Source organism: Ambystoma mexicanum, chromosome 3q (genome assembly GCF_040938575.1).
Source record: "Ambystoma mexicanum isolate Mex_15411 chromosome 3q, UKY_AmexF1_1, whole genome shotgun sequence".
NCBI classification, from domain to species: domain Eukaryota; kingdom Metazoa; phylum Chordata; class Amphibia; order Caudata; family Ambystomatidae; genus Ambystoma; species Ambystoma mexicanum.
Genome location: NC_090926.1, coordinates 362,848,453 through 362,992,631, shown reverse-complemented (window position 1 = coordinate 362,992,631; position 144,179 = coordinate 362,848,453).

The following is a 144,179-nucleotide window of genomic DNA, read 5'->3' as shown; positions in this document are numbered from 1 at the left end:
ATTGCTGGAAAGAGTTTGGTTTTCTGACCTTAGAAGATTTGCAAGCTAAGGACTGTGGCCATACAACATTAGAGCCATGACGTGGGGGCCTGCAAGCAAAGCTGGAAAGATGGCACAGTGGCATCCAAGGTATGTTTTCCGGATTGTCTAGGGGATGAAGGCAGGATGGTTACAACCAAAGGAGGTGCAAGTGTTTTGTTTTGAAATACTAAGGGAAATTGGTTTGCAAGGCAATCAAGCTAAAGATTGAAATCACTGAGGATAATGATGCAGTTGAGGAATAACTATAGGTTGGAGACGTTTGACCGAACTTCAAAGAAACATGAAGGGCAAGCCTGGTGTCTGTAGACAACAACCATTGTATTGGAGATCATCTGCTTACATGGGCATTTACAGACAATACTTTCATATGAGGGAAAGGTAGTGGTCAGCATACCGATGGCAGTAATAGGATGTGGCTCAGTGGGCTAATGCATCCACTAAAGAGATCTGTGTTTGGCCTCAAAGTCACACGCTCAAATCCACGAAGAAACAAACATAGTTCTGTGATAAAACAATATTATTAGAACATGTAATCTACAACAATATAAAAATGTATGTGTTAATTTAGCATAGTCGATCTTTAAATGATATACATTCATAGGAAACAACATTTAACAAACAACTGAAAACACACATACATTATTCAACATCACAAAAAAAAAAATGTGTGCAAAATTAATCAGTGTTACTTGTTTTAAAAGTGTTATATAGAACCAGTTAGTTCTATACCCCATACTAGTTGGAAAAATAATACATTGTCCATGCATGCATTTAAACCCAATTCATCACTAAGGATCAATAAGCATAATGTATTAGAAAGCAGGAGATTCTACAGAGATCCACACTTTAGATTGAGGTCATGATTTAAGATCATGGGGGCAATAATTAATCACTCTACACACTAATAGGGCTGGAATTCTATGGCATCCAGATAACAAGCATGCTCCTACGTGTCTTCTTCAGGACTTGTGAATCCCTATTTACAAATATTCCCCAGGGTTAGGACAGTAAGGGAAAGCAAAAATAGATAGTCTATCAAAACATGTGTACTCCCTTGTCTTTTGAACAAGGCTTGTCCCTGGGAGACATTCAGTTCACACTCAAAGTTCCAACAATGTGTAAGTTAAATCATACTTCTACCTTTCAAGGTTCTACCTTTCAAGACTGAAATGAATTTCAAAGTAGCGGGTTAGCATTTCTCAATGAATGCAAAGATGCATGTATGTATTATCCTCATTTGCTTTAAAGTGTTTCATTGTCATGCAGCAAATCAGGTAACTATGCCAAAAGTGGCCCATTGTGCTATCCATGATGACATTGATATCCCACATTAATGTCAATTACATCAACATCATGACACCATTTTGTGTGCAGGATGTCATTTGTATTGCCTGGATGCATGACATTAATATTGTATTAGTGTACAATTCTAATCTTTTAGATTACGTATATTCTTAATCAGGGTCCTTTTGTTATCAACTGGTAAGTATTCACATCAACAATATTGAGTATCCGGCAACTCATTGAGACCTCAGTGTGCCCATATTGTTATGAAGAAGATCCCTTTTGATTTAATAGCAAGTGAACACCTTACACGTGCCCACACTCAACACGTCCCAAAATGAAAGACAGCTCCTATTAGCAGGCAATTGCAGTTTCCTCTGGTTCCTTGCATTTCTGTACAAGGCTCTGGAACAGGTTCCTGCCCTTTTCGAATGCAAAGGGTCTGTATTCCTTTGTAATCTGGGAGTCTAAACATCAATGGCAGCTGGAATGAATCAATGGGCCTCATTACGACCCCGCTATTAGCACCATGGTCCATGCCGGGGTCTGCCATGGTGAATGGCGGAATTACCGCCCAATTCCAAGGTTGGCAGGGCGGTAATTCCCCATTCACCATGGGCCCTTCCCCATTCCCATTTTTGTCCCATAGGGCTCAATGGGAATGGGGAAGGCGCTAAGTACGGTGCCGCAAATTGCGGCACCGTACTTAGCACCAAGGTCCCTTTGCGGTTTGGATTTTAACGCCTGCAAAAAGCAGGCGTTAAAATCACCAACCCACAAAGGGACCTCGTAATCAGGCGTTAAGGGGTCAACGGCGCTGCCACCTTTTGCGACACCGTTAACCCCTTAACGCCAGGGTTGTAATGAGGCCCAATGTCTTTAGTGCATTACTTGCTGCACATAAGGTGGTGACACATACAATCCTCTAATTAAATGAGCCCCAAGTTCTATCCAGTGAGTTCATCAATGAAAAGAAACATCGAGGGGCACTCCATATTTTTTTCAACCCGCCATCCAACAGGTTCCCCAAATATTCTAGGACTGGACCTTCTTTATATCATTTCACCAGTCCTAAAATATGTTGGCAAAGGTGTTTAGTGGGTTAAAAAAAAATGTGGAGTACCCCTCGATCTTTTTTCCCAGCTTTGAAATCACATATAACTGTCCCAAGTCTGCAGAATGAGGGTGTGTTTATGGTTACAAAATCTGGCGCGTGTAAATTAATGGTTAATTGGGTGTTTACAATAAGCCATAACCTTCAATTTAGGTTTCAAGGTACCTGATTGTTCCATAAATTCCCTAATATTCAAACAATTATTTCTGATATGAACACATTTCCGAAATGGTAAATTGTGTCACAAAGTCAATGGCTGAAAAATGGAAAACATTGTAAGACTTTCTTTCTATTGGTTTTGTATGGAGTTCTTTGACCTGTACTTCTGTACTTTAATTAATTTGTTGACACTATCTTGTGATAATCAAAGTTAAGGGGCATATGCATATTCCCATTCAGGAATTGAGGCATCAGTGAAACTCCAGTAGTTCAGTTTAAGTCCCATGCCAAATGAAGACAATATCAGCTATGATTATATTAAAGTCAGGAGCATTCCAATGTTCAACAAAAGCGCCCATGTAACGTTTTGCCAGTCGTACTGGCTCCTCTATCCTATATGAAAATATAATTAAAAAAATAAAATATGCTTTCGTTAAGGACTAAACTCATTAATTCCACAGGGAATGTACGTGGGGCAGATGGTATATCGATATTCTGTGATATCATATGCAGGGAATCTTGTGGTGTATGTGTATATAGTGAAGAGGAAGAGTCGAGTAACGCTCCACTCCAGTTACCCTCTTCCATTGCCTATTGAGTTCCCACCAAAAAATGTGACGTATGAAGAACAGTTAAATCAGCAAAGAGCAGCATATGGGCTCTGCCCAGTACCTATCACTGTAATAGCACCTATTAGTATACCGACACCTAAGAAGACCTGGACAGTAAGGTATCCATTAAAAAGCCATACCTCCATTCTAAACAATATGACGGTTGTTTGAATAAAATACCTGAAGAAGCAAAAAAGATAATGAAGGATGATGAATGGTGACGTCATAAGAAATCGGATTGACGCACATATAGAAGATATAATGACCTGAGAATACTGACAAGGGACAGCCAATTCCGTTCAGATAACCCTTCCTGGGGCAGTTCCCATGGCCCAGCCCGAACAATTTACAGGGGATCCCAAGAGGTTTGCAACGTTCATGAACCAGTGCCGCCTGCACTTCCTTTGTAGACCAGGGGCCTTTCCGAATGACCAATCACGGGTCGCTTTTGTGCTATCCTATCTGAGTGGTAGCGCCGCGGACTGGTCTGTACCCTTTCAGCAGGAGGTGGAAAAGTTGTTCGCCCGTCATACTCATGGGCAGGCATTGGAAAACAAACATCTGTCCCTACGTCAAGGGAATCAGACCGATTAACATACATAGCCACGTTCAATAGACTCGTAATTGAAGCAGAATGGCCAGTGGAGAAGAGAACCACGTTATTTCATGAGGGGTTGCGGGGGAAGCTCAAGGATGTTATCGCATAAGTAGTGAACCCCCCGAAAGACTGCTCAGAATTCATTGACCTAGTTGTTCACCTGGATCATAGGTTGCAGGACCGAAGAGCAGATCGAACTAGACCGGACCCTCGCCCTATGTATGTGCGTTCAAAGGACAATATTGCCCGCACAACGGAAGGTTCAGGAGAACCAATGCAAATCGGGGGTGGGGTCAGATCCCCCTTGACTAAAGCGGAAAGGGATAAAAGGAGACAGCAGCAGTTATGTCTGTACTGTGGAAGGTCAGGTAATTTCCTTAAAGAGTGCCATGTGAAGCCACTGAGGAGGACGGTAGGGGCCACGGATAAGGAAGATACCATCAAGGAATCGGAAATCTCCCCAGCCTGGCAAGTGTAGGGGTCTGTGGTCTTCATCAATCAACAACAAACATCTCGGATGCACGCAGTAAGAGCGTACATTGACAGTGGAGCCATTGGGAATTACATCGACCAGGATCTTGTGGCAAAGATGGGGCTTCCGTTACACCCTAAATCAGCCACTGACACTGGTACCACTGTCGATGGCATGGAAATAGCTTCTGGTCCAGTATCCCAATGCACTGCAGCTTTAACCCTTCTGTGCCAGGATGGACACCAAGAATCTATCGTTTTTGACATCATTAAGGCACCACAGTTCCGGTTGATTTTGGGAATGCCATGGTTGGTAGCTCACAATCCTCGAATCAATTGGTGAGCAAAAGAATTGGCCTTTCCCGAGACTTGCACCCACACATGCTATCGCCAAGAGAAACAACCAATAGACACCAGAACCTCCACGCTTGCGACTGTGGCAATCGGCACCCTACCAAGTGAATACCAGGACTTTCAAGATGTCTTTCAGAAAGAACAGGCTAATACTCTGCCACCGCATAGACCATACGATTGCCAAATCGACCTGATACCCGGCGCACAAATCCCTTGTGGGCGAATTCACGCACTCACGGAACCAGAAAACCAGCACCTGAAGGCCTATCTTGACCAATACCTGGCCAACGGGTTCATCCGTCCCTCAAAGTCTCCAGCAGCCAGTCCTCTATTCTTCGTACCGAAAAAGGAGGGGGACTTGAGAACATGCATCTACTATCGTGCACTGAACCAGATTACCGTAGAAAACCGCTACCCCCTGCTACTAATCCCTGAATTGCTTGATCAAGTCAAAGATGCCCAAATCTACACAAAACTAGACCTGAGGGGGGCATATCACCTTGTTCGCGTAAAACAGGGGTATGAATGGAAAACCGCTTTTTGCACCAAATACGGCTTGTACGACTATCAAGTAATGCCCTTTGGCCTTTGCAACGCACCTGCAGCAGTTCAATACTTCGTGAACAATGTCTACGGGAATTGATTGATGTCTGTGCTCTAGTGTACATTGACGATATTCTAGTATATTCCGCATCAAAGCAGGACCACGTTAAACACGTCCGATCCGTATTGGAGAAACTCCGTCAACACCAGCTCTACGCCAAGCTCAAAAAGTGCTCATTCCACGTCTCCGAGGTGGAATTCCTGGGCTTTATTCTACGCCCAAATGGAATCCGAATGGATGTACACAAGGTAGATGCTATCCTGAACTGGCCATCCCCAATTTCATTCAAGGGGGTTCAAAGTATGCTGGGTTTTGCAAACTTCTACTGCTGGTTCATCCCAGGATTTTCGCAAATCATGCATCCCATCACATCATTGCTAAGGAAAGCAACAAAAAGTTCCACTGGACAACAGAAGCCGAGGAAGCTTTCCAGGAACTCAAAGCAAGATTCACATCTGCCCCAATTTTACGCCACCCTTGCCCTGATCGGACAGCTCAAGCATGGCTATGGGAGCCGTCCTCTCACAAAAGGACCCAGAAACGGACCAGTTACACTCTGTTGCCTTCTGGTCGCGTAAATTCACACCCCCTGAACTCAATTACGCTATCACAGATAAAGAACTCCTGGCCATTAAGTCAGCCTTTAAGGCATGGCGGCACTACCTCTTGGGCGCCAGACACACAATCACCATAATAACTGACCACCGGAACCTCCAGTACCTAAAAACGGCAAAGGCCCAATACTCAGGACAACTACGGTGGGCTCTTTTATTTGCTGAATATGATTACGTGATTACATTTCGACCAGGGGTGAAAAACGGGAAGGCCGATGCCGTTTCCCGTATGGGGGTGGAAGAGCAAGGGTATCAGACCCCTGACCCAATAGCAATCATCCCGAGTGACAAGCTCCTAGGAATCACAGAAACCATAACTCTGAAAGAATTACATGAAGAAATCCAAAACCTGTTGAGTCTGTAGCAATTACAAGAGTGGAGTGCACAAGGAGAACATTACATGATAAAAGATCAGTTGCCCTACTTCAGGAATCATTTATTCTTACCAAACCAAGAACTACGCGAACAAGTCATGTCCGGCTATCATGATTCCTTGATCGAGGGCCACCCCGGAATCGCTAAAACCCTAGCCAAAGTAAAACAAAATTATTGGTGGCCCACGTGGCATAAAGACATTATCCAATTCATCCTATCTTGTGGAGTGTGTGCTCAAAACAAGTCATCCAAGCAGAAAACGGCTGGGCTGTTACAACCATTGGAAATCCCACCAGCACCCTGGCACACGTTGTCCCTCGATTTTATTACTGACTTACCACCCAGTCAAGGGTTTAAGACTATTCTTGTGGTCGTGGACCTATTTTCAAAAATGGCACATTTCATTCATCTTAAGGGGCTCCCAAATGCTTCCACTCTGGCAAAGGTATTTCTTGAAGTCATTGTACGGCTCCATGGGTTTCCTTCAGTTTTAGTCTCAGACCGAGGTACTCAATTTGTATCTAACTTCTGGAGAAAATGCTGCTCTATGGCCCAGTTCGACATCCGGCTATCCACCAGTCACAATCCCCAAACGGATGGTCAAACTGAGAGGACAAATCAGACGCTCGAGCAGCACCTGCGTTGCATGTTACACCAAGCTGAAGGAAGCTGGTTCGACCTATTATGTATATCTGAATATGCTTATAATAATTCCGTACACATCAGCACTGGGCAGACATCCTTTTATACCATGTATGGCAGGCACCCACATACTTCTGAGTTGGACGTTCCTACAACCCTGGAAATGCCAGCAGTCAAAACCTTGCACACAACCATTTCTCTAACCTTTAAAAGGGCAGCTGAACACCTACTTCAAGCTAAGAATCGCCAAAAGAAGTTTGCTGATCAACACCGAGCAAAGGCCCCCAACTACCAAGTGGGAGACAAAGTCTGGCTGGCATCTAAACATGTGTCCATTAAAGGAACCCAAACTTTCCGTCCAAGATACCTGGGTCCCTTCACCGTCACCTCCGTGATAAATCCTGTGGCGGTCAGACTAGCTTTGCCGTCAAACATGCAGATTCATCCTGTGTTCCACGTGTCTCTCCTTAAACCTGTTCAACCTGGGACCCGGGTAACAACGCCACCGAATCCAGTAGTAGTCGCCGGGGAGCCAGAATTCGAAGTCAAGGACATCCTGGATTCAAAGTACGCCAGATCCAAATTATACTACTTAGTAGACTGGAAGGGGTATGGTCCACAAGACAGGACATGGGAGCCTTGTGAGTACATCCATGCACCTTGCTTGCTTAGACAATGTCATCAAAACCATCCAAACAAATCAGGACCAGACAGAAGAGCCACCTTGAGAGGGGCCTTGGGGGGGAGTGCTGTCATGATTCCTGCCCCTCATGCCCCCAGTCCTCCAAGATGTCAGGCTAGAGCCAGGCCACAATCACCTACATGGCCCTCAAGGGCCTCTCCATCCCTCCAAAGACCCACTTGGAGTCAGACTTGGCGCTTGTGGCACCAGACTCACTCACTCCCATAGGATAACATTGGGGATTGGACTTGTAGTGCTTTGATGGGGACAAGATGGATGCCCCCACATATTTCGTTCCCAGAACTGCATGTGCTGTCTAGCCTTTTGGGTGTGGTTCAGCCCAGAGACACCTGGGATACCCAGAGACTATGTAAGCCATACCCAGGCTGAGAAACATGCTTTGTGTTTTCTGCACCTGCAGCGTGACACTCACTGTGTTCGGATCGGCCTTCAGTAGGCCTGCATCTTTCTTCTGCGCCCAGTCCTGCAAGAACAAGAACACGGTTAGGAACAGCCTTACCTTGCAGTGCTTTTGGCCATCATTCATCGCTTCTTCTGTTCTGCAAGCATCTTCGGCGGTGTCATTCCCATCCTGGCACGCCGCTTCCTAAGGAAAAGCGAAAAGAACGGAAAAAAGGCATTAGTAAGCATTCAGCAAATCTTCGCTTATTTTTAAAGACTGTACGAGCTTCAAATGCTTACCTGAATCCCAGCCGCTCTGGGGGAACTCTGTCTCCGGAACTTCTCATCCATCTGCAAGAGGGAAAAGACACTCCAGGTTAGCGTGGAAACATCTAGAGGTGCCGCATACCGCGCTTACTCACTGTATTTCTTCTTCATAACTGGCATCCACGCTGAAAACGTTGCAGCACCTAAAAGACACAGAAACAGAACTCAGTTCAATACAAATACAAAAGGGTCGCATCGCGCATCGCACTCTCACTCACCTTCAGCGCTACTCATCTTAGCAGCACGTTGCCATCCCCGGACGCCAGCCATCATCTAAGGAAGGAAAGGAACGAAGTTAGAGAACTGTTCAAAAGACTCATTATACTTACCTGTCGGACTCTTGACAGTGAAGTAACTAGACATCAACGAGCCCGCATCAATCAACGCGCCCCTGCGCTGAAAGCAGGACGGAGAGCACACTTTCCAAGAAAACAAGGTGAGCTGTGGATCAAAGGGAAGGGTTGGACCCCTGGGAAGAAGGGGTTCAAGCACACAGAGACAATAGGGAGTTAAACTCTACCAATCCTGTGTTTCAGGCCCAGTGTCCAGTCGAGTAGACTCCAGGGAAGGGTTCGAGGTCGTAAGAGGACAGAACAGGCTGAGTGACGTGCCCGTGGATACCAGGTGAGCGTTACAGATATGGACCCCAAGGAAGCATCTCTTCAGATCAAAATGTCTGGATCCAGAGGACCAAATAAAAGTGATGGATGAAGAAAAAGTGGATGCAAAGAAAGACATGATAGTGGTCAATGAATCGGCCAGAAGGGGGAGTGAAGAGGAAGTGTCGAGTATCGCCCCCACTCCAGTTGTCCCACCTCCCATTGCCTATTGAGTTCACACCAAAGTATGTGACGTATGAAGAACAGTTAAGTCAAAAAAAAGAGCAGCATATGAGCTCTGCCCAGGGCCTATCAGTGTAACAGCACCTATTAATATACCAACACCTAAGAAGACATGGACAGTAAGGTATCGATTAAAAAAGCCATACCTATAATCTAAAAAATATGACGGTTGTTTGAATAAAATACCCAAAGAAGCAAAGAAGATAATGAAGGAAGATGAATGGTGGCGTCATAAGAAATTGGACTGATGCACATATAGAAGATATAATGACCTAACAATACTGACAAGAGATGAAATACCAATGAGATACGATGGATAAGTGACATCTTGAGCCCAAGGTAAAGAAGTTGATGTCAAGATGAAGAAATGTATGCCACACACATGATAAAGATATTTAGTTAGTTTAAACGTGTACAGATGCATGTAACTGCGAGAGGCAAAAAAATTGTGAAGCTTGCTTATGCTAAATAGTCAATAGATTGCGGCAAGCACCAACGTTTACAAATATATACCTCAAGAAGCACTTTATGTATGAATGCATGTCCACTACACAAATGAGCAGAATTGAACACAGGTTACAACAGGCCTCAAATGGAGTGTGTTGCAGAAAGAAAATCGAGAATCAAGACAGAGCAAAACTCAGCTAAGGATGACCATGCCAAGAAGCCAAGGTCTTATCTGGCTGGAATAAGCCAACATTGGATACAATTAAGGAGAGAAGAGAACAGAGGATCCTGTTCAGAAAGGTCAAGATAAGCCACAGATGTCAGAGAACTGGTAGAATTAAATCAAATATATGAAAAGACACAGAGAAAAGGCGATTTCACTGTGTCCAGTCACGTGACAAAGGCAGGCTAGAAGAGGGAGACTTTCACACCTACACATTGATCCCCGCCATGTCCTTAAAAGTTCTCAGAGCACAGAGCAGACTCAAGGCCAATCTACAAAGAAGTAATTGACACATGACTACTGAGGTGATGATTGATTGTAGTATAATTGGTGGTAAGCTGGGGTGCATATGAGCTTATCTGCACCTGGATGTTCTTTCTGAGTGCTGCTAAGCGTAGATGGAAAAGTACGAGTGGAGTTGATGCCAACCCAATCATAGTGTACCATGTAATCTAGGGTCCTATAGTGAGTAGAGCCAATGGGACCTCATACTTTTAGTGACGCTCCTAGTGGCCATTTTGAAGGGGGGGCTTAGTTGCCCCACCTGACATTGATTATCCAATCCCCTCTCCCCATTCCCATATACAGGTATAGTACCTATGTAAAGTTACCTTCCTATAACCAATCATGTTGCATGTTAGGTGTTTAAGATTGCCACGTAGAATGATGTAAGTACGTGCACAGGTTGTACGTCAGCAATGATGAGTTTTTGCTATAAATATTGTGTTTTTTTCTAAAAGTAAAGAGAGCAAAAAGATCAAGTGATTGCTGATGTTCGTTGTACTCCCTGTTTTATGAACTTAACATTAAAACGGACTCACTTTACCAAACTATTGAGTTGTCTTAATTATTTGGTGCATGAGTAAGAATCTGCATCCCCATCTATCTTTAGGATACTGCTACTCATCTTAAAGGGTTGTTTGGAGATCATCTTGTTCAATAGGCTCGCTCGTCGAGAGTCCCCAGGATTTCCTTGTCAGTCATGAAAAGTTTATGTGGGCTGGGAAGGCAGGACAGCTGGTTTTGTCTCAGCCCTTCTTTTGCCAGCATGGCTCGTGTTTGGCTCTTAGTGCCAGGCTAGATCCCCTGACTTGTCTCTGACTCGGCTCTAACAAAGATTTGTCTGGCTCCCTCACTTCCAGACTGTATTGAAAAAACAGGAGATAAAGCATTCTCAGTCCGAATGCTGTCTGTGAAATTCCAGGCCCCACCACACAAACCACGCTCAGCGATCTTATTTTTTGGAAGTAACTGAAAACCTGCTTGTTTCCATTTTGCTTTCATTACTGCATCTGCCACAAAGTATGCCCTCCTGTCTCACCCTAGGATGAGGGAAATTGGTTCTTTTGTTTTGTGCCCAAACCTTCAACTTCTCAATTGAATTTTGAAGAGTCCAATGAAGAATGGCCAGCTTCAGTAAACTTCCCCATAGCTCCTCCCATCCTGGCTTCTTCTGAGGATTTCAATACTGATCCAACCATTGTTATACAAGACAATCCTTTTTTTTATATAAAAAGACATAATTGTGTAGCTGCCATAACCAAATGTACAAATGCACACTGTAGCTGAACAGACACTGTATGTGTAACTGACACATTTTCAACTGAACAAAAGTCGGTTGAGACATTTCCACAGCAGAGAGTGTGATCTCTACAAGCTGTGAATTTACCAATTGGGTGTTTCAGCTAACTTACTCACAAGGACCTACCTAGCAACATACAGTGCACTTGTAAACATTGATGTACAATTTCTGAGGGGGAAAACTATTTTTTCATAAGGAGATCAGTAGGGCTGCTGCCAAACCTAGGAAAGAAATCCAGGCTGTTCAGACATTTCTAACAACGAACATCTTGGACAACCGTCTGCCTTGACTACTAAAGAGCAATGACAGGCAATTAACACCTTATTTATTATTAAGGTTACAGATATTCAAACCAATATTTTGAATTGAGAGGCAGTAGTCGGTATCCAGGAAACATTTTGCGATGGTTTCAAGTATCTTCTTCACATTACGTGAAGAAGATACTTGACTACCACTACGTAGAAAACTCTGTCCCACATGTTGCCCTGGAGATGTGCTTCCCACCATGGTAGCAAAACAGTTTGCAGAATCCATTGTTAACCTTATATTACAATGGCCATCTTCAGCAAAATTCTCTGTTGAATTAATTTCAATCTGAATACCCCCCTAAACACAATAGTTAAACTGCCTTATTAACAATCTGAAGTGGTTTTCTCTCTGGTGCTGACCAGGGGCATTTCACCTCATTAGTGATCCTTGATTGTTTTGGTTCCATTTAATAATGTCCCCTCAATAATAACACCATGCAAAAAATGGCAGTTTTTTGCGGGGGTATTATTAGATGGAACATGTGGGGGATACCCCTGCAAACCCCAAACCCTTTTTTTAAGAGGAACGGGGGATACCCCCACAACCCCGCTCCACCTGTCCCTATTTATATGGTCACCTATATAATGTCGACACAGCCTTTTCCCGGTGAAATTATATATGGCGATCATATATATAGAGATACCTGATACCATTTATTTGAGGCATTTGGCATTGTGGATCCCTGGGATTCTCCTCTCCTGCTTAGTAAATCTAGTAGGTGTCTTCGATCATGCCATGGATTCATTTCATTTCTTTCTAAAGGGAATGTTCCTACAAGTGACGCTAGTATAGAGGAGGAGCCAAGTGCCCCCACTCCAACTGCCCCTCCTACATGACCTGAAAGGTATGAACCAAAGTATGTAATGTATACTGATCAGGTAAACCAGCAAAGAGAAGAGTGTGGACTCTGTGCAGTATGCATAAGAATACCTATACCTAAGAGAATATGGGAGGTAAAGTACCCATTGAGGAAACCATACCTGCATGGCCATTTGAACAAAATGCCTGAAGAAGCAGAGGAATTAAATGGCAGAGATGAATGGTGACGTCATACAAAATTGAATCGGCACCCATGTAGAAAGATAATCAGACCAGAGAGGCAGACGATTTATGAAGCACAAGAAGGTACCAAGGATAAGTGACATCTTGGGCTCAAGATGAAGATACTTAGTTTAAACGTGTACAGATGCAATGAAACCCAAGCAGCAAAGCAATCATGAAGCTAGCCACATGCTTTTAAATAGATTAGACCACGGCAAGCGCCAACATATAAATATATATACCTTTATAGACATATGGACTAAGAAAGGATGAACATTTCCACTACGTATATAAGCAGTACTGAACAAAACAGAAGGCCTCATTTCAGTATCACAGTCAAGAAAAGCAATTGAATTAAAGAGAATAAAAGTTCAGCTAAGGAGTTCACTGAGCCAAGAAAGCCAAAGTCTGACCAAACTGGAATTGGTTGACATTGGATACAATTACAGTGAGAGAACAGAAGCTCCTGTTCAGAGAGGTCAAGCAAAAATAAAAGACGCCAGATGACTATTGAAAATAAAATCAAATACACAAAAAGGCTCATGGTATCCAGTCATGTGATAGAAGGAAGTTGGACAAACAAGATGATCACAGCTACGCATGGAGGTCGGCTAGTGCCCATACTCCTTAAAAATTCTCAGAGAACAGTACAAAGTCAAGTCCAACTTCAAAGAACTAATTGACACTGGACAATTGAGGTGATGATGGATGATATTTTATATGGTGAGAAGCTGGTGCTAAGACGAGCTCACCCGCACCTGGTTGTTCAGTCTGCGTGCTGCTCAAGTAGGTGGAAAAGTACTGACGGGGGTTAGAAGCCAACCAATTATAGAGGACCACGTAGTTAGGGGTCCTATAGTATGTGTAGCCAGTGGGACATTGTACATTTAGTGATGTTCATAGTGGCCATTTTTAGGGGAGGGCTTAGTTGCCCCACCTGATGTTAACTATCCATTTACCTCTTTCTGAGACTCCATACAGATATAGAACCAATACTTAGTTATTCACTTAGAACCAATCTCCCCTCCCAATAGGTTTTTGTAGATTGCCACATAGGATGACTTTGGTAGTGATGCAGGTCAAAACGTCAATGATGACTAGTTATGGGTATAAGAACCCAGCTTTTTTATGAAGTAGTTAGAGTTAGAGTATGGAGCGATTGCTGATGTTTGTTGTACTCCCTGTTTGAGATATTTGATATTAAAAACAGACAAACATTTGCCAAACTATTTGTGTCATCTTGATTATTGATGATTTATTCTTGTCCTCAATAGCATCACTGAAATATGGAGTGCCTCAGGGCTCACCACTATTACCTCTGCTTTTAAATATCTATATATCAGGCCATTTTGTTTTATCTTTGTCAAGTCTGGACTTAATGGATCAGTTATACACAGATAGCAGACAAGTGTATTTTAATGGAAAAGGCCCTGATTCTGATCTATTGAAGGTCACTGCCTGCCAACATGAATCGGAATGCTGGATCTTGGGGAACGGCCTCCAGCTGAAACCCAATAAAACAGAGGTGTCTGATTGACAGAGGTTTTTTTAATGGTATTTTCCCATTGTAAAACACTGTTTTCGCTTTTGTGAACCAGACCCCTATCCATAAGGATACACTATCAAATTCCCAGCTGGCATGCAGCCCAATACTCTTTTCTGTTGGCTAATAGTTCTGCAACAAATCGCAGTACATAACTCTTCCTGCATACAATACACACCTGTGTACCAACCAATGCCACGGACACACAGCAAGGGACTCTTGCTACTGACTCACTCTGTGCCAACCGGCAATGCTGGTACAATGTCAAGTACCATTCTCTGACCACTGGTTATAGCCGCAAAGTCCACTGTTATAGGGGCGCCCAGGTTTGCTTGTGTGCACGTATTTCCTAATGCCCCAATAGCATTGAAAAATACCCCAATCTGGCCACCTGTAATACTGTTTCAATGCTTAGTGCCACCTGCAGACCCTGTATTACACTATCTCATTGCAGGGCCCTATTTTACACACCAATAATACCGCGGCACTGTGGGATAGTACACACTTCTGACATATTCATACAGCGATCAGTATCATTCACTTCCCATTCGTAAATATGGGGATCTGTACACTGCCCTTCTAAGCCCACATGCAATAATTGCACCGTGTGTAGTAACCTTTATGACTGACACATTTCTAAGAATGACAAAATGTATTAATGACACATTGCCAATACCCTACTCTGCCCACCAGTACCATATTAACATTACAAAGAAGCATTCTCTCTGAGTCCCTCTGCAGCTTTGCTGGATTTCTAGGATTTATTTTTTGACCTGGTAAGAGTGTGAGCCTTTTTTCCCACTCTTACATGTGTTTTGCTGTGTGTGTTTAACATGTTTGTGTTCAGGGACTGTGGAGCCTCACCTACTCCACAGGCATCATCTTTTTACTGTGTGTCACACAGCACCTTTAGTGCAGTGACACAGGGTTGTCTTTTTTTAACTTCCCACTTTAAACTCCATTTTCTGCGACTGCCAACTGTCTCCCAGAACATGTAAATTTTGCCTTTGACTTTATTAGTCTTTTTAAATTCACAGACCGAGTACAAACTACCTTACATAGAGTTCTGGAAAGGGTTAATAGTTATCTATTTTGGTCTGTTTCTCGTGGAACATTATTTTGTTCCACTTTCTTTAGATTTGCCTGGTGGCAGTGGTATCTACCCTATTTTTCCTACAGAGGTCTATTTAAATAGCCTTGTTACTGTTTTAGGTTAAGTCAGTAACCTCAAACTTAAATCCGCTGGACCACATTTACTTTTATTTGGTTCTGGCTGGGTTTATTCGCCATTTCTTTTTGTAAAGGTCTTTCTCGTGTTTTACTCTGCACGCCAAACCAGGTTCGGTTTCTTTGTTCGCCGTCCTTTGGCAGGCTTCTGCACAGAAGGCCTCTTTAGGCACCTGAATGTCTGAGGGGGACAGGATGTGAGGGAGGGGTGTGAGACTCCCTGCACAGGGTCTCCTTGGAGACCCATGTCACACTCTGTATGATTGGCTGTGGTGACTGTCCCGCCGGGACAACCACCCTGCTGTGTGATTGACAGCCAGGCTGTGTGAATGGGGGAAAACTGCATAAAAAGCAGGTCTCTGGGACTGAGATAGCACTGGAGAGAAAGAACTGAAGAGAAGCTGACAGAAGAGGACCTCTACCATGACTGAACCTCCCGATGAAGCCCTGCTGCGGGTCTGAATCTCAAACTTCGATGACAGGGAAGATCTGCAAGGAATCTTCTCCCCTTGAGCTTGTGAGACCAACCATTTCACCAAACTACAAGCCAGGCCTCCCTCCTCTGATCGAATTTGCTGTGCACAGCTACAGTGAACCGGAGAGCCAGGAGGTCCGGACACTGCTTGGGTTTTAAGGAGCACACCTTTTATTTGTTGCTTTGCTCTGCTGCTGGTTTCTTCCATGGGCATTGCAGGACCCTCCAGTCTTCCTAATTCATGTCAGTCCGACAGTCGCTTCAGGAACTATGAGCCTGCAGGACCTGCCAGGAATGTCTGCCTCAGCTACAGCCTTCTTCTTCATTTAAGGTACTGTTCAAACCCGGTTGTTTGTTCCGTCCGACCGCGGTGAAAGTGTTTGAAACCTTTCTCCAATCCGAGGGCTTGTCCTTCTCTATTCTTTAAAGTAACTTTTCGTCCAACCAACTTCATTCTGAACTCTTGGCAAAGACTTAACCGCAAACTACCCTGAACTGAAAGCCTTTGGTCCTTTGACTTTGGCCCAGGCCTCTTGATTTGATTTCCTTACAGTAGTTACTGTTTCTATATTGCCCTACTTACTTACTTGTTGGTGCTGCTCAACATTTGTCTTACCTTGTCTTTCCCTCCCTTTTAAATTGCTGGAGTGCTATTTTGCTCACACTTCATTTTGAGCTTAACTTGTCCAGAATCTATTGAGTAGTGTGTAGTATATTAAGAGTTTGATTCTTCTACTGCTTTACTTTGGTGAATTGTTTTACAACAGATGTGTAAATAAATGTATATTCTTTTACTCTGAAACCTTGAGTCAGTGTTTGTTTGAACCATAGTAACTGCTGTCCTTTGTGCATCTATTGGTACTGCTCACTTTACTCTTGAGATAAGTCTTGCTGCTCAGCCATCGCTACCGCTTTACTGAGTAGTACAGGCTTGTACCAAAGGTGAATTTGTACTGTCACTTTTAGTCTTAATTGTGTGTGGTGTTCCCAAAGGGTACTGCATATGATTCTGCCTAACAGTTGCCCATAATCTATGGTACCTGCCTGTTATGTGGGAACACCCTTGAGTACATTTCTCTCTCCACCTGTAAAACCTGCACCGTGATCACTCACTTCCCAGTACAGGTGTGTGTCCAACACTAACCAAGAGCTAGTACTCACATCTGACCATTCAAAAAGTTGGCACACTTTCTTCAACTCATTCTTTTGGGTAGAAGAAGTGCAGTTGTGTACTGATATATTGCCTCTGTAGAAGAGCTGTGAAGGTGTTCATTGACATCCTACCCCATTTGAAATGATTGCAAACTGGCCTACAACCTGTCTGCCAAGGTTGATTCATATTTGCATACTCCGCACTGTCATGCATATTGAAAGTGGCACTGCACACACTCACAGCTCCGATCACTAAGGTGACATATATAATTATAAACCATCCCCTGGTGGCTGAATAATCTGCAAATATTTCAGTGTGGTGGTTGCTGTTCACATAATTATTAAAAAGCAATATCTGATTTGTAGCATACTAGGGTCAATTGTGAGCTCAGACCAGCTGTGAGAGGAAATGTGAATACAGGCACTGCTTGTCTGCATATCAGTCAATGGGACAAATAGCAAGATGCCTGCATCTGTTGACCATCTGAGAGGTTGGGTAAGGTTCTGTGAGTTTTTATTTTATTGCTGCAGATTTCCCCACATTATTTTTTTTTTTACATTTGGTTTTGCCACAAATATATGCGGGGGGACACCCGCACAGCCCTCCCTTTATCCCCCCTACATTAATTATTAGACCATACTCACCCCCTACATATATTTTCAGCAAAACCTGTTCATGAAAAATCTGCCATGACGAAATCTGCTGCGCACAACCTCTTATTCCCCTTGAGTAACTCCACCCTGTTAGGCCCAGTAACTGACAAAAGGAGCTGTCCTAATTGCCTGGCTTCAAAGAGGCAATTCCATAACAAAGGACTTCCTCACAACATAGGGCTACACACCAAAGAGCATTTAAAATGTAGGGTTCAAGAAGGAGGGAGAGGGGGATTACACTTCCTGCATAGCAAAGCTCTTTGCATATGATGCAAAAAGTGCAAATCACTTGTTATCTTAACAAGGACTTATCAAGGACTTGCTCTCTTAAATCGAGCTTGCATTTAACCAATCCTCTGTGGTGTGTTGCTTTTATAAGGAAGGGGTCTTCCGTCTTCCCCTCTTTCTTTGATTTATTCCTGGACTTTGAGAATTCATTTTGATCTTTTTCGGGAGAGCCCTCAAACAGTGAGGTGAAGGAGTGTTCCAATAATGTTTATCCTGGATACACTGGGGATGAAATGCTGGTGGTGCAAGAACTGCCTCTCTACCAGCTACACTGGTACCCAGGATCTCCCAGGAGGTGAAGGACTCCTGCAGGCATAAGCCAACCTCCCCTCATGTTTGGAGAATGAGAACAAGGACTCATCTTGCCCTTGAGTCACTGGTTTGGGACTTGCAGCAACTGACAAAGTGAAGCAGCTGTTGTCGTGCATTTTACTGCATAACATTGTTATTGAATGCATTCAAATGCTTTTGAAGCAAAAGGGGCCATATTGCTGCCTTGCCACTTCTTTGACTCGCTGTTGCTGTTCCTTGAACCAGTGTGGTGCAGCACCGTGCCAGTTTACCATGTCTCTTGCTTCAACAAGAAGCTTGCCACTGCACAATTCTTTGAAATGCCATGTCATGAACAGTGCCTAAAACCACCTGCATCTTCATCAGTGACCGAAAACTCAATCATCAAACCGACCCTTGTAGCCTCATTGACCGCACATCCTTCCAACGATGCATCAAACTGCAGAGAACATCATCACAAACTCCACTCAATGCCTCCTCCCTAGGCCTGATCACTACGACTCACTGTTCAATGTTAAGAAGGCTGGTCTTGCATTGAATCACCAGGAAATGATTAATGTACTGTTGAAAGGCCCCAGCCGCCTTGCTCCATCGGTGGGGCCCTAGAGACTGCTAATCAACACATTTCAAACCTTTTTGAGCCTCAGACATATCTGTTTTGACAACATTGAGGTGATGTGTTGCCTTTTCCTCCATGCTCAGTATCCAGTTTGCTTGCATCATTCAATTCTTCATTTTTCTGTGTTCCTGTACAAGAGTGCGTTCTTGTTAGTGTTTCAAGTACAGTTGTTATTGCATGGCAGTGTGTTTAAATTAAAGTATTTAAAGTATATACTAGGTTAAGTTGCTAAAACCATAGGAAGAGCACTTTTTTGGGCAGCTTATAACTTTGCTCCCCCGGACGAATCCTCACCAAATTTTGAAAAAAACATATATGGCCCGCTCTACATTTTTTTGGCAAGTTTGGTGAGGTTTAGTCAAGGGGGGTAGGGGGTCATTTTTTTTTTCATATACATAATGGAAATAACTTTGCTCACGCCTGCAGCCCAAACCGCTGGATGGATTTTCACCTAAATTGCGGCAGGTGCGGCAGACTTGGTCGCAAAAGCGTGCTTTTGTAAATTTGGTGTAAACCCATCCAGTAGTTTTCTTTAAAACAGGCTAAATGTAAGTCAAAAAAATGTGTGACATCTGGCACGCGCAGCACACCCACCAATTGGATGGGTAAAAAACATGAAATGCATCCGTTTTCTTGAAACCCCCACCATGTTTGATTCGCAGACTTTTGCCGGTGTCCGCAGACACCGCGGTCGAGAAAAAAAAAAAACGCATCATTGCACTTGTCAAACTTAACAAACAATCTCCAGGGAAGGTGGGGGTGATGAGGATGGGATGGGATATGGCCATAAGAAGCAAACAAAAATGGGTGTCTTCCATCCCCAAAGTCCACAAACACGCTAGATGCCCCAGGACAGTCCTTTGGTGTCCGCAGACACTTCAGATGTCCAAAGACAACTGTGCCTTTTTCTGCATTACAGGGTTTGTGAAAAGCAGTTTTTGGATGGCTTATAACTTTGAAGCCACTCAATGAAACTGCATGTAATTTTGGAATCTTATTCTAGGCCTCATTCTGAATGGTTTTGATTGGATTCTGTCAAGAGGGGGCAAAATTAGAGTGGGGTCCCAAAATATTGTAAAGACTTATAAATGTGGTGCTTTTTGACAAATCTACACAAACGTTTGCAAAAAGATTTTAGATCGAGATATACACATGTTTCTAAAGTTTGGTGGGATTTTCTCAAGAGGAGGCGAAATTAGAGAGGGGTCTCAACATTTTTAGATGGCTTATACATTAGGTGTGTTTGACGAATGTTGACAACAGTTTTGAGAAAGATTAAAGACCCAACCTTCAATGTTTGTGTAAAGACTGAATGGATTTTGTCAAGTGGGGGTGTTATATGAGTATTGTATGTACATACATTTTGACACTTTTGAAAAAATAAAACATGGGCAGATTTCAAGCAAACTCGTGTAAAAAACATTGACAAGGACCTTTAAAGCATGGTTTTGCAAATGTGCCTGTGATTTATTTTTTGACAAGTGTCATAATGTAGGTACAAAAAATAGTGATATAACTTTGGTGACTGAAGTATAGCATGTGGCCATCAGCAGTGGCTAGGTTGTCTGGGTAATGGTATAAGGTCATGACCCAGACAATCTGCCTACTGGCCATGAGCTTGAGGGACGATTTTGTTTTTTTACAGTGGCCACATCCACATGGGACCGGCTATGTGGTAAAGTTATTTGATAGAAGGATAGGTTTGAAAGGGAAAATAATGTGCTTGTGGTAATATGATCATAGGGTTCTGCAGGCTGCCATGGAAAGGGAAGAGGGGCTCTGTACGGTATCCCACCTTCTCTTTCCATGGTGGCCATTGTGGAAAAGGATTTCCCTTCCTGCAGAGGGACATCACAGGCGTCCCGCTGTAGGAAGAAAAATCTATTTTTTTTGCACACCAGGTTCCTGCTTTGGGAACCAGGGGTACTAATGACCTTTATTGCAGGGGCTGCAATGGAGGATAATTGTCCAGAGCCCTCATTAATTATTTATTTATTTATAACGCACCAAAGCCCACAGGCCTCAGGGCACCCACAGACACACTTTGCTTGAGCCGTTAACTTGGGCTGTCGGGCCGGAACAGGGGATGAATGTCACATTATTTTTATTAGCATAACAAAAAATGATAATGGAAACATTGGAAAAACGTATTGAGTCTATGTACTTTACGGATATAAGATTTTCTTTTTAGTTCTATTTTTTAACTGTGAAAGGTGGTTCCTAAAGGAACCTTTCTTTAGTTGTTTTATAAAAAAAAAGAAATTGCAGGAGAGATTAGAATGTAAGGTGAGGAAATGAGGAAAGAGGCACCAAGCACTAATATGGAGGGACAGAGGAAGATGTTGCGCGTGTGTTACTTCTAATGTAGTGGGCAGTGTTTCTCATGCTCCTTGATTACAGTTTCAAACGCACGTCGAAATTGCTTCTCCCTGCAGGATGGTGTGTTGAAGTATATACATAGGACTATTGTCTTCCAAAGATTTGGATCAACAGCCTCTTTTATTGCTTGCAAGGCAGGTGGTGGGATTTTATGTCCCACAGAAGTAGGATGTGTGGTTACAGTATCGGCTGAGGAAGATGATGTGGAGGAAAACAGCCTACTACTTGCTAAGAAAGGAACAATCTTTCTGAGAGCATTGCACTAGTTGGATTTGGTGTGGTGGCGCATGGAGGTGGTCACATAGGAGTAATGTCCAGGTAGTCCGCGACTGAGTACAAAGTTGCACTCGGTGCATTGCACTTTTGTAGCTTTAGCCTTTGGTACATTCCCAACAGTAATAAATAACTGCCACACCCTTGATTCTCTCTGGGTGCAAGAGGTAGGCCCTTCCTCTACCTCATCTTCTTGGTCCTCTTCATTGTCTTTGGAAATACTGTGCTTTTTTGTTGTGTGGGTCCTCCAGCTGGTGGTGGTGGTGGCTCCTGAGGAGGAGGGATTGCAGTAGCTGATGCCATTCTTAAGCTAAATAGCAGTTTTGCTAATCTTCCAAGTATGTGCTTTGTACTAGATTGTTAATGGTTTATGAGTAAGAACAGATGTAGAAGCTGTGAAAGGGTACACTTTGAGCTTGAAAGTTCCTACATCAGTAAAAAATGCAGTTCCTAACTGTCCTCGGATCAAGGACCCGAACATGAACTGTAAACCAGTTCATGGACACGTTATCATGCTGCGCGCAAGCCCATGGTCAAGTGGCACTGTCCAGAGGTTCCACGATGACGTCAGACGTGGAGACAATTGACATGATATTGCTTCTTTATCTTGAAGGCGACCTGAACTTGAACCCCTTTTAGAACAGCAGTACACAACAGATCACTTTTGACACCAGTGATTGAGTCACACATAACAAAAGTCTCTCGTTTGATTGCAATGTTTTAAAAAGGGAAAGCCTTGATGCTGATGTTATTTTAAGTGGTCATGTAATCCTGAATAGCTCACCTCTGGTGACATTTTAGAGATGGTAGATTTACCCAACTAGACACATATTTTCAAGAGGTTAGATTTTTCAGCGATTCTCAGTACGGCGTTCGAGTGTCTCACAGATCGGATTCAGTCCCACTCTTTGTGGTGGACAAGTTACTGGTAGCCATGGACAGAGGCAGCATCTCATTCCATGTGACATTAGAATTGTCTGCAGTCTTAGACACCATTGAACTTAGTATATTTAAGGTTCACCTAAGGGACCTGGCAGGCAATGCAGAACTGTTCTTGAAAGGATCAGTGCTTTCCTGCAAGGGAAGACCCCACAGGTGATCTTATTTTCCTATGTTTCACAAGTGAAATAGATTTCTAAATGTACTATTTTGATGAAAGAAATTGGATTATATTTAATCTAGAGAAGATGAAAAAAATGTATTGGTCCTTCAAGATATTGGGCCTCATTACGACCCAGGCGGTAAGGGGTTTACGGCAGCGTTAACAGCGCCGACCCTTACCGCCTGAGTACGAGGTCCCTTAGCGCCATGGCGCTTTTAACACCTGCTTTTAGCAGGTGTTAAAATCCATGGCGCTAAGGGACCATGGAGTTAATTACGCCACCGTAATTTACGGTGGCGTAATTAACGCCTTCCCCACTCCCATTATGCCCTATGGGGCAAAAATGGGAATGGGGAAGGGTAAATGGGGATTGGGGACTTACCGCCCCGCCAAGGTCGGAATGGGGCGGTAAGTCCGCCAACCACCATGGCGTAAACGTAGTTTACGCCATGGTGGTAAAGTCACGGCCCAGGCGGTAACTTACCGCCTGGGTCGTAATGAGGCCCATTGTCAAAGTAAATGATTTCACTGTGCGACATAAGAGATAAACATATCTATTTCCCTCTTGCTGGCTTTGCCTAGAGAGGCAGCTGTGGTTCACTGATTTCACACAATGCGACAGAAACAAATGGCTAGGTGTACTGTTAACATGCTGGCACAGTGGAGATTTACCTAGCATTTCAGGGTGGGAGCAGACACATATTCAAATAAAGATTCTACTCTGGTATGACGCAGAGATTTAAAACCTGATTGAACACCTCACGAGAACAAGCTCATCTATAAGTCACACAATTGATATTAATTTAGCTTTTGTACCTTATCATTAGAGGTCTTCTCACATTAGTGTCTAATTTTGAATCATGTGGGAGGTGATTACAATTATGGGGGTAGTGGTAAAACATGCAGTCTTTCCTGGCTCCCAGTGTATGGTCCGGCACAGACTACACCAGTGGCAACATTGATGAGCAGAGGCACAGATTTACCACCACTAGCAGCACAGCCTCCAGTTGGCAGAATTCAGGCTGTGATGCCAATACGGTAGGGTAGGAGAGATGGAATGATGAGCCGAGCAGGCTCAGACTGCCTATATTGCAGCCTATCTGTAAAACAGTGGGAGCTAGAAAACACAGCAAGGGCAGTTGCCATGTTGATGCAGATGCTCTAGCACCACCTTACAGTGAAGTGGGTCCCATAGCGGTAGGGAATCAGCTTCCTTAGGGTCCACACAACAGAGAAACATTCTTTCTCTACTGGGATCATCTGAGCTCTCTGTTCTTAAGTTGGCAACTAATGAAGCCAATAGGGTGTTCCTTACCCTTATCATCTACTTGTGATAGTACAGCTCCTGTCTCAGTGTCAGAGGCATCTGTCTGCCCAAAAAAAGGTATTTGGTAATCAGGGGCCCTAAGAACAGGGGCCTGGCACAAGGAGTCTTTTAAGCCCTTGAAGGCCTTCTCACACTCTTCAGACCAAGTTACCTTCTTGGGTTTCTTACGCGTTGTGAGAGCAGTCAGAGGGGCAGCTATGGTGCCATAGTCTGCCATGAAATGTCTATAGTACCCAATGAGTCATACAAAGGCTCTCACTTGGGTCTGAGTAGTGGGGGTAGGCCAGTCTTGTACTGCTTGTACTTTATTGGGTAGAGGTTGTATCCTCCCTTCACCTACTTCATGTCCAAGGTAGACCACTGATCCTTGTCCACTCAAGCATTTACTGGCCTTTATGGTCAAGTGGGCCTTCTGAACAGCCTGCAACACAATCCTAAGTTGTTTCACATGGTCTTCCCAGGTGGCACTGAAAACTGCCATATCATCCAGATATGCAAGACAGAATTCATCCAACCCATTCAACACATGATTCACAAGCCTCTGGAAAGTGGCAGGGGCATTCTTCAACCCAAAAGGCATTAACCTGCACTAGTAAAGACCCTCTGGTGTTGAGAAAGCTGTCTTCTCCTTGGCATGTTCTGCAAGAGCTATTTTCCAATAGCCTGCAGTGAGGTCAAATGTGCTGAGGTATTTGGAGGCACCCAAAGTATCCACCAGCTCATCTTTTCTAGGCAAGGGGTATGCATCTGTCTTGGTGACACCATTCAGAGCCCTGTAATCCACACAGAACCTCAACTCATTAGTACCTGCTTTTGGAACCAATACCACTGGGCTGCACCAAGGACTACTAGAGGGTTCAATCACCCCAAGATCCAACATTGTGTTGACTTCTGTCTTAATGAAGTCATTACTTTGTCTGACATTGTCATGAATCCTGCCCTTCATGTCCCCAGCCCTCCAAGATGTCAGGCTGGAGCCAGGCCACGATCACCTACATGGCCCTCAAGGGCCTCTCCATCCCTCCAAATACCCACTTGGAGTCAGACTTGGCGCTTGTGGCACCAGACTCACTCACTCCCATAGGATAACATTGGGGATTGGACTTGTAGTGCATTGATGGGGACAAGATGGATGCCCCCCCATATTTCGGTTCCAGAACTGCATGTGCAGTCTAGTTGTTTGGGTGTGGTTCAGCCCAGAGACACCTGGGATACCCAGAGACTATTTAAGCCACGCCCAGGCTGAGAAACATGCTTTGTGTTTTCTGCACCTGCAGTGTGACATTCACCGTGTTCGGATCGGTCTCCAGTAGGCCTGCATCTTTCTTCTGCGCTCAGCTCCTGCAAGAACAAGAACACCGTTAGGAACAGCCTTACCTTGTGGCACTTCTGCCCATCATTCATCGCTCCTTCTTTTCTGCGGGCATCTTTGGCGGTGTCATTCCCATCCCGGTACACCGCTTCCTAAGGAAAAGGGAAAAGAACAGAAAAAAGGCATTAGCAAGCATTCTGCAAATCTTTGTTTATTTTTAAATACTGTACGAACTTCAAACACTTACCTGATGCCCAGCCGCTCTGGGGGAACTCTGTCTCCGGAACTTCTCATCCATCTGCAAGAGGGAAAAAACACTCCAGGTTAGCGTGGAAACATCTAGAGGCACCGCATACCGCGCTTACTCACCGCATTTGTTCTTCATAACCGGCATCCACACTGAAAATGTTGCGGAACCTAAAAGACACAGAAAAAGAACTCAGTTCAATACAAATACGAAAGGGGTTCATCATGCATCGCGTTCTCACTCACCTTCAGTGCTACTCATCTCAGCAGCATGCCGCCATCCCCGGACGCCGGCCATCATCTAAGGAAGGAAAGGAACGAAGTTAGAGAACTGTTCAAAAGACTCATTATACTTACCTGTCGGACTCTTGCCAGTGAAGTAACTAGGCAGCAATGAGCCTGCATCAATCAACACGCCCCTGGGCTGAAAGCAGGATGGAGAGCACACTATCTAAGAAAACAAGGTGAGCTGTGGATCAATGGGAAGGGTTGGACCCGGGGAAGAAGGGGTTCAAGCACACAGAGACAATAGGGAGTTAAAATCTACCAATCCTGTGTTTCAGGCCCAGTCTCCAGTCGAATAGCCTCCAGGAAAGGGTTCGAGGTCGTAAGAGGTCAGAGCAGGCTGAGTGACGTCCCTGTGGATACCAGGTGAGCGTTACAGACATCCTGTATCCCCTACTTTTGGTAGGTACACTGTCTCCTGTGTTAATGTCATGTTTGCACCAAGCTGGCAAACCAGGAGACTGTGAGAACAAGGGGGAAAATTGCCTCAGCAAACTTTTCACCTCTGAAAGTTGATCAGCAGTCAGGTGAGGGGCCACTTGGACACCCTCAATGGAGCTATCTGAAGGACTGCCCTGGAACAAGTCAGTGAAAGGTTTTTACTCCTCCTCCTCAACATCTGAAGCCAACAGCAGTGCAGCAATTTGAACTCTTGGGATGAAAGCCTTCAGCCTATTTAACCCTTCCAAGGTCCACTAAATAGTTGACCTCACCCACTGACTCCACCACTGTGTAAGGGCCTGATAATTTGTCCTGTAAAGCTCAAGGCTTTATAGGATTCATGATCAGGACTTGCTGACCAGGTGCAAAATTGATGAGGGAAGCCTTCTGGTCATACTAATGTTTTACCAGCGCTTGCCCTGCCTTCAGTTTCTCACTAGCAAGACCCATCAGGAGTACCATCCCTTTTCTGAGCCCTGGCACATAGTCTACTACATTGGTAGTAATGGGGGGAGTGGGCATCTCCCATCCCTCCTTGACTATGGCCAAGGGTCTTCTCACAGGGTGACCAAACAGAAGCTCAAAGGGGCTGAAGCCAACACCCTCCTGTGGTACCTCTCTGTAGGAAAACAGTAAGCATGGTAACAGAAGAATCAATTTGCTTCTTTGGGGTTCTTCCACAGCCTCCATGAGCCACTCGTGTGTAAAAATGGATGAATGCACTAGGGTTGCGATTACTCACTGACCCCAGCACACTCCGGACTAAACTTTGGCAGTCAGTCCCCTTCGGTTGCAGGTTAAAGTGTGGCAATTTGGTGGCTTTGTGGCTTTCAGCGACAAAGATACAGCAATTATTCCCAAACGGGAGAGTGGGGATTTCTCTGCTCCTGGTGGATGGATCAGGCCAGTTATACTGCAACAGGCTTCAGGGGCAAGAGGGGCACAAATGCAATGCACCTGCAAAGGTCGTCACCCATCTGGGCGACACGGTAACCACGTATGCTCCGGTTCAGGCTCGCTCGTCTCACTTCAGACCTGAGAAAGCCAAGTGTATGAAATTCGGTGAGAGGGTGCCGTGACCGCAGAACTAGCGAAATACTAAGGTTCGAGGGCCTCCTCGAAACGGTTGGCTGAGACAGAGCAAACGTCCTGCCTAAGTTGGTCGGACCACTGGTTGGCCCAGGGACACTTCCGAGAAGACTTACTCGCAAGTTTTGATGAAGGTTCCAAGATCTGTTGGACCCACTGTTCCAATGGGTCAAAGCGTCTTCACAGACCTTCTAGGACGACCAGATGCAGAGAGGTCCCACGGCATGACAGCGGTCTCATAGTGCCAAACTTTCCAGCGGGTCATCAGCAGTTCCTCGACTCAGCTTCTTAGCTTCAGGATACTTGGTTCCTATCCATCGTTCAGTGAGAACACCAGAGATCGATATGGTATGGGTGTTTGGGGCCTTCTCTTATCCAGAATCTCCTTCACGCCAAAACAAAGTGGACCGAATGGGAGATCTGCTCACATACAGGCATACCATACGTGGACCAATCATGGAACACAGTGGTCCGAGGCATTCACATCACTCCAGACTCACTGGCACCCAGGATGTGTATTGGAACCAGACATTCCAGCCCACATCCTGGAGTCACACACACAAGGCATGCAGAAGCCAGCAAAAGCTTGGTGTTTTGTGGGAAAATGCATGCCCAAATAAGGACTGACTCGGTCGGCTGGACCTGGGGAAGGTGAAGGGGTAAAATGGCCAAAGGACAGGGCAAAGAACCCAGTGGCATAGCCATTTTGGAGCCGGGCCACCTATTTGTGCCAAAAGCGGTAATCACGGTTTACCTGGCAGGAAAGGGTTAAAATTACATGAAAAGGTAAGCTGCCAATAGCCCTGTCTGTGACACATCTGCACATCTCCTAAAAAATCCTTCGAGAGTATATAGGGCCTTTGGAAATGACTAAGAGACCCAAGTGTACTGTACTGGAAGGTACATTGTACACTTGTTACATGTTGAAGAAAAGTTGGAACATTGGAAAGGAAAAAGGGAAACAAAGTCTCCCAGCACTGACTGTCTTAAGGGTATGTCAGGTCCCCATAAAAAGTGAGCGAAAGCCCATAGGAGTGCAGCAGAAGGCTGGGCTCCCCTGGTAAAGTCAGACTATCGTGTTAAACAGCAGCAAAAAAGTTGGGAGGTACACAACTAGCGAGAAAATTACACATAAATGGAAATCTTTCCTAACACTTGACTTCGCCTCTATCCTGTCAAGTAAACGCTATCACCTGTTTTGCGGCCTATGCAACAAAACTACTTAACGCCACCAAACCTTTTCTGACCACAGAGAACTGCCTCACCATCGCACCGGCAGTCATTGGTTCAAGGTTCGACTACTGTAACACCTATCAGTTGGTACGTCCACTAAAAACCTCCTGAAGCTGCAAGTCATTCAAAACAATGCTCTGTAAGCGGCCCTCAGCATCCCCATATGAGAACACATCTCTGATGCCAGGAGATCAGTACACTGGCTACCAATTAGGAAACAAATTGTGTTCAAAACTCTGTCTATTACCCACAAATACCTCTCCAATACACCCCCCTAACTTTCACAGAAAATCACAAGAGCCCACTCGGCCAGACCGCCCAGAATGCCATATGCCCACCACATCATCCAACCTAAAGTCAGTAAAGTCTGATGCGCCAAAGCGGGGGGCTCAAGCTTTACTTACATAGCAGCCAAACAGTGGAACACCCTCCTCCCCACCCTAAGAGCTGAACCGTCCTACTGGAAATTCTGCATAAAGGATTGAAAACTCTGCTATTTGAATAGCCTGCATGCCAACACTATAATGTTGATAACCTGATTACTGAATGTTTGCAACTGGTTTCAACAGCCCCTCAATGCCTTCGGTTTGTTTGTGTGCTTTATACATTAAATAAATAAATAGGTCATTGCTCTGCTGGTAGGTAGAGCCAAACAGACTAAGACAGTACCACCCGGGGTGTAGGACCTTTGGGTTGGGCTGAGCTTTGGAATCTGTGGTGAATTTGATCATTGGAGTCATTGGAGGTACATCCATTTATTAAAGCTGTATCTTCACTGAGTATAAGGCTGGTGTTAACTATGCTGATTGAACATGAAACCAAAAATTGGGAAGACAATATAACCTTTACTAAAATGGTGCTTCCGGCAAAACAAAACTTTGAAGGAAGGAGAAACTAAACATAACTAAATGTACCCTGAAGAGAAACACAACTTTAAAAGCAGGATACAAACTTATCTTAAGCTTGAGTAACTTAAATTACCTTCATCTGATGACTCTGTTTCTTATCCCCAATCCTCGTCCTGGTTTGCCCTCTCACCATAGTCTTCAGAGAAACTATACTCATTTGTTTCATGAAAGTAATCTCTCTCACACGTGGGTCCATCACCCACACACAAGCTCAGATAGTCAGGCTTACCACTTGCCAACCCAGAATTGCAGTGGATCATCATAATTACTTACATGAGATATGTCGAGGACATAAACACCTCATATGTGTAATAGTCCCTGTACTCCATCCTATTATATCATTAAAGAGACCCACAATGTATTTAGAATGCACTTAAAAGGCTGATTTCTCTATCTGATGTTATCTGAGAGTTTTTCAAATTCATATGATAGTATTTTTCCTGAGATTCACTTTAATCATCTGAACTATTTTCATGTTTTATTTTGCCCAATTATCATAGTCTTTTACTATGCCACAACAAAATGATCCTTCTTTTCGTAATGGGATGTGGCATTGTTTTATAAATTGTTACTACATTGCGGTTGGAGTTTGGGCTGCCTATGAGTTTGCTCTGTTTGACAAATCCACACTAAACTTTGCAAAAATAATCATATACTGGACACTGAATGTAGTTGCACATTTTGGTGTGGTACCATAAGGGGGTGTCAAGGGTGGAGGTCTGGATCCCAAACGTTTTGAAATCTGTATAGACTTGAATGGAAATACAATGTTGCTTGTAGCTACGGTCTGAACCACTGGATGGATTTGCAGCAAACTTGAACAAGGAGCAGTGTCCTGATCTCGAAAGTTTGCTTTTACAAATTTGATGTTTATTTGTCCAGATGATTTTTCTAAAATGTCCAAAGAGCAGGTAAGAAAACATTTGTGATTTCTTGGTTCGGTCTGTGAACTAACTTCCTAATTTGGTGCCTGCAGACATCTCTGAACCAATCAAAGAGCCATGTGATATCCGCTGACCTAGTAGGATGGCTCTGATTGGTCAATTGAGAAATGTGAGGTGTGTCAAAGCTTTTGAAAGAAGCACCATGTTGGATTTGCAAGCTTCCCATGTAGTCTGCAAACATTGTGCAGAACAAATATTCAAAAACACATTACACTTCTCTTACAAATTAAACAACCTCTGCAGAAGTTGAGGGGCGTAATATGCACATGAAAGGCCAAAAATAGGGTGGATTTATTCACTGATGTCCGCAAATATGTTCAATTTAGAAATATGAGTGTGTCATGACCTTTTAAACAGATGATATGTTGGATTTGCAAAACTTAACCTGTTGTAGGCAAACAACGCATTACAAAAACATTTTTTTAAAAACCATTACACTTGTCTTAACCTCTGCAGAGTTGAGGGGTGGTGAGGATATGGTGTAACATGCCCAGAAAAGGCCAAAATTAGGAGGTTTTATTCTCAGAAGTCAACAAACATTTAAGATGTCCGGGCACATTGCTGTGATATTGACATACATACTATATATTGTAAGGGTGCAAATGTAAGGCCTAGAAACAAAGGTGACATAGTTTTGGTTATGAACTTTCATCTATCTATCTGTTTATGTAAAAGTGAAAATGTGTGGGTTTGTGGCTTTGCGTATGTTCCCCATACAATGTCACACCGTTTCACCAATCAGCACCATATTTTGCACAGTCACCTTTTAGGACCCTATTGACATAACTGGTTACATGACATCTGGAAACCTGACCCCTTTCCCCGGATTTTAGCAAAAGTGCATATTTGGGTGTGGTTTGTGGCTTTGCGTATTTTCCCTATACAATTCCACACCATTTCACCAATCTGCACCAAATATTGCACAGTCACTTTGTAGGACCCTCCGGACATTACTGGCTACATGACATCTGGACACCCTACCATTTTCCTGGATTTCAGCAAAGCAAACATTTGTGAGTAGGTTTGTTGTTTTGTGGCTTCACATCTGTTCCCTATACAATTGCACACTGTTTCCACAATCTGAGCTAAAGTTTGCACAGTCACCATTTACAACCCTCCAGACATTACTGGCTACATGACATCTGGACACCCCAACCCTTTCCCCAGATTTCTGCAAAAGTGAAAATATGGGTGTGGGTTTGTGGCTTTGCATATGTTCTCTATACAATTCCACACTATTTCAACATTCTGTACCAAATCTTGCACAGTTACCTGTACGTATGAGGGAATGAAAGCCCGGGCAAGGCTGGATATATCAGCTAGTTACCCAATGAATGGTTTACAAAAAGACCCCTTTGTCCCTAAAGCATAGAGGGGTTTCCCTACCTCAAAGAAATTTAATATAAATGTCAGGATGTTAAAAAATAGTCAGGTACTGTTGTGTGCAAAAACCCTGATTCTGACCCTAACGCTAATAACGTAAACCTAAAGTGCAAGGATACTATATTCACAACTAAATTGTTAATGACAGTTCTTGTCAACAGAATGTCCCCAATGTCTCGGGTCGTCAAATAAATAAAGCAAGTGTTCCTTTTTCACAAATGAGTGTTTAAATAACCAGGGATTAGCTACTTGTCCATTGATTCCTTCTTTTTTCAGTTCACAATGTAGGGCCTCATATCCTCCTTATGTGGTCTCTTGTATGTGGAAAAATAGCTCCAAAAGTAAAAACAGTGTTCACTCATCCAGGGGACTTGTCTCCCTTCCCTGGCATTTCCGAGCTTTCCCAATCGTGTACACAAGTTCTCAGCTTTTCCGTGCTTTCCTGACTGAACTTCACCTGACTTTCAAATAGGTGCAGGTACCAAACTCGCACTGAGCTAATATACCAGCATGGTGTACTCTCCTGCCGAGCATAGGTGTTTTCCTTGTCTTTCTCTGTTCCTCTCAGGGTCCCAGTCCCCCTTGTTCTCTGGCTTTCAAATGGGTGTGTGTTCCAGACTCCCAATGAGGTTTCACAATAGCTTGGTTTAATCTCCTGCTAAGCATATGTTTCCCTGTGTAATGTCTCTGTTTCTTCAGGGTCCCAGACCCTCTCTTTCCCTGGCTCTTATATGGGTGTGGGTCCCAGACTCGCAATAATGTTTCTTGCCTGCTTGGTTTACAAGCGTATACACTGCCTTTTGCCCTTCACATTTGCACTCCGCAGTGCAAAGTGCATAAACGCTGCCAGGCAATGTTCACCTTTGTGAGTGCTGCTTGTCATGCTTGCATGGAAGGTGGTGCTCAAAAATGTAATCCTCTCCAGCATGCTCGCACGTCAGAGAGGGTTTTATTTCAACTGGAACACTGCTTACCATGCATGCATGTTGAGCAGTGTTCCCAAATGAAATTAAATCCTCCCTGACATGCAAACATGTCAGGGAGGGTTTCATTTCAATTGTACAACTCAGGGAGCATGTACAATGGATCCCTATGTGTCTGTCTGCTTTATGCTGCTGCATGAAGCAGTCGGACCTCATAGTGATCGCCAACATTTCCAATGGCATGAAAATCCATAACTGCGCCAATGCAGGAGCATTTGTATAGGGGAGAGAAAGACAAGTTGTGTTCCACCCTTCCTCTACGCCATGAAAATCCTTGACAATGAGCCGTGTTGTGATTGGAAGGCATTAAAGCCTTACTGAAGATTTATACGACTTTGAATCACGTTACAGCTCTGATGAACATAAGCACCTGAAGGTGGTTAACTCATTTAGATGTGTAACATATTTAAAACACTAATTCAATTGTAACAGAAGTTTTGTTTGTGACAAGTTATGTGTGCTAATAAGCAGATTAATGGATAACTTATCATTGTTGAACAATGAATTACTTGAAAATGTATAATTTCTTACAGATACTTATTAAATGGTGTCTCTGTAATTTAGGTACAATTTTAGAGCTGAATCAATATTTTAGGGAGTTGGTTACCTTCCTTAATAAATCCAAAAAACAGCAGATAGAAGACCCAAATCTATCTTTCTTACTATTATTTTCCGACCCCCGTTCTTTCCCTAATGGTAATAATTAGCAGGGTGCAAGTTAGAGCGAAAACATCAATCTCGTTCTCTTTCGTCTAGATTCAAGACATTAGTAGAATTTACTCTGAGAACAAAAGAAAGATAAAAAAATACTAAAAAGTCAAGCACATTGTCAGGGCACTAACATAGTTAGCAACAAGAGAATCAACAATGACTTTCTGACTTAATACACGTGTATATATATATATATATTAATAGGATGTGGTGGGGATGGTGTATGAGCAAGAGATTAAGAGACACATAAGGAAAATGATGAGCAATATCACAGCATTATATACCATATACTTCTTTATATTTTTCTCAATATGTTTTCAATCTTAAACAAGACCATTTGTTACTGGTAGAGAAACAGGCTTTATAACTATAGACTCAAGGACTTTCATTATAAAATTCACCCTGGTGTAATCTCTATTGTTGCTATGAAAGTCACGCACAATGCAAATAGTAGTATTCACATTCACCCTTAGCCCGATCATTCTTGAAATAGCATCTTATTTTCTTTGGCACCTCAAATTGTTTAAAGGAATGGTCACCCCAACACTGTTTCTCAATCAATCATTGGAACACCAGCTCTGGACCACATGCTGATGCTGATGCACTGTAAACATGATTTCTATTGAGCACCACTTACATTTGCACGCATTGGATCTACTTGATTCCATTTAAAATATTTCATAAAATCCTATTGTATCACATTTTATTTTTGAACACATTTCACCGAAAATAAATGTGGGGGCAGACCCCCTGCAGTCCTCCCTCCAAGTCCACCCACCTTAATATATACCCAAAGCCAACTCCCATCTATATTTTCAGTGAAATGTGTTTTTAAAAATGCGTTGAAATGGGATTCAACTGAATCTCCTGTTATACAATGGTGGGATATGCATGCCTTTAACATTGCAACCCAGCCTTGTTTGGCACAACCATCTGTTGGTAAAGACCAGTCATATTACTGTGCAAATTAACATCGACTGCTCTCGTGACCCAGGGCCAAATGGCCTAGCAAACCTAGTCCTTAAACGGGATCTGATTAATTGGGCTCAAGTACTTTTAATACTTTTCTCTCGAGTATGTAGGTCTTGCCTGTTGCTGCCGACGTGGCGACCTTCTGTACTTATACCTGTATATAAAAGAGGTTACCGTGGGGCTGTTACTAACTACCGGCTGTTATCTATGCTGGACGTCACCGGCAAGATATTCATGACCCTAGTCCTAAGGAAACTGGAGAAGTGGGCTATGGCCAAGCAGGTCTATAATTTTGCTCAGATGGGCTTCAGATCCAGGTCGGGCACCAAACACAACCTTAGAGTGCTCGACCAGTTGATCAATGTTACTTGTAGTAGGAAGGAAGCAACCCTGTGCATTGCTTTTGTGGATTTTCACAGTGCATTTGACAAGGTGAACAGGGAGAGGCTGTGGTCCAAACTTAGCTCCCTGGATTGCCCCAATTGCCTTCTTCACATCCTGAGTCTGATGCACTGTGATACCTCGGCTAGGGTAAGATTAAGCAATGATGAGGAGGTTACTAAACCTATATGTATTGATTTGGGAGTGAAGCAGGGGTGTGTAGTGGCCCCTACACTTTATAATCTTTATATATCTGACCTTTTGGTGCATATGGCCTTAAAATCTAACTGCCCTCCTAAACTGAGGAAACAACCTATTGTGGGCATGCTCTATGCCGATGACCTGATTCTGTTTGATAGGACTATGTCGGGGATGACAAATATGCTCGACGAGCTGGCGTGTTATGCAGCCCAATTGGGTTTGACAATAAACCTGGGTAAAACCAATATATAGGTTATTGCTGGGAAGAAGATTGCCCGGACAGGAAACGAATCCACCTTAGGCACTATGGAATTTGCTCAATTCTATTCATATTTAGGCCTGGGGTTTGAGACCAGACCCCAGTATGATCTGATTATCTGTAATGAAAAACGATGAGCAAAAACACTTACACTTCAAGCTAGCAACAGGTACGGCGAGATATAGCATGGCTGGTTTAGTCAAACTATACCAGCAGTGCTTTGTTCCCGCCGTTCTCTATGGCCTGGAGGCCCTGTCTATCCAGGACCTCACTTGGCTAAACAAGCTTGAGGGCCATTATTGGCGTATGGTGCTAGGTTTGAACCCGACTTGTCCTATGGAATACCTTCGCCTGGAATTAGGCTTAACATCTTTAAGAGGTATGGCATTACGGGCTAGAGGGATATTGTACCTGAAATCCTGCTCTGATCCCACTTGTAAGCTATTGGCTATGGCTGGAGACAGTTATGATTTGGAGAGGATGCGATATGGCTCTAATGTTAAGACCTTAATTGAATCTCTATTCATGGAAATTGATTGCCCCTTCGCGAAAAAGAGGGGCTACAGCTTTATCCACTTGAAAAAAAATCCTTTGAACATAAAATCAACGGGAGGGATTGGAGTGAGAATTATAGACATCTGGCTAAGCTGAAAGGTTACGAGGCGGTTGCACATGTGGTGCACCACTATTGATAGATTCAATACTATCTGCAGCTCAGTGGAGTAACACAAAATGTGAGGGACCCCTGCGAGCCATGCTGAGGGCCCCCCCAACTCAGCAACAAATCACTGGTCGCGCCACACTATGGGCTGGCAAAGATTATCACGCTTGCGCAATACCCACGAACGTGCTGCTGAAGGGATATGCCGCACACTGCACTAGCAGAACGATATAAATATGTGTGTTAATGCACACGCCCTCGCTCCAGCATTGGCCGATCTCTGTAATCACACTTTCACCACTGGCACGTTCCCCTCTCCCCTTAAGCACTCCCTTATGCATACACTCCTCGAGAAGCTGTCTGCTGATCTTACCTGCCCGGAAACCTATTGCCCAATCTACATCACCCCTTTCCTGGGCAAACTGTTGGAAAAGCTGGCCATCTCCCAGCTTACTCTCCACATGGAATCTGTTGGTTGTGCTCCATAACCTTCAGTCTGCCTTCAGAGCTGCCAGAGTCATGGAAACTGCTCGCCTGAACACCTGTGAAGACCTGCTCTCTAACCTTGATTCCAGCATTCCTTCTGTCCTCATCCTCCTTGATCTTTCCTCTGCTTTCGACACAGTCAACCACGGCATCCTGATCAATCCTGATCAATCGACTCCATGAGAACCTGGGCATTACGGATCAGGCCCTTGAGTGGCTGACCTCCTTCCTCTTGGACAGCACCTCCCAGGTCCAAATTGATCCCTTTCTCCCTGCTCCATCATCCCACCCTGGTTTTTCAACCTCTACTTGGCCCCTTTGGCCAACCTGATCTCCACCTTTACCTCTAACTTTCAGTGTTATGAGGATGACCCTCCGCTTTCCTTCAGGCTCCCCTCAGAATCCTCTCCTCTCTCTCTCATTCCTGACTGTCTATCCGTGATTCAGGATTAGTGTGCCTCCAATTAACTCTGCCTTAATGTCAGTAAGATGGCGATCCTTCTCATTTCGTAATAGTTTTTTTTTTTGTCTTAGTTGCGTATTTATAATGCGTTTAAACACCCAGAGGTTTCTGTTGCTTCGTGTCGTCTTCCTTCCAATGCGCGCACGTTGCCGCTGAGCTATCCTCCCGTCCCGGGACATCTCCGACAGCACCAGGAAGTCCCACTACCAGCTGCTCCTCATCAAAGGTATTCTTCCCTTTCTCACTTTCCCCCAGAAGCTCACTGTCTCCAGAGCCTTGGTTCTCTCTAGGCTGTACTACTGCAACAGCCTCTTTCTCAATCTGCCTTGCTCTACTTTTCACTCTCTGCAACTAATCTAGAACACGACTGCAAGAAGTATTCTTGGCCTCAAGCCCAGGGATCGTATCTCTCCAGCCCTGAAATCTCTCCACTGTCTCCCAGTTCCTGCAAGGATCAAGTTCAAGACCCTTTGCATTGTCCACAAGGCTTTCTGGGCCTGGGGCCCACACTACATCCAAAACTCTCTTCCAAAATATCTTCGTTCTCAAGCCCTTTCCTTTGCTACCTACAACTCTCCAAGAGTTAAACACTTTTCCAGGCAGAGAGTGGGTGGTAGATCTCTCTCCTCTACAGGCGCCTCCCTCTGGAATAGCCTCCCTGCCCCTCTCAAACTTGAGCTGGACCACCTGAAGTTCCGGAAGCAGCTAAAACCTTTCCTCTTCTCTTTTGCTTTCTCTCTCTCCCTCCCCTGTTGGCCTACCTGACTTACCCGTCTGCTGTACCGACTGGTTGCTTGGCTACCCTCAGCGTCTCACTGAGTCCAGACTCTTTCTTGATCAGTCACCCTTGCACTGCCTCTGGGCCTACCAGGCACATAGGGGCTGTAATTGTAACCCTACAGTCCCTTGTTCTCCTTGCACTACCCAGAGCCGTGCTGCCCTGGCTGTACTTACTCAGAGCATTGCTGCCCTGTTTTTCCCTCTCCTCTCCCTTGCACTTCCCCCCTCGCTTTCCCCTTGCACTTCTTGTTCTTGCACTTGCACGATCTGAATGACACAAGGCCTAGTGAGATTGTTTGTCTTGTCCTCCCTCTATTTTCCCGCCCTTGTCTTGTTGAGCCTAGAAACACGTGTGTTCAGGCGCTTTATAAATGACTTATATCAAATCATTTGATCACAGATTGCCCAGAAAAATATACAAAGCCGCAGTAAGAAGCGGCTAGACTGGCAGCACCCAAATCGAAGTCTAGCCAGGTAGTTCACTTAGCAGGACTACTTTATCAGAAATGCCCAGTTAAAAAAATGTCATACCAAACTGAGGAATGACTAGACTGGCTACACCAAAATGCCACTCTAGCCACTAATACCACATATCATGCCTGCTTAGCCTGGACATGGACAACCTTAATGATATGTTGCACAAACCCCTCCCCCACACACATCACCTCTGTCCCCCCCAACCCTACCGCGACCTCCAAACTCAGCTCCTGGGCCCAGAATTACCTCCATGTCCCTCTTCCTTGTCCCAGAGCTTACGTATGAGGCTCTTTGCCTCATAGGTAAGTACTGGGATGAGGAAAGGTGGGACTAGGAGTAATGATGATTACAGGTAGCTAAATCAGGCATTACCTCCATGTACCTCTAATTCATCCTAGGGCTTGTGTATAAGGCACTCTGCCTCATACACAAGTACTGTATCATACACACTGGGACGAGGAAGAATAGGGCTACGAGTAATGAGTAATCAAGACATTAAACACAAGTATTGGTGCAACACCATTGAGATGACTGGGATTCAGAACTCCCTCCCCATCCCCCTGAAATGTTGGGCTATGTTGACTCAACCTGGTCGACCTTCACAGCAGTTACCAGATAGAACAGGACACAGGTGTTAAATGGCACCTGGGTTTTGCTGTTAACAAGAGCCCAGCAATTACTAACATAAAACATTTCACTGCTAGTACCTGCTTTCAAATGCCACATTTTTTAGGCAATTGAAATTGTGATGTGGGTTTAATACTTGCATGCCATGGGAGTGATTGGAAGGGTAGAGAGGTAGCAGGAGACCACTCATTCTCGCAGCAGTCCATAAGTGGGTGCTTTCAACCGTAAAGGAGAGAGTTAACTGCTTGCAACATTGAGGCTGCACTAGAATAGCCTAATTAAAATGTGTAAAGAAATGATATTCCCCAAACAAATAAGCTTGCCCCTTCCTGACCGCCCATGAAGTTAGCACCTCCCCCAACATTTGAAGGGTTAGCCCCCTGAAATGTAGATTTATTGCACCCCTGAAAGCAAGCACACACACATTCACCATATACACACACGCACCACACACGCACACCCAGCCATCCATACATTTAAGTGTGCATTCTTTCACCATACAGGGACACAAAAGCAACCATCCATACATTTAAGTTTACACCCTTTCACCATACGGGCACACCCAGGCAGCCACCCGTACATTTAAGTGTTCACCCTTTCACCATAGAGGCACACACTACCAGGCACCCACCCATACATTTAAGTGTGCACCCTTTCACCATATGCTCACACAGGCAGCCACCTATACATTTAAGTGTGCACCCTTTTACCATATAGGCACATCCAGGCAGCCACCCATACATTAAAGTGTGCACCCTTTCACCATACACTCAGACAGGCAGCCACCTATACATTTAATTGTGCACCCTTTCACCATACACTCACACACACACACACACACACGTCATGGGGTTGAGGGTAGCCCTAATACTTCCCAAATAATTGGACCTCATTACAACTATGCCGGTCTGGAAACAACAGTGCTGGTAAGCTTACCGGCACTGTTTTTTCCAGACTGGCATATTACAGCTCTGTGGGCGGTTCCTATCCCACCCGGCAAGTTAGACCAGACCTGCCAGGCGGAACGGCACCCACATGCAGAGTTTTCACAGAAGCACTGGCACCGGCACCGTTATTAATGGTGCTGGTGCTTCCGTGGACCCCATTCCCATAGAGTCCAATGGAAATGGGGACTTACCATTTGCCGGCGCCTGACTTCCCGGACCGCTGAGCTTGTAATCCCCCGTGTTCCCGGGAAGTCGGGCACCGTTAAATCATTACGGGTCCTGCTGGTTGCACTGGCACGGTTACTGCCAAACCAGTAATGAGGCCCATTGTTTCTTTTTGAAGTCACTCTGACTTCATGAAGAAATGATTTCTGTTAAGGACCGAAATATAACGGCAATTTCTTTGGGAAGGCAGAGTAACTTCAAAAATAAACTATTTCTTTTTTAAGTCATAGGGCTCCCCCACCCCATGACATGGTGGCCTCCAGCCCAGGATCTTCCATGCCGTGGGGGGGCGGAGCCCTCAGTCTTCAAAAAGGACATTTCTTTTTGTAGTCACTGCCTTCATAAAGAAATGATTTCTGTTACAGAAATCATTTCTTTATGAATGCAGAGTAAATTGAAAAAGAAAAAAAACATTTTTGGGAAAAGGAAGTTAGCCAATGTATCTTGAGGTTACGTATTAATCAACTCCCGCTGGTGACTGTTTTAGGACCTCGTGTAAAGGTACCCCTTGAACTTAGGTGCTGCCGAATATGTGCTATGCCGGTCCAGGCGGAATCAGCCCGGCATGTTTTAACACAATGGCCCTCATTAGGACCCTGTCGTTAAGGGGTTAGACCAGCTGTTAAAGTAGGGGCCCGCAAAGGGACTCTCGAGGTAAGTACGGTACCGCAATTTGCGGTACGGTACTTACCGCCTTCCCCATTCCCATTATGCCCTATGGGGCAAAAATGGGAATGGGGAAGGGCCATGGTGGCATGGGGAATTACCGCCCGCCAACCTTTAAATGGGGTGGTAATTCCCCATTCTGCCATGGCGGACTCCGGCATCGACCATGGTGCTAATAGCACCATGGTTTTCCGCCGTAGTCCTAATGAGGGCCAATGTAAGGAATTGGGAGCAACCTCCATGTGCATGCTGGGTGGCTTGGTTCATTAGTATGAGACAATTACCTCAGATTCTTTCTGGGATTATTGTTTGAATACCTATTCCAACTCAGCCCAACTTGCCCTTTTTAGAGTTTGGCAGCAGGTTAAAAATCGTCTCCCTGATTAATGCATCTAATGCCTTTGAATTCTAAATTTAGTTCTGGCTACGCTCTGATTTTTTGATATTTTGAAGGTGGTCCTTATATGTGGTTGACCTTGAGTCTGAAATAATGAAATAATGCTAGATATCCACATTATCTTATCTTATGAGTTTGCGTTATGTATCGACCCACATGGTTTGATATATTTAGTAATGTCCGCAGATTTCCTTTTTTCTTTTAAGACAGAACTTGAAATTGAAACTGAACTCTAATGCCTAATTTCTGGTTCAAGTGTTGTAATATTTTCAACTATACTCTAAATGTATTCATTTATACAGAATGTTTTCTTTTGTAATATTGTTATGTTGTGTAAAGTCCTAATTTTAGGATTATATCACAATAAAGTTTTATTATTATTATATCACACACACAGCTGTTGACGCATGCATCTGGCAACACTGTTGCACGATCAACTACTGACATGGAAAGGCAGATGATGCTTTCCCCTACATTACGTATCACCACGACTATTTGTAGTTCTCAACTTATTATCTGCATTTGTTTCTCATAGCTCATTGTCACTGACTCAACAAGTCCCTTTCTACATCTTGGTCAAAGACTAATATACTGGGCCTCATTACGACCCGGGCGGTAAGGGATTACCGGTACCGGTAAGGGCACTTGTACCGGTAATCCCTTACCGCCCTACTACGAGTTCCCTTTGCAGGTCCTCCCTTAACGCCTGGTTTTACGAGGCGTTAAGGACAGGACCCGCAAAGGGACCTTAGAGCTAATAACGGTACTGCAATTTGCGGTACCGTTATTAGCGCCTTCCCCATTCCCATTGAGCCCTATGGGGGCTCAAATGGGAATGGGGAAGGGCCCTGGTGAATGGGGAATTACCGTCCCCACCAATCTTGCAATGGGGTGGTAATAGCTCCATTCACCAGGGCGGAGTCAGTGAGGTTTTGGAGGCAGCCATGGCGCTAATAGCGCCATGGTTACTTCCAACCTCGTAATGACCCCCACTATGTCATCCTGTTAATCATTAAGTGTGCTATATTAAAAATGACACATTGCATTGATGCAGCATGTGTTGGTGGAGGAATACAATGAAGGATGAACGGATATGTAATTGGAATGTTTGAAGATAGCCTCATTACACGGACGGCGGTAAGGGTTAACGGTCACCGTTAATGGCAACGGTGACCGTTAACCCTTACCGCCGTACTACGAGGTCCCTTTGCGGGTTGGAGGAATTAACGCCTGCTTCTTGCAGGCGTTAAAAACCAACCCGCTAAGGGACCTCGGAGCTAATTACGGCACCGCAAAATTGCGGTGCCGTAATTAGCGCCTTCCCCATTCCCATAGAGCCCTATGGGGCAGAAATGGGAATGGGGAAGGGCAATGGCGGAAGGGGGATTTACCGCCCCTCCAACCTTGGAATGGGGCGGTAAATCCCCTTTCCGCCAAGGCGGTGCCGGTAATTGCTAATTGCTAATAGCACCCTGGATTACCGCCTTCCGTGTAATGAAGATCTGCAGCTCTTATGTCTGCATTTCACTAAGCATTCTGGGCAATATTACAGTACCGTAAGATTACATATGTTGCAGATACAAATTGTCTAATAAGCAAGTTGTTGACATACCTCTCATAGTTTCTTAATGTTACTGTATTACTCTGTATTGCTTTGAAAATTACATCTTCAAAAGAACTATTCTATAAGAAAGGAAGTGTGAAAGTGTACGTTGATTTGCATTTGCACTTCCGTCTTTTCAACGCAATACATCATTGTGTAAGGCATTGAGAGAGCTCTTTTCTCTGGCGACCCTACATGTCAAGCAGGGGTGTGTGCTACAGTTTGTGCCATGAGAGTATTCAAATAACGTGGCTCTGACCCTCTGATACCACGAGATGGCCATGGGGAGCAAGTCTGGGTCGCAGTGTTCAGGTCATGATAAAGTGAGTGATGTGCCGTTGCAACCAATTACATTACATTGCATTGAGGCGTGATGATCGATAGAGAAGCAGCAAGAGGGGTGACCATTCCTTTACTTACTCTAGTTCTGTTAGTAGACAGATCCTTGCAAAACTCATTAGACAAAGCAGGTATAATAAAATATCCTATGTCTGATTATATTTTAGGGCCTGCTGAGTGTGCATTTAGGGTGGGCGGAGGGATGAGGTCCAGCATGAGAGGTTAATTTAGCTTCACTAGAAGGGAACAACCTTGGACCAGCATCTCCTTGGAAGATATCAAATATGTGGTATTATAAAAATAATCCAGAACAGGGTGTTCAGCATACCAATCAACATTGGGAATCCCAGCAGACAGCATATTTGACAAATGACCTGATATCAAATAAATGTGTACATTCTTAACATGTTACTTATTTTGGGTGTTTGCTTGTTTCTAAAAGAGAACATAATACATCAATTTGCCTGGGATCCCTGAACTTGTTCAAGTTGGATGGATGTAAGGCTCCTTGTTCCCCACTTAAAAGACAGTCACTGTATGTCAGAAGGCTTCTTAGATATGTATGTATGCTAAAAAAAATGAATGACATAAAATCGCATTCAAGTGCTACTCAGTCTCAATACCATTGCATTATGTTCACCGTGATTGCAAGAGCGTGTTGCGGAGGCGACGGATGCAAGCTGCATGACACCATGACTCACTGATGATGGGGCTGCAAGAACATTAAAGGCACTGGCCTGGAATAATGCACTCCACTAATCAAAGTGCTAAGATTTCACTTCTAGTGCATCCTATTATTAGTATCGTTGATGAAGGCAACTTGTACTCTTTGAAAACACAGCAGAGCAGATTATTGACACAATTGCAGGTTATTGAAAGAACTGTTCTTGGTAGCGGCCCAGATTAGTACTGTTCACTGTAGAATGGCTTATGCCACAGCAGTGCAGGCATGGTGTCATAAGTATGGGAGACTGCTGTAATATATACAATTACATGCCTTCTTTTGAAATGTTTCTTTTAATCCATCGCGCCTAGCAATTGCATATGTTCATGAGGGAAATGAAGCTCAGCGGGTTAATGTCCCCATCACATACAAGTCTGCCAAACCTTTTCAGTGGAAATTTGTTGTCGCCTCTGACACATTCTTCCTTTTAGAGTTTTTAATTTCTTGGCTAATGATATCTAATACAACAGTATTGCAACTGCCTGCAATCCAAACACTATTAAAATTAATCATATTTACTTATTGTGAGTCTCTTGTGGTAATGGATAATTGAGCATCAGAGTGCACGCAAACACTAGGGGCCCATTTAGCTAATATGAGAGTGCATAATACAATGCACCCTATCGTGTGTATGTGTGTGTGTGTGTGTGAGAGAGAGAGAGAGAGAGAGAGAGAGAGAGAGAGAGAGAGGAACACAGAGGGATATCTTGCGCTCTCTGTTTTACCAAGCCACAGGTCTATGCCAAAACACTCTGTTCATCTGCTGGACTTATTCTTACACAAACAGAACCTTTTAAGCTCATGCCTTGAGGGTCCAACAGATTGCACCTGCCACACATGCATAGAATTCGTGCAGATGTTTGGGGCAATTGAAAAGCAGTTTTCACCCCAGCCTGAAGAATCAGGAGGCCTCATTGGGCACATAACCTGAGTAAGGTAGGGTGAGGTCTGAAGCATCTGGGCAGAGAAGAAATGGGATCCTGTGTTTTCACATAGCAGGACATGACTTTTCTCCCACAAAATCTCACCCTAAGGAGTCAGGGGGTGATCCAAGGCAGATCAGCCTTATCCCACCACTTACTCCCAATCCCTCATTCTTGTTGCACACTGTGAACAATGTGTCTTTTGGGGCAATGGTAGAGTGACAGAGTGGCAATGGGATCTGACTGCAGGCCCCAGTTGGAGGAGTGGGGGCATCGGGGAAAGGGAGTAGCGGGGTCTATGGGAAAGGGGTAGCAAGGGAAGTGTACACAGTAGGAGAGCTCAGTCCTTCTGTTTACCTGGGCATGTTTAAAATGGTTTACACGTCTTTCGGCTTCAAGCTTTCTAGTCACCCTGAAGTTAACTAAGGCCAAACTATGCCCCATTCAAGGTTTTGCTATGGATCTACTGTCATGGAAGGCCTCATAGCCTAAACATCTAATCCACACAATCTTTCTCATCTATCACACTAATGAACACTATAGCAAAATCAGTGAAAGAGCCTCACGGTCTGGCCACCCTAAGCCAACGAGGCATTCCCACCATCCTCTCTAGAGAGTTGGAGAAGCTGATCACTGACTTCTCCATGCACAGCATCACTGAGTAGAACATCCGTGCGCCCACAAAGACATCCATACGTGCTAATGGACAATGGCATGGTAATGTTGCACTTTTCAAATGGCAACCCCATGACAAAATAATACATGCAAGGCATGATTTATTTTTCATTATAGATGTGGTTGGGTGTTGAATGTGGTCATGCATTACTGTAGGTTACAACTCTATGGCCCTTATTACGAGTTCGGCGGTAACCATGCCGCTATTGGCGGCATGGCTGGCGCCGAAATCGCGTCGGGGTCCAGGTCCTCGGAATGAGGACTTACCGGGCCATTCCGAGTTCAGAAGGCCCGGTAATTCCTCCCTTGAAGGACCCGGACACGGTCCTTCCACATTCCCATTTGAGCCCCCATAGGGCTGAATGGGAATGGGAGAGGGAGCAAACAACGGGCCATTACGACATGGCCCGTTGTATGCTCCCTCTTCCCCTTGCGGGACCCGGTAACTACGCCTGGTTTTCCCAGGCGTGCTTACCGTATCCCGCGAGGGGAACTTGTAATGCGGCGGACGGGGTGAACGGCGCCGGCAGCTTTTATGGCGCTGTTCACTCCGTACCACCAGGGTCGTAATGAGGCCCTATGAGTTATTTTGTGAAAATATCAGTTATACATTTTCCAAACATAATGCTGCTCATCAAAGCTTCATCCTGCTTAACAGTTTACAGAAACACCAAAACAAGCCTTGGCCAGAAATTCTCGTTTATTACAGGAGCAATAACTATGCCATCCAGGAGTTTATCAGAGTTGTATACTTTCTAAAGAAGTAGAAGCAATATTGAAAACCCGGCACATTCATGCACTTTATGGTGATAATGCGTGGGCTACAGATGTTATGGAACAATTAGCCCACAAAAATGTCAATTGTATGGCCTTAATGCCAACTCTTGCAAGCTGTTTCATATTCAATGAAATAATGTTAAGTAAAGAAATGCAACCAATAATGGAAATTAGCGCCACCGACAAACTAGATGTACATGGAATGACACTACCCATGTGTGACCAAGCCACAACAAGACTAAATAGTTTAGAAAATCAGTCTCAAACACAGCAGGCTTGGAAAAGATATTAAAAGTATCCTTAAATTGCAGAGTAATACTGAAACGTAACCTTGACGTGGACCAAGGACTAGTTAATGGAGCACTGGGTACAGTTGTTGGCTTTCAAACATACCCACGTGACAACAAAGTTCAGTTTGTCAATATTCTCTTTGACAAAATTTCAGAAGTTAAAAGAATAGGATGCTCAACAGCTCGATTCAGAGACATGTATGTACGCAGAGAACAATTTTCTCTAACTCTTGCATACGCAGTCACCATTCATAAATCACAAGGTCTTACCTTAGACAAAGCAATGAAAGACATTGGTAACACAGTCTTTAAAGAAGGCATGAGCTACGTAGCACTATCACGCTTACGTACACTTGACGGTCTATTTCTAATCAACTTTGATGAAAGTAAAATAAACGCTGATATTCCTTGCATTTTAGAATACAAAAGACTTTGTTCACTATACACTCCCCATCTAAACACATATTATGTTCCACAAAAAGTAAAACATTATAAAAGAAAAATAAATCAAACAGAAAAGCAACAGGATGTCACTGCAAATCCTCCAAAGAGAGTAAAAGAAAGTAATACTTCATCAAGTGACACAAACAAAAAAGAATCAATTAGGGAAAGTAAACCAGGTACTTCTTCAAAGAAGGAAGACAGACTCCAAAAAAAGCAGTCAGATACAGAACTACCTGGTCAATTTAAACTCTCAAATATAGTTGGTGTAAATTGCTACGCAAATGTAGCAATGAATATTCTATTTCAATTACCACCAATTGTTGAGAACATTTACTTACACAGTACAGACCCATTGTGTTTGCAAATGTTAATACTTCACAGAAACGCAGCAAATAATCCTGACAACACGTATAGTGTTTATGGAATAAGACAACAACTGGACTACTGTGCTGGAATGGTGAAATTCACTATAAACTCACAGGAAGATCCACAAGAATTTCTAATGTACTTACTATTAGTACTGAAAAACAAAAACATACCTATAAATTAAATCTTCCAGATTTCATACATGTGGAAACATACATGCACTCTCTGCAACAATGTGCCACAAGAACAAATCCCCAATCAACGCTTTGTGTATATATTAATACCTAATTGTGAATCTGTTCCATTTCAGCAACTTGTACAAAATGCAAACCATGGTAGATTATGTTTGACCTGCAATTCAGATAATCGCTCCACGTTAGTAATACAAACGCATAGTAAATACGTAATACTAATGCTTCTACGTTACAATGCAGATGGTACCAAAAACAACTGCAAGCTGACTGGATTTACACATGGTCAAATATCACTTGGTAGGAAAACCTTCACAACAATAGGTATAATCTACCACGCAGGAGCCACAACCAATTCAGGGCACTACACTGCATATATAAAAAAGAAATGTGGATGCTTTGAATGTAATGATAGTACCATTACTCTAAAGCAGAGATTACCAGCAGATCTAATAAAAGCTTATTTAATGTTCTTAAAACCAAAATTTGATAACCAAACTGTACTTAAACCTTAAGTACACTGTAGAAAAAATATAAACTGTCACAATATTCCAAAAGCTATCTAACTGCCCAAAGATGCTACAACAACTAATCAGATAAATTAATACCACTCAAATAGAGAAAAAAACAGACAGTTGGAATATGCCAATTGGTACGTAACTGTCCCAAAATGTAGAAATATCCAAACAGATAAATCAATACCATGAAATTATATAAAAAAATAAACAGTTAGAATACGCCTACTGGTATCTAACTGCTCCAAAATTGTACAATATCCAAACAAATACCTAATATCTTACTGCTCCCAAAAACTGGAACAATCCAATGTATAAAGCATTAGCCAGAAACAACAAGTAAACTTTGAAAACAAACACACAAATAAACTGTAGCATAACACAAAAAGTTTTTATTTTTAATCCAACATGGATTCTTTTTCTCCCACAGACCCAATGATTTTAGCAACAAACACAGAAACTGAGCAAATTGCACAGTACTCTGGTTTGTCATCTACTAAATATGAGGGTCAAAAAAAGAAGAAAATGTTTATTGTACAATGTAATAAGTCTTTATAAAATACTAATACTAACATGCTATTTTCTTTTATCAGAGAAATAAACAAGAAAAACATGGACTACCGTTACTAAACCAAATAGTAAGTATAACATGATAAATACAACCATCGCACCATACCACACCCACACTGGATTATAACAATGTTCCTTATAAATTTGTTTTTGACCCAAAGTTATAAGCCACTATGAGTGTGATATGCTGCGGTGCTTGTGGCCAGAGCATAGACTCTTGGGTGCATGGCATATGAGTGTGATATACTGTGGTGGTTGTGGCCAGGGCACAGAGTCTTGGGTGCATGGCCAAATGGCCATGCACCCAACATTCTATACCCTGGCCACAACCACCGCAGCATATCAGACCCATAGATTCAAGCATTGCAACCATTTTAATGTCCGGGGACACAAGGAAGTTCCCAGAACACATTCAACTTGCCAGAGGACGATACGGACAGCGTCCTCAGGACACCCCCATTTTCTTTATGTACGAACATTTCAGGACACCGCGCGTGTTCTTAGAACACTTTCAACTTGACACCGAATCCATTCTGTTTATTTACGAACATTTCAGAACAGCCGTGTTGTCCGCAGACAAATCGAACACAACAAAAGCGTCTAGCACATAAAAAAAATACAACATTGCACCTATCTCATACTCCCCCACCCTCCCCAAACACTCTTACACACCAACACACTCCACTAAATACAATTTTGAAACCAAGTTTCACCTCGCTGTCCGCGGTCGTCCGAGAATGTAAGATGTCGGGTGACACCAAAATTCTGACGCGCTCCACGCCCCACGCCGTCCAATCAGCGAACACGTCGGATGTCCGCGGACATCGCACAAGCTGCTCGGCCAATCAGTGCACTGTCAGCGGAGCGAACCGGGAAGTCGATCCACAAAGCGAACAGAGATATCACAAATTTTTTTGTCTTACATTTTGGTCATTTAAAAAAAAACTACTGGACGGATTTACACCAAATTTGCAAAAGCACGCTTTTGGGACCAAGCCCCCGCTACTGCCGCAAATGTGGTGTAAATCCGTCCAGCGGTTTGGGCTGTAGGCGTGCGCAAAGTTTTTTTCCATTATGTCTATGGGAAAAAACAAACTTTTTGGGACCCCCCCTATAACTTTGCCCCCCCGGACCAACCCTCTCCAATCTTTGCAAATAAATTCAGAGTGGGCCATATACTTTTTTGCAAAGTTTGGTGAGGATTCGTCCAGAGGGAGTGAAGTTATAAGCCACCCAAAAAATGTTCTTCCTATGGAAACACCAATTTAACCATAACTACATGGACGCTACCGTGTCCATGTAATATATATATATATATATATATATATATATATATATATATATATATATATATATATATATATATATATATATATATATATATATATATCTATATATAGATATATATACACACATACATATATATATACACACATACATTACATGGATGCGGTAGCGTCCATGTAGTTATGGTTAAGTTGGTGTTGCAAAGTTTGGTGAGGATTCGTCCAGGGGGGGGGAGTTATAGGGGGGGTCCCAAAACTTTTGTTTTTTCCTATAGAAATAATGGGAAAAAAAACTTTGCGCACGGCCACAGGCCAAACCGCTGGACAGATTTACACCAAATTTGCGGCAGGAGTGGGGGCTTGGTCCCGAAAGCGTGCTTTTGCAAATTTGGTGTAAATCTGTCCAGTAGTTTTTTATAAAATGACCAAAAAAACGTAAGGCAAAAAAATTAGTGATATCTGTGTTCACTTCGCGGACGGACTTCCCTGTTCGCTCCGCGTACAGCACCCCGATTGGCCCATGGCCTTCCGTCATGTCTGCGGACATGCAACGTGTTCGCTGATTGGATGGCGAGGGGCGTGGAGCGTGTCAGATTTTTAGTGGTGCCCGCCATCTTGTATTCGCCATCGACCGCATACAGCGCAGTGAAACGTGGATACAAAATTGTATTTAGTGCCGTGTGTTGGTGTGTAAGAGTGTTTGGGGAGGGTGGGGGAGTATGAGATAGGTTCAAGTTTTGTTTTTTTATGAGCTAGACGTTTTTGTTGCGTTCAATTTGTCCGCGGAGAACACGGCTGTTCTGACATTTTGTAAATAAACTAAATGGTGGGATGTTTAGAGGACGGAGTATGTGTCAATTTTGTTCGCAAGAAAGGTAAAAATGAGCTATGAACACTCGCGGTGTACTTAATTGTTCATAAATACACAAACTGGGGGTGTCCTCAGGACGCTGTCCGTATTGTAATCTATCTAGTTGAATGTGTTCTAAGAATACTCGCGGTGTCCCAAAATGGTTGCAATTACAGAAAATGGGAGTGTTCTGAGAACGTTGTTTGGATTGTTCGTTGTCAGGGTGAAAGTGTTTTAAGACCACTCCTTTTGTCCGCTAATAGTACAATTTCCTATGGGCGTCAACCGACTTTTTGTCCACTAAAGAAATGATAAATCAGCTGGGATGCGCCGACATTATGTGATAATCCTATGACTGGCGCTATTGACCTGGCCGACTTGCTTTTGTGACACTAAATCATATCTCCCGCCCCTAAGCCTGATATTATCAAAGCATTCATATTCCCTGCCTCTCTCCGTGACGTTACAGGGTGTGTCATCAAACGCGCCCAGTCCTCTGCAGTCCTCAGTGACTTTACACAGAACCCGGAAGACAACACATATTATGTCACAACACAGCGCGCCACAATTCGGAACATGAAACAGAGATTTAAAAGCAAACAGCAAGATTGTAAGTTTTGTGAAGTACATTTATTTGACATCAAATGTTTAGAGAATATTCAGCAATTTGCATTTGTCTTTGTTGTCGATCCGCAAAAGTTCATGTTGAGGCACGTGATGTTCCTTTGCGTAACAGAGGGTGTTAGATCAGCTTACAACTCAATGCGCCACAATTCGGAATATGAAACTGTGGTTTAAAAGTAAACAGCAGGATTGTACATTTGGTAAAGTACATTTATTTCACATGAAATGTTTAATGAATATTCGGCGATTTGCTATTGTCTCTGCTGTCGATCAGCAAAAGTTTATTTTGAGCCACGCGTTGTTCCTTTGTAGTAGATAGGCTGTTGGTTTATGATAAAAGCAGTAAATGGTTGCTCTGATAATCGGAAGGTTGCTCCAACAACGAGCCATTAGACCACCCTATTGGTTGGTATGTTGTTTGTAGCCGCTAGTACTGCGTAAGGGCATATTGGTCCTTGGCGATTGTCCCATAAAATGGTGAGGGTCATGAAGTTGCATATTTGGACCTGCACCTGGCAGTTGAAGACCCCATTCGCTGGAGTCTGTAAATCGTGACATAGGCAAAATGGGGCCACATACCTGTTTTAAAAAACATATATTAGTCTCACCAACCAATCTTCATTAAAAAATCATCATTTTATTTATTAGGGCGTGAAACTATTTGCTATCGAAGATAGTGCAACAGAGTATGTTAATAATAAAATAATAATATTTTCCCATTCATATAGCGCTAAGAACCGTGAGGTATCTAAGCGGTGCTTATTATTAACCACGGTGTGTGGTGCTCATTTATTGACCACAGAAGGATGAAAGGCTGAGTTTGGCCTTGCCGGCATTCGAACTTGCGTTAGCAAGCTGTGCACGGATGTCAAAGCGAGCTTTGTACTCGCTGTGCCACTTGACAGGCTACAGTGAAGTGGCACAGCGAGTAGAGCACTTGACCGCCTATAGACCGGTTACATTATTTCTATTAACCCACCCTGTGTTGTCTGCCTTTTTCAGAGCCCTCTAAACAACAGGGGATCAATTCGGCGGTGATAGTGCGCAGTCGAAAACATTATGCCACTTTCAACGAACAAGTTCAACTTGAGCGGTCTTTAATGCTACGCTATTGTAATTATATTTGGTATAAAATAATCTAAAGGGTTACTTACAGTACAATTGCAATTTCCATTGTCTATGAGTAGTGCAATCCCAAAATACGACCTCACGTGTGCGAACGATCTTTCGCATAGTGATATAATATATAAAAGTGGTTTTGTTTCAGAAATGTGATCCTTATCTTCTCTTACGTTTTAGTAACACTCCTTCAAGAGAAGTCTTTCATGACAATCTCTGTCTGTCAAGGTCAAAACACAATACAACCTTATAGTCCGCTTTGTGAGCCTCTCCGGGGCCTGAGAAAAAAATGGAAGCAGCTGACCTTCACTGTGAACGAGCATAAATTCTTACTTTGCAACATTCTGTGTAAAGCCATCTTTGAGAAGTTGGTTTTTGCACGCCATGTTTGTATATTGTTTGCGTGATATAAAAAAAGTTTGTTTAAGGGACATTATGGTTCTAAGTACAGCCGAAAGACCCCTGAAAATCGCAAGTTATGGTAAGCTATGAAAAATAACTTGCACCACCACCGTGCACTGCTAAGACTAACACCCAGGACATCAAAGATGGCATCGCAAATGTCATTGATGAAATCACTGATGACATCACATGTGTATGTACTTTTCATGGAATTTGTGTACTAGGGATTTTTATTATAATGTTGCACAAAAAAGTGTCAAGGATATTGCAACAAATATCATACCGTTATTAGTGCTTTGAACGATGCATCGATATAAATAGCATTGTATTATGGGATTCTATCTAGTATACTGAGCTGCTAATGGAGAAACATAGCATTGTGTGCAGATTACAAGATGAAAGTATAATATTTGTAATGTTAATATGTTGAATAATGAAATGATAATTGTCCTGAAATGTTCGAAAATTCACAAAATGGGGGTGTTCTGAGGACGTTATTCGTATTGTGTGATTGCTTAGCTGTATGCAATGAGGGAATGGCACAGAGAGTAAAGTGGATGCCGTCCGCGGACACCGCGGCTGTTCATGGACAGGGCGTGCTACATCCAGGTTTTTCCAGGAAATCCAACATGGAAAGAAGACTGTACGGATCAGCCAATCAGATGTCGAGGTTGTGGATTTGTGTTGAAAGAGACTGTGTGTGGTGAAGATGGCAGAAGTAGAGAAAGTCAGGGTGTTGGTGCTTGGAGATATGTTTGTGTATGGTTTACAACAGTACGCTCAATGCAGGCATGTTGCAAAGAACTTTGATGTGAAAGGAGTGGAGGTGGTGTGGAGCACTGTGCCTGATTGCAATGTACAGGGAATTGTACAAGTTTGTGAGGATATGGCCACGATGAACAGTCCGCATGTGGTAGTTTTGCACTATGGTGCATTCCATTTGGGCAACGTCAGTGCCCCTACTTTGTTGGCTGATTTGGAACGCTTGGTTCAAGCCGTAATGAAGACCCTTCCAAATGCGAAAATAATTTTTTCTGGATTACTACCTAGGGCAATATGGGACAATAGTTCAGTTTTTTGTCCTCAGCAAAACATTGCTAGGTGTGTCATCAACCGAGGCATTTGAGCCTTCATGCTTAGAGCTGGTATGTTCTCCTGTAATAATGAGAATATTGATGCCAGTAATGCTTTTAATTTTAAAGAAGATGGCATTTCTTTATCTTTTACGGGAAATGCCTTTCTATTTTGGAATGTAAGGGTTGCTTTGGAGAAGGTTATGTGAAGATTTTAGGAGTAAAGTAAGAAAAAAAAACAAGAAAAAAAATACAAAATAACAGGTGTCTGTCAAGCATCTGTAAAAAAAAACAAAAAAAAAACGGCTCTTTTCAGAGCCAACTTCAAAGGGGAAATGGGGCACACTATTTAAATTTACATTCACCACGCTCAGATTTTCGATATGTCCGCGGACATGGCGGTAGGCCACGGACATGAAAATCACTACGAGGGGGTTAGTATGTTCTATGTTACATGTATATGAAGTCAGGGATATTATGGTTAAGTTGTGCTACTAAAAACCTATGAAATTCAGTGAAAAAACTTTGTTAAAGGGACGTTATGGTTAAGTTGCGCTAGTAAAAACCTATGAAATTCAGTAAAAAAACTTTGTTAAAGGGACGTTATGGTTAAGTTGCGCTACTAAAAACCTATGAAATTCAGTGAAAAAACTTTGTTAAAGGGACGTTATGGTAAAAAAGTAAAACCGAAAAACCCCTGAAATTCGGCAGTTATGGTAACATAAGCAACCATAACTCGCGCCACCGTGCACTGCTAACACTAACACCCAGGACATCAAAGATGACATCACAAATGTCATTGATGACATCGCTGGTGACATCACATGGCTGGCTCTCCCTTTTCATCCTTTACTGACATATCGAAGCCACATAGTTTTCTTCAGTAACAGTCAGGAAGTAAAAATTGAAAAGGTACTATATTTGTAGACTTAGGGTCAAGTCACATCATGTGAAACATATACATAGCAGAAGACACAGGCTTGAAAGAGAGCAATCCTTTCTGTGCATGAAGATAATCATTAGGGTTATCAGCACTTTCTCATAGTTTTATTTTTATTACTCTACCTTCCCTGTATATGCTCATATTTGTATACATTGTACTCACTCTCCTTTCCTTTGGGTGCAGTCACATAATGTGATACACATACATATGGTAAGTAGCAGCTTTGAAACAGAGCAATAGTTTCTCTGCATAAAGACAATCAGTTAGGTTATGAACTCTTTCTGCTACTACTTCTGCTTTTTTGTTTACTTTACTGTCCCTGTATATACTCATATTTGTATGTGTTGTTGTCTCTTTGTGTTTTGTCTGTAATAATTATGTTTTAAGTGGGTTTTATTATCTACTTATTACATGTTTCACAGTACGCAAAACTATAATAAGAAAGCAGTTATCATTTCAGTATTCAACATGGCAAGATTATGAATATGGCACCTTCATCATGTATGCTGCACACACTGCCTATGTTTCTGCATGAGTAGCTTAGTGTACTGGATAGAACTTCATAATAGAATGCTATTTATAGCAATGCATTGCTTAATGCACTAATTAGCTCATGATATTCATCCCAATGATCCTTGACAGTTTTTGGTCAGCATTATAAGAATCCCTTGTACAGAGTTTTTATGAAAAGTAAATGCACATGTGATGTCATCAGTGATGTCATCAATGCCATTTGTGATGTCATCTTTGATGTCCTGGTTGTTAGTGTTAGCAGTGCATGGTGGCGCGAGTTATGGTTGCTTATGTTACCATAACTGCCGAATTTCAGGGGTTTTTCGGTTTTACTTTGAACCATAACGTCCCTTTAACAAAGTTTTTTCACTGAATTTCATAGGTTTTTAGTAGCGCAACTTAACCATAACGTCCCTTTAACAAAGTTTTTTTACTGAATATATATATATATATATATATTTATATATATATATATACACACACATATCTATATATATATATTAAACGTATGTGTGATTTGAATATTAAATAAATAAATACATATTTACCTTTACAAACTAGCCTTATTCCTTGTTCAGTGTGACCTAGTGGGTATTTTGAGACGGGTGTGATATGAGTGGTATATCATTCAGAATATTGAACTTATAGACAAAAATAAATAAGGGTGTCAGTGTGCGCTACATGCTAGGCGAGACCAGGGTGGGTGCCTGATTGAAATCCCTTACAACTGGCAGGCATGCCCAATTTCATTGGTGCTCTCGACTGCACCCACGTGGAGTTGGTAGTCCTGCATGCCGTGGAGGTGGTGTACCGCAATCAGAAGCTATACCACTCCATCAATGTGCAGATGGTGTGTGATGCCAGCAAGATAACACATTGCTGTGCCAGAATTCCAGGATCCACGAATGATGCAATGGTGCTGCGGAACTCCTCGCTACCCTGCTATATGGAATGAGATGCTGCAAGAAGTGCTGGCTGTTGGGTGAGTCTGCCCTCTGGCCCATGGCAGTGTATTGTGGCGGGGGGGTACATGCATATGCAACCTGTCTGCCCTCTGGGACATGGGAGTGTATTGTGGAGCTGGGGAGTACATGCATATAGAACCTGTCTGCCCTCTGGGCCATGGGAGTGTCCTCAATGGGGTGTCTGGACACTGTCCATGCTGGCAGACACCGTGCCCATAATCATACAAATAATATGCATGACACAGAAAATGGAAGCTGACAGATTCGGGCCGCACACTAATGTGTAAATGTCAGACTCACAAACAGCGCATACCCCTGAATTTGTCCTCTGGCCATCACCTGACCATACCGACAGCACCACAATGCACCATCATGCAGTCACAAAGCTGAATACACATGACCGCATCAAAGCACCTTCCAGGTCATGCATCCATGAGTGCGCATTATAAATTCCCCCTCAGGGAAATCCCCTGTCACTGTCCCTCCCCGACAGTAACACTGCATAACATCATAGCAACATGTGCAGACGAATACAAATGGGAAAACACATGTGACAAGGATGCCTCAAATTGGAGCCATTAAGTATTGAACAACACCTACACAGGTGTGATTGGTGTGGGAATCACCCAAAGCACTTGCGTACCAGCATGCAAGTCGATACCCTGCAACATCCAAGGAACACATCCCTACATTGGGGGACCCTACCAACAATCATATTGTGCCATTGTGACTATTGTGAAGACGTTGAGGGACACGTGCATGGAGTCAACAATTATCCAAAAGCATGATAGACTAAATAAGCTGTATCACGTTGGGCATTAGCCTAATGCATCAAACATTGCCCAGCATGCATTTGGTCTCATCCCCTGCCACACAACCCTCACATGTGAGGACATCATGGACCTTGTCTCTCCATCTGAGTGGTTGGTGATTCCAATGCCAAGTCCCCTAAATCGTGTATGTCACCCAAGACCAGCACCACGGAGTGCCAAGTTGTGTACAGGTCAGATAGTTGCACAGATGTGAACTCAATAGCTGCCATTTACAATGTACTGCATAATAGCATGAACAATGTACAAATGGAATAGAAGAAACACCCTTACACATAACTTATTGTGCTCCCATACAGGTGATGTTGGCTATCCCCTTAAGCCGTGGCTCCTCACCCCTGTCAGGAATCCGCAGAATAGGCACAAAGAGGACTACAATCGTGCCCATACACGCACTTGTGCAGTCATAGAGCAGACCTTTGGCCTGTTGAAGGCACGGTTTTGCTGCCTCAGTAGGTCGGGTGGGGCACTCATTTACGGTCCTGAGAAGGTAGGCAAGATCATCATGGTATGTGCCATGCTGCACAACATGTGCATCCGGCGGAATGTTCCTCTGTCACCTGACATGGATCAGCCACCACCAGGTGAAGAAGAAGATGAGGAGGAGAAGATGTTGCACATCGGCCAGGCCGCGATGCACATGAGGGACGTGCTGTGCGCCAATCATTGATAGACCATAGTTTCTGATGCACTGGGATGCAGAGTGTGATATGAATGTGGGACCCTGGGCACTGTGACAGGGGAAGTATGGGCACTGGGTTTGGGGATGTATTCGCAATGTACACTGTCATGCAATAAATTGACACACGCTGAAGAAGCAATGTCCAGTCACATGATTTTTTTTTTCACAACGGGTGTTTTGAACAGATGTTATTTACAACATGAATGAACTCTCTACCCCGACATACCCCCACACAGCCCCTCCAACTGCCCCCTGCCCCCCAACAGCCCCACACACCCCCACAGACCCCCTCCCACCTCCCCAACCCCCAACAGTGCCACACACCCCCTCTTCCCTCCCCCAACACCTGCACACAACGAGAGCACAACATGTGTCTAGATGCACATCCAGGCAACATGTGCAGTGTACCCCTACTGCTGCCGACCACTTCCTGATGGAAGGGGGTTGCATGTCTGTGTGCCGCATGCTATGCACCGGGCTCGCCTGAGTTGAACTGGTAGGCATGGTAGTGTCTCCAGGGGGGCAAGGGCAGGTGTGTGTTGGACTGGTGTTGGGGGCTGTACAGCCAGTTGGGCACTGGTATGTGCCTTGTGAGCCCCTTGGCTCATCACTGTGGCCCTGGATGTGGATGGCGTGGTGCCATTGTCCTGACCCCTGGACCTCTTGGCAGGTGTTCTGGGCTGTGGCGCTGCATGGTCCTCATCGCTGTCTGCATCGGTGGCTGTGCGGGACAGAGAGGCAGGGCATCAGTAATGGGAGTACTTGCATCATGCATGCATTAGTGTTTGTGCAGTTTGGGCCTTGTGGTTCATTGCATGCTTGTTGGTGTGGTGGACAGGGTGCTTGCAAGATTGTGGGGGGGTAGTATTGGCATCCCTCAGGTATAGTCATGTTTTCCATGGTGTCTGCTGTGAGGCCAACAGGTGTGTTGTGGCTTGCGTGCTGTGTGAAATGTGATTTTTGTTTTTGTATTCGGTGTGTATTGGGTATTGGAGCCGCATGCAGCATGCATTTTGATGTGACAGTGATGGGTCCAGCTTCTCGACAAGGATGTGTATATGTGTGTATGATGGGCCATGTATTTGCTCTCATCAGGTTGACATTTTTTGGCCTACGTTTTACTTTGGATGTCAGGTGTTTGTGGGGACTTGTGTGGTGCACAAAGGGTCACTCACCTTCATCAGCCGATGATGGGACTCCATACTCCACTCCACCAACTCCTTCCATGGCCTGCATGTTGATGGTGGAGCTACAGGTCTATCGACAGCTTTATGGGGGAGTTTGGACCTCCAACTGTTGCCAGCCCCTGGCTGTGGTTGGCCGATAGGATGTTTTGGACTTGCAAGTGCAGTTTGTCCCACCGCTTCCTGCAGTCCTTTACTGACCGTGCAGTGGTTCCAACAGACTCACCTTTCTGGCAGTCTCCTCCCATATTCTTTTCTTCAGTAGCTGTGGTGGACGGCTCAGGTCTGCACTGAAGACCACATCTGCCTGCTCCACTAACGTATCAGCAAGCATATTTAGCACATTGTCGCTGAAACACAGTTTTTGCATACATGCTGTGCCTTTCTTGGTGACTTTCGACATTGTCCACCAGTAGGGGCTGGGAAGTTGGCTGCTCAGGTCCTGTCTGCAGAGGATTGCAATGGATTGTTTTTTTTTAAGATGGCTGCTGATGCGTTTCCTGTTCTGGTGCAATGACTTTGCTTCTGGTGCCGGTAGTGACGGTACCTATATTTAGGGTACCAATGACGCCGGAGGAGGTTTCAGCTGATTCTTTGATGCCGCTATCAGGAGTATGGGGGGACTTTACCGGCAAGCCGGTGCATCCGTTACCGGCGTGCACGCAGACTCTTAATCGTACATTATTTGCGGCGTGGGTACAGCACAGACACTTTCATACCGGCATGCCGATAATGAAGGTTTATTACCGCCTATCTCGTAATGAGGCCCAATGACTTTGCCAGCACTCTTTATTATCGTGTATGTGACCATGGTGAAGGTGTCCTTGTTGTTACCTGGCTGAAAATTGCAGATTAAACAGTGCTTAAAACAGCTGTTACGAACTCAGAGTAAGGACATGCTGTGGGACCTTGAATGGCAGCAGGGCATCCGTGAAGGCCAGGTGCATTCTGGGACGGCTGCTCATAGTCTTTAAAGTCCCTCCAGTGATATTCAGGGTCAGCCGCCTGCACGCATTAGCAGTGGATGGAGGATGGCACAATACACCTTTGCAGCCTCTGACATGGTGGATGGAATTGAAATGCGTATTCTTTAACATTCTCGGTGTCAACCGATAAACATACGTTTTATTTGAGTGCACTGCGAGATGAATATGAGATAGGGAATAACACTGTGGGGGTGATATTATCTGTGAATGAGACTGCTAATTCAATTTCCTAGGCCATTATTCTAACATGAAGTGTCATAAAATATGATGAGATGCTGAACAAGAGACATTGATAGGGACATTTGTGAATATTGCTGCTGGGAAACATCCCCGGATGAATTGCTAATGGAAACTGCTGTGTTTAGAGGCGTTTGTTTGTCAAATGAATGTATTGGGTATCAGTTGAAGTGACAATATTTCTCTTTTAATATGTCTGTTTAATTTCTTGTGGTATAGTGTACTTTATAGTACACAATGGTTATATGTTTTGATGTACCACACGCATAGTGTGCAGTTTTGCAAACTATTGACTTTGAGACACAGACCTGATGGTGTGCACAACGTGCTTGTGATTTGTCCCTGATACTGTCGTGTCTTGTACGCTGCCCGGATGCTCCATCCTATTATCCCTGGAAACCCCCAACCCACTACCCTCCTGTGTCTCTCTGCGGCCGTCCTGATTGCAAAGAAGAGCAGATATTGTTTGACTCCCGAAGGAAACACTTGAACACGAGGTGAGTACAGGAGCCATGGCAATGGAAGCGGGATTCTTCGGCCTGTGGCTGGACCTGGCATGTCAGAGGGTTTGAGGTCTGTTGGAGGCACTGTGGAGAAACGGCCAAGAACCCTGGGTACCGCCCCGGTCCACTGATAAACTTTGTTATTTTCCAAAAGGTGTTGCCCCCATGGGCAAAAGTACGAGTAGACCTCCCTGGACATGGCACCTGAGCAAGATTGGGAGAGGTTTGAGACATACTAAGGAAGGTACAATGAGTGTGTGGTTTTCATATCTTAGGCAGTTAGCCCTTCAGCCGGACCGGATCTGTGTTGCGCATGGTGCAAAATATTAGAGAGAGAAAAGAGAGAGAGAGAGAGAGAGAGAGAGAGAGAGAGAGAATTGAGCTGGCTGCAGAGGCCAGTGCTAAGGATGTGTGTCGAGGAGGCCCTGCTGTGCCTTTCATGTCGTTCTATTTCTTTTAAGCCATTATTTTGCCTTTTATAACTTGTCATGTGTTGCTATGCCATGTTATGCCCTGCTATATGTGGCTTATTGATTGTTTGTAGCCCACACTAATCTTCTCACCATTCTACGTTCCACTTTATGCTATACGCATTGGCCAGCTACTCGCACACTGCAGGCAAACACTATGAAAAAAACCCCTCCTTTGCACTCATTAACATCATCTGCTAATCCTTTCCCACCTGCTTGTCACACACAGCCCTCCAGCACACATAGACCCACACTATCTCTCAGGACAGACCTTAAAAGCAGCAGACCAGCCAGGATACCTACACCTGCATTTACATCCGTATAAAGATACGCCAAGAGCCCACACAACCAAGCACCCGGATTTCTGCCTATGTGTATTCATCATCCAAACAGGGAACGCAATATTGCAATGATCCCTCTGCACTTACTAACCAGACAACCAATGTCCCTTCAGGTTCCAAAGGACCGCGAGATTATGAAAATGGAGGAAGCGTGCTTTATAAAACCCAAAAAACAACATATGAAATACAGTGATATAAAAAGAACAGAACAAAATGTGATGTAACATATACAGGAAACAACGAGAAAATCATAATATAGTATAGCATGATGATCAGAGCTATTTTTGTGGCCTAATGCATCCACTGTAGACATCACAGATGGTCACAGGTTCAATTCCCAGCAAGTGAACTCAGCCTTTTCTCTTTTTCAAGTCACGGAAAAGAACATCATTCTATTGGGTAACAATAAAACCTAAATATAATGCTATGAGATGTAAAGTTATGAAGTGCTACTTAAACAAGGAGTTACAATGCCATCAGTTAATTATTACATTACTTAAGAATAGGAGTGATCTGGCATGCAGCATTAGATCCAAACTTGAAATTATTATTAAAGCAATCATGTCACATTCCAAGAACTGTATCAGGTTGCAATAACCTGCGTTCCAAATCAATAGGCCAAAGTGCAGCAAGGGGCCTTTAAAGAGGGCAGCAGAACAATACCACCACACTCCAGGTCCTAGGGACAGGGAGACCTTTGGTACTGCATCTTCTTTTTGCTGTGCCCTGTTACCTCCGGGTGTGGTGCACAATATAAAGAAAAAAGCAAACCTGTTTTAAGGTGTCCAATGCGTGTCAGGATAACAAGCTATTTCAGCCTTTTTGCATTATGCCTAAAGTGCTTTGTTGTGCAGGGACTGTAGGAGACAGGAAAGAAAGAGATGCCCCCAGAAAATCAGGATGGAGGAATCTTTTCTCCATTGTTCTGTGTTCTGTCTGTTTGCCTAACCCACCCCTTCTCCAGCCCTGCACTTCAAAAGCCCTTTCGTGTGCAACCCCCAAATGCGAGGCAAGCCTTTGTTATGGAAAGGCCTCCTTGAAGCCAGGCTTTCAGGAGATCTTGAGTTCTGAGTCAGTGGGACTGGCAGGGATGAGTTACCCAACCTTCCAGAATGTTAAGAGATGCAGGCATCCTGTCCTTTGTCCCGTTTACTGGAATGCAGGCAGGCATGTTCTTGTAATCCACATTGCTTCTCATAGCTGGCATGAGCTCACAGGGTTGACACTGGCATCTTACACACCAGATGTGGCTTTATATAATTATGCGAACCATGAGCCACCATAACAAAACCTTCTTATGGTTTATATTTTCAGATGATTTATTTATCGACTTCATATGTAAATCATTCTGATTCACAAGTGCATCGCAACATCTTGTAGCCCTTAAGTGCAACGTCAGCCTGACATGTGGGTGCCTCTACCGCAGCCCCTGCCAGCATTTCATTGACATGTGTGTCGAATGATCAGATCTTCCCATCAGCCTTTGACACATGCTGTACATCCCGCGTTGCTGAGGAAAGAACTAGAGCCCCCATACGGAGGACACTGGCTGGTAAGCCACGTTTTGCTTGCAACATGCCTGTGGGGGCACTATAACCACTATTCACATGGTATGGTCTTTGTGGGGAAAAGATCTGAACATTTTTGCTAATTGAAAAAAAGAGAATAAAGCAAAAATATTTTAATTACGATAGTTGCACTCTGTAATTTTTCCTAATCCCAAGAGTGCTCCTTTATTATTCTGAGCAACTTCAAAGTGGCCTAATCTGCTTGAAAGTTGCATTCCACAGAGCAGCTGCGCCATCTGCTTCAGCTGTAAATTCGAATTTTCCATGATGGCTGCTGCCTGTTCCGAGCACCCTAGTAATACCACGCGTGGCTTTGATTGGCTTGCCATTCTTCTTCTTATAGCCAATCTGTAAGCCGGCAGGCGAACGCCGGCCCTTTCCAAGCCCTACACTGTGCCCCGGGAAAGTCTTTCTCTCTGCTTTACATACTGCGTTGCTGAGGAAAGAACTGCAGCCCCCATCCATAGGGCACTGGCTGGTAAACCACGTTTTGCTTGCAACATGCCTGTGGGGCCACTATGACCATATTTCACATTGTGTGGTCTTTGTTGATAAAAGATCTGAACTTTTTCATAATTAAAAAAAAGAAAATATTTTAATTACGATATTTGCATTCTGCAAATTTTCCTAATCTATAACAAGTGTGCTTTTTTATTCTGGGCAACTGCAAAGTGGCCTATTCTGCTTGACAGATACATTCCACAGAGCAGCAGGGCCATTTGCTTCAGATGTGAATTCGAATTTTCCATGATGTCCGCCGCCTGTTCCTAGCACTGGAGTGCTCCCATACCTGGCTTTGATTGGCTTGCCCTTCATACAGCCAATCTGTAAACCGGCAGGCGAACACCGCCCCCTTCCAAGGCTCCCAATAGGCCCCCTGTCTGTTCTTGTCCATCCCCGGCTGGGTGTTCTGGGCCCCAATACTACAGACCCTCAATATACACCTGGATGCTGATTCTCATATCCAGGCGGTCTTTGACTTTATTAGTGCACCCTTAGACATCACGTAAGTGTGGCCTGTATCTTGCTCCCCTCATCATCCTCTGGAGTCTGTGCCTCTCCTGACAAACTCTAAACTATCCTTATGGTGCATATTGTTGCTGCTGTTTAAAAATATTTCTTTTTATCTGTGTGCACATCTGACTATTGCTACTGTTTAAAAGTTTTATCTGTGTGCACATCCTGACTGTTGTTGCTGTTTAAGAATCATTTTATCTGTGCCCACATCCTGATCATTGCTGCTCTTTAAAAAGTCGTTTTTATCTCTGTGCACATACTGATTGTTGCTGCTATTTAAAAATCATTTTTAGCTGTGCGCACACCCACTTTTCATGAGAATGTGTTGACATAATTACCGATGCCCCAAGATTGGTGTCCAGCTCGATTCCAGCATTACTTTATGCTGACAATCTGGTTTTAAGGTCTAAGACCCGTCAAGGTTAACAAAGGCTCTTGGATGCTCTCTTTTTCAATGTATGTGCAAAAAAATTGTTTAACTATCAATCTTGAGAAAACTAGAGTGATGGCTTTCACTGAAAGTAAAAGACAGAAAACATCATTAAGCTGGCACCTTAACAGTGTACAATTGGAGATGGTCCATCAGTGCATTTATTTGGGTGTGATGATAGGGGACCAGATGAAGAGTGAAGCTCATTTACTAACTTTGAAAAAGAAATGGACTATGTCAAAGTCACAAGCAACTATCCTCCAGGCAAAGTATGTTAAATTTGCAATGCTTCCAGCTCTCACATACTATCAACGAACAGTCGTTCCTGATTTACTATATGGATCAGAAACCAAAGCAATTATCCGATCAATAATTTGGCGAAGGTTTGAAGGGAAATGTTGGTGGTGAATACTTGTGCTCCTTACATGTGTACCTACTATGTGGATGTGATTCGAAGTGAGTCTTATATCGTTGTATGCAAGATATGTTTAGCAACTGATTGCCTTGTTCAGAAAGTATATTATAGTACATAAATCTAACATGTTGATAACTATTCTTTCAAAGCATGTGTTTTATTCCCAAAATCTTTTTATCAGGAATTGGAAATAAGTAGTCATTGACGCCCTTGCAGAGATTGATATCTCAATTGAGGTACTTGTAGACAATCCCACCCAGGTAAAATTAAATTATTTCAAAGTGACTGGATTAAGACTAGGAGAGATTGTCAAAATTATCAAGATTTCAAAAACAATCCATTCCGACATAGATTTAATATCCCTGAAACGTAAATGAACAGATGCTCCTCTCCCTCACAAAGAACAGACTTGATATGCCTGAGATTCAATATATGGCCTGCTAGAGAAATCCAGACAAGACGCAAATTAATCTCCCAAAAAGAAAATGTGTGTCGATTTCATAAAAAGTCAGGAAAAATCAAAACTCTTTGTCATTTGGTAGCTGAGTGTGAGTCACTAATACAGTCTCATATCCCATACTTGAAAAAACCTCTACAAGAGTATGACCAAATGATTCATGACCTCCTATGGCATATTATATTTAATGGAACTTTAACATCAGTGAGCATTGGTGCTACTGGTTTCCTAAATGCATTACAAATGAAGAAAATCAATTAAAGTGAGAATGACTTTGAGAACCCTGGGGGAGTTTATATTGAACCTAAACTGTAATACGAGTTATATTAGATTTATGTTAAACTCATGAATAAACAAAAGTGTGATAGCAACTAAAATGGTATGCTAAACAACAACCTGTTAAAGAATTAAAGCAGTAATCATCAAAATGTACAGAGAATGTATATATGAGATGAAGATTCTGAGGATTTTACGTTGATTTTATGAATTATTCACATGTAAACAACACTTGTCGTTTAATAATATTTTTTAATGATATATTCGAATATTTTTAAATTTGAATTGAATGAATTAGTTAAAGGGTATCTCACTTCGTCATTTAACAATAATGTCTTCTTATGAAATATCAGATTATTTTAAACTCTGCAAAATGATATTGTAAAGTTGATGAAATTCAGCTAAAATAATAAATAAAAAATAAAATGAACAAAGAATGTGTCGACATGTCCACCCCTGTGTTCACTGTCTAGTCTGCTATCTGTCCCCTCATCCTCGTCACATTCCATTGTTTCTCACATTGTTCATTGTTGGGATACTGTGATTGGTTACCCCCTCTGCCCTATGCTCTGGTTGTTACTTGCTCCCTCACCCCCACCCCACCTCATTTCCCATTGTCTTGCTGTGCTGTTAGTCCCTTCAGCTCTACACCTGCTCTCCCCTTCCCTCTGTGTCTTCACTGTGCACATTACCTCCCCCCAGCTCCCAGTGTATTTTTCCCAGTCTTGTCCCTTATAACCCCCCTCTGCCTACTGCTTTCCCTGTGCCTCTGTGGCCTCAGCCTGGTTAAGTGTACTTCACTATCTGCAGTTTGCATTGGCACTCTCTATCCCTCCTACCTTCCCAAATTGCTTCTCTTTCTCCTATCCTTCACCCCTTACTAAGTCCAACAGGAATCAACTTAAGAAGGACATACTGGGCTCTAACCCAGGCCTTCCTATTGTAGACACCTACGTCACTGCCTCCACCAGAGAGACTCTCAGCGACATCCTCTTTGTCGTTCCCTCAACCGATTTATGGAATCTTCATATGATTGTTCTTCTCTCTCCTTTCTCTTTCTCTTCCTCACCCATCACTGGTGGCATCCGCTGGGAGATCCTTCTTGCCCTCTTCTCCACCTCCAGGGTCATCATCAATGTCTATCGTAAGGGTGCCATTATGATACAGGGTCCTAAACCCAACATTCTACACTTTGATCGATTCCTCCTTCGCCTTATCAACCTTCATTTTCCTTCTGCACCGGCTCCCTGGCCACCAGTTCCTTTGGTACACCTGGCTCCCTTGCCAGCTCTGCCCACCTTGGCCCCCTTGCAGCCTCCTAACCACTCTTCTATCTTCACCTTCACCCGGGCCTCCTTGCCGACAGCCCCAACATTGACAACCTTGTCTGCCTCCTCGTCTTTATTGAACCTGCCACCCAATAACACAGTATCTGGGGCTCCCTTGCCCCATTTGCCCCCTCCCGCTCTGGCTCTCTTCTCATCCACTGTGGTCCCGGCTCACTCTTGAAGAGGGGGACTACTGTCCTCTGTTCCCTGCAAGTCATGTACTGTTGGCAATCTGCTCCACATTGCCATGCTTAACACTCACTCAGGTGTCAAACACTCTTCTGACATCTGCACCCTCCTTGAACCCCTGGATGTTGATGTTCTTGCCCTCAGGGAAACTTGGTTCAAGGATTGCTCAGTCACAAGTTTTGACACACGATACTCTCTCTGCCTAGACCAAACAGACTAGGTGGGGATGTAACAATGATGTTCCTTATGCGGATCCCCATGTCTGTCATTCCCACTCAGGCCTACTCATCCTTTGAGTGACTGGTCTGCAGGCTCTCCCTTTCTCCCAGCTCCTCACTCCTGCTGGCCACCTTCTATCAGTCACCTGGTCAGCCCTCTTACTTCCTTCCGTAATGGGCTGACCTGGCCTCCTCTCTCCTTTCCTCCTCTTCTCAACTCCTCCTGCTGGGTGATCTCAACATCCATCTCGACTCACCTGATTACTCAGGTCCTTTCCGCAATCTTTGCGACTCTCTGTTCCCCTCTTAACCACTGGCCCAATGGACACAGCTGGCCATATTTTGGATGCTCACATCTCAATTGACATTCCTCTATCTATCCGGTCAAGTTGCACAGCGAGTAGAGTACTCGCTTTGACATCCGCGCAGAGCTTGCGAACGCAGGTTCGAATCCTAGCAGGGCCAAACTCAGCCTTTCATCCTTCCGAAGGTCGATAAATGAGCACCGCACACTGTGGGAATTAATAAGCAGCGCTCAGATACCTGAGGGTTCGTAGAGCTATATAAATGCGAAATTATTATTATTATTATTATTATTATTATTATTATTATTATTATTATTATTATTATTATTATTATTATTATCCCTCTCACTACCTCTCTATCCTGGACTGATCATTCCCTCCTCTCATCTCACTTAATCTCTCTTCCCCTCTTGCATTGGTAAGCCCAGAACAGCCTCCCAGTTACAAGGTCATCCGGCCCATGAAAAGAGTGTCAGTAGCACCCTTTGCCTCCACCTACTCTGCTCCTTCTACTGCTGTGGCTGACCACCCTGACACATGCCTCCCTAACTTTAACCTCTCAATTTCCAACAGTCTTGATATTCTTTCCCCTGTCATGAGGGTATGACTGAGGCCTACCAAAAAGTGCAAATCTTGGTATGACTCTGAACTCTGCACCCTTAAACGCAAGTGCAGGGCAGACAAATAGAAATAGGATTCCTCAGGCACATCCTCTGACAAACTGTCCTGCTGCGTCCTTCAAAGACACTTTAGATTCTGCATCCACTCCAAGAAAATAACCTTTACTGAAGCCTGCATCTCTGTGGCATCCAATAATACAGCCAACCTCTACAAAGTCTACAAGGAACTAGCCAATCCTACTGCAACCTCCTCTGCCATTGCACCCACCCAGGCCCTCTGCTCGGCCCTGGCTGCACACTTCACATCAAAAACACAGGATATCATATCCTTTCTCTCTTCCTTGCCACCTCATGCACCAACATCTCTTGTACCGCTCATGGCCATCCCCAGCCTCCCCTTCTTCTCTCTTCTCTCTCCCCTATCTCACCTGAGGAGGGCACTACACAAGTCCGTTCTATGAAAGCCTCTTCCAAACAGGTGTACCCCTGTCCTTCCAAAACCATCAAGGACAACATTGACTCTCTCGCCCCAGCCTTGGCCGACATCTTGTGGGATATTTTGACCCATTCCCATGTGCCACTACATCACTGTACTGAAATGGTGAAGGAAACAGCCCAAAATGGATGCGCTGACTCCTGTGCATGCCAAAATCTTGAAACTGCGTTTGTAATAACCAGAAAATGGTTGCACCGCCCTGCCAACCCCATTTCAGGTGGGGTAAAACAAGAGTAATCGCTGCAGGAATGTGCCAGTGTGCTCTGCAACATTCAACATGGAGCAAAGGAAATAACCAGCAGTACTTTGCTGTAAACCCAAAATGCCTCTTTAAAATGCCAGCTTTTCAACCATAAAAGGTGCTGTTTTGGTGCTAGATCTATTCATTTCTACTGAATCATTGAGATTAAAAGGGTCCTGCAATGCTCAGGATCATCCAGTGTGGCTCAGAGGAACCGGGCCCCATTGCCTGCCAGCTCCTGGAAACAGCATCTTTGTAAAAGCAAATTAGGGATTGTGTTTCATATCAGAATCAGCTGTGCAGAGAGACACTCGAAACAAAGGTATGATACATGCATCCAGGCTGCAAACAACTCCAGCACTCAAGGGAAGAACTAATGCTGACTAAAATGTGTATTTGCTGCAGAAGAAAATCAGATTTAAAGAAAACAGTTTAATGTGCCTTTTCATGAATGAAATGCAAAATTGCCTGTTTTTTAAGTATGTTCTTATGCAAAGGCTTAGTTCTTTAAGAATGTCAAAGGACTGCTAATGTTAAAAATCCACCCATAAACTGTGTTATTTTATATTTTTTATTAAAACGTGAACTTAAAGCTAGACCAAGTCTGAGTTAATCAACTATTTGAAACAAACAACCCTGCTTTGACAGTCCGTAGCCTGAGAAAGGTTTGCACCTCCATTACTGGCAGGAAAGGCTAATTGCTGCTTGGAGCCCTCGCATACTCATGACAAAGAAACTTCATTAGACATTCGTCTTTGCCGCAGGCAAAGACAATAACAGACTTGGACATTCACTCTTCCATGGGAGGGGCAGGAAGCTCCACTCTCCAGGGAGAGTCCCCTCATTTCACTTCAAAGGATTTGCCATTTGCTCACACTTGGGAAGAAAGAAAAAAAACTGACATGTGACTTTTGGGTTTAAAATGCTTATTTTGCCACTGAATTTCAAGACATTTAACTTGCCAGCAAGAATAAGAAAAAGAGTGAAATGTACATACATCTAAATCTGAATTTCTGCTATTCATTTGAAAACTTGGTAGAATTTCTTACTGCGTAAGGAACAGAAGTTATAAAGAATCACCAATTGCACCAACACTATTAATGTAGCAAACCTAATATTGTGTACCCATATTCTAGAGGTAATTGCACATATATGCACAGAATTGGGAAATGTTAGGCCAAACCTTTCATGGTTAAAATTGCCAAAATTCAACAGAAAGACTCAACCAATTCCCACCGACTTGGGAGTTGGATTGGAATGTGACCCACAAAATATGTAATTTATGTATATTATTTTCTTTGAGGGCATAACTACACAAATATGTATTTGTGGAAAGTTAGATTTTGGTCCCAATAGCTATGGGAGGTTTCCAGATCATATCATAAAACATGACAGCCCTTTCTGTCATCCAACCAGCAAAGAACAAGATGGGAACTGTGCTCTTGCCCAGTCATAGCCTAGTGGGTGTGGGTAGTAAGTCTGCTCCTACCATAAACCTTAGTGATGTCATTTGGCATGATAAATAAGGGAACCTCACAACACACAGATTCCTGACTTCATCCTGATTTCCCTGTGACGCCCTGTTCCTTAATTCTCCATCTTTGTTCCTGATTCCAGATTTCTTTGCAAAGCCAAGGCCTCTGCATTGCTGAACTCCTTTTTTCAGCTAGGCCCAAATTCTGAAGCAATCCCAAAACTTAAGGGATCCAAATTTGATCCAGTTTTCCTTGCTACCATTTATGCTTGCCTACTCCAAACTCGCCATCTCACTGATCTCTGGTCTCCAGTAACCAGCGCAGTCCAGTCCGAGGTGCCAGACCAGATGAGCAGAACCATCCAGCTGACCAAATTCCACCAGATGTGCCCTGCTGTCCTTTAGACCTGACTCGTGTAATGACCAGAGCCCCGGATGGTCCAAAATTTTAAATTAAAGTGGACTGTATTAGTAGGAATCATAGTAAACCATAGCATATTTTGCGTTGCCTTGTCCTATCCCAATCTCTCAACTATCCTATCTTTACCTTAAGAACCTATAATATTTTCAGAACCATTCTTGCAACCCTGTCTGTAATTCCTAGCGTTAGCGGCGATTGTTCTCTTCATTTTTGTTTTACTAGACCATAAGCCATTAGTGATTTTGATTAAATAACATAATTCCCATAAAGAAAACGGGGTATCTGCCACATGAAGGGTTACAAGCGGCTGTGTTTCTGTTGAGATTCACGGGTGGCATTGTCTTTTTCTTAGCCATTAAATTTAGTTTAAGTAAAATCAACGTGTCATTTTAAAACCGATTTTCTGTTTTTCTCTGTTCTGTTTTCTTTAAAAAAACCTCTCATTCAACATTGCATAACTTCCTCAATTTAATAGCTAGAGACTTCATTTCAACTCTGACTTAAACATAAGCCCTGTAGCTACATCCCAACACAAATTGCATCCAAAATATATATACATACACTGTTTTTTAGTTTTAACTGTTTAGTGAATTTTAGGCAGGAATTCACATTTCTGCAAAGTTTTACACGTTTGATTTTCAATTTCAAGTATTTCCAAACTTCCTTTAAGATTCAACGTGTGTAATTTTGCTCATACCATAGCTTATGATTGTTAGCATCTTTTCAATTTTGCTCCCATAGGAATTTATATTGATTTAAGGACTTTTGCACACTTTTCATTGTTTTTCTCAGCCATTTTCGAATGTCATTTTAAACGTGTTGAGATGTCCAACCCGTTTTTTTGTTGTTGTTTTGGTGGTGAAGGTTATCTTTAAATTCTGTTGACTGTTCTTTATTCCTGAACACCTGCTGCTTACTTACATCTTTGTAGAATTGCTTATTTGTGAGTTGAGAATTTTGCAGAGGGAAATCTTAACTTAAGCGCTATCTTTCAAACAAGCCAAAACTGTTCTTTTCTCTGTGTTTTATAATCTATGTTGCTAAAAGTGAATTCAGCTGCCTTACCTAAGTTCTCAATTGTATTGTCACCACATTTGTGATTGCTGCACCATATATTAAAACATATGTTTGATTTGAATTTTAACTAAATAAATAAATATTACCTTTACCAACCAGCCCGGTTCCTGGTCCATTGTGACCTGAGGGTATTTTGAGAAGGGGTGTGATATGAGTGGTATATCACTCAGAATATTGAACCTATAGACACAATAAAATAAGTATTTCATTTGCGCACTGCATACTAGGCTGAGACCAGGGTGTATTGCCTGATTGAAATCCTTAACTGTCTGCAACCTCTCATTCAACACTGGAGTTTTCCCCACTGCTCTTAAGCACTCCATTGTGCACCCTCTCCTCATAAAACCTTCTGCTGACCCTTCCATTCTGGCAAGCTATTGCCCTATTTCTATCACACCTTTCCTGGGCAAACTCCTGGAGAAGTTGGCTATTTCTCAGCTTACCCTCCGCACTGAATCTGTTGGTTTCCTCCATGACCACCAGTCTGGCATTAGAGCATCCAGATGCATGAAAACGGCTCTCAAATCTTGATTCTAACTCTCCCTCTGTCCTCTTTCTACTCAACCACTCATCTGCCTTTGATACAGTGAATCACAACACCCTGCTCGCACATGTCTGTGATACCCTGGGCATCACTGATCAGGCCCTTTGTGGCTAACCTCCTTTCTCTCTGACCGCCCATCCCATGTGGAATTAGGGGCCTTGCTCTCCCCTATCACTCTCTCTATGTGTGGTGTCCCCCAGGGATCTAACCTATCCCCCTGATTTTTCAATGCCTACATGGCCCCCCTGGCCTGTATGATAGCCACATTCACCTCAAACTCTCAGTGTTATGCGGATAACACACAGCTCTCCTTCAGGCTACCCTCAGCCTCTTCCTCTTCTTCAGTCATACCTGACTGTCTGTCTGCAATTCAGTCATGGTGTGCTGCAAACAACCTCTGCCTCAATGCCAGTATGACAGAGATTGTTCTCATTGGGACCCCTGCTCCTGCCATTCCTCTTTCTCTCTGGTTGGCCTCCCTTGGCCCTGTGCCTCGACCTACAAATGAGGCAAAAATCATCTGAGGGTCATCTTTGACTTCACTCTCTGCTTCTCATCTCACATCAGGCACATCTCTAAAAATTCCCACTACCAACTGCACCTTCTCAGAGGTATGCTTCCTTTTCTCAGTTTCCCCAGAGGCTCACAGTTTCCATAGCCGTGGTCCTCTCTAGGCTAGAGTACTGCAACAACCTCTTTCTCAACCTTCCCTCGTCTACCCTCCGTCCTCTTCAACTCATCCAGAACAGAACAGCAAGACTTATGCTTGGCCTCAAGCCCAGGGACCACATCTCTCCAACGCTGAAATCCCTTCACTGGCTCCCTCTGGCTGCAAGGATTACGTTCAAGACCCTTTGCATTGTCCACAAGGCTTCCTGGGGACTGGGCCCACTCTATCTGCAAAGCTATCTTCCTAAATACTCTTTCCTGAGCCCTACACTCATTTTCCTCCAACTCTCTGCGGGTCAGCTGCTTGTCCAAGCAGAGCCGTGGGGGAGATCATTATCCACTGCAGGTGCTTCCCTCTGGAACAGCCTCCTGGCCTCTCTCCGTCTTGAGCCGGAATCTCCTCAAGACTTTCCTTTCCACCTCCTCCTTCTTTCTCCCTGTTCCCTGCTAACCAGTTCTTTCTGCTCTGTCACTCTCGCTTCTCTACTACTGTGCAGTTTCGCTGATTGGCTACCTGGTGTGCCTTCAGAACCTCACAGGTCCCAAACTCTCTTTGCCAGCACCCTTCACTTGCCCCCAGGGTTTTCACTTGCCACAGCACTACAGCGCCTAGGTTACTACTCATGATAGTGGTATCTCTCTGCACAATAACCCAGGTTCTGATGGGACTGAGTGCACTTGGTCACTATTGCCCCCCAACGCACTTCCTTTTCTGTGCACCCGCATGATCTGAATGTACCATGTCTAGTAAGATTGCTTGTCTTGTCCCCCTTATCGCTTCCCCTCCCATTCATGGTTGCGCTTTGATACACTTGTGTGTAAGCGCATACTAAATAAATAATTAATCAATCAATCAAGCATGGCATGTGTCTGGTTATGCCCCAGTCTGATAGGGCTTTCAGAGGAGTGTCTGAATCATAAGCATGGGTAGCCAACTTGCCTGTGGTTTGATTCATGATACCTAACTCCCATTTGACCGGGTTGATTTTCTCTACCTGTTCTTTATTGCAGTCTTTTTTTGGTTGTGTTGTACAGCATCTGGAAGCTGGGTTCTTGGTTGTAGCTGGGGATCTGAACGCTTCGTGTATTGTGGTTGATTCAAACAGTGATGTTAAGCGTCTTTCAAATTACAAATCACAGAGGATTGGTCATGGTTGGAGCTGGTTGAGTTGCTTGATTGGAATGGGTTTAATAATGCTGAAAGGAGCAGTTCAGGGGGACATATCTAGTAAGGCAAAATGGGTGCATACTGCCATATGGATGGCAGTATGCACTCTTCTGGAAACAAAGATAAATAAAATGCAATGCTGGACCCACCTGTCACCATCTGCACACCCAAACAGCCGTGTGCTTCTTGTGGGACTCCCTCTTTACATGTGCTTCTTGTGGCATTCCTCCTGTACGACACCACTTTGGTACCGTACTTCAGCGCCGATTTCAAGCGCTTACGAAATTGGAGGAGTGCCACAAGAATAACCATGCAAAGACAGAGTTAACGAGAGTGTCGGTTGCTAGGTCGGTTTCCATCCCTTCCTAGCAACCGGCACCCATATTCCTAAAGTGCCGCAATCATTCCGACTTTGGAAGATTGCGCCACCTTCAGAATAGGGTGTAATTACCGAAAATTTCATTATCCCTTTTTACGACAATTTTGGGCAATTACCACCAACTTGAGAATCGGCCGTGAAACCCCAAGCATATAGAAAAAAAAAAGTCAAACCTGGCGTAACAGAGAGAAGTCGGGTTCTAGTTTAGGAACTCCCCTGTGCTAAGTTCAGTTTGGTGGTTTTGGAGTCCTGATTTTAATGTGCAAGGTCACAGGCAGGTAGGGGTGAACCCACACCCCTGGAAAAATTTAGAGAAACAGTCCTGGTTACCTCGCAGTTCTACTTTTTGAGAAACCTTGTATTAATTAGTTCCCACTCTATTTGCCGTGTATACAAGGTTTCTCAAAAAGTAGAACTGCAAGGTAACCATGTTTCTCTCCACTCTTATGACAGGTTTTATGCTCCAGGGGGGCTCGAAAATTAGCCCTATAATGCTACGCAGTCCCAATTGCCACATAATAATCTGATTAAACATGTGTTTTCAAAATATGCACGTTACTAGGATGCTGCAGTATGGGTGCGCCACTTTACATGTTTCTGCGGAGCATAAAGCACATCAACGTAACCCTTAATGTGAGCCTCCTCTCTGTTACCACAATCCCCTCTCAGACGCCTCTGTCCCTTACATAGCATCTTCGTGATGGATTTTCGGCACGGTCTCTGTACAGACGCACCCATTTTCTCTGCTTCCAGGGACTTGTCTTCTCGGAGCTGAAATAGAGAGGAACAAGGTTTCCATTAACCATTGAGATAACAGCACAGCACAAGCCCTAAAGCAGCACTTCAATGATGACTGATAAAATGGCCTCTGTGTACCAAATTTGCCCTGAAACGCCACAGACCACCTGGCCTTGCCCAATTTGACTCCAGGTATGTAAAGACCATTCTACAGTAATTGTTGCGGTACATTCCCTGGCTGGCAAAGAATCATACAGCGGCACCACACATGGCACTACACATTGCAGGAAGGGCCATCCTGAACCAAATGCATACACTCAGATGTGTAATCTTAGGTAAGGTAAAGTGGTCTCTGCCATTTTGTCGGTCTCAATGCATGTGTCCCTGCAAGTAAAGAGGGAGGTGGTTGCAAGTGGGATAGTGGGGGAGGCATATGTGAATCCTGTAGTGTTGTTAAGTGCAGGCCACAGACACCCAAGTCCCATTTGTCAGTGATGATTCCAGGTGGTTAGGTTGTGCGTTTCTTCCAGAGGGGAGAGCCCCAGATCGACGAGATGAATTCAACGCTGCAATGACCTGACTGTCATAAGGTGAGTGGGGTATGATAGGGATAGAGAAGTGAGCAGTGGCATTGCTCAGCTAATGTGGTATATTGTAGGAGGCTCACTGCCATGTGCAAGTGTTGGATGTGTGAGTAGTGTAGGTGGAGAGATATAACAACATGCGTTGGTTAGTGAGGGAGTGTGAACGCATGATTTTGCAGAAGAGAACCTCTGGTTCAAGGCCATTGATCCAGGCACATTGAAAAATGTAGTTGTCATGTCTGATGTTGAAGGTTTCCTGGTGTTCCGGTTTCATTTAAGGGGTACAGAGAGACAAAAACAAATTAGTCCAGTCTCCCATAATGTTTAGCTGGTGAGATGTGTTCGGGCGTGTGGCATGCTCAATGTAGCATGTTCAAATTCTAATTAAGGGGTTCAGGGGACCAAACAAAATGAGTCAAATCTCCTGCAATATCTGGCTGGGGTGTTGCGCGCAGGCCTGTGATGTGTGACTAGACAGAGGAAGGTTCTGTAAGGTTAAAGAGAGTGGGTGTCTTAACCCGGTTGAGGGTGAGACAAGGTGCCTAGGCTTTGTTCGGACTTTACTAATGTAATGATGTTAGTTGGAGCCAAGGTTTTAGAGAGTTTAACAAAATAACAGTGATCCCCAATCATAAAGGTAAAACATGCTCAGTCAAGAAATATTTCACCTTCGCCTTTTGTGGTAATGTGGGCAGAGGGAAGGGCATAGTCGTAGAAGGGGTGTAAATGTGAGACAGTAGCATTCCAAAGAGAGTACAAGTGCCACAATAAATGAATGTCCAATCAACATTCTATTTAAAACATATATGAACTTTAATCAAACAAATCAGTAATGCAACTATTAAAAACACTGTAAAATCCACCCATGTGAAAGAAATTGCAGAACACATATTTGTAGATACTATGGATACCTTACCAGGGGCTAAGAAGGCAAGCATTGCAGTAATGTCATTCATAGGATATCTTGAAGAAAAAGGTGCTCAAGGGTGTTGACAAGTCATTGGGACCCAAAAAATGGACTAAGGGAACTACACCAGTTAGATAGAGTCACATCACATCACAGTCTCCGAGGTGCGGGGGCCCCCATCAGCAAATTTCCTGGGAGGGGACCCCACTTTGCATTAGTAAAGACATTATTTTGGTAACAGAAATAATGGGCCTCATTATAACCCTGGCAGTAGGGGGTTAACAGCAGCAGTAGAGTTGCTGGCACCGTTGACCCCCTACCGCCTCATTACGAGGTCTGCCTGCGGGACCCGCTAAGGAAACCTGGTTTTACCAGACGTCCTTAGCGGGTCCCGCGAGCGGTCCTGTATGCTAACAATGGGCCCATCATTAATGGGCCCATTGTTAGCATGCTCCCCATTCCCATTGAGCCCTATGGGGGCTCAAATGGGAATGGGGATGTACAGAGTCCAGATTCCCTGAATGGGGAAATACCGGGCCCTTCAAGGTCGGAATGTCCCGGTATTTCCCCATACAGGGAACCCAGACCCAGAGCAGGGTTTGGGGGTAGCCATGCCCTTCTTAAGGGCATGGCTACCTCCAAACTCGTAATGAGGCCCTATGTCTTTATGAAGGCAGGGTGACTACAAAAAGAAACATTGAGGTACATGCAGGTAATGCCTGATTTAGCTACCTGTAGTTTTCATTACTCCTTGTCCCACTCTTCCTCATCCCAGTACTTACCTATGAGTGAAGGAGCCTCATATGTAAGCTCTGGGACAAGGAAGAGGGACGCGGAGGTAATTCTGGGCCAAGGAGCTGATTTTGGAGGTTGGGGGAGGGGTGGGAGGGAGAGGTGATGTTTGTGGGGGGGCAGGATTGTGTGACAACTCATAATGGTTGTCCATGTTCAGTTTAAGCAGGCATCATATGTGGTATTAGTGGCTAGATGGGCATTTTGGTGCAGCCAGTCTAGTCATTTCTCAGTTTGGTATGACTTTTTTTATAACTGGGCATTTCTGATTAAGCAGTCCTGCTAAGTGTAATTACCTGGCTAGAATGGCATTTTGGTGCTGCCAGACTAGTCGTTTCTTACTGCGGCATTGTATATTTTTCTGGGAATCTATGATAAAATTATATGATATAAATCATTTATAATGCGCTTGTACACAAGTGTTTCTAGACTCGACAAGACACGGGAGGGTAGATAGAGGGAGGACAAGACAAACAATCTTACTAGGCCTTGTGTCATTGAGATCGTGCAGGGGGGAGAACAAGAAAGGCAAAGGGAAAGGGAAGGGGGAAGTGCAATGGAGAGGGGAGGGAAAAACAGGGCAGCAATTCTCTGAGTAAGTGCAGCCAGGGCAGTGCAGCTCTGAGTAGTGCAAGGAGAACAAGGGACTGTAGGGTTACAACCCCTAAGTGCGTGGTAGGCCCAGAGGCAGTGCAGGGGTGACTGATCAAGATAAGAGTCTCGCCATAGTGAGGCTCTGAGGGTAGCCCAGCAACCAGTCGGTACAGCAGACAGGTAGGTCAGGTAGGCCAGGAGGGGAGGGAGAGAGAGAAAGCGGAGGAGAACAGGAAAGTTTTGAGCTGCTTCCAGATCTTCAGGTGGTCCGGCTCAATTATGAGAAGGGCAGGGGGGCCTTTCAGAGGGAGGCACCTGCATAAGAGAGGGATCTACCCCACCCCACTCTCTGCCTGGGGAAGTGTCTAACCCTAAGAGAGTTGGAGGTAACTGAGCGAAAGGCTTGACAAGGAAGGTACTTTGGAAGAGAGCTATAGATGTAGTGTGGTCCCGGGTGCAGAAAGCATTATGGACAATGTAAAAGGTCTTGAAATTGATTCTTGCAGCAACCGTGAGCCAGTGGAGAGATTTCAAGGCTGTAGAGACATGATCCCTGGGCTTGAGGCCAAGGATAAGTCTTGCAGTTCTGTTCTGGATTAGCTGCAGAGGGCAGAGAGTAGAGGAAGGCAGGTTGAGAAAGAAGCTGTTGCAGTAGTCCAGCCTAGAGAGAACAAGGACTCTGGAGACAGTGATCTTCTGGGGGAAAGTGAGAAAGGAAAGAGTCCCTTTGAGGAGGAGCAGCTGGTAGTGGGATTTCTTGGTGATGTCCGAGATGTGAGGAGAGAAAGAGAGAGTGGAGTCATCGATGACAACCAAGTTTTTTGCCTCGCAGGAAGGCAAATGAAGGGGGCCCAAGGTGAGCAAAGATAGTGCGAGAGGGAAAGCAGGGGCAGGGGCCCCAATGAGAAGGATATCAATCTTACTGGCATTAAGGGAGAGATCGGTGTATGCGCACCAATCCTGAATCGCGGATAGACAATCAGGAATGAGAGCGAGAGGAAAGGAGCCTGAGGGGAGCCTGAAGGAAAGCTGAGTGTCATCTGCATAAGAGGAGAAGGTAAAGATCAGGTGGGCCAAAGGGGCCAAGAAGAGGTTGAAAAACCAGAGTGAGAGGATGGAGCCCTGGGGAACAACACAGGTATAGAGAGATGTGGCGGAGAGAAAAGGACCAAGGTGCATCTGGGAAGAACAGTCCAAGAGGAAGGAGGTCAGCCACTCAAGGGCCTGATCCATGATGCCCCGGTTCTAATGGAGTTGATTAATCAGGATGGCGTGGTTGACTGTGTCAAAAGCAGAGGAAATATCAAGGAGGATGAGGACAGAAGGAATGCTATAATCAAGGTTAGAGTGCAAATCTTCACAGGTGTTCAGGAGAACAGTTTCCATGCCTCTGGCAGCTCTGAAGGTGATGGAGACAACCAACAGATTGAGTGTGGAGAGTAAGCTGGAAGATGGCCAGTCTTTTTCCAACAGTTTGCCCAGAAAAGGGGTGATGGATTTTGGCCAATAGTTTTCCAGGAAGGCACGGAAGGCAGATGGCTTCTTGAGAAGTGGGTGCACAAGGGAGTGCTTAAGGGCAGAGGGGAACATTCCAGTATTGAATGAGTGATTACAGAAATCATCCAAGGTTGCAGTGAGGGTGTCAATATGGTCTTTGATGGTTCTAGAGGAGCAGTGGAATACCTGTATGGACAACACATTCAAAGATCAGACTTGTCTCGAAACCTCATGAGGTATTGTCAGAGAGAATGAGGAGAAAGGAGGAAGAGAAGTAGATTTGGCCAATGGGGGGGTCAAGAGAGGAAGAGGGAGAGGAAGAGGAGATGGGGGAATGGGTGTACTGAGTTTTAGCAGAGAAGTGAGAGAACAGACCCATACAGAGAGCCTGGGAGGGAACAGGAGAGCTAAAGACGGCAACAGGATTGACCATTTAATTACAGATTTTAAAGAGTTTGGCCATGTTGTTAGAGGCCACAGATACGCAGGCTTGAATGTGTGTTCTCTTCTTGATGAGGGTTATTGCTTTGACTGGCATTTTGGTGCAACCAGTCTAGGTATGTCTAAATATGGCCTGGCATGCTTTACTGTAATGTCTCCATTGTGTAGCCAGTGGACATGTTTCCATTGTGGCATGGTATTTTTAATAACAAAGCATTCATGTTCCTGTGCACTGTTGGTGACTTGCATGTATTGGATTGGTGTTACCATACAAAACCATTAGAAACACTCTGGATTTTTAGCCAATTTTTCTCAGAAAGTGTGCTATATATTGCATTAAAACGCATATTTATATCTTTCTCCTAGTGCAGTATGTGGCATACCCCTTCAACAGCACATTTGTGCCTATTACGCAAGCATGATAAACTAGGCTGGCCCATAGTGTGGCATGACCAGTGATTAGATGCTGAGTTGGGGGGGGGGCCCTCAGCATGGCTCACAGGGTGGGCCCCACATTTTCTGTTACGCCACTGTCACACCAGGTGTCAAGATGCTATAGATGTGGGTCAAACAGGGTTTTAGTGTGTTGAGTTGTGTTGACCCCAGGGGTTGAGTCGGTTCGAAAGGTGCTCCATGCAGTTTGAAGGCATCATTGGGTGATGCAGGTTGATGGATCACAAGGAGCAGTTTGATGAATGAGAGTGGTTTCATACAATGAGTATAGCTGTTTCAGTTCAATGAGTGACATGATGATCCAGTGGTTCAGGTCAAGATGTGATGCAAAGTCCTGGCGGGTCAATGCTTGGTTCAATGCAGCATTTTGAAGTTATCTGTACAGTGTGCTGGTGTTTCAGCAGGACAGGTTATGAGTCGCTGCTGTGGCAAAGTGACATGCAGATGGTTTGATTATTCAGCAAGAGTAGTTTGAAGTTTGAAGGCAAGTCCCAAAGGCAGCACTGTGGTTCCTGTAGGTTTCATACAGGTGAATATGGTTCAAATACCATTCAAAGAGGTATGAGCAATAGAAACAGGAGATCTGGCTACTTTGGCCCTCTGGATGCAGTAGGTCCCACTAATGGGCGCTCTAGGGCGAGATGTGTCCTTTTCAGTCTCTGGTCTTCCTTCCTAGGGAGGGTTGTTAGCAGAGTGATAGGCCTTAGTCTTCAGTGAAGTCACTCCAAAATGTGTACTTGGAACACTTATCTTCACCTCTTGCAGAAGTCTTTGAGAAGGACGTTTGTTCCAACAGGGTCCACATGAATTCTTCCTGATATCCTTGAAGGTCCAAAAGTGAATCAACCAAAATGTGCCAGATACCCTCTTTTACAGGTTAAAGGGCCCAGGGAATTGGGCACAAGCGAGCCTGCTTTAAAGGGGCCAATACATGTCCTTGAGACAATTGTCCCTTGCCTCTTGATACCATACCCAGAGTGCCTTGTTCCACAAAAGTGGAGGGTACAGGAAGGTGAGAAAAGCCCACAGAAAATTAAACTGAAGGAACCCTCCCCCAAGCATAGTGTACCCACTTGACTGGCATATCTCTGCCCCTTGTTCAGCCTGCAGCTTCAAAGGATCTATGGTGTGCAACCCCTTAGTGCGAGGTAGGCATTTGATATGGAATTGCCTCTTTAAAATCTGCCTCCCAGGACATCTCTAATTCTGAGCTAAACAGCCTCCTAGAGCATCAACATAGCCAAGCAACCTCCCTTTTGTCACATTCACTGGAATGCAGACATGCATGTGCTTGGAATCCACATCACATCTAATATCTATGACAAATAAGATGTGGCTTTATCAATTATGTAAATTATCAGCAACCTTACCAAAACCTACGTTTGGTTTATATTTCTGGATTATCCTAGCGACAGGCAGTGGATCATCATAATTATTATGAGTTTGAAACAGAGATGCAAAGTTACATGCAACCTCTGAACTGAAGTGGCTTTGCTATCAAAACAGCTGTCAAACAGGGAATGCACTGTGTGCCATTGGAGAGCAGGAGATACAGCTTGTTGAGATACTGATGCAGGAGGGCACAGGTGTACACTATACTGTTGGCCTGGAGTGTAACGGAAGTGTGTTTGGTTAGCAGAGCCCCTTTCTAAGATAGAATTACATGCATCATTTGTTATGATTCAATATCAATCAAGAAGGTGAGAGCTTTTACACACTTACCAGATTGCAATTCCTCACAAGTAGAGCACACATTTCCACCTCAATTATTTTGGGCCAGAAATCAAAAGGTGTTCTGAATGATAAAATAAACTTTGAAGATTGTGCAAGTTGAAAGAGGCTGCAAGTGGATGGTGATCAAGGCTGGAGAAATGTGCTCCCAGGTTTTAAGGCACAGTATTGACCGGTGGTTAATAGTTATTAATTAACCAAAGCACTTTGAAATGAATGCCTCCAGTATGCTGTGCTATACAAAACACCAAATGTAGTACATCTATAATATTTATAATCAAGTGTTAAAATCATGTTGGCTGTATGCACTTGCATCCTTTGCAAGAGATTTAGAAAGGTTCGAATATTTTGAAACATGTAGCTGGACATTGAATCTCTTCAATATCTACTAGAAATGAAGCAAGACGGAAAATATGCTGTTAAAAATAAATGACTCCCAGGTTTTTCAGCACCGGTCAAGGCATGAGGGATTCCCAAGGAAGGTCGACAGAAGAAAGGAAGATCCTGAGGGATAGGAGATCCAACATATGTAATTGGCATTTCAACGCATTACCACATAGGCAGTGGTTGGTCATCCAATTTTGAATCCGTAGGAGGTGCAATGATATGCAAGGAGGGTCAAATGAACAGACCCTGAGAATCATGTCAGATTGTGTGCCACATGCCTATGTCTGAAAAGTAGAAGAGCAGGAAGTGATGAGATCTTAAAGGGGTTTAAAGTAAGTACTGAACAACCATGGTGATAAAATACATTCTTGTGGATCCTGGCAGGTGAGGAGAGCAGGAGGTGCATGCATGAGGGTCAGGTCTGACTTGAAGTTCCCTGTCTGCAAGGATGGGCATGGCCCATTTGACAGCCGTAACCTCAATGCTACAGGATGTGTGCACATGCTTTGTGAGGATTGACTGTTTGACAATACTGAAAGCCTTTGAGAGGTCTAGAAGGACGAGGATGGATGTGACGTTTTTGAAGAAAATTCAGGGGCTTATCCCACATATACAGAAGGGTCATTGCCATTCATCACAACAGCTTGGGGGAGGGGCGCGGTTGAGTAGGAGGATGTGGGCTTCAATGTAAGACTACAGCTGCCAAGTTGCAGCTTTCACCAGGATCTTTCCCAGTAAGGGGGTGTTAAAATAGGGTAATTGTTAGTGGGGCGTTTTTGGTCTTTGGTGACATTTTTGAGTATAGAGAAGATGCAATTCTACATTCCCATGAAAATTCCTGTCTCAGCTTGTAAGGTGCACGAAAGATGGTGCTAAAGTAGCTATTCATGTTTACCAAAGCAATAGAGTCAAAAGGAAAGATTGACTGGAACGTGAGAAGGAGAATTCAGCCTTTTCTCTCTGGTGCAGTGTAGGCTAGAGCATCTGTTGTGAGCCAAGATAGAGACTTGAATCAATGTTATATTGTTGCAGAATAAGAAAGAAAGGGAGTCTGCCAATAAATGGGAGGCTACTGGGTCAGACATACACTCAGAAGGGGTTCTCTGTTTCCAATAGTTCTTGAAGTGTTCTGTTGCACGTTAATTAGGACCGTTTTTGTTCATTTAGGCAATGTCAGGTTAGTGTTGAACCAGTGATTAATTGTGGCTGCCAACGTGAGTTTCTTGTTGATGGCCAGAGTGTCAAGGGTACTCGTGAGTTTTTCAGAGGTTGGATGGCAGTGATTCTGTCAAACCTATCCGCAGTTCAGGTTTTTGCAGGCACCTGTGAAGATACCAAGATTAAACCAGCTCATAGGACTGACTTGATCAGAATTCTGATTGCTGGAAAGAGTTTGGTTTTCTGACCTTAGAAGATTTGCAAGCTAAGGACTGTGGCCATAGAACATTAGAGCCATGACGTGGGGGCCTGCAAGCAAAGCTGGAAAGATGGCACAGTGGCATCCAAGGTATGTTTTCCGGATTGTCTAGGGGATGAAGGCAGGATGGTTACAACCAAAGGAGGTGCAAGTGTTTTGTTTTGAAATACTAAGGGAAATTGTTTTGCAAGGCAATCAAGTTAAAGACTGAAATCACTGAGGATAATGATGCAGTTGAGGAATAACTATAGGTTGGAGACGTTTGACCGAACTTCAAAGAAACATGAAGGGCAAGCCTGGTGTCTGTAGACAACAACCATTGTATTGGAGATCATCTGCTTACACGGGCATTTACAGACAATACTTTCATATGAGGGAAAGGTAGTGGTCAGCATACCGATGGCAGTAATTGGATGTGGCTCAGTGGGCTAATGCATCCACTAAAGAGATCTGTGTTTGGCCTCAAAGTCACAAGCTCAAATCCACGAAGAAACAAACATAGTACTGTGCTAAAACAATATTATTAGAACATGTAATCTACAACAATATAAAAATGTATGTGTTAATTTAGCATAGTCGATCTTTAAATGATATACATTCATAGGAAACAACATTTAACAAACAACTGAAAACACACATACATTATTCCACATCACAAAAAAAAAAAATGTGTGCAAAATTAATCAGTGTTACTTGTTTTAAAAGTGTTATATAGATCCGGTTAGTTCTATACCCCATACTAGTTGGAAAAATAATACATTTATTAGAAAGCAGGAGATTCTACAGAGATCCACACTTTAGATTGAGGTCATGATTTAAGATCATGGGGGCAATAATTAATCACTCTACACACTAATAGGGCTGGAATTCTATGGCATCCAGATAACAGGCATGCTCCTACGTGTCTTCCTCAGGACTTGTGAATCCCTATTTACAAATATTCCCCAGGGTTAGGACAGTAAGGGAAAGCAAAAATAGATAGTCTATCAAAACATGTGTACTCCCTTGTTTTTTGAACAAGGCTTGTCCCTGGGAGACATTCAGTTCACACTCAAAGTTCCAACAATGTGTAAGTTAAATCATACTTCTACCTTTCAAGGTTCTACCTTTCAAGACTGAAATAAATTTCAAAGTAGCGGGTTAGCATTTCTCAATGAATGCAAAGTTGCATGTATGTATTATCCTCATTTGCTTTAAAGTGTTTCATTGTCATGCAGCAAATCAGGTAACTATGCCAAAAGTGGCCCATTGTGCTATCCATGATGACATTGATATCCCACATTAATGTCAATTACATCAACATCATGACACCATTTTGTGTGCAGGATGTCATTTGTATTGCCTGGATGCATGACATTAATATTGTATTAGTGTACAATTCTAATCTTTTAGATTACGTATATTCTTAATCAGGGTCCTTTTGTTATCAACTGGTAAGTATTCACATCAACAATATTGAGTATCCGGCAACTCATTGAGACCTCAGTGTGCCCATATTGTTATGAAGAAGATCCCTTTTGATTTAATAGCAAGTGAACACCTTACACGTGCCCACACTCAACACGTCCCAAAATGAAAGACAGCTCCTATTAGCAGGCAATTGCAGTTTCCTCTGGTTCCTTGCATTTCTGTACAAGGCTTTGGAACAGGTTCCTGCCCTTTTCGAATGCAAAGGGTCTGTATTCCTTTGTAATCTGGGAGTCTAAACATCAATGGCAGCTGGAATGAATCAATGGGCCTCATTACGACCCCGCTATTAGCACCATGGTCCATGCCGGGGTCCGCCATGGTGAATGGCGGAATTACCGCCCCATTCCAAGGTTGGCGGGGCGGTAATTCCCCATTCACCATGGACCCTTCCCCATTCCCATTTTTGTCCTATAGGGCTCAATGGGAATGGGGAAGGCGCTAAGTACGGTGCCGCAAATTGCGGCACCGTACTTAGCACCAAGGTCCCTTTGCGGGTTGGATTTTAACGCCTGCAAAAAGCAGGCGTTAAAATCACCAACCCACAAAGGGACCTCGTAATCAGGCGTTAAGGGGTCAATGGCGCCGCCACCTTTTGCGGCGCCGTTAACCCCTTAACGCCAGGGTTGTAATGAGGCCCAATGTCTTTAGTGCATTACTTGCTGCACATAAGGTGGTGACACATACAATCCTCTAATTAAATGAGCCCCAAGTTCTATCCAGTGAGTTCATCAATGAAAAGAAACATCGAGGGGCACTCCATATTTTTTTCAACCCGCCATCCAACAGGTTCCCCAAATATTCTAGGACTGGAGCTTCTTTATATCATTTCACCAGTCCTAAAATATGTTGGCAAAGGTGTTTAGTGGGTTAAAAAAAAATGTGGAGTACCCCTCGATCTTTTTTCCCCAGCTTTGAAATTACATATAACTGTCCCAAGTCTGCAGAATGAGGGTGTGTTTATGGTTACAAAATCTGGCGCGTGTAAATTAATGGTTAATTGGGTGTTTACAATAAGCCATAACCTTCAATTTAGGTTTCAAGGTACCTGATTGTTCCATAAATTCCCTAATATTCAAACAATTATTTCTGATATGAACACATTTCCGAAATAGTAAATTGTGTCACAAAGTCAATGGCTGAAAAATGGAAAACATTGTAACACTTTCTTTCTATTGACCTGTACTTCTGTACTTTAATTAATTTGTTGACACTATCTTGTGATAATCAAAGTTAAGGGGCAAATGCATATTCCCATTCAGGAATTGAGGCATCAGTGAAACTCCAGTAGTTCAGTTTAAGTCCCATGCCAAATGAAGAAAATATCAGCTATGATTATATTAAAGTCAGGAGCATTCCAATGTTCCACAAAAGCGCCCATGTAACGTTTTGCCAGTCGTACTGGCTCCTCTATCCTATATGAAAATATAATTAAAAAAATAAAATATGCTTTCGTTAAGGACTAAACTCATTAATTCCACAAGGAATGTACGTGGGGCAGATGGTATATCGATATTCTGTGATATCATATGCAGGGAATCTTGTGGTGTATGTGTATATAGTGAAGAGGAAGAGTCGAGTAACGCTCCACTCCAGTTACCCTCTTCCATTGCCTATTGAGTTCCCACCAAAAAATGTGACGTATGAAGAACAGTTAAATCAGCAAAGAGCAGCATATGGGCTCTGCCCAGTACCTATCACTGTAATAGCACCTATTAGTATACCGACACCTAAGAAGACCTGGACAGTAAGGTATCCATTAAAAAGCCATACCTCCATTCTAAACAATATGACGGTTGTTTGAATAAAATACCTGAAGAAGCAAAAAAGATAATGAAGGATGATGAATGGTGACGTCATAAGAAATCGGATTGACGCACATATAGAAGATATAATGACCTGAGAATACTGACAAGGGACAGCCAATCCCGTTCAGATAACCCTTCCTGGGGCAGTTCCCATGGCCCAGCCCGAACAATTTACAGGGGATCCCAAGAGGTTTGCAACGTTCATGAACCAGTGCCGCCTGCACTTCCTTTGTAGACCAGGGGCCTTTCCGAATGACCAATCACGGGTCGCTTTTGTGCTATCCTATCTGAGTGGTAGCGCCGCGGACTGGTCTGTACCCTTTGTGGCCCAAGACGATCCTTTGCTGCATGACTTCAGGGGCTTTCAGCAGGAGGTGAAAAAGTTGTTCGCCCGTCATACTCATGGGCAGACATTAGACAACAAACTTCTGTCCCTACGTCAAGGGAATCAAGACCGATTAACATACATAGCCATGTTCAATAGACTCGTAATTGAAGCAGAATGGCCAGTGGAGAAGAGAACCACGTTATTTCATCAGGGGTTGCGGGGGAAGCTCAAGGATGTTCTCGCACAAGTAGTGAACCCCCCGAAAGACTGCTCAGAATTCATTGACCTAGTTGTTCACCTGGATCATAGGTTGCAGGACCGAAGAGCAGATCGAACTAGACCGGACCCTCGCCCTATGTATGTGCGTTCAAAGGACAATATTGCCCGCACAACGGAAGGTTCAGGAGAACCAATGCAAATCGGGGGTGGGGTCAGATCCCCCTTGACTAAAGTGGAAAGGGATAAAAGGAGACAGCAGCAGTTATGTCTGTACTGTGGAAGGTCAGGTCATTTCCTTAAAGAGTGCCCTGTGAAGCCACTGAGGAGGACGGTAGGGGCCACGGACAAGGAAGATACCATCAAGGAATCGGAAATCTCCCCAGCCTGGCAAGTGTAGGGGTCTGTGGTCTTCATCAATCAACAACAAACATCTCGGATGCACGCAGTAAGAGCGTACATTGACAGTGGAGCCGTTGGGAATTACATCGACCAGGATCTTGTGGCAAAGATGGGGCTTCCGTCATGCCCTAAATCAACCACTGACACTGGTACCACTGTCGATGGCACGGAAATAGCTTCTGGTCCAGTATCCCAATGCACTGCAGCTTTAACCCTTCTGTGCCAGGATGGACACCAAGAATCTATCATTTTCGACGTCATTAAGGCACCACAGTTCCGGTTGATTTTGGGAATGCCATGGTTGGTAGCTCACAATCCTCGAATCAATTGGTGAGCAAAAGAATTGGCCTTTCCCGAGACTTGCACCCACACATGTTATCGCCAAGAGAAACAACCAATAGACACCAGAACCTCCACGCTTGCGACTGTGGCAATCAGCACCCTACCAAGTGAATACCAGTACTTTCAAGATGTCTTTCAGAAAGAACAGGCTAATACCCTGCCACCGCATAGACCATACGATTGCCAAATCGACCTGATACCCGGCGCACAAATCCCTTGTGGGCGAATTCACGCACTCACGGAACCAGAAAACCAGCACCTGAAGGCCTATCTTGATCAATACCTGGCCAACGGGTTCATCCGTCCCTCAAAGTCTCCTGCAGCCAGTCCTCTATTCTTCGTACCGAAAAAGGAGGGGGACTTGAGAACGTGCATCGACTATCGCGCACTGAACCAGATTACCGTAGAAAACCGCTACCCCCTGCCACTAATCCCTGAATTGCTTGATCAAGTCAAAGATGCCCAAATCTACACAAAACTAGACCTGAGGGGGGCATATCACCTTGTTCGCGTAAAACAGGGGTATGAATGGAAAACCGCTTTTTGCACCAAATACGGTTTGTACGACTATCAAGTAATGCCCTTTGGCCTTTGCAACGCACCTGCAGCATTTCAATACTTCGTGAACGATGTCCTACGGGAATTGATTGATGTCTGTGCTCTAGTGTACATTGACGATATTCTAGTATATTCCGCATCAAAGCAGGACCACGTTAAACACGTCCGATCCTTATTGGAGAAACTCCGTCAACACCAGCTCTACGCCAAGCTCAAAAAGTGCTCATTCCATGTCTCCGAGGTGGAATTCCTGGGCTTTATTCTCAGCCCAAATGGAATCCGAATGGATGTACACAAGGTAGATGCTATCCTGAACTGGCCATCCCCAATTTCATTCAAGGGGGTTCAAAGTATGCTGGGTTTTGCAAACTTCTACCGCCGGTTCATCCCAGGATTTTCGCAAATCATGCATCCCATCACATCATTGCTAAGGAAAGCAACAAAAAGTTCCACTGGACAACAGAAGCCGAGGAAGCTTTCCGGGAACTCAAAGCAAGATTCACATCTGCCCCAATCTTACGCCACCCTTGCCCTGATCGGACAGCTCAAGCATGGCTATGGGAGCCGTCCTCTCACAAAAGGACCCCGAAACGGACCAGTTACACTCTGTTGCCTTCTGGTCGCGTAAATTCACACCCCCTGAACTCAATTACGCTATCACAGATAAAGAACTCCTGGCCATTAAGTCAGCCTTTAAGGCATGGCGGCATTACCTCTTGGGCGCCAGACACACAATCACCGTAATAACTTACCACCGGAACCTCCAGTACCTAAAAACGGCAAAGGCCCAATACTCACGACAACTACGGTGGGCTCTTTTATTTGCTGAATATGATTACGTGATTACATTTCGACCAGGGGTGAAAAACGGGAAGGCCGATGCCGTTTCCCGTATGGGGGTGGAAGAGCAAGGGTATCAGACCCCTGACCCAATAGCAATCATCCCGAGTGACAAGCTCCTAGGAATCACAGCAACCATAACTCAGAAAGAATTACATGAAGAAATCCAAAACCTGATGAGTCTGGAGCAATTACAAGCGTGGAGTGCACAAGGAGAACATAACATGATAAAAGATCAGTTGCCCTACTTCAGGAATCGTTTATTCTTACCAAACCAAGAACCACGCGAACAAGTCATGTCCGGTTATCATGATTCCTTGATCGAGGGCCACCCCGTAATCGCTAAAACCCTAGCCAAGGTAAAACAAAATTATTGGTGGCCCACGTGGCGTAAAGACATTATCCAATTCATCCTATCTTGTGGAGTGTGTGCTCAAAACAAGTCATCCAAGCAGAAAACGGCTGGGCTGTTACAACCATTGGAAATCCCACCAGCCCCCTGGCACACGTTGTCCCTCGATTTTATTTCTGACTTACCACCCAGTCAAAGGTTTAAGACTATTCTTGTGGTCGTGGACCTATTTTCAAAAATGGCACATTTCATTCATCTTAAGGGGCTCCCAAATGCTTCCACTCTGGCAAAGGTATTTCTTGAAGGCATCGTACGGCTCCATGGGTTTCCTTCAGTTTTAGTCTCAGACCGAGGTACTCAATTTGTATCTAACTTCTGGAGAAAATGCTGCTCTATGGCCCAGTTCGACATCCGGCTATCCACCAGTCACCATCCCCAAACGGATGGTCAAACTGAGAGGACAAATCAGACGCTCGAGCAGCACCTGCGTTGCATGTTACACCAAGCTGAAGGAAGCTGGTTCGACCTATTATGTATAGCTGAATATACTTATAATAATTCCGTACACATCAGCACTGGGCAGACATCCTTTTATACCATGTATGGCAGGCACCCACATACTTCTGAGTTGGACGTTCCTACAACCCTGGAAATGCCAGCAGTCAAAACCTTGCACACAACCATTTCTCCAACCTTTAAAAGGGCAGCTGAACACCTACTTCAAGCTAAGAATCACCAAAAGAAGTTTGCTGATCAACACCGAGCAAAGGCCCCCAACTACCAAGTGGGAGACAAAGTCTGGCTGGCATCTAAACACGTGTCCATTAAAGGAATCCAAACTTTCCGTCCAAGATACCTGGGTCCCTTCACCATCACCTCCGTGATAAATCCTGTGGCGGTCAGACTAGCTTTGCCGTCAAACATGCAGATTCATCCTGTGTTCCACGTGTCTCTCCTTAAACCTGTTCAACCTGGGACCCGGGTAACAACGCCACCGAAGCCAGTAGTAGTCGCCGGGGAGCCAGAATTCGAAGTCAAGGACATCCTGGATTCAAAGTATGCCAGATCCAAATTATACTACTTAGTAGACTGGAAGGGGTATGGTCCACAAGACAGGACATGGGAGCCTTGTGAGTACATCCATGCACCTTGCTTGCTTAGACAATGTCATCAAAACCATCCAAACAAACCAGGACCAGACAGAAGAGCCACCTTGAGAGGGGCCTGGGGGGGGGGAGTGCTGTCATGATTCCTGCCCCTCATGTCCCCAGTCCTCCAAGATGTCAGGCTGGAGCCAGGCCACAATCACCTACATGGCCCTCAAGGGCCTCTCCATCCCTCCAAAGACCCACTTGGAGTCAGACTTGGCGCTTGTGGCACCAGACTCACTCACTCCCATAGGATAACATTGGGGATTGGACTTGTAGTGCTTTGATGGGGACAAGATGGATGCCCCCACATATTTCGGTTCCCAGAACTGCATGTGCTGTCTAGTCTTTTGGGTGTGGTTCAGCCCAGAGACACCTGGGATACCCAGAGACTATGTAAGCCATACCCAGGCTGAGAAACATGCTTTGTGTTTTCTGCACCTGCAGCGTGACACTCACTGTGTTCGGATCGGTCTTCAGTAGGCCTGCATCTTTCTTCTGCGCCCAGTCCTGCAAGAACAAGAACACGGTTAGGAACAGCCTTACCTTGCGGTGCTTCTGGCCATCATTCATCGCTTCTTCTGTTCTGCAAGCATCTTCGGCGGTGTCATTCCCATCCTGGCACGCCGCTTCCTAAGGAAAAGCGAAAAGAATGGAAAAAAGGCATTAGTAAGCATTCAGCAAATCTTCGCTTATTTTTAAAGACTGTACGAGCTTCAAATGCTTACCTGAATCCCAGCCGCTCTGGGGGAACTCTGTCTCCGGAACTTCTCATCCATCTGCAAGAGGGAAAAGACACTCCAGGTTAGCGTGGAAACATCTAGAGGTGCCGCATACCGCGCTTACTCACTGTATTTCTTCTTCATAACCGGCATCCACGCTGAAAACGTCGCAGCACCTAAAAGACACAGAAACAGAACTCAGTTCAATACAAATACAAAAGGGTCGCATCGCGCATCGCGCTCTCACTCACCTTCAGCGCTACTCATCTAAGCAGCACGTTGCCATCCCCGGACGCCAGCCATCATCTAAGGAAGGAAAGGAACGAAGTTAGAGAACTGTTCAAAAGACTCATTATACTTACCTGTCGGACTCTTGACAGTGAAGTAACTAGACATCAACGAGCCCACATCAATCAACGCGCCCCTGCACTGAAAGCAGGACGGAGAGCACACTTTCCAAGAAAACAAGGTGAGCTGTGGATCAAAGGGACAGGTTGGACCCCTGGGAAGAAGGGGTTCAAGCACACAGAGACAATAGGGAGTTAAACTCTACCAATCCTGTGTTTCAGGCCCAGTGTCCAGTCGAGTAGACTCCAGGGAAGGGTTCGAGGTCGTAAGAGGACAGAACAGGCTGAGTGACGTGCCCGTGGATACCAGGTGAGCGTTACAGATATGGACCCCAAGGAAGCATCTCTTCAGATCAAAATGTCTGGATCCAGAGGACCAAATAAAAGTGATGGATGAAGAAAAAGTGGGTCAAAGAAAGACATGATAGTGGTCAATGAATCGGCCAGAAGGGGGAGTGAAGAGGAAGTGTCGAGTATCGCCCCCACTCCAGTTGTCCCACCTCCCATTGCCTATTGAGTTCACACCAAAGTATGTGACGTATGAAGAACAGTTAAGTCAAAAAAAAGAGCAGCATATGAGCTCTGCCCAGGGCCTATCAGTGTAACAGCACCTATTAATATACCAACACCTAAGAAGACATGGACAGTAAAGTATCCATTAAAAAAGCCATACCTAGAATCTAAAAAATATGACGGCTGTTTGAATAAAATACCCAAAGAAGCAAAGAATATAATGAAGGAAGATGAATGGTGGCGTCATAAGAAATTGGACTGATGCACATATAGAAGATATAATGACCTAACAATACTGACAAGAGATGAAATACCAATGAGATACTATGGATAAGTGACATCTTGAGCCCAAGGTAAAGAAGTTGATGTCAAGATGAAGAAATGTATGCCACACACATGATAAAGATATTTAGTTAGTTTAAACGTGTACAGATGCATGTAACTGCAAGAGGCAAAGAAATTGTGAAGCTTGCTTATGCTAAATAGTCAATAGATTGCGGCAAGCACCAACGTTTACAAGTATATACCTCAAGAAGCACTTTATGTATGAATGCAAGTCCACTACACAAATGGGCAGAATTGAACAAAGGTTACAAAAGGCCTCAAATGGAGTGTGTTGCAGAAAGAAAATCGAGAATCAAGACAGAGCAAATCTCAGCTAAGGATGACCATGCCAAGAAGCCAAGGTCTTATCTGGCTGGAATAAGCCAACATTGGATACAATTAAGGAGAGAAGAGAACAGAGGATCCTGTTCAGAAAGGTCAAGATAAGCCACAGACGTCAGAGAACTGGTAGAATTAAATCAAATATATGAAAAGACACAGAGAAAAGGCGATTTCACTGTGTCCAGTCACGTGACAAAGGCAGGCTAGAAGAGGGAGACTTTCACACCTACGCATTGATCCCCGCCATGTCCTTAAACGTTCTCAGAGCACAGAGCAGACTCAAGGCCAATCTACAAAGAAGTAATTGACACATGACTACTGAGGTGATGATTGATTGTAGTATAATTGGTGGGAAGCTGGGGTGCATATGAGCTTATCTGCACCTGGATGTTCTTTCTGAGTGCTGCTAAACGTAGATGGAAAAGTACGAGTGGGGTTGATGCCAACTCAATCATAGTGTACCATGTAATCTAGGGTCCTATAGTGAGTAGAGCCAATGGGACCTCGTACTTTTAGTGACGCTCCTAGTGGCCATTTTGAAGGGAGGGCTTAGTTGCCCCACCTGACATTGATTATCCAATCCCCTCTCCCCATTCCCATATACAGGTATAGTACCTATGTTAAGTTACCTTCCTATAACCAATCATGTTGCATGTTAGGTGTTTAAGATTGCCACGTAGAATGATGTAAGTACGTGCACAGGTTGTACGTCAGCAATGATGAGTTTTTGCTATAAATATTGTGTTTTTTTCTAAAAGTAAAGAGAGCAAAAAGATCAAGTGATTGCTGATGTTCGTTGTACTCCCTGTTTTATGAACTTAACATTAAAACGGACTCACTTTACCAAACTATTGAGTTGTCTTAATTATTTGGTGCATGAGTAAGAATCTGCATCCCCATCTATCTTTAGGATACTGCTACTCATCTTAAAGGGTTGTTTGGAGATCATCTTGTTCAATAGGCTCGCTTGTCGAGAGTCCCCAGGATTTCCTTGTCAGTCATGAAAAGTTTATGTGGGCTGGGAAGGCAGGACAGCTGGTTTTGTCTCAGCCATTCTTTTGCCAGCATGGCTCGTGTTTGGCTCTTAGTGCCAGGCTAGATCCCCAGACTTGTCTCTGACTCGGCTCTAACAAAGATTTGTCTGGCTCCCTCACTTCCAGAATGTATTGAAAAAACAGGAGATAAAGCATTCTCAGTCCGAATGCTGTCTGTGAAATTCCAGGCCCCACCACACAAACCACGCTCAGCGATCTTATTTTTTGGAAGTAACTGAAAACCTGCTTGTTTCCATTTTGCTTTCATTACTGCATCTGCCACAAAGTATGCTCTCCTGTCTCACCCTAGGATGAGGGAAATTGGTTCTTTTGTTTTGTGCCCAAACCTTCAACTTCTCAATTGAATTTTGAAGAGTCCAATGAAGAATGGCCAGCTTCAGTAAACTTCCCCATAGCTCCTTCCGTCCTGGCTTCTTCTGAGGATTTCAATACTGATCCAACCATTGTTATACAAGACAATCCTTTTTTTTATATATAAAAAGACATAATTGTGTAGCTGCCATAACCAAATGTACAAATGCACACTGTAGCTGAACAGACACTGTATGTGTAACTGACACATTTTCAACTGAACAAAAGTCGGTTGAGACATTTCCACAGCAGAGAGTGTGATCTCTACAAGCTGTGAACTTACCAATTGGGTGTTTCAGCTAACTTACTCACAAGGACCTACCTAGCAACATACAGTGCACTTGTAAACATTGATGTACAATTTCTGAGGGGGAAAACTATTTTTTCATAAGGAGATCGGTAGGGCTGCTGCCAAACCTAGGAAAGAAATCCAGGCTGTTCAGACATTTCTAACAACCAACATCTTGGACAACCGTCTGCCTTGACTACTAAAGAGCAATGACAGGCAATTAACACCTTATTTATTATTAAGGTTACAGATATTCAAACCAATATTTTGAATTGAGAGGCAGTAGTCGGTATCCAGGAAACATTTTGCGATGGTTTCAAGTATCTTCTTCACATAATCTTCCACTACGTAGAAAACTCTGTCCCACATGTTGCCCTGGAGATGTGCTTCCCACCATGGTAGCAAAACAGTTGGCAGAATCCATTTTTAACCTTATATTACAATGGCCATCTTCAGCAAAATTCTCTGTTGAATTAATTTCAATCTGAATTCCCCCTTAAACACAATAGTTAAACTGCCTTATTAACAATGTGAAGTGGTTTTCTCTCTGGTGCTGACCAGGGGCATTTCACTTCATTAGTGATCCTTGATTATTTTGGTTCCATTTAATAATGTCCCCTCAATAATAACACCATGCAAAAAATGGCAGTTTTTTGCGGGGGTATTATTAGATGGAACATGTGGGGGATACCCCTGCAAACCCCAAACCCTTTTTTTAAGAGGAACGGGGGATACCCCCACAACTCCGCTCCACCTGTCCCTATTTATATGGTCACCTATATAATGTCGACACAGCCTTTTCCCGGTGAAATTATATATGGCGATCATATATATAGAGATACCTGATACCATTTATTTGAGGCATTTGGCATTGTGGATCCCTGGGATTCTCCTCTCCTGCTTAGTAAATCTAGTAGGTGTCTTCGATCATGCCATGGATTCATTTCATTTCTTTCTAAAGGGAATGTTCCTACAAGTGACGCTAGTGTAGAGGAGGAGCCAAGTGCCCCACTCCAACTGCCCCTCCTACATTACCTGAAATGTATGAACCAAAGTATGTAATGTATACTGATCAGGTAAACTAGCAAAGAGAAGAGTGTGGACCCATAAGAATACCTATACCTAAGAGAATATGGGAGGTAAAGTACCCATTGAGGAAACCATACCTGCATGGCCATTTGAACAAAATGCCTGAAGAAGCAGAGGAATTAAATGGCAGAGATGAATGGTGACGTCATACAAAATTGAATCAGCACCCATGTAGAAAGATAATCAGACCAGAGAGGCAGACGATTTATGAAGCACAAGAAGGTACCAAGGATAAGTGACATCTTGGGCTCAAGATGAAGATACTTAGTTTAAACGTGTACAGATGCAATGAAACCCAAGCAGCAAAGCAATCATGAAGCTAACCACATGCTTTTAAATAGATGAGACCACGGCAAGCGCCAACATATAAATATATATACCTTTATAGACAAATGGACTAAGAAAGGATGAACATTTCCACTACCTATATAAGCAGTACTGAACAAAACAGAAGGCCTCATTTCAGTATCACAGTCAAGAAAAGCAATTGAATTAAAGAGAATAAAAGTTCAGCTAAGGAGTTCACTGAGCCAAGAAAGCCAAAGTCTGACCAAACTGGAATTGGTTGACATTGGATACAATTACAGTGAGAGAACAGAAGCTCCTGTTCAGAGAGGTCAAGCAAAAACAAAAGACGCCAGATGACTATTGAAAATAAAATCAAATACACAAAAAGGCTCAATTTCATGGTATCGAGTCATGTGATAGAAGGAAGTTGGACAAATAAGATGATCACAGCTACGCATGGAGGTCGGCTAGTGCCCATACTCCTTAAAAATTCTCAGAGAACAGTACAAAGTCAAGTCCAACTTCAAAGAACTAATTGACACTGGACAATTGAGGTGATGATGGATGATATTTTATATGGTGAGAAGCTGGTGCTAAGACGAGCTCACCCGCACCTGGTTGTTCAGTCTGCGTGCTGCTCAAGTAGGTGGAAAAGTACTGACGGGGGTTAGAAGCCAACCAATTATAGAGGACCACGTAGTTAGGGGTCCTATAGTATGTGTAGCCAATGGGACATTGTACATTTAGTGATGTTCATAGTGGCCATTTTTAGGGGAGGGCTTAGTTGCCCCACCTGATGTTAACTATCCATTTACCTCTTTCTGAGACTCCATACAGATATAGAACCAATACTTAGTTATTCACTTAGAACCAATCTCCCCTCCCAATAGGTTTTTGTAGATTGCCACGTAGGATGACTTTGGTAGTGATGCAGGTCAAAACGTCAATGATGACTAGTTATGGGTATAAGAACCCAGCTTTTTTATGAAGTAGTTAGAGTTAGAGTATCGAGCGATTGCTGATGTTTGTTGTACTCCCTGTTTGAGATATTTGATATTAAAAACAGACAAACATTTGCCAAACTATTTGTGTCATCTTGATTATTGATGTATGAATTAATTCTGCATCCCCATCTATCTCAGGGGTACCCCTACTCATCTTAAAGGGATGGACAGAGCCTCCAGTTCACTAGATTTATTCTTGTCCTCAATAGCATCACTGAAATATGGAGTGCCTCAGGGCTCACCACTATTACCTCTGCTTTTAAATATCTATATATCAGGCCATTTTGTTTTATCTTTGTCAAGTCTGGACTTAATGGATCAGTTATACACAGATAGCAGGCAAGTGTATTTTAATGGAAAAGGCCCTGATTCTGATCTATTGAAGGTCACTGGCTGCCAACATGAATCAGAATGCTGGATCTTGGGGAACGGCCTCCAGCTGAAACCCAATAAAACAGAGGTGTCTGATTGACAGAGGTTTTTTTTTTTTTTTTTGAAAATTCATTATTGGTTTTTCGATAACATGTAACAAACAGCGCATCGGCAGAGCAATGTAGTGTGTGTGATAACAAAACATCAACCTCAACATCCCCTCCCCACCCACTCCACCCCCCTCCCCCCGAGACCGCAGTTAAAACCTCAGTCCTCAATAGGCTCACGTGCCGAGCAGGGGCTGCCAGGACTGTTTGGTGTGCTGTCCGGTGTCGCTGGACGGAGAAGTGGCTCTGTCAGCTCTACCCAGCGGAGAAGATCTGCACTGGAGTCTAGTTTTTGTACCTGGATTGCCATTTCCCAAGCCGCCGTCTCCGCGGCAATCCATCTCTTGAGGTCGTACCACCAAAGGGCCTCGCTAGGACCCCGTACGCTCTTCCAGCCCATGGCTATGCGCCTTTTAGCTGTTATGTAAATCAAGTCTAGGAGTCTATTTAGGGGTTTATTCTTGCTGCTTCGCCTGTATGTCCCCAATATGCAAGCTGCAGGTTCATGAGTTTCCACTTCAATCCCGGCCGACGCCACCCTCTCTTTCACCCGGGCCCAAAACCTCAGGACCGCGGGACAGCTCCAGAACATATGGGTCATTCCTGCCCGCGGCGCGTGGCACTTGGGACATGTCTGTGGCGTGGCCCCTTTGAACTTTGATATGGCGTCAGGCGTAAGGTAGGCTCTGTTTGTGATGTATCGCTGTATTAATTGGAGGCAAGCATTCCTGGAGGTCTTTTTATGGTAGTGGGTTATTTTCTCCCATGTGTTGTCCTCAAATACAAGGCCCATTTCACACTCCCATCTCCTTTTGCATTTTAGTTCGTTCGTAGTCGTTGCCAGTAATAGGGCTTCGTATATTCTGGAGGTTTCGTGGCCTCCCTCGGCAGTGTCTAGCAGTGTTTCGATGGTTTCGTTCTCAGTGAATTGATTGTCTGCCTCAGGCCATCTTTTCCTTAAGGCCAGTGTTACTGCCCTGTGGAGCAAGAACTGCCCAGTGGGCAGACCCGTCAACTCGCAGAGGTCGGGGAATGTCAAAAGTTCATGTTCGTGCATGAGGTCGCTCAGTACTGCCACACCGTAAGGCTCCCACACCGAGCGAGTTTCAGTGTTCCCCCAAGAGGGTTTCGCCATGACTGCAGCGATGGGGATCTGTGGGGAGTATGGGTCCTTCAACCCCACAGCTTTGCAGGCCCGCTTCCAGAGCTGAGTTCCTAGCTTGGCCAGGTATGGGTGACGTTGTGGAGCCCCTTTCTCGACCCACAACAAGTCTCGAAGTAGCAGTCGCGGCAGAGCCGGTTGGAGAAGTCTGGTGTCCGTGGTGGTTTCATCTGCCATCCAGTGCGTTACGTGCTTCAGTTGGCTGGCCAGGTAATATAGTTTGAAATTAGGGACTTTCAGTCCGCCCTTCTCGTAGGGCCTCTGAAGGATGTCAAGCGCCACCCTGTGCCTGCCTCCCTGCCACAGGAATCCTCTGCAGAGATTGTTCAGGTCTCTGAAAAAGGCTGAGGGGATGTTGTAGGGGACATTGGTAAAGCAGTGCAGTAGGCGTGGGAGCGCTACCATTTTGAGGAGTCCTGCCCTTCCTGCCACAGAGAGAGGGAGTTTCCCCCAGAAAGCCATGGAGTTAGTGAGTGCATCCCTTGCTCTGACTGTGTTGAGAATATGTTCAGTATCCGGGCTACGGTGTATGGTAATACCCAAGTATTTGAAGGAAGTCACCTGCCACTGAAGAGCTAGTGGGGGCAGGGATCCACACTCATTGCTATATAGTGCTGCGAGGGGGTAGAGACACGACTTGTCTTTGTTTATCTGGATGCCTGTATGTTTTTGGAAGCAGTCTAGTGTCTCCAAGATGTAGGGCAGGAGGTGCTCAGGGTTATGTAGGTAGAGAAGAGTGTCATCCGCGTACATGGAGATGAGGTGTGTCACTCCATCTAGTATGATGCCTCCCCCACCGTATTCCTGCCGGATGTACGCGGCCACTGGCTCTACAGCAATGATGTATAGCATGGGGGATAAGGGACATCCCTGTCGTGTGCCTCTGTAGAGGGGCCATTTGTCAGAGTACGTCTTGTTGGTGCGCACTCTGGCCACGGGGTGGGTGTAAAGCAATTGGGTCCATTTAAGGAAAGCGAGTCCAATGCCCATCCTGACCATGGTGGCGTATAACCATTCCCAATTAACCGAATCAAAGGCCTTGGTGGCGTCAAGTGATGCCACCGTGTATTTCTGGGTACCTCGCTCTGTGCAGCATATGACGTGGTGCAACCTGCGTAAGTTTTCGGTGATAGAGCGCCCGGGTACATAGCCAGTTTGGTCATGGTGAATTAGCAGGGGGATCACTCTGCGTAGTCTATTGGCGAGGAGTGCCGACAGTATTTTGCAGTCGACATTAAGCATAGAGAGAGGTCTATATGAACCGCAATCTGTCCCATCTTTGCCGGGCTTCAGCAAGGGGATGATTATTGCTTCCCTCATGGAGTCAGGGAGTGTGCCACGTTCAAAAGCCTCGTTGTATACTTGTGCTAGCAGTGGGGCAAGGGTCTCCTCATATGTCTTATAGAATTCCCCAGGAAGGCCATCCATGCCTGGCGCTTTCCCAGAGGGTAATGATCTAATGTTAGCCTTGACTTCGTCTGGGGTAATCGGGTCTTCTAAGGCTACGGCCAACTGTGGGTCTAGTTTGGGTAACTCTATGCATTCTAGGGCGTCCTCGATCCCGGTGTCCGGCGAGGGCGGGGTTTTGGAGTATAGGTCCTGGTAGTACTCAGAGAAGACTGTGTTAATTTCTGCCTGGGTGTGCACCGTAGTGCCATCTGATCTACGAATGTGGCAGATGGGGGTCCTGGGGGTTTCCCTCTTGTACAGCCAGGCCAAGAGTTTACCAGGCTTGTCTCCCAGGGCGTGTGTCCTTTCAGTGTGTTTGGTGTAGCTTAGTTTCCCCAGAGACTCCCAGTGCGACAGACAGGCCTGTCTCTGCGTTATTATTTTCCGTACATGCTCAGGAGTCGGATCTGCCTTGTTCTCCAGCTCCCCCAGCTTCCTTTCTGCTTCCGCCAGAGCATTCATAATGGCCCTTTGTGCCCCCCCTACTGCAGCCAGCATGTCCCCTCTCATAACCACCTTGTACGCCTCCCATGCGGTGCTGATGCATTCTACACTGCCTAGGTTGTTTAGCCAGTATTCATCTGTGCTGTCTTGTACGTGGTCCCTGAAGGCTGCGTCCAGCAGTGCCTCTGCTCGCAGTCTCCACGTGGGAACCGGGGGTCTGGGCGGGTACACCTCCCAGGTGACCGACAAGGGCGAGTGGTCTGATAATACTCTGGGTAAATACTGTGCCTCGCTGAAAGTGGCTTGCTGCTCCTGACTGACCAGCATGTAGTCTAACCTAGTGTGGATGCTATGTGGCGGGGAGAAGAAGGAGTACTCTCGTCTCTCCGGACTCAGTTCCCTCCACAGATCGCAAAGTGACAACTGAGAAATCAGTTTGGATAGTATCTTGGCTGGGGGGGACAGGCGGGAGTGTTTGGTGTCAGACCTATCTTTGAGAGGGTCTAAGGTGCAGTTGTGGTCCCCACCCCATACCATGGTGCTATTTACGTAGGGGCCTAGTCTAGAGTACAGGGAGTGGAAGAAAGTCGTGGCGTCATGGTTAGGTGCATAAGTGCTAATCAGGCATAGGTCTCTTCCCTCCATGGTACCCTGTACCAGTGCCATCCTGCCCTCGTCATCCGTCTTGGTGTCCGTAACTTTAAAGGGGACTGTCGGGTTAATCCATACCAGAACCCCTCTAGCATATGAGGAGTAGGAGGATCCCACCAAGGTCCCCCGCCAAGTTTTGGCTAGCGCTGTCAGTTTTGCCTCTGTTAGGTGTGTCTCCTGAAGCATGGCGATCCCTACCTTGCAGCGTCGCAGGTATGCCTGGATCCTTAGTTGTTTCACATAGCTATTCATGCCTCTGACGTTCCACGTCATCACTTTTATTCTCTCAGCCATAGTCATGGTGGTGTTCTCTCTCCTGCCCCGGTCCTGGTCGAGGTCCCGTTAGAGGTGCTGTAGTAATGAGGGAGTCCTGCGGTCTCGGTATTTCAACTTTAGGGTTCCCAACTAGGGTGCGGGTTTCCAGCTCCCCTTTCCCTAAAAAAAAACTTCCCCAACAAATAACTGGTCTGACAAGATACTCCTCGTCATGACTGTCCCGTTTCCGCTCCTTAGGACCAGGCATGGTCTTCGGGTGCCCTACGGGCGGGTAAACGTACCCTGAAAAACAGAAAAAACAAGCTCCAGGGGGGTTGAGGGAGCTGAAGCTTCAGTGTTCCGCGTGATAGGATCATTTCAGCTGCTCTTGGGGTTAGGTTACTATGCTCGTAAGGTGTAATTCGCTACAGCAGTCTCTGGTAGGTGTGTCAGTGCGGCTTGCGCCTCTTGCCTTCGATGTCTGGTAGTTGCTGCTCATCTATCCAGTCCCGGGCCTGTTCCGGTGTGTCGAATAGGTGGGCTCTGTCCTTGTGTATTACTTTTAGCCTTGCAGGGTATAGGAGCATGTACTTCAAACCAGCGGCCTTCAACCTGGCTTTGGTGTGACTGAACTGAGCTCTGTTCATCTGCACTTGAAAGGTGTAGTCGGGGTAAATTGCGATCTTGGCCGAATTTCTCAGTATCTGGCCCCCTGACCGAGAGTACGCCAGCACGACCTCACGGTCTCTGTAGTTTAATACTTTTGCTATCATAGGCCTGGGTGGGCCTCCTGGCGGGGGCCTCCTAGCAAGCGACCTATGAGCCCTTTCGATGGAGAACCCCTGCGATAGTTTCTCCGCGCCGATCTCCTGCAGCAGGAGGTTTTCCACGTAGTTGGTGGGGTCCGAGCCTTCAATGCCCTCCGGTAATCCGAGCAGCCGGATGTTGTTCCGGCGGGCCCTTCCTTCGGCCTCCTCCACCCTGTCCTCCAAATTCTTGACCGTTTGCTGGAGGCCTTCCATGTCGTGCAGAAGCTGGGTATTCGCTTCAGTATTCTCGCGTACTTGGGTCTCGAGCGCGTCAGTTCTACCAGCCAAGGAGCGGACGTCCTGGCGAAGGAGTCCCAGATCTATGGCCACAGCGTCGATTTTATTCACCATAGTTGTTTGAATTAACGTGATGGCCTCCAAGAGTTGGGAGTTGGTGGGTTCAGACGTCACTGGTGTGGGGCTTGTGTCTTTACCGGCAGTTGTCATGGTTGGGCACTCGGGGCTGGGGGGCTCGGGGGCTGTGTAAGCGTCCAGGGTGGTCTGCCGCTGCTTGGACCTGGCCCCCCTCCCCGTAGACTTATCCAAGCTGGACATCCTCCCAGCTCAGCGGGTATCAAGCGCTGCAATCGGGTGCCCCAGCCAGGGTACTTTAGTCGTGGCCCCTGTAGAAATTGCCAATTTACGGTTCTCCCAGCACACTTAGGGCTATAGTCCGCGCTCTGGGCCCTCCAGCGGGGTGTGAAGCGCTCCGGCGCCGGTCCCCCAGGTCCTCCAGGCTCCACGAGGTGCAGTAGGTCTGCGTTTTGCTTCGTCAGGCAGAGTACGGTAGAGAGGTACGACCCGCTGGGTGTAGGTTGGTAGGCCCCCAGTGGTGGTTCGCAGGAAGTCTTTGCCCAGGGTCGCACGATCGCGGGCCGTGCTGTGCAGCTAGGCCCCCACGGTCCTCAGTGAAAAAAGGGGGGGGGGGCAAGGGCTCCTCTCGATTACCTGCCCGCTCCGAGTGTCGCGGTCGCAGCAACCCACCTCCAGGGCGCAGGGAGCCGGGGCCGTGGTGTAATTCGGGCGGGGCGGATGGCGTACGCGGCTCCCGTAGTAGCGCCAACCGGGGGCAGCGCGAGGCGGCCAGCGTTCGCACTCGATATAGTGCGCGATCCCCAGGCCCCGCTTCTGGCACTCCCTTCCCCTCGCGGGAGGGTCCGGCCGGTCCTCAATTACCTTCGATCCCCGCAGCGGGGCCGGCAGGCACCCTCGGCCGCTCCGGTCGCCTTCTCGTCCTCGAGCCCGGAGCACTCCCAGGCTTATCGTAGTGGTTGCTTCCGAGGGGCCAGCAGGGGCACTACCCACACCTGCTCCACTCGGCAGCGTGGGGCGGCCTTCTCCTGGAATGCTAGGCTGACGCCGGGCTCTCCGGGCTCAGCAAATGGAGGCCGCCATCTTGGCTACCCGCTCCGTCAGGTACGCGGTCTTCCCAACGTGGCTCCCGGGCTTCCACCCTCGTATGTAGGGAGTCCAGGAGGCTCCCGCCGCAGCCAGCAGCTCTCGGGGTGGTTTGCAGGCACTAAAGACGGCTTAAATGCTAGATAACAGCTTATCAATGGCTCATCGTGCGGAGCTTGCCGAAGTCGCGTCCGCTCTACATGGCGGTTGGCCACAACCCCGACTGACAGAGGTTTTTTTAATGGTATTTTCCCATTGTAAAACACTGTTTTCGCTTTTGTGAACCAGACCCCTATCCATAAGGATACACTATCAAATTCCCAGCTGGCATGTAGTCCAATACTCTTTTCTGATGGCTAATAGTTCTGCAACAAATCGCAGTACATAACTCTTCCTGCATACAATACACACCTGTGTACCAACCAATGCCACGGACACACAGCAAGGGACTCTTGCTACTGGCTCACTCTGTGCCAACCGGCAATGCTGGTACAATGTCAAGTACCATTCTCTGACCACTGGTTATAGCCGCAAAGTCCACTGTTATAGGGGCGCCCAGGTTTGCTTGTGTGCACGTATTTCCTAATACCCCAAAAGCATTGAAAAATACCCCAATCTGGCCACCTGTAATACTGTTTCAATGCTTAGTGCCACCTGCAGACCCTGTATTACACTATCTCATTGCAGGGCCCTATTTTACACACCAATAATACTGAGGCACTGTGGGATAGTACACACTTCTGACATATTCATACAGCGATCAGTATCATTCACTTCCCATTCATAAATATGGCGATCTGTACACTGCCCTTCTAAGCCCACTTGCAATAATTGCACCGTGTGTAGAACCTTTATGACTGACACATTTCTAAGAATGACAAAATGTATTACTGACACATTGCCAATACCCTACTCTGCCCACCAGTACCATATTAACATATCCCTCAGCAGCTTTGCTGGATTTCTAGGATTTATTTTTTGACCTGGTAAGAGTGTGAGCCTTTTTTCCCACTCTTACTTGTGTTTTGCTGTGTGTGTTTAACATGTTTGTGTTTAGGGACTGTGGAGCCTCACCTACTCCACAGGCATCATCTTTTTACTGTGTGTCACACAGCACCTTTAGTGCAGTGACACAGGGTTGTCTTTTTTTAACTTCCCACTTTAAACTCCATTTTCTGCGACTGCCAACTGTCTCCCAGAACATGTAAATTTTGCCTTTGACTTTATTAGTCTTTTTAAATTCACAGACCGAGTACAAACTACCTTACATAGAGTTCTGGAAAGGGTTAATAGTTATCTATTTTGGTCTGTTTCTCGTGGAACATTATTTTGTTCCACTTTCTTTAAGATTTGCCTGATGGCAGTGGTATCTACCCGATTTTTCCTACAGCGGTCTATTTAAATAGCCTTGTTACTGTTTTAGGTTAAAGTAGTAGCCTCAAACTTAAATCCGCTGGACCACATTTACTTTTATTTGGTTCTGGCTGGGTTTATTCGCCATTTCTTTTTGTAAAGGTCTTTCTCGTGTTTTACTCTGCATGCCAAACCAGGTTCGGTTTCTTTGTTCGCCGTCCTTTGGCAGGCTTCTGCACAGAAGGCCTCCTTAGGCACCTGAATGTCTGAGGGGGACAGGATGTGAGGGAGGGGTGTGAGACTCCCTGCACAGGGTCTCCTTGGAGACCCATGTCACACTCTGTATGATTGGCTGTGGTGACTGTCCCGCCGGGACAACCACCCTGCTGTGTGATTGACAGCCAGGCTGTGTGAATGGGGGAAAACTGCATAAAAAGCAGGTCTCTGGGACTGAGATAGCACTGGAGAGAAAGAACTGAAGAGAAGCTGACAGAAGAGGACCTCTACCATGACTGAACCTCCCGATGAAGCCCTGCTGCGGGTCTGAATCTCAAACTTCGATGACAAGGAAGATCTGCAAGGAATCTTCTCCCCTTGAGCTCGTGAGACCAACCATTTCACCAAACTACAAGCCAGGCCTCCCTCCTCTGATCGAATTTGCTGTGCACAGCTACAGTGAACCGGAGAGCCAGGAGGTCCGGACACTGCTTGGGTTTTAAGGAGCGCACCTTTTATTTGTTGCTTTGCTCTGCTGCTGGTTTCTTCCATGGGCATTGCAGGACCCTCCAGTCTTCCTAATTCATGTCAGTCCGACAGTCGCTTCAGGAACTATGAGCCTGCAGGACCTGCCAGGAATGTCTGCCTCAGCTACAGCCTTCTTCTTCATTTAAGGTACTGTTCAAACCCGGTTGTTTGTTCCGTCCGACCGCGGTGAAAGTGTTTGAAACCTTTCTCCAATCCGAGGGCTTGTCCTTCTCTATTCTTTAAAGTAACTTTTCGTCCAACCAACTTCATTCTGAACTCTTGTCAAAGACTTAACCGCAAACTACCCTGAACTGAAAGCCTTTGGTCCTTTGACTTTGGCCCAGGCCTCTTGATTTGATTTCCTCACAGTAGTTACTGTTTCTATATTGCCCTGCTTACTTACTTGTTGGTGCTGCTCAACCTTTGTCTTACCTTGTCTTTCCCTCCCTTTTAAATTGCTGGAGTGCTATTTTGCTCACACTTCATTTTGAGCATAACTTGTCCAGAATCTATTGAGTAGTGTGTAGTATATTAAGAGTTTGATTCTTCTACTGCTTTACTTTGGTGAATTGTTTTACAACAGATGTGTAAATAAATGTATATTCTTTTACTCTGAAACCTTGAGTCAGTGTTTGTTTGAACCATAGTAACTGCTGTCCTTTGTGCATCTATTGGTACTGCTCACTTTACTCTTGAGATAAGTCTTGCTGCTCAGCCATCGCTACCGCTTTACTGAGTAGTACAGGCTTGTACCAAAGGTGAATTTGTACTGTCACTTTTAGTCTTAATTGTGTGTGGTGTTCCCAAAGGGTACTGCATATGATTCTGCCTAACAGTTGCCCATAATCTATGGTACCTGCCTGTTATGTGGGAACACCCTTGAGTACATTTCTCTCTCCACCTGTAAAACCTGCACCATGATCACTCACTTCCCAGTACAGGTGTGCGTCCAACACTAACCAAGAGCTAGTACTCAGATCTGACCATTCAAAATGTTGGCACACTTTCTTCAACTCATTCTTTTGGGTAGAAGAAGTGCAGTTGTGTACTGATATATTGCCTCTGTAGAAGAGCTGTGAAGGTGTTCATTGACATCCTACCCCATTTGAAATGATTGCAAACTGGCCTACAACCTGTCTGCCAAGGTTGATTCATATTTGCATACTCCGCACTGTCATGCATATTGAAAGTGGCACTGCACACTCTCACAGCTCCGATCACTAAGGTGACATATATAATTATAAACCATCCCCTGGTGGCTGAATAATCTGCAAATATTTCAGTGTGGTGGTTGCTGGTTCACATAATTATTAAAAAGCAATATCTGATTTGTAGCATACTAGGGTCAGTTGTGAGCTCAGACCAGCTGTGAGCGGAAATGTGAATACAGGCACTGCTTGTCTGCATATCAGTCAATGGGACAAATAGCAAGATGCCTGCATCTGTTGACCATCTGAGAGGTTGGGTAAGGTTCTGTGAGTTTTTATTTTATTGCTGCAGATTTCCCCACATTATTTTTTTTTTTACATTTGGTTTTGCCACAAATATATGCGGGGGGACACCCGCACAGCCCTCCCTTTATCCCCCCTACATTAATTATTAGACCATACTCACCCCCTAAATATATTTTCAGCAAAACCTGTTCATGAAAAATCTGCCATGACGTAATCTGCTGCACACAACCTCTTATTCCCCTTGAGTAACTCCACCCTGTTAGGCCCAGTAACTGACAACAGGAGCTGTCCTAATTGCCTGGCTTCAAAGAGGCAATTCCATAACAAAGGACTTCCTCACAATATAGGGCTACACACCAAAGAGCATTTAAAATGTAGGGTTCAAGAAGGAGGGAGAGGGGGATTAGTCTGTCACGAAGACCAGAGAGGACAGACTCCTCCATCTTAGTTTTCTGTGAGTTTTTCTTTCCCTCCTGTCTCGTACACTTCCTGCATAGCAAAGCTCTTTGCATATGATGCAAAAAGTGCAAGTCACTTGTTATCTTAACAAGGACTTGCTCTTTTAAATCGAGCTTGCATTTAACCAATCCTCTGTGGTGTGTTGCTTTTATAAGGAAGGGGTCTTCCCCTCTTTCTTTGATTTATTCCTGGACTTTGAGAATTCATTTTGACCTTTTTCGGGAGAGCCCTCAAACAGTGAGGTGAAGGAGTGTTCCAATAATGTTTATCCTGGATACACTGGGGATGAAATGCTGGTGGTGCAAGAACTGCCTCTCTACCAGCTACACTGGTACCCTGGATCTCCCAGGAGGTGAAGGACTCCTGCAGGCATAAGCCAACCTCCCCCATGTTTGGAGAATGAGAACAAGGACTCATCTTGCCCTTGAGTCCCTGGTTTGGGACTCGCAGCAACTGACAAAGTGAAGCAGCTGTTGTCGTGCATTTTACTGCATAACATTGTTATTGAATGCATTCAAATGCTTTTGAAGCAAAAGGGGCCATATTGCTGCTTTGCCACTTCTTTGACTCGCTGTTGCTGTTCCTTGAACCAGTGTGGTGCAGCACCGTGCCAGTTTACCATGTCTCTTGCTTCAACAAGAAGCTTGCCACTGCACAATTCTTTGAAATGCCATGTCATGAACAGTGCCTAAAACCACCTGCATCTTCATCAGTGACCGAAAACTCAATCATCAAACCGACCCTTGTAGCCTCATTGACCGCACATCCTTCCAACGATGCATCAAACTGCAGAGAACATCATCACAAACTCCACTCAATGCCTCCTCCCTAGGCCTGATCACTACGACTCACTGTTCAATGTTAAGAAGGCTGGTCTTGCATTGAATCACCAGGAAATGATTAATGTACTGTTGAAAGGCCCCAGCCGCCTTGCTCCATCGGTGGGGCCCTAGAGACTGCTAATCAACACATTTCAAACCTTTTTGAGCCTCAGACATATCAGTTTTGACAACATTGAGGTGATGTGTTGCCTTTTCCTCCATGCTCAGTATCCAGTTTGCTTGCATCATTAAATTCTTCATTTTTCTGTTTTCCTGTACAAGAGTGCGTTCTTGTTAGTGTTTCAAGTACAGTTGTTATTGCATGTCAGTGTGTTTAAATTAAAGTATTTAAAGTATATACTAGGTTAAGTTGCTAAAACCATAGGAAGAGCACTTTTTTGGGCAGCTTATAACTTTGCTCCCCCGGACGAATCCTCACCAAACTTTGAAAAAAACATATATGGCCCGCTCTACATTTTTTTGGCAAGTTTGGTGAGGTTTAGTCAAGGGGGGTAGGGGGTCATTTTTTTTTTCATATACATAATGGAAATAACTTTGCTCATGCCTACAGCCCAAACCGCTGGATGGATTTTCACCTAAATTGCGGCAGGTGCGGCAGACTTGGTCGCAAAAGCGTGCTTTTGTAAATTTGGTGTAAACCCATCCAGTAGTTTTCTTTAAAACAGGCTAAATGTAAGTCAAAAAAATGTGTGACATCTGGCACGCGCAGCACACCCACCAATTGGATGGGGAAAAGCATGAAATGCATTCGTTTTCTTGAAACCCCCACCATGTTTGATTCGCAGACTTTTGCCGGTGTCCGCAGACACCGCGGTCGAGAAAAAAAAAAAAAACACAACATTGCACTTGTCAAACTCAACAAACAATCTCCGGGGAGGTGGGGGTGATGAGGATGGGATGGGATATGGCCAAAAGAAGCAAACAAAAATGGGTGTTTTCCATCCCCGAAGTCCACAAACACGCTAGATGCCCCAGGACAGTCCTTTGGTGTCCGCAGACACTTCAGATGTCCTAAGACAACTGTGCCTTTTTCTGCATTATAGTGTTTGTGAAAAAGCAGTTTTTGGATGGCTTATAACTTTGAAGCCACTCAATGAAACTGCATGTAATTTTGGAATCTTATTCTAGGCCTCATTCTGAATGGTTTTGATTGGATTCTGTCAAGAGGGGGCAAAATTAGAGGGGGGGTCCCAAAATATTGTAAAGACTTATAAATGTGGTGCTTTTTGACAAATCTACACAAACGTTTGCAAAAAGATTTTAGATCGAGATATACACATGTTTCTAAAGTTTGGTGGGATTTTCTCAAGAGGGGGCGAAATCAGAGAGGGGTCTCAACATTTTTAGATGGCTTATACATTAGGTGTGTTTGACGAATGTTGACAACAGTTTTGAGAAAGATTAAAGACCCAACCTTCAATGTTTGTGTAAAGTCTGAATGGATTTTGTCAAGTGGGGGTGTTATATGAGTATTGTATGTACATACATTTTGACACTTTTGAAAAAATAAAACATGGGCAGATTTCAAGCAAACTCATGTAAAAAACATTGACAAGGACCTTTAAAGCATGGTTTTGCAAATGTGCCTGTGATTTATTTTTTGACAAGTGTCATAATGTAGGTACAAAAAATAGTGATATAACTTTGGTGACTGAAGTATAGCATGTGGCCATCAGCAGTGGCTAGGTTGTCTGGGTAATGGTATAAGGTCATGACCCAGACAATCTGCCTACTAGCCATGAGCTTGAGGGACGATTTTATTTTTTTTAAAGTGGCCACATCCACATGGGACCGGCTATGTGGTAAAGTTATTTGATAGAAGGATAGGTTTGAAAGGGAAAATAATGTGCTTGTGGTAATATGATCATAGGGTTCTGCAGGCTGCCATGGAAAGGGAAGAGGGTCTCTGTACGGTGTCCCACCTTCTCTTTCCATGGTGGCCATTGTGGAAAAGGATTTCCCTTCCTGCAGAGGGACATCACAGGCGTCCCGCTGTAGGAAGAAAAATCTATTTTTTTTGCACACCAGGTTCCTGCTTTGGGAACCAGGGGTACTAATGACCTTTATCCCCCATTGCAGGGGCTGCAATGGAGGATAATTGTCCAGAGCCCTCATTACTTATTTATTTATTTATAACGCACCAAAGCCCACAGGCCTCAGGGCACCCACAGACACACTTTGCTTGAGCCGTTAACTTGGGCTGCCGGGCCGGAACAGGGGATGAATGTCACATTATTTCCATTAGCATAACACAAAATGATAATGGAAACATTGGAAAAACGTATTGAGTCTATGTATTTTACGGATATAAGATTTTCTTTTTAGTTCTATTTTTTAACTGTGAAAGGTGGTTCCTAAAGGAACCTTTCTTTAGTTGTTTTATAAAAAAAAGAAATTGCAGGAGAGATTAGAATGTAAGGTGAGGAAATGAGGAAAGAGGCACCAAGCACTAATATGGAGGGACAGAGGAAGATGTTGCGTGTGTGTTACTTCTAATGTAGTGGGCAGTGTTTCTCATGCTCCTTGATTACAGTTTCAAACGCACGTCGAAATTGCTTCTCCCTGCAGGGTGGTGTGTTGAAGTATATACATAGGACTATTGTCTTCCAAAGATTTGGATCAACAGCCTCTTTTATTGCTTGCAAGGCAGCTGGTGGGATTTTATGTCCCACAGAAGTAGGCTGTGTGGTTACAGTATCGGCTGAGGAAGATGATGTGGAGGAAAACAGCCTACTACTTGCTAAGAAAGGAACAATCTTTCTGAGAGCATTGCACTAGTTGGATTTGGTGTGGTGGCGCATGGAGGTGGTCACATAGGAGTAATGTCCAGGTAGTCCGCGACTGAGTACAAAGTTGCACTCGGTGCATTGCACTTTTGTAGCTTTAGCCTTTGGTACATTCCCAACAGTAATAAATAATTGCCACACCCTTGATTCTCTCTGGGTGCAAGAGGTAGGCCCTTCCTCTACCTCATCTTCTTGGTCCTCTTCATTGTCTTTGGAAATACTGTGCTTTTTTTGTTGTGTGGGTCCTCCAGCTGGTGGTGGTGGTGGCTCTTGAGGAGGAGGGATTGCAGTAGCTGATGCCATTCTTAAGCTAAATAGCAGTTTTGCTAATATTCTTCCAAGTATGTGCTTTGTACTAGATTGTTAATGGATTATGAGTAAGAACAGATGTAGAAGCTGTGAAAGGGTACACTTTGAGCTTGAACGTTCCTACATCAGTAAAAAATGCAGTTCCTAACTGTCCTCGGATCAAGGACCCGAACATGAACTGTAAACCAATTCATGGACACGTTATCATGCCGCGCGCAAGCCCATGGTCAAGTGGCACTGTCCAGAGGTTCCACGATGACGTCAGAGGTGGAGACAATTGACATGATATTGCTTCTTTATCTTGAAGGCGACCTGAACTTGAACCCTTTTTAGAACAGCAGTACACAACAGATCACTTTTGACACCAGTGATTGAGTCACATATAACAAAAGTCTCTCGTTTGATTGCAATGATTTAAAAAGGGAAAGCCTTGATGCTGATGTTATTTTAAGTGGTCATGTAATCCTGAATAGCTCACCTCTGGTGACATTTTAGAGATGGTAGATTTACCCAACTAGACACATATTTTCAAGAGGTTAGATTTTTCAGCGATTCTCAGTACGGCGTTCGAGTGTCTCACAGATCGGATTCAGTCCCACTCTTTGTGGTGGACGAGTTACTGGTAGCCATGGACAGAGGCAGCATCTCATTCCATGTGACATTACAATTGTCTGCAGTCTTAGACACCATTGAACTTAGTATATTGAAGGTTCACCTAAGGGACCTGGCAGGCAATGCAGAACTGTTCTTGAAAGGATCAGTGCTTTCCTGCAAGGGAAGACCCCACAGGTGATCTTATTTTTCTATGTTTCACAAGTGAAATAGATTTCTAAATGTACTATTTTGATGAAAGAAATTGGTTTATATTTAATCTAGAGAAGATGAAAAAAATGTATTGGTCCTTCAAGATATTGTCAAAGTAAATGATTTCACTGTGCGACATAAGAGATAAACATATCTATTTCCCTCTTGCTGGCTATGCCTAGAGAGGCAGCTGTGGTTCACTGATTTCACACAATGCGACAGAAACAAATGGCTAGGTTTGCTGTTAACATGCTGGCACAGTGGAGATTTACCTAGCATTTCAGGGTGGGAGCAGACACATATTCAAATAAAGATTCTACTCTGGTATGACGCAGAGATTTAAAACCTGATTGAACACCTCACGAGAACAAGCTCATCTATAAGTCACACAATTGATATTAATTTAGCTTTTGTACCTTATCATTAGAGGTCTTCTCACATTAGTGTTTAATTTTGAATCATGTGGGAGGTGATTACAATTATGGGGGTAGTGGTAAAACATGCAGTCTTTCCTGGCTCCCAGTGTATGGTCCGGCACAGACTACACCAGTGGCAACATTGATGAGCAGAGGCACAGATTTACCACCACTAGCAGCACAGCCTCCAGTTGGCAGAATTCAGGCTGTGATGCCAATACGGTAGGGTAGGAGAGATGGAATGATGAGCCGAGCAGGCTCAGACTGCCTATATTGCAGCCTATCTGTAAAAGAGAGGGAGCTAGAAAACACAGCAAGGGCAGTTGCCATGTTGATGCAGATGCTCTAGCACCACCTTACAGTGAAGTGGGTCCCATAGCGGTAGGGAATCAGCTTCCTTAGGGTCCACACAACAGAGAAACATTCTTTCTCTACTGGGACCATCTGAGCTCTCTGTTTCTTAAGCTGGCAACTAATGAAGCCAATAGGGTGTTCCTTACCCTTATCATCTACTTGTGATAGTACAGCTCCTGTCTCAGTGTCAGAGGCATCTGTCTGCCCAAAAAAAGGTATTTGGTAATCAGGGGCCCTAAGAACAGGGGCCTGGCACAAGGAGTCTTTTAAGCCCTTGAAGGCCTTCTCACACTCTTCAGACCAAGTTACCTTCTTGGGTTTCTTACGAGTTGTGAGAGCAGTCAGAGGGGCAGCTATGGTGCCATAGTCTGCCATGAAATGTCTATAGTACCCAATGAATCATACAAAGGCTCTCACTTGGGTCTGAGTAGTGGGGGTAGGCCAGTCTTGTACTGCTTGTACTTTATTGGGTAGAGGTTGTATCCTCTCTTCACCTACTTCATGTCCAAGGTAGACCACTGAACCTTGTCCAATCAAGCATTTACTGGCCTTTATGGTCAAGTGGGCCTTCTGAACAGCCTGCAACACAATCCTAAGCTGTTTCACATGGTCTTCCCAGGTGGCACTGAAAACTGCCATATCATCCAGATATGCAAGACAGAATTCATCCAACCCATTCAACACATGATTCACAAGCCTCTGGAAAGTGGCAGGGGCATTCTTCAACCCAAAAGGCATTAACCTGCACTAGTAAAGGCCCTCTGGTGTTGAGAAAGCTGTCTTCTCCTTGGCATGTTCTGCAAGAGCTATTTTCCAATAGCCTGCAGTGAGGTCAAATGTACTGAGGTATTTGGAGGCACCCAAAGTATCCACCAGCTCATCTTTTCTAGGCAAGGGGTATGCATCTGTCTTGGTGACACCATTCAGAGCCCTGTAATCCACACAGAACCTCAACTCATTAGTACCTGCTTTTGGAACCAATACTACTGGGCTGCACCAAGGACTACTAGAGGGTTCAATCATCCCAAGATCCAACATTGTGTTGACTTCTGTCTTAATGAAGTCATTACTTTGTCTGACATTGTCATGATTCCTGCCCTTCATGTCCCCAGCCCTCCAAGATGTCAGGCTGGAGCCAGGCCACAATCACCTCCATCCCTCCAAATACCCACTTGGAGTCAGACTTGGCGTTTGTGGCACCAGACTCACTCACTCCCATAGGATAACATTGGGGATTGGACTTGTAGTGCATTGATGGGGACAAGATGGATGCCCCCCCATATTTCGGTTCCAGAACTGCATGTGCAGTCTAGTCGTTTGGGTGTGGTTCAGCCCAGAGACACCTGGGATACCCAGAGACTATTTAAGCCACGCCCAGGCTGAGAAACATGCTTTGTGTTTTATGCACCTGCAGTGTGACATTCACCGTGTTCGGATCGGTCTCCATTAGGCCTGCATCTTTCTTCTGTGCTCAGCTCCTGCAAGAACAAGAACACCGTTAGGAACAGCCTTACCTTGTGGCACTTCTGCCCATCATCCATCGCTCCTTCTTTTCTGCGGGCATCTTCGGCGGTGTCATTCCCATCCCGGTACACCGCTTCCTAAGGAAAAGGGAAAAGAACAGAAAGAAGGCATTAGCAAGCATTCTGCAAATCTTTGTTTATTTTTAAGTACTGTACGAACTTCAAACACTTACCTGATGCCCAGCCGCTCTGGGGGAACTCTGTCTCCGGAACTTCTCATCCATCTGCAAGAGGGAAAAAACACTCCAGGTTAGCGTGGAAACATCTAGAGGCACCGCATACCGCGCTTACTCACCGCATTTGTTCTTCATAACCGGCATCCACACTGAAAATGTTGCAGCACCTAAAAGACACAGGCCCTCATTACAACATCGGCGCTAAACCATGGCGCTATTAGCACCATGATTGGTGCCTTTGTTGTAACGGGTCCGCCATGGTTCAATGGGGAATTACCACCCCATTACAAGGTTGGCGGGGCAGTAATTCTCCATTAAACCATGGCCCTTCCCCATTCCCATTTTCGTCCCATAGGGATCTATGGGAATGGGGAAGGCGCTAAGTACGGTACCGCAAATTGCGGTACCGTACTTAGCACCAAGGTCCCTTTGCGGGTCCCTACTTTAACGGCTGGTCTAGACCAGCCGTTCAGGTCGGGTCCCGCAAAGGGACCTCGTAATCAGGCGCTAATGGGTTAACAGCGCTGCAGCCTTTCACGGCGCCGTTAACCCATTAGCGCCAGGGTCGTAATGAGGCCCACAGAAAAAGAACTCAGTTCAATACAAATACGAAAGGGGTGCATTGTGCATCGCGCTCTCACTCACCTTCAGCGCTACTCATCTCAGCAGCACGCCACCATCCCCGGACGCCGGCCATCATCTATGGAAGGAAAGGAACGAAGATAGAGAACTGTTCAAAAGACTCATTATACTTACCTGTCAGACTCTTGCCAGTGAAGTAACTAAGCAGCAACGAGCCCGCATCAATAAAAGCGCCCCTGCGCTGAAAGCAGGACGGAGAGCACACTATCCAAGAAAACAAGGTGAGCTGTGGATCAAAGGGAAGGGTTGGACCCCGGGGAAGAAGGGGTTCAAGCACACAGAGACAATAGGGAGTTAAACTCTACCAATCCTGTGTTTCAGGCCCAGTCTCCAGTCGAATAGCCTCCAGGGAAGGGTTCGAGGTCGTAAGAGGTCAGAACAGGCTGAGTGACGTCCCCATGGATACCAGGTGAGCGTTACAGAACGCAAAGCCTCACATCAAAATCCACCTGGGCGTCATGGAAACGTCAGAAACCGACCAGTTAGCCCACATGTTGGGGCAGCTACGTTCCGAAGTACATGCAGCCAGGCAGGAGACCAACATCCTGAGGAGTGAGCTGATAGTAGCCAAAGAACGCATTGATGATTTAAGCCGGCAACTTCCCCAGTCACAAGCAGGGCATGCACCATTGCCGGGAAGCGTGCCCTCGATGCCAGTGGCATCAGCCAATCCCGTTCAGATAACCCTTCCTGGGGCAGTTCCCTTGGCCCCACCCGAACAATTTACGGGGGATCCCAAGAGGTTTGCAACGTTCATGAACCAGTGCCGCCTGCACTTCCTTTGTAGGCCAGGGGCCTTTCCGAATGACCAATCACAGGTCGCTTTTGTGCTATCCTACCTGAGTGGTAGCGCCGCGGACTGGTCTGTACCCTTTGTGGCCCAAGACGATCCTTTGCTGCATGACTTCAGGGGCTTTCAGCAGGAGATGGAAAAGCTGTTTGCCTGTCATACTCATGGGGGGGATTAGACAACGAACCTCTGTCCTTACGCCAAGGGAATCAAGACCTATTAACATACATAGCCACGTTCAATAGACTCATAGTTTAAGCAGAATGGCCAGTGGAGAAGAGAACCATGTTATTTCATCGGGGGTTTGGGGGAAGCTCAAGAATGTTCTTGCACAAGTAGTGAACCTCCCAAAAGACTGCTCAGAATTCATTGACCTAGTTGTTCAACTGAATCATAGGTTGCAGGACCGAAGAGCAGATTGAACCAGACCGGACCCTCGCCCCATTGTATGTGCGTTCAAAGGACAATACTGCCCAATGCAAATGGGGGGGTCAGATCCCCCTTGACTAAAGCGGAAAAAGATAAAAGGAGACAGCAGCAGTTATGTCTGTACTGTGGAAGGTCAGGTAATTTTCTTAAAGAGTGCCCTTTGAAGCCACCGAGGAGGACGGTAGGGGTCACGGACAAAGAAGATACCATCAAGGAATCAGAAAACTCCCCAGCCCGGCAATTGCAGGGGTCCACTTGTCGAGCGAAGAATGTGAACTACAGAATTTCCATTTTGCACTATCTGTGGTCTTGATCAATCACCAACAACCATCTCGGATGCACGCAGTAAGAGCATACATAGACAGTGGAACCGTTGGGAATTACATTGACCAGGATCTTGCGACAAAGATGGGGCTTCAGTTATGCCCTAAATCAACCCTGTTACCACTGTCGACGGCACGGAAATAGCTTCTGGTCCAGTATCCCAATGCATTGCAGCTTTAACCCTTCTGTGCCAGGATGGACACCAATAATCTATCATTTTCAACCTCATTGAGGCACCACAGTTCCGGTTGATTTTGGGAATGCCATGGTTGGTAGCTCACAATCCTCGAATCGATTGGCGAGCAAAAGAATTGGCCTTTCCCGAAACTTGCGCCCACACATGTTATCGCCAAGAGAAACAAACAATAGACACCAGAACCTGCACGCTTGCGACTATGGCAATCGGCACCCTACCAAGTAAATACCAGGACTTTCAAGATGTCTTTCAGAAAGAACAGGATAATACCCTGCCACCGCATAGAGCATACGATTGTCAAATCAACCTGATACCCGGAGCACAAATCCCTTGTGGGTGAATTTAGCACTCACGGAACCAGAAAACCAGCACCTGAAGGCCTCTCCCGACCAATACCTGGCCAACAGGTTCATCCGTCCCTCGAAGTCTCCAGCAGCCAGTCCTCTACTCTTCGTACTGAAAAAGGAGGGGCACTTGAGAACGTGCATCGACTATCGAGCACTGAACCAGATTACTGTAAAAAGCGCTACCCCCTGCCACTGATCCCTGAATTGCTTGATCAAGTCAAAGATGCCCAAATCTACACAAAACTAGACCTGAGGGGGGCATATCACCTTGTTCGCGTAAAACAGGGGGACGAATGGAAAACCACTTTTCGCACCAAATACGGCTTGTACGAATATCAAGTAATGCCCTTTGGCGTTTGCAAGGTGCCTGCTGTATTTCAATACTTCATGAACGATGTACTACGGGAATTGATTGATGTCTGTGCTCTAGTGTACATCGACGATATCCTAGTATATTCTGCATCAAAGCAGGACCACGTTAAACACATCCGATCCGTATTGGAGAAACTTTGTCAACACCAGCTCTACGCCAAGCTCGAAAAGTGCTCATTCCATGTCTCTGAAGTGGAATTTCTGGGCTTTATTCTCAGCCCTAATGGAATCAGAATGGATGTACACAAGGTAGATGCTATCCTGAACTGGCCATCCCCAAGTTCATTGAAGGGGGTTCAAAGTATGCCTGGTTTTGCAAACTTCTACAGCTGGTTCATCCCAGGATTTTCGCAAATCGCGCATCCCATCACGTCATTACTAAGGAAAAGCAACAAAAAGTTCCAGTGGACAACAGAAGCCGAGGAGGCATTCCAGGAACTCAAAGCAAGATTCACATCTGCCCCAATCTTACACCACCCTTGCCTTGGTCTCCCATACCTGGTGGAAACGGATGCCTCAAGCATGGCTATGGGAGCCGTCCTCTCACAAAAGGACCCCGAAACGGGCCAGTTACACCCTGTTGCCTTCTGGTCGCGTAAATTCACACCCCCTGAACTCAATTACGCTATCACAGACAAAGAACTCCTGGCCATTAAGTCAGCCTTTAAGGCATGGCGGCACTATCTCTTGGGCGCCAGACACACAATACCCATAATAACTGACCACCGGAACCTCCAGTACCTAAAAATGGCAGAGGCCCAATCCTCACGACAACTATGTTGGGCTCTTTTTTTTTGCTGAATATGACTATGTGATTACATTTTGACCAGGGGTGAAAAATGGGAAGGCCGATGCCCTTTCCTGTATGGGGGTGGAAGAGCAAGGGTATCAGACCCCTGACACAATAGCAATCATCCCGAGTGACAAGCTCCCAGGAATCACAGGAACCATAACTTGGAAAGAATTACATGTAGAAATCCAAAACCTGATGAGTCCGGAGCAATTACAAGCGTGGAGTACACAAGGAGAACATTACATGATAAAAGATCAATTGCCCTACTTCAGGAATCGTTTATTCTTACCAAACCAAGAACTATGAGAACAAGTCATGTCCGGTTGTCATGATTCCTTGATCGAGGGCCACCCCGGAATTGCTAAAACCCTAGCGAAGGTAAAATGAAATTATTGGTGGCCCACGTGGCGTAAAGACATTATCCAATTCATCCTACCTTGTGGAGTGTGTGCTCAAAACAAGTCATCCAAGCAGAAACCAGCTGGGCTCTTACAACCATTGGAAATCCCTCCAGCACCCTGGCACACGTTGTCCCTCGATTTTATTGCTGACTTACCACCCAGTCAAGGGTTTATCACTATTCTTGTGGTCGTCGACCTATTTTCAAAAATGGCACATTTCATTCCTCTTAAGGGGCTCCCAAATGCTTCCACTCTGGCAAAGGTATTTCTTGAAGGCATCGTACGGCTCCATGGGTTTCCTTCCGTTTTGGTCTCAGACCGAAGTACTCAATTCGTATCTAACTTCTGGAGAAAATGCTGCTCTATGGCCCAGATCGACATCCGGCTATCCACCAGTCACCATCCCCAAATGGATGGTCAAACTGAGAGGACAAATCAGACGCTCGAGCAGCACCTGCGTTGCATGTTACATCAAGCTTAAGGAAGCTGGTTCGACCTATTATGGATAGCTGAATATGCTTATAATAATTCCCTACACAGCAGCACTGGGCAGACGCCCTTTTATACCATGTATGGCAAGCACCCACTTCTGAGTTGGACGTTCCTACAACCCTGGAAATGCCAGCAGTCAAAACCTTGCACACGACCATTTCTCAAACCTTTAAAAGGGCAGCTGAAAACCTACCTCAAGCTAAGAATCGCCAAAAGAAGTTTGCTGATCAACACCGAGCAAAGGCCCCCAACTACCAAGTGGGAGACAAAGTCTGGCTGGCGTCTAAACACGTGTCCATTAATGGAACCCGAACTTTCCATCCAAGATACCTGGGTCCATACACCGTCATCTCCATGATAAATCCTGTGGCAGTCAGACTAGCTTTGCCGTCAAACATGCAGATTCATCCTGTGTTCCACGTGTCTCTCCTTAAACCTGTTCTACCTGGGACCTGGGTAGCAATGCCACCGCAGCCAGTAGTAGTCGCCGGGGAGCCAGAATTCAAAGTCAAGGACATCCTAGATTCAAACTACGTCAGATCCAAATTCTACTAGTTAGTAGACTGGAAGGGGTATGGTCCACAAGACAGGACATGGGAGCCTTGTGAGTACATCCGTGCACCTCGCTTGCTTAGACGATTTCATCAAAACCATCCAACCAAGCCAGGACCAGACAGAAGAGCCACCTTGAGAGGGGCCTTGGGGGGGAGTACTGTCATGATTTCTGCTCCTCATGTCCCCAGCCCTCCAAGATGTCAGGCGGGAGCCAGGCCACAATCACCTACATGGCCCTCTAGGGCCTCTCCATCCCTCCAAAGACCCACTTGGAGTCAGACTTGGCGCTTGTGGCACCAGACTCACTCACTCCCATAGGATAACATTGGGGATTGGACTTGTAGTGCATTGATGGAGACAAGATGGATGCCCCCACATATTTCGGTTCCCAGAACTGCATGTGCAGTTTAGTCTTTTGGGTGTGGTTCAGCCCAGAGACACCTGTGATACCCAGAGACTATTTAAGCCACGCCAAGGCTGAGAAACATGCTTTGATTTTCTGCACCTGCAGCGTGACACTCACCGTGTTCGGATCGGTCTCCAGTAGGCCTTCATCTTTCTTCTGCGCTCAGCTCCTGCAAGAACAAGAACATTGTTAGGAACAGCCTAACCTTGCAGCGCTTCTGCCCATCATTCATCGCTCCTTCTGTTCTGCGGGCATCTTCGGCGGTGTCATTCCCATCCTGGCACGCCGCTTCCTAAGGAAAAGGGAAAAGAACAGAAAAAAGGCATTAGTAAGCATTCTGCAAATCTTTGCTTATTTTTAAATACTGTACAAGCTTCAAACGCTTACCTGAAGCCCAGCCACTCTGGGGGAACTCTGTCTCCGGAACTTCTCATCCATCTGCAAGAGGGAAAAGACACTCCAGGTTAGCGTGGAAACATCTAGAGGCGCCGCATAACGCGCTTACTCACCGCATTTGTTCTTCATAACCGGCATCCACGCTGAAAATTTCGCAGAACCTAAAAGACACAGAAAAAGAACTCAGTTCAATACAAATACGAAAGGGGTGCATCATGCATCGCGTTCTCACTCACCTTCAGTGCTACTCATCTCAGCAGCATGCCGCCATCCCCGGACGCCGGCCATCATCTAAGGAAGGAAAGGAACGAAGTTAGAGAACTGTTCAAAAGACTCATTATACTTACCTGTCGGACTCTTACCAGTGAAGTAACTAGGCAGCAATGAGCCTGCATCAATCAACACGCCCCTGCGCTGAAAGCAGGATGGAGAGCACACTATCCAAGAAAACAAGGTGAGCTGTGGATCAAAGGAAAGGGTTGGACCCCGGGGAAGAAGGGGTTCAAGCACACAGAGACAATAGGGAGTTAAAATCTACCAATCCTGTGTTTCAGGCCCAGTCTCCAGTCGAATAGCCTCCAGGAAAGGGTTCGAGGTCGTAAGAGGTCAGAGCAGGCTGAGTGACGTCCCTGTGGATACCAGGTGAGCGTTACAGACATCCTGTATCCCCTACTTTTGGTAGGTACACTGTCACCTGTGTTAATGTCATGTTTGCACCAAGCTGGCAAACCAGGAGACTGTGAGAACAAGGGGGAAAATTGCCTCAGCAAACTTTTCACCTCTGCATGTTGATCAGCAGTCAGGTGAGGGGCCACTTGGACACCCTCAATGGAGCTATCTGAAGGACTGCCCTGGAACAAGTCAGTGAAAGGTTTTTACTCCTCCTCCTCAACATCTGAAGCCAGCAGCAGTGCAGCGATTTGAACTCTTGGGATGAAAGCCTTCAGCCTATTTAACCCTTCCAAGGTCCACTTAATAGTTGACCTCACCCACTGACTCCACCACTGTGTAAGGGCCTGATAATTTGTCCTGTAAAGCTCAAGGCTTTATAGGATTCATGATCAGGACTTGCTGACCAGGTGCAAAATTGATGAGGGAAGCCATCTGGTTATACTAATGTTTTACCAGCGCTTGCCCTGCCTTCAGTTTCTCACTAGCAAGACCCATCAGGAGTACCATCCCTTTTCTGAGCCCTGGCACATAGTCTACTACATTGGTAGTAATGGGGGGAGTGGGCATCTCCCATCCCTCCTTGACTATGGCCAAGGGTCTTCTCACAGGGTGACCAAACAGAAGCTCAAAGGGGCTGAAGCCAACACCCTCCTGTGGTACCTCTCTGTAGGAAAACAGTAAGCATGGTAACAGAAGAATCAATTTGCTTCTTTGGGGTTCTTCCACAGCCTCCATGGGCCACTTGTGTGTAAAAATGGATGAATGCACTAGGGTTGTGATTACTCACTGACCCCAGCACACTCCGGACTAAACTTTGGCAGTCAGTCCCCTTCGGTTGCAGGTTAAAGTGTGACAATTTGGTGGCTTTGTGGCTTTCAGCGACAAAGATACAGCAATTATTCCCAAACGGGAGAGTGGGGATTTCTCTGCTCCTGGTGGATGGATCAGGCCAGTTATACTGCAACAGGCTTCAGGGGCAAGAGGGGCACAAATGCAATGCACCTGCAAAGGTCGTCACCCATCTGGGTGACACGGTAACCACGTATGCTCCGGTTCAGGCTCGCTCGTCTCACTTCAGACCTGAGAAAGCCAAGTGTATGAAATTCGGTGAGAGGGTGCCGTGACCACAGAACTAGCGAAATACTAAGTTTCGAGGGCCTCCTCAAAACGGTTGGCTGAGACAGAGCAAAGGTCCTGCCTAAATTGGTCGGACCACTGGTTGGCCCAGGGACACTTCCGAGAAGACTTACTCGCAAGCTTTGATGAAGGTTCCAAGATCTGTTGGACCCACTATTCCAATGGTTCAAAGCGTCTTCACAGACCTTCTAGGACGACCAGATGCAGAGAGGTCCCACGGGATAACAGCTGTCTCATAGTGCCAAACTTTCCAGCGGGTCATCAGCAGTTCCTCGACTCAGCTTCTTAGCTTCAGGATACTTGGTTCCTATCCATCGTTCAGTGAGAACACCAGAGATCGATATGTTATGGGTGTTTGGGGCCTTCTCTTATCCAGAATCTCCTTCAAGCCAAAACAAAGTGGACCGAATGGGAGATCTGCTCACATACAGGCATACCATACGTGGACCAATCATGGAACACAGTGGTCCGAAGCATTCACATCACTCCAGACTCACTGGCACCCAGGATGTGTATTGGAACCAGACATTCCAGCCCACATCCTGGAGTCACACACACAAGGCATGCAGAAGCCAGCAAAAGCTTGGTGTTTTGTGGGAAAATGCATGCTCAAATAAGGACTGACTCGGGTCGGCTGGACCTGGGGAAGGTGAAGGGGTAAGATGGCCAAAGGACAGGGCAAAGAACCCAGTGGCATAGCCATTTTGGAGCCAGGCCACCTATTTGTGCCAAAAGCGGTAATCACGGTTTACCTGGCAGGAAAGGGTTAAAATTACATGAAAAGATAAGCTGCCAATAGCCCTGTCTGTGACACATCTGCACATCTCCTAAAAAATCCTTCGAGAGTATATAGGGCCTCTGGAAATGACTAAGAGACCCAAGTGTACTGTACTGGAAGGTACATTGTACACTTGTTACATGTTGAAGAAAAGTTGGAACATTGGAAAGGAAAAAGGGAAGTCTCCCAGCACTGACTGTCTTAAGGGTATGTCAGGTCCCCATAAAAAGTGAGCGAAAGCCCATAGGAGTGCAGCAGAAGGCTGGGCTCCCCTGGTAAAGTCAGACTATCGTGTTAAACAGCAGCAAAAAAGTTGGGAGGTACACAACTAGCGGGAAAATTACACATAAATGGAAATCTTTCCTAACACTTGACTTCGCCTCTATCCTGTCAAGTAAACGCTATCACCTCTTTTGCGGCCTATGCAACAAAACTACTTAACGCCACCAAACCTTTTCTGACCACAGAGAACTGCCTCACCATCGCACCGGCAGTCATTGGTTCAAGGTTCGACTACTGTAACACCTAGCAGTTGGTACGTCCACTAAAAACCTCCTGAAGCTGCAAGTCATTCAAAACAATGCTCTGTAAGCGGCCCTCAGCATCCCCATATGAGAACACATCTCTGATGCCAGGAGATCAGTACACTGGCTACCAATTAGGAAACAAATTGTGTTCTATTACCCACAAATACCTCTCCAATACACCCCCCCTAACTTTCACAGAAAATTACAAGAGCCCACTCGGCCAGACCGCCCAGAATGCCATATGCCCACCACATCATCCACCACATCATCCAACCTAAAGTCAGGAAAGTCTGATGCGCCAAAGCGGGGGGCTCAAGCTTTACTTACATAGCAGCCAAACAGTGGAACACACTCCTCCCCACCCTAAGAGCTGAACCGTCCTACTGGAAATTCTGCATAAAGGATTGAAAACTCTGCTATTTGAATAGCCTGCATGCCAACACTATAATGTTGATAACCTGGTTACTGAATGTTTGCAACTGGTTGCAACAGCCCCTCAATGCCTTCGGTTTGTTTGTGTGCTTTATACATTAAATAAATAAATAAATAAATAGGTCATTGCTCTGCTCGTAGGTAGAGCCAAACAGACTAAGACAGTACCACCCGGGGTGTAGGACCTTTGGGTTGGGCTGAGCTTTGGAATCTGTGGTGAATTTGATCATTGGAGGTACATCCATTTATTAAAGCTGTATCTTCACTGAGTATAAGGCTGGTGTTAACTATGCTGATTGAACATGAAACCAAAAATTGGGAAGACAATATAACCTTTACTAAAATGGTGCTTCCGGCAAAACAAAACTTTGAAGGAAGGAGAAACTAAACATAACTAAATGTACCCTGAAGAGAAACACAACTTTAAAAGCAGGAAACAAACTTATCTTAAGCTTGAGTAACTTAAATTACCTTCATCTGATGACTCTGTTTCTTATCCCCAATCCTCGTCCTGGTTTGCCCTCTCACCATAGTCTTCAGAGAAACTATACTCATTTGTTTCATGAAAGTAATCTCTCTCACACGTGGGTCCATCACCCACACACAAGCTCAGATAGTCAGGCTTACCACTTGCCAACCCAGAATTGCAGTGGATCATCATATATTACTTACATGAGATATGTCGAGGACAAAAACACCTCATATGTGTAATAGTCCCTGTACTCCATCCTATTATATCATTAAAGAGACCCACAATGTATTTAGAATGCACTTAAAAGGCTGATTTCTCTATCTGATGTTATCTGAGAGTTTTTCAAATTCATATGATAGTATTTTTCCTGAGATTCACTTTAATCATCTGAACTATTTTCATGTTTTATTTTGCCCAATTATCATAGTCTTTTACTAATGATCCTTCTTTTCGTAATGGGATGTGGCATTGTTTTATAAATTGTTACTACATTGCGGTTGGAGTTTGGGCTGCCTATGGGTTTGCTCTGTTTGACAAATCCACACTAAACTTTGCAAAAATAATCATATACTGGACACTGAATGTAGTTGCACATTTTGGTGTGGTACCATAAGGGGGTGTCAAGGGTGGAGGTTTGGATCCCAAACGTTTTGAAATCCATATAGACTTGAATGGAAATACAATGTTGCTTGTAGCTACGGTCTGAACCACTGGATGGATTTGCAGCAAACTTGAACAAGGAGCAGTGTCCTGATCTCGAAAGTTTGCTTTTACAAATTTGGTGTTTATTTGTCCAGATGATTTTTCTAAAATTTCCAAAGAGCAGATAAGAAAACATTTGTGATTTCTTGGTTCGGTCTGTGAACTAACTTCCTAATTTGGTGCCTGCAGACATCTCTGAACCAATCAAAGAGCCATGTGATATCCGCGGACCTAGTAGGATGGCTCTGATTGGTCAATTGAGACATGTGAGGTGTGTCAAAGCTTTTGAAAGAAGCACCATGTTGGATTTGCAAGCTTCCCCTGTAGTCTGCAAACATTGTGCAGAACAAATATTCAAAAACACATTACACTTCTCTTACAAATTAAACAACCTCTGCAGAAGTTGAGGGGCGTAATATGCCCATGAAAGGCCAAAAATAGGGTGGATTTATTCACTGATGTCCGCAAATATGTTCAATTTAGAAATATGAGTTTGTCATGACCTTTTAAACAGATGATATGTTGGATTTGCAAAACTTAACCTCTTGTCGGCAAACATCGCATTACAAAAACATTTTTTTAAAAACCATTACACTTGTCTTAACCTCTGCAGAGTTGAGGGGTGGTGAGGATATGGTGTAACATGCCCAGAAAAGGCCAAAATGAGGAGGTTTTATTCTCAGAAGTCAACAAACATTTAAGATGTCCGGGCACATTGCTGTGATATTGACATACATACTATGGGCCTCATTAGGACCCAGGCGGTAAGGGGTTTACGGCGGCGTAAACAGCGCCGACCCTTACCGCCTGATTCCGAGGTCCCTTAGCGCCATGGAGGTTTGAACACCTGCTTTTAGCAGGTGGTTGGCGGTCTTACCGCCCCATTCCGAGGTGAGTGGGGCGGTAAGACCGCCAACCACCATGGCGTAAACGTAGTTTACGCCATGGTGGTAAAGGTACGACCCAGGCGGTAACTTACCGCCTGGGTCGTAATGAGGCCCTATATATTGTAAGGGTGCAAATGTAAGGCCTAGAAACAAAGGTGACATAGTTTTGGTTATGAACTTTCATCTATCTATCTGTTTATGTAAAAGTGAAAATGTGTGGGTTTGTGGCTTTGCGTATGTTTCCCATACAATGTCACACCGTTTCACCAATCAGCACCATATTTTGCACAGTCACCTGTTAGGACCCTATGGAAATAACTGGTTACATGACATCTGGAAACCTGACCCCTTTCCCCGGATTTTAGCAAAAGTGCATATTTGGGTGTGGTTTGTGGCTTTGCGTATTTTCCCTATACAATTCCACACCATTTCACCAATCTGCACCAAATTTTGCACAGTCACTTTGTAGGACCCTCCAGACATTACTGGCTACATGACATCTGGACACCCTACCATTTTCCTGGATTTCAGCAAAGCAAACATTTGTGAGTAGGTTTGTTGTTTTGTGGCTTCACATCTGTTCCCTATACAATTGCACACTGTTTCCCCAATCTGAACTAAAGTTTGCACAGTCACCATTTACAACCCTCCAGACATTACTGGCTACATGACATCTGGACACCCCAACCCTTTCCCCAGATTTCTGCAAAAGTGAAAATATGGGTGTGGGTTTGTGGGTTTGTGGCTTTGCATATGTTCTCTGTACAATTCCACACTATTTCAACATTCTGTACCAAATCTTACCTGTACGTATGCAGGAATGAAAGCCCGGGCAAGGCTGGGTATATCAGCTAGTTACCCAATGAATGGTTTACAAAAAGACCCCTTTGTCCCTAAAGCATAGAGGGGTTTCCCTACCTCAAAGAAATTTAATATAAATGTCAGGATGTTAAATAAATAGTCAGGTACTGTTGTGTGCAAAAACCCTGATTCTGACCCTAACGCTAATAACGTAAACCTAAAGTGCAAGGATACTATATTCACAACTAAATTGTTAATGACAGTTCTTGTCAACAGAATGTCCCCAATGTCTCGGGTCGTCAAATAAATAAAGCAAGTGTTCCTTTTTCACAAATTAGTGTTTAAATAACCAGGGATTAGCTCCTTTTCCATTGATTCCTTCTTTTTTCAGTTCACAATGTAGGGCCTCATATCCTCCTTATGTGGTCTCTTGTATGTGGAAAAATAGCTCCAAAAGTAAAAACAGTGTTCACTCATCCAGGGGACTTGTCTCCATTCCCTGGCATTTCCGAGCTTTCCCAATCGTGTACACAAGTTCTCAGCTTTTCCGTGCTTTCCTGACTGAACTTCACCTGACTTTCAAATAGGTGCAGGTACCAAACTCGCACTGAGCTAATATACCAGCATGGTGTACTCTCCTGCCGAGCATAGGTGTTTTCCTTGTCTTTCTCTGTTCCTCTCAGGGTCCCAGTCCCCCTTGTTCTCTGGCTTTCAAATGGGTGCGTGTTCCAGACTCCCAATGAGGTTTCACAATAGCTTGGTTTAATCTCCTGCTAAGCATATGTTTCCCTGTGTAATGTCTCTGTTACTTCAGGGTCCCAGACCCTCTCTTTCCCTGGCTCTTATATGGGTGTGGGTCCCAGACTCGCAATAATGTCTCTTGCCTGCTTGGTTTACAAGCATATACACTGCCTTTTGCCCTTCACATTTGCACTCCGCAGTGCAAAGTGCATAAATGCTGCCAGGCAATGTTTACCTTTGTGAGTGCTGCTTGTCATGCTTGCATGGAAAGTGGTGGTCAAAAATGTAATCCTCTCCAGCATGCTTGCACGTCAGAGAGGGTTTTATTTCAACTGGAACACTGCTTACCATGCATGCATGTTGAGCAGTGTTCCCAAATGAAATTAAATCCTCCCTGACATGCAAGCATGTCAGGGAGGGTTTCATTTCAATTGTTCAACTCAGGGAGCATGTACAATGGATCCCTATGTGTCTGTCTGCTTTATTCTGCTGCATGAAGCAGTCGGACCTCATAGTGATCGCCAACATTTCCAATGGCATGAAAATCCATAACTGCGCCAATGCAGGAGCATTTGTATAGGGGAGAGAAAGACAAGTTGTGTTCCACCCTTCCTCTACGCCATGAAAATCCTTGACAATGAGCCGTGGTGTGATTGGAAGGCATTAAAGCCTTACTGAAGACTTATACGACTTTAAATCACGTTACAGCTCTGATGAACATAAGCACCTGAAGGTGGTTAACTCATTTAGATGTGTAACATATTTAAAACACTAATTCAATTGTAACAGAAGTTTTGTTTGTGACAAGTTATGTGTGCTAATAAGCAGATTAATGGATAACTTATCATTGTTGAACAATGAATTACTTGAAAATGTATAATTTCTTACAGATACTTATTAAACGGTGACTCTGTAATTTAGGTACAATTTTAGAGCTGAATCAATATTTTAGGGAGTTGGTTACCTTCCTTAATAAATCCAAAAAACAGCAGATAGAAGACCCAAATCTATCTTTCTTACTATTATTTTCCGACCCCCGTTCTTTCCCTAATGGTAATAATTAGCAGGGTGCAAGTTAGAGCGAAAACATCAATCTCGTTCTCTTTCGTCTAGATTCAAGACATTAGTAGAATTTACTCTGAGAACAAAAGAAAGATAAAAAAATACTAAAAAGTCAAGCACATTGTCAGGGCACTAACATAGTTAGCAACAAGAGAATCAACAATGACTTTCTGACTTAATACACGTGTATATATATATATATATTAATAGGATGTGGTGGGGATGGTGTATGAGCAAGAGATTAAGAGACACATAAGGAAAATGATGAGCAATATCACAGCATTATATACCATATACTTCTTTATATTTTTCTCAATATGTTTTCAATCTTAAACAAGACCATTTGTTACTGGTAGAGAAACAGGCTTTATAACTATAGGCTCAAGGACTTTCATTATAAAGTTCACCCTGGTGTAATCTCTATTGTTGCTATGAAAGTCACGCACAATGCAAATAGTAGTATTCACATTCACCCTTAGCCCGATCATTCTTGAAATAGCATCTTATTTTCTTTGGCACCTCAAATTGTTTAAAGGAATGGTCACCCCAACACTGTTTCTCAATCAATCATTGGAACACCAGCTCTGGACCACATGCTGATGCTGATGCAGTGTAAACATGATTTCTATTGAGCACCACTTACATTTGCACGCATTGGATCTACGTGATTCCATTTAAAATATTTCATAAAATCCTATTGTATCACATTTTATTTTTGAACACATTTCACCGAAAATAAATGTGGGGGCAGACCCCCTGCAGTCCTCCCTCCAAGTCCACCCACCTTAATATATACCCAAAGCCAACTCCCATCTATATTTTCAGTGAAATGTGTTTTTAAAAATGCGTTGAAATGGGATTCAACTGAATCTCCTGTTATACAATGGTGGGATATGCATGCCTTTAACATTGCAACCCAGACTTGTTTGGCACAACCATCTGTTGGTAAAGACCAGTCATATTACTGTGCAAATTAACATCGACTGCTCTCGTGACCCAGGGCCAAATGGCCTAGCAAACCTGGTCCTTAAACGGGATCTGATTAATTGGGCTCAAGTACTTTTAATACTTTTCTCTCGAGTATGTAGGTCTTGCCTGTTGCTGCCGACGTGGCGACACTCTGTACTTATACCTGTATATAAAAGAGGTTACCGTGGGGCTGTTACTAACTACTGGCTGTTACCTATGCTGGACGTCACCGGCAAGATATTCATGACCCTAGTCCTAAGGAAACTGGAGAAGTGGGCTATGGTTAAGCAGGTCTATAATTTTGCTCAGATGGGCTTCAGATCCAGGTCGGGCACCAAACACAACCTTAGAGTGCTCGACCAGTTGATCAATGCTACTTGTAGTAGGAAGGAGGCAACCCTGTGCATTGCTTTTGTGGATTTTCACAGTGCATTTGATAAGGTGAACAGGGAGAGGCTGTGGTCCAAACTTAGCTCCCTGGATTGCCCCAATTGCCTCCTTCACATCCTGAGTCTGATGCACTGTGATACCTCGGCTAGGGTAAGATTAAGCAATGATGAGGAGGTTACTAAACCTATATGTATTGATTTGGGAGTGAAGCAGGGGTGTGTAGTGGCCCCTACACTTTATAATCTTTAAATATCTGACCTTTTGGTGCATATGGCCTTAAAATCTAACTGCCCTCCTAAACTGAGGAAACAACCTATTGTGGGCATGCTCTATGCCGATGACCTGATTCTGTTTGATAGGACTATGTTGGGGATGAAAAATATGCTCGACGAGCTGGCGTGTTATGCAGCCCAATTGGGTTTGACAATAAACCTGGGTAAAACCAATATATAGGTTATTGCTGGGAAGAAGATTGCCCGGACAGGAATCAAATCCACCTTAGGCACTATGGAATTTGCTCAATTCTATTCATATTTAGGCCTGGGGTTTGAGACCAGACCCCAGTATGATCTGATTATCTGTAATGAAAAACGATGAGCAAAAACACTTACACTTCAAGCCAGCAACAGGTACGGCGAGATATAGCATGGCTGGTTTAGTCAAACTATACCAGCAGTGCTTTGTTCCCGCCGTTCTCTATGGCCTGGAGGCCCTGTCTATCCAGGACCTCACTTGGCTAAACAAGCTTGAGGGCCATTATTGGCGTATGGTGCTAGGTTTGAACCCGACTTGTCCTATAGAATACCTTCGCCTGGAATTAGGCTTAACATCTTTAAGAGGTATGGCATTACGGGCTAGAGGGATATTGTACCTGAAATCCTGCTCTGATCCCACTTGTAAAGCTATTGGCTATGGCTGGAGACAGTTATGATTTGGAGAGGATGCAATATGGCTCTAATGTTAAGACCTTAAATGAATCTCTATTCATGGAGATTGATTGGCCCTTCGCGAAAAAGAGGGGCTACCGCTTTATCCACTTGAAAAAAATCCTTTGAACATAAAATCAACGGGAGGGATTGGAGTGAGAATTATAGACATCTGGCTAAGCTGAAAGGTTACGAGGCGGTTGCACATGTGGTGCACCACTATTGTTAGATTCAATACTATCTGCAGCTCAGTGGCGTAACACAAAATGTGAGGGACCCCTGCGAGCCATGCTGAGGGCCCCCCCAACTCAGCAACAAATCACTGGTCGCGCCACACTCTGGGCTGGCAAAGATTATCACGCTTGCGCAATACCCACGAACGTGCTGCTGAAGGGATATGCCGCACACTGCACTAGCAGAACGATATAAATATGTGTTTTATTTGCACACGCCCTCGCTCCAGCATTGGCCGATCTCTGTAATCACACTTTCACCACTGGCACGTTCCCCTCTCCCCTTAAGCACTCCCTTATGCATACACTCCTCGAGAAGCTGTCTGCTGATCTTACCTGCCCGGAAACCTATTGCCCAATCTACATCACCCCTTTCCTGGGCAAACTGTTGGAAAAGCTGGCCATCTCCCAGCTTACTCTCCACATGGAATCTGTTGGTTGTGCTCCATGACCTTCAGTCTGCCTTCAGAGCTGCCAGAGTCATGGAAACTGCTCGCCTGAACACCTGTGAAGACCTGCTCTCTAACCTTGATTCCAGCATTCCTTCTGTCCTCATCCTCCTTGATCTTTCCTCTGCTTTCAACACAGTCAACCACAGCATCCTGATCAATCCTGATCAATCGACTCCATGAGAACCTGGGCATTACGGATCAGGCCCTTGAGTGGCTGACCTCCTTCCTCTTGGACAGCACCTCCCAGGTCCAAATTGATCCCTTTCTCTCTGCTCCATCATCCCACCCTGGTTTTTCAACCTCTACTTGGCCCCTTTGGCCAACCTGATCTCTAACTTTGCCTCTAACTTTCAGTGTTATGAGGATGACCCTCCGCTTTCCTTCAGGCTCCCCCCAGAATCCTCTCCTCTCAGGATTAGTGTGCCTCTAATTAACTCTGCCTTAATGTCAGTAAGATGCCGATCCTTCTCATTTCGTAATAGTTTTTTTTTTTTTGTCTTAGTTGCGTATTTATAATGCGCTTAAACACCCAGAGGTTTCTGTTGCTTCGTGTCGTCTTCCTTCCGATGCGCGCACGTTGCCGCTGAGCTATCCTCCCGTCCTGGGACATCTCCGACAGCACCAGGAAGTCCCACTACCAGCTGCTCCTCATCAAAGGTATTCTTCCCTTTCTCACTTTCCCCCAGAAGCTCACTGTTTCCAGAGCCTTGGTTCTCCCTAGGCTGTACTACTGCAACAGCCTCTTTCTCAATCTGCCTTGCTCTACTTTCCACTCTCTGCAACTAATCTAGAACACGACTGCAAGAAGTATTCTTGGCCTCAAGCCCAGGGATCGTATCTCTCCAGCCCTGAAATCTCTCCACTGTCTCCCAGTTCCTGCAAGGATCAAGTTCAAGACCCTTTGCATTGTCCACAAGGCTTTCTGGGCCTGGGGCCCACACTACATCCAAAACTCTCTTCCAAAATATCTTCGTTCTCAAGCCCTTTCCTTTGCTACCTACAACTCTCTAAGAGTTAAACACTTTTCCAGGCAGAGAGTGGGTGGTAGATCTCTCTCCTCTACAGGCGCCTCCCTCTGGAATAGCCTCCCTGCCCCTCTCAAACTTGAGCTGGACCACCTGAAGTTCCGGAAGCAGCTAAAACCTTTCCTCTTCTCTTTTGCTTTTTCTCTCTCCCTCCCCTGCTGGCCTACCTGACTTACCCGTCTGCTGTACCGACTGGTTGCTTGGCTACCCTCAGCGTCTCACTGAGTCAAGACACTTTCTTGATCAGTCACCCTTGCACTGCCTCTGGGCCTACCAGGCACATAGGGGCTGTAATTGTAACCCTACAGTCCCTTGTTCTCCTTGCACTACCCAGAGCCGTGCTGCCCTGGCTGTACTTACTCAGAGCATTGCTGCCCTGTTTTTCCCTCTCCTCTCCCTTGCATTTCCCCCCTCGCTTTCCCCTTGCACTTCTTGTTCTTGCACTTGCACGATCTGAATGACACAAGGCCTAGTGAGATTGTTTGTCTTGTCCTCCCTCTATTTTCCCGCCCTTGTCTTGTTGAGCCTAGAAACACGTGTGTTCAGGTGCTTTATAAATGACTTATATCAAATCATTTGATCACAGATTGCCCAGAAAAATATACAAAGCCGCAGTAAGAAGCGGCTAGACTGGCAGCACCCAAATCGAAGTCTAGCCAGGTAGTTCACTTAGCAAGACTACTTTATCAGAAATGCCCAGTTAAAAAAATGGCATACCAAACTGAGGAATGACTAGACTGGCGACACCAAAATGCCACTCTAGCCACTAATACCACATATCATGCCTGCTTAGCCTGGACATGGACAACTTTAATGATATGTTGCACAAACCCCTCCCCCACACACATCACCTCTGCCCCCCCAACCCTACCGCGACCTCCAAACTCAGCTCCTGGGCCCAGAATTACCTCCATGTCCCTCTTCCTCGTCCCAGAGCTTACCTATGAGGCTCTTTACCTCATAGGTAAGTACCGGGATGAGGAAAGGTGGGACTAGGAGTAATGATGATTACAGGTAGCTAAATCAGGCATTACCTCCATGTACCTCTAATTCATCCCAGGGCTTGTGTATAAGGCACTCTGCCTCATACACAAGTACTGTATCATACACAATGGGACGAGGAAGAATAGGGTGAGTAATCAAGACATTAAACACAAGTATTGGTGCAACACCATTGAGATGACTGGGATTCAGAACTCCCTCCCCATCCCCCTGAAATGTTGGGCTATGTTGACTCAACCTGGTCGACCTTCACAGCATTTGCCAGACAGAACAGGACACAGGTTTTAAATGGCACCTGGGTTTTGCTGTTAACAAGAGCCCAGCAATTACTAACATAAAACATTTCACTGCTAGTACCTGCTTTCAAATGCCACATTTTTAGGCAATTGAAATTGTGATGTGGGTTTAATACTTGCATGCCATGGGAGTGATTGGAAGGGTAGAGGTAGCAGGAGACCACTCATTCTCGCAGCAGTCCATAAGTGGGTGCTTTCAACCGTAAAGGAGAGAGTTAACTGCTTGCAACATTGAGGCTGCACTAGAATAGCCTAATTAAAATGTGTAAAGAAATGAGATGCCCCAAACAAATAAGTTTGCCCCTTCCTGACCGCCCATGAAGTTAGCACCTCCCCCAACATTTGAAGGGTTAGCCCCCTGAAATGTAGATTTATTGCACCCCTGAACGCAAGCACACACACATTCACCATATACACACACGCACCACACACGCACAGCCAGCCATCCATACATTTAAGTGTGCATTCTTTCACCATACAGGGACACAAAAGCAACCATCCATACATTTAAGTTTGTACCCTTTCACCATAAGGGCACACCCAGGCAGCCACCCGTACATTTAAGTGTTCACCCTTTCACTATAGAGGCACACACTACCAGGCACCCACCCATACATTTAAGTGTGCACCCTTTCACCATATGCTCACACAGGCAGCCACCTATACATTTAAGTGTGCACCCTTTTACCATATAGGCACATGCAGGCAGCCACCCATACATTAAAGTGTGCACCCTTTCACCATACACTCAGACAGGCAGCCACCTATACATTTAATTGTGCACCCTTTCACCATACACTCTCACACACACACACACACACACACACACACGTCATGGGGTTGAGGGTAGCCCGAATACTTCCCAAATAATTGGACCTCATTACAACTATGCGGTCTGGAAACAACAGTGCTGGTAAGCTTACCGGCACTGTTTTTTCCAGACTGGCATATTACAGCTCTGTGGGCGGTTGCTATCCCACCCGGCAGGTTAGACCAGACCTGCCAGGCGGAACGGCACCCACATGCAGAGTTTTCACAGAAGCACTGGCACCGGCACCGTTATTAATGGTGCTGGTGCTTCCGTGGACCCCATTCCCATAGAGTCCAATGGAAATGGGGACTTACCATTTGCCGGCGCCTGACTTCCCGGACCGCTGAGCTTGTAATCCCCCGTGTTCCCGGGAAGTCGGGCACCGTTAAATCATTACGGGTCCTGCTGGTTGCACTGGCACGGTTACCGCCAAACCAGTAATGAGGCCCATTGTTTCTTTTTGAAGTCACTCTGACTTCATGAAGAAATGATTTCCGTTAAGGACCGAAATATAACGGCGATTTCTTTGGGAAGGCAGAGTAACTTCAAAAATATACTATTTCTTTTTTAAGTCATAGGGCTCCCCCACCCCATGACATGGTGGCCTCCAGCCCAGGATCTTCCATGCCGTGGGGGGGCGGAGCCCTCAGTCTTCAAAAAGAACATTTCTTTTTGTAGTCACTGCCTTCATAAAGAAATTATTTCTGTTACAGAAATCATTTCTTTATAAATGCAGAGTAAATTGAAAAAGAAAAAAAACATTTTTGGGAAAGGAAGTTAGCCATTGTATCTTGAGGTTACGTATTAATCAACTCCCGCTGGTGACTGTTTTAGGACCTTGTGTAAAGGTACCCCTTGAACTTAGGTGCTGCCGAATATGTGCTATGCCGGTCCAGGCGGAATCAGCCCGGCATGTTTTAACACAATGGCCCTCATTAGGACCCTGTCGTTAAGGGGTTAGACCAGCTGTTAAAGTAGGGGCCCGCAAAGGGACTCTCGAGGTAAGTATGGTACCGCAATTTGCGGTACTGTACTTACCGCCTTCCCCATTCCCATTATGCCCTATGGGGCAAAAATGGGAATGGGGAAGGGCCATGGTGGCATGGGGAATTACCGCCCGCCAACCTTTAAATGGGGTGGTAATTCCCCATTCCGCCATGGCGGACTCCGGCATCGACCATGGTGCTAATAGCACCATGGTTTTCCGCCGTAGTCCTAATGAGGGCCAATGTAAGGAATTGGGAGCAACCTCCATGTGCGTGCTGGGTGGCTTGGTTCATTAGTATGAGACAATTACCTCAGATTCTTTCTGGGATTATTGTTTGAATACCTATTCCAACTCAGCCCAACTTGCCCTTTTTAGAGTTTGGCAGCAGGTTAAAAATCGTCTCCCTGATTAATGCATCTAATGCCTTTGAATTCTAAATTTAGTTCTGGCTACGCTCTGATTTTTTGATATTTTGAAGGTGGTCCTTATATGTGGTTGACCTTGAGTCTGAAATAATGAAATAATGCTAGATATCCACATTATCTTATCTTATGAGTTTGCGTTATGTATCGACCCACATGGTTTGATATATTTAGTAATGTCCGCAGATTTCCTTCTTTCTTTTAAGACAGAACTTGAAATTGAAACTGAACTCTAATGCCTAATTTCTGGTTCAAGTGTTGTAATATTTTCAACTATACTCTAAATGTATTCATTTATACAGAATGTTTTCTTTTGTAATATTGTTATGTTGTGTAAAGTCCTAATTTTAGGATTATATCACAATAAAGTTTTATTATTATTATATCACACACACAGCTGTTGACGCATGCATCTGGCAACACTGTTGCACGATCAACTACTGACATGGAAAGGCAGATGATGCTTTCCCCTACATTACGTATCAACACGACTATTTGTAGTTCTCAACTTATTATCTGCATTTGTTTCTCATAGCTCATTGTCACTGACTCAACAAGTCCCTTTCTACATCTTGGTCAAAGACTAATATACTGGGCCTCATTACGACCCGGGCGGTAAGGGATTACCGGTACCGATAAGGGCACTGGTACCGGTAATCCCTTACCGCCCTACTACGAGTTCCCTTTGCAGGTCCTCCCTTAACGCCTGGTTTTACGAGGCGTTAAGGACTGGACCCGCAAAGGGACCTTAGAGCTAATAACGGTACTGCAATTTGCGGTACCGTTATTGGCGCCTTCCCCATTCCCATTGAGCCCTATGGGGGCTCAAATGGGAATGGGGAAGGGCCCTGGTGAATGGGGAATTACCGTCCCCACCAGTCTTGCAATGGGGTGGTAATAGCTCCATTCACCAGGGCGGAGTCAGTGAGGTTTTGGAGGCAGCCATGGCGCTAATAGCGCCATGGTTACTTCCAACCTCGTAATGACCCCCACTATGTCATCCTGTTCATCATTAAGTGTGCTATATTAAAAATGACACATTGCATTGATGCAGCATGTGTTGGTGGAGGAATACAATGAAGGATGAACGGATATGTAATTGGAATGTTTGAAGATAATGAAAGATCTGCAGCTCTTATGTCTGCATTTCACTAAGCATTCTGGGCAATATTACAGTACCGTAAGATTACATATGTTGCAGATACAAATTGTCTAATAAGCAAGTTGTTGACATACCTCTCATAGTTTCTTAATGTTACTGTATTACTCTGTATTGCTTTGAAAATTACATCTTCAAAAGAACTATTCTATAAGAAAGGAAGTGTGAAAGTGTACGTTGATTTGCATTTGCACTTCCGTCTTTTCAACGCAATACATCATTGTGTAAGGCATTGAGAGAGCTCTTTTCTCTGGCGACCCTACATGTCAAGCAAGGGTGTGTGCTACAGTTTGTGCCATGAGAGTATTCAAATAACGTGGCTCTGACCCTCTGATACCACGAGATGGCCATGGGGAGCAAGTCTGGGTCTCAGTGTTCAGGTCATGATAAAGTGAGTGATGTGCCGTTGAAACCAATTACATTACATTGCATTGAGGCGTGATGATCGATAGAGAAGCAGCAAGAGGGGTGACCATTCCTTTACTTACTCTAGTTCTGTTAGTAGACAGATCCTTGCAAACCTCATTAGACAAAGCAGGTATAATAAAATATCCTATGTCTGATTATATTTCAGGGCCTGCTGAGTGTGCACTTAGGGGGGGCGCAGGGATGAGGTCCAGCATGAGAGGTTAATTTAGCTTCACTAGAAGGGAACAACCTTGGACCAGCATCTCCTTGGAAGATATCAAATATGTGGTATTATAAAAATAATCCAGAACAGGGTGTTCAGCATACCAATCAACATTGGGAATCCCAGCAGACAGCATATTTGACAAATGACCTGATATCAAATAAATGTGTACATTCTTAACATGTTACTTATTTTGGGTGTTTGCTTGTTTCTAAAAGAGAACATAATACATCAATTTGCCTGGGATCCCTGAACTTGTTCAAGTTGGATGGATGTAAGGCTCCTTGTTCCCCACTTAAAAGACAGTCACTGTATGTCAGAAGGCTTCTTAGATATGTATGTGTGCTAAATAAAAATGAATGACATAAAATCGCATTCAAGTGCCACTCAGTCTCAATACCATTGCATTATGTTCACCGTGATTGCAAGAGCGTGTTGCGGAGGCGACGGATGCAAGCTGCATGGCACCATGACTCACTGATGATGGGGCTGCAAGAACATTAAAGGCACTGGCCTGGAATAATGCACTCCACTAATCAAAGTGCATCCTATTATTAGTATCGTTGATGAAGGCAACTTGTACTCTTTGAAAACACAGCAGAGCAGATTATTGACACAATTGCAGGTTATTGAAAGAACTGTTCTTGGTAGCGGCCCAGATTAGTACTGTTCACTGTAGAATGGCTTATGCCACAGCAGTGCAGGCATGGTGTCATAAGTATGGGAGACTGCTGTAATATATACAATTACATGCCTCCTTTTGAAATGTTTCTTTTAATCCATCGCGCCTAGCAATTGCATATGTTCATGAGGGAAATGAAGCTCAGCGGGTTAATGTCCCCATCACATACAAGTCTGCCAAACCTTTTCAGTGGAAATTTGTTGTCGCCTCTGACACATTCTTCCTTTTAGAGTTTTTAATTTCTTGGCTAATAATATCTAATACAACAGTATTGCAACTGCCTGCAATCCAAACACTATTAAAATTAATCATATTTACTTATTGTGAGTCTCTTGTGGTAATGGATAATTGAGCATCAGAGTGCACGCAAACACTAGGGGCCCATTTAGCTAATATGAGAGTGCATAATACAATGCACCCTAGCGTGTGTGTGTGTGTGTGTGTGTGAGAGAGAGAGAGAGAGAGAGAGAGAGAGAGGAACACAGAGAGATATCTTGCGCTCTCTGTTTTACCAAGCCACAGTTCTATGCCAAAACACTCTGTTCATCTGCTGGACTTATTCTTACACAAACAGAACCTTTTAAGCTCATGCCTTGAGGGTCCAACAGATTGCACCTGCCACACATGCATAGAATTCGTGCAGATGTTTGGGGCAATTGAAAAGCAGTTTTCACCCCAGCCTGAAGAATCAGGAGGCCTCATTGGGCACATAACCTGAGTAAGGTAGGGTGAGGTCTGAAGCATCTGGGCAGAGAAGAAATGGGATCCTGTGTTTTCACATAGCAGGACATGACTTTTCTCCCACAAAATCTCACCCTAAGGAGTCAGGGGGTGATCCAAGGCAGATCAGCCTAATCCCACCACTTACTACCAATGCCTCATTCTTGTTGCACACTGTGAACAATGTGTCTTTTGGGGCAATGGTAGAGTGACAGAGTGGCAATGGGATCTGACTGCAGGCCCCAGTTGGAGGAGTGGGGGCATCGGGGAAAGGGAGTAGCGGGGTCTATGGAAAAAGGGGTAGCAAGGGAAGTGTACACAGTAGGAGAGCTCAGTCTTTCTGTTTACCTGGGCATGTTTAAAATGGTTTACACGTCTTTCGGCTTCAAGCTTTCTAGTCACCCTGAAGTTAACTAAGGCCAAACTATGCCCCATTCAAGGTTTTGCTATGGATCTTCTGTCATGGAAGGCCTCATAGCCTAAACATCTAATCCACACAATCTTTCTCATCTATCACACTGATGAACACTATAGCAAAATCAGTGAAAGAGCCTCACGGTCTGGCCACCCTAAACCAACGAGGCATTCCCACCATCCTCTCTAGAGAGTTGGAGAAGCTGATCACTGACTTCTCCATGCACAGCATCACTGAGTAGAACATCCGTGCGCCCACAAAGACATCCATACGTGCTAATGGACAATGGCATGGTAATGTTGCACTTTTCAAATGGCAACCCCATGACAAAATAATACATGCAAGGCATGATTTATTTTTCATTATAGATGTGGTTGGGTGTTGAATGTGGTCATGCATTACTGTAGGTTACAACTCTATGCCCTTATTACGAGTTTGGCGGTAACCATGCCGCTATTGGCGGCATGGCTGCCGCCGAAATTGCGTCGGGGTCCGGGTCCTCGGAATGAGGACTTACCGGGCCATTCCGAGTTCAGAAGGCCCGGTAATTCCTCCCTCGAAGGACCCGGACACGGTCCTTCCCCATTCCCATTTGAGCCCCCATAGGGCTGAATGGGAATGGGAGAGGGAGCAAACAACGGGCCATTACGACATGGCCCGTTGTTTGCTCCCTCTTCCCCTTGCGGGACCCGGTAACTATGCCTGGTTTTCCCAGGCGTGCTTACCGTATCCCGCGAGGGGAACTTGTAATGCGGCAGACAGGGTGAACGGCGCCGGCAGCTTTTATGGCGCTGTTCACTCCGTACCACCAGGGTCGTAATGAGGCCCTATGAGTTATTTTGTGACAATATCAGTTATACATTTTCCAAACATAATGCTGCTCATCAAAGCTTCATCCTGCTTGACAGTTTACAGAAACACCAAAACAAGCCTTGGCCAGAAATTCTCGTTTATTACAGGAGCAATAACTATGCCATCCAGGAGTTTATAAAAACAATGCCTTGCACAATATCCTGAGCACAAGCAGCCACCACATACACACACACACACTGGTGTCTACCGCTTTTCAATTGACCAGATCATGCTGCATATCGGATATTCTGCAGATGGCACAAGGTGGCCAAGAGTATCAAATTTCAAATCCTTACTATGAATATATAGTCCAGAATCATTTCCTACCAACAACCCCCTGGAGTCTTCCCACCATCTGCCTACCACACCGTATACTTTACTATGTATCACTTCATCACACAATCCACACTGTGGGAATCCAAGATGATGCAGGCACTGACGGATCCAGCCTGCGAGCCATAGAGACACTCGGCATAGATTACAAGAGGCACCTGCTTTGGATAAGCAGTCCTTCAAAACGCATGCCTGTCATTGGGTAGTGCCATATCCCTCGTCCAGCCAGCATAGCCAGGGGGCCTAGGCTCCATCCACTTCAGAGGCACCCACCTTTTAGCAAAAACTAGCTCTCGAACTACCACAAACATATTGAGGGGTCTTTAAATCAACATATTTAGTCAAATTTAAAGAGTTTTCTAAGGGTTTTACTCCAGGTTCAGCAACAACGATACCCCAAAGTCACATAACTACCTAGCATCCCCGACTAAAGTGCGAGAACGTAGCACTGAGGGGCATGCAATTTCTACATCTTGCAGCGTTGTCTTCGGAAACGGTGCTGAACAACTGTGGTGACGTCCGATTCCATTATGATCCTAAAGTAGATAAAACCTATCAAGTTAGCTGACAGGTCTTGCCCCACCATTGCTCATTTGACATTTCATATCCCAGTTCAGCTGCCCATTTGTCAAAGACACAAAGAGAATTGCAAGCATGTTGAACAACATAGCATTGAGATCACACAGATAGGACTTTTTCATCCACCTGCAGTAAGCAGCTATGGGGGGAAGTTACCTCAGGCAGATAGTCAGTCGCATCTCTCCCAATCGTCTACTTTACCTGACAATAACGTAGTGTCAAAATGGCTGACCAGCACAATATCTCCACCATGTCTGCCAGCGTAATAAATGTCTCCTCTTCAAAGAAGACACCCATTGGGTTTAAGCCATGCTTTATTCATGCCCTGCAGTTGCATGCACACACGTCAAGGGGTGCTAATGGTGACTCGCACATCCTGACCCTGAGGACCCTCAATGCCACCCTGAAAGCTCTCATAGTACATTCCAAGGGGAGATGCTCCGGGCAGGGGATGCTTTTTGGGAAAGTGTTATAAATCTGAGGGCCTGGCGGGCTCCATCTGCTGATGCTCAATTACCACATGTGGACTCACATCTGCAACATGCACTGAGGGATCATGTACTGCCATTGGAAAGCTTAGTAATACAAGTAAATATCCTAGATGTCCCCTCCTGCTCCATAGGGCATACGAGCGGGCCAAGACTCAAGCACAGTGACATGTCTGCCCCGATAAACTGTGGTAAGAAGGATCTACATTTCCATTAACTTGGTAGTTAGTAAGCCTGGCTAAATCCACTAAAGCCGAGCCAGCGAATCCCAATAGACTGAATCAGTGGATTCTGTTAATCTGCAGCAGCCCGGCGGAAGTATTCAATGAGAATGGTAGCATGGCAGTGTCATTGGAATGGAGTATTCTTTAATAGATTTGGTTGCATTCTTAGGCAGAAAACGAATTGGGGA